The following is a 144041-nucleotide window of genomic DNA, read 5'->3' as shown; positions in this document are numbered from 1 at the left end:
TTGTTTTTAATGAACATATTTTAATAAACTATAGCTGGTCGGTTCCACTGTTTAAATGGGTGAATATGAATAAAATTTGGAGGTACTTGGAGTTATCAGTTGACAAAACAGGGGCAAAAAAAATCTAATTTTCAAATATTGAAAGATGCAAAATGCATTTACCTTTGAGTAAAGAAAGTATCAGGGCAACTGTATAAACAGGGCATCTTTGTGGAGAAACTGTGTTGAAATTTCTTTGCTTCCCACTCCTCTCTTTAGGGAGGTGATTTGACATGAAAACATTGCAGATTATCTGCACTGTTTGACCATGCCACAGATCACCAGTCTAGGAGAACCGGACACAGCCAGACTGGCTCATTGCAGCTGTCTCTAGCATGGACAGTGGTAACTAAGGTTGGCTGTGTCACACAGTGCTCTGCCACAAGGAATAGGAAGGGTAAAGCTGCTAAGTCTGCTCTAATAGAAACATTGCTTTCCTATGCTCACAGATGCTACATATTTAATTGATCAAACTACCTTCATTTTTCCCATTCTAACTTCTGACTAAAACATTTGCTTATTCAATCACAGTGATCATTGCCCCATTTAAACAAAACTAAACAAAAATACTCCATCTTTGTGTTTCACGTACAAAGGCTGTAAGGATGTTAGTCTAGAATAGATGTGATTTTGAAATCTTACAAAATAGTCTCCTATATTACATTTAGTGGAATTCTAATTTTATTAAAGGTAAATTTAATAAAAATTTTTGCTATTGCCACTATAGTACTAATACAGTATTGTAAAAATACTTTGCCAAAATATAAACTATAGAAGCCAAGTGGAAGTGAAACTCACAGTAATACTAAGACATGCCAGTTGTGATAGGCAGGATCCTAAAATGGCCCCCAAGGTTCCTGCCTGCTGGTATACTTGCCTTGAATAATCCCTTCCCCTTGAGAGTAGGGGAGACCAGTGAATATGATGAGCTATCACTCCATTGCTTATGTTATATTATGTGGAAAAGACGAAATATTTTGCAGATATAATTAAGATTCCTAATGAGTTAACTTTAAGCAAAAGAGATAATCCTAGGTGGGCCTGACCTAATCAGGCGAGCCCTTTCAAAAAAGATCTAGATGTCAGAGTTGGAAGAATTCAGAGCAATTCAAAGCAGTAGAGATGCTCTCCTGTTGGCCTTGAAGAAGCAAACTGCCATATTATGGAGAGGGCCATGTGCCAGGGTGAGAAGCCTCTAGGGTCTGAAGGCTTCTACTCTACAACTGCAAGGCACTGAATTCTGCCAACAACCAGTGAGCTTGGAAGAGGAGCCCAATCCTCAGATTAGACCATAGCCCTGGCTGACACCCTGATTGCAGCTTTGTGAGGCCCTGAGCAAAGGACCTAGCTAAGTAGTACCCAGGCTCCTGACCTATGAAAACTATGAGATAATAACTATATGTTGTTCTAATCCACGAACTTTGTGGTAATTTGTTATGCAGCAGTAGAAACTAACAGCAGTTTTATTCTGGGAAAGGGCCTCTCTCAAATCAGAAAGTTGGAAAGTCTTCATCTCAGGAATGAGGGGATATTTTATTAAATTTAACAAAAAATACATTTAAACCAGGGATCGCATAACTGAAGTATTTTCAGAGACTAAACAGATAAGCGTAATGGAGCTGCTGCCAATCTGTTCTACCTGGTAATTGCTGTTTCTCAATACTGGGCCCAGTGTTGCCAGACCCTCAGCCATTTTAAGAGTCTCATGCTCTGCCGACTGAGCTAGCCGGGCAGCTTCCCCTCAGCCATTTTAAAAAGAAGGTGGAAATGCGGGTTTTTATATAGACAACTCATTCGTGTACATGTCCATGTGTGCATGCATGTACATACACAGGGAGAGCCAAACCATAGCTGCAGGCCCAATTTTGCCCACAAAGGGCAAATTGTGACCTCTGTTTTAAACAAAATACATTATTTTGGCAAGATAAATTTGTTTACAAGGAAAACATGTTGAAATAATTAATTAGGCCCTGGATTTATCTCAGTTGTAATCTTCCGTAGTTTGGCCTCAGATTATAAGCAGGAAATGAGAGTTAAAGAATTAATTAGAAAAGTGATGATTCTACTAAGAAGGTAATTTTTTTGTTGCATACAAATGCATACTAAGCCTTCTTGGGAGTGTGGAGAGTTGGGGGAGGATGATGGAGTGTAACTATATTGAATACAATAAAGTAAGATGTTTCTGCTGGAAGAAGCTATATTGAAGTTAAGAGACAACAGACAAACAGGCTTAATAGCAGTCCCTCCAACAGTTGTGACGGATGACTACTTTGGCATAATGTTAATACACAGTCCTAATCACTGAAACGTCAGGAAATGTTATCCTAACCCTAAAATTCTTTACGAAAACTACAGCAGGAAATTTTATCTGACCAGACCAAGCTGCATTCCCAAATAGTTCCATTTGCTTTCATTTTCATCTGGTATGTATAAAATGTGTATTATGATAAATGAGGTATCTTAAAGGTAAGGTTAGCAGTGGACTAGAGAGCTATATCTAACTTTAAATGACATTAATATGTTTTTATTTTAAGAAAAATCTTATCTGATTCATGGTTAACATCTATCCCAAGATGAAAAAAAAATTTTTTTTATTCTAGAAAAGCTTTTGAACTTTCTCAGAAGTAATCTTTACAAGTACTTTGTTTAGAAATTGTCTAAATAGTAGCACAGTACTTCTAAAAGTTACAGAATTTTCCCTATGAGTGTGTTTATTACAACAGAAGTTTTCTATTATAATGTCTCAGTCTATCAATTGCTTAAAATCATTAAAGTTCTGTATATAGGAATATTTAATTTTATATTTTTAGGTAACTTATAATTTCCAACTTAGCATCAGATTTATATTAACTCCTTAATTGGTATAATTATGTAATTTACTGCATATAGTAATTAAGAATTATAAAAATTATATAAAAGCGTAAACTAATTTGGGAAAACTTTTTAATTAAATTGAAACTTTCATTTTTGAATTGAATACTGATTTATAATAGTGTGTTAGTTTCAGGTTTACAGCAAACTGATTCAGATGTGTGTGTGTGTGTGTGTGTGTGGTGTGTGTGTGTGTGTGTATTTTAGATTATTTTCCATTATAGGTTATTACAAGATATTGAATATAGTTCTCTATGCTTATAGTAAATCCTTGTCGCTTATCTATTTTATGTATAGTAGTTTGTATCTCTTAATCCCATACTCCTAACTTATCCCTCCCCTTCTCCCTTTCCCCTTAGGTAACCATAAGTTTGTTTTCTAGGTCTTTGAGTCTGTTTCTCTTTTGTATATAGGTTCATTTGTATTATTTTTTAGATTCCACATATAAGTAATATCATATAGTATTTGTCTTTCTCTGTCTGACTTACTTCACTTAGTATGATATTCTTTAGGTTACTCCATGTTGCTGCAATGCCATTTTTTCATTCTTTTTTATGGCTGAGTAATATTTCGTGTGTGTGTGTGTGTGTATAAGAAGATATATATATATATCTTCTTTTTTTTAAAATTAGTTTCTGCTTTATAACAAAGTGAATCAGTTATACATATACATCTGTTCCCATATCCCTTCCCTCTTGCGTCTCCCTCCTATATATCTTCTTAAACCAGTCATCTGTTCATGGACACTTGGCTTGTTTCCATGTCTTGGCTATTGTAAATAGTGGTGCTATGAACATTGGGATGCATGTATCTTTTCAAATTAGAGTTTTCATCTTTTCTGGATATGTGTCCAGGAATGGGATTGCTGGATCATATGGTAGTTCTATTTTAACTTTTTAAGGAACCTCCATACTGTTCTCCATAGTGGCTGCACCAATTTATATTCCCACCAACAGTGCAAGAGGGTTCCCTTTTCTCCACATCCTCTCAGCATTTATTATTTGTAGACTTTTTGTGTCTGTGATATACTTTTTTTTAATTGAAGTATAGTTGATTTACAATATTGTGTTAATTTCTTCTGTACAGCAGAATGATTCAGTTATATATATGTTCTTTTTATGTTCTTTTTTATGTTCTTTTCCATTATGGTTTATCTCAGGATATTGAATATAATTCCCTGTGCTATACAGTAGGACCTTGTTGTTATTTGTAGACTTTCTGATGATAGCCACTCTGACTGGTGTAAGCTGATACCTCATTGTGGTTTTGATTTGCATTTCTCTAATAATTAGTGATGTTGAGCAGCTTTTCATATGCCTGTTGGCCATATGTACGTCTTCTTTGGAGAAATGTCTATTTAGGTCTCCTGCCCATTTCTTTATTGGGTTTGGGTTTTTTTGATACTGAATTGTATGAGCTGTTTGTATATTTTGGATATTAACCTCTTGTCGGTTGCATCGTTTGCAAATATTTTCTTCCATTCCATAGGTTGTCTTTTCGTTTTGTTGATGGTTTCCTTTGCTGTGCAAAAGCTTTTAAGTTTTATTAGGTCCCATTTGCTTATTTTTGCTTTTATTTCTTTTGCCTTGGGAGACTGATCTAAGAAAATATTGCTATGATTTATGTCCTAGAATGTTTTGCCTATGTTGTCTTCTAGGAGTTTTATGGTGTCATGTCTTATATTTAGGTCTTTAAACCATTTTGAGTTAATGTTTTAATATGGTGTGATGGAGTGTTCTAGTTTCATTGATTTACATGTAGCTGTCCAGCTTTCCTAATACCACTTGTTGAAGGGACTGTCTTTTCTCCATTCTTTATTCTTGCCTCCTTTGTCATACATTAATTGGCCATAGGTGTGTGGGTTTATTTCTGGGCTATCTGTTCTGTTCCATTGATCTCTGTCTGTTTTTGTGCCAATACCACGTTGTTTTGATTGCTGTAGCTTTATAGTATTGTCTGAAGTTTGGAAGGGTTATGCCTCCAGTTTTGTTCTTTTTCCTCAGGATTGCTTTGGCAATTCTGGGTCTTTTGTGGTTCCATATAAATTTTAGGATTATTTGTTCTAGTTCTGTCAAAAATGTCATGGGTATTTTGATAGAGATTGCATTAAATCTGTAGACTGCTTTGGGTAGTATGGCCATTTTAACAATATTAATTATTCCAGTCCAAGAGCATGGAATATTTTTCCATTTCTCTGAATCATCTTCAATTTCCTTTATCAGAGTTTTGTAGCTTTCAGCATATAGGTCTTTTACCTCCTTGATTAAGTTTATTTCTAGGTATTTTTTTAAGCAGTTTTAAAGAGGATTGTTTTTTTTTAACTTTCTTTTTCTGGTATTTAATTGTTAGTGTAAAGAAATGCAACAGATTTTTGTATATTAATCTTAGATTCTGCTACCTTGCTGAATTCATTTATTAGTTCTGATAGTTTTTGTTTGTTTGTTTTGGCCATGCCACACGGCTTGCAGGATCTTAGTTCCCCAACCAGGGATTGAACCTGGGCCACTGCAGTGAAAGCACCAAGTCCTAACCACTTGACCACCAGGGAATTCCCTAGTTCTAATAATTTTTTTGTGGAGTCTTTATGGTTCTCTATATAGAGTATCATGTCATCTGCAAATAGTGATAGTTTTACTTTTCCCTTCCAACTTGGATACCTCTTATTTCTTTTTCTTGTCTGATATCTATGGCTAGAACTTCCAATACTATGTTGAATAGAAGTAGTGAGAGTGGGCATCCTTGTCTTGTTCCTGAATTTAGTAGGAAGGCTTTCAGCTTTTCACTGTTGAGTATTATGTTGGCTGTGGGTTTGCTGTAAATGCCTTTTATTATACTGAGATATGTTCCTTCTACCACTTGGTGAGAGTTTTTATCATGAATGGACGTTGAATTTTATCAAATGCTTTTTCTGTGTCTATTGAGATGATGATGTGGTTCTTTTCTTTTGTTAATGTAGTGTATCACATTGATTGATTGGCATATGTTGAACCATCCTTGCAACCTTGAAATGAATCCAACTTGGTCTTGGTGTATGATCCTTTTTTTGTATTGTTGGATTTGGTTTGCTAATATTTTGTTTAGTATTTTTGCATCTGTATTCATCAAAGGAATTGGCCTGTAATTTTCTTTTTTTGTAGTATCTTTGTCTGGTTTTGGTATCAAGGTGATGGTGGCTTCATAGAATGAATTTGGGAGTGTTCCTTCCTCTTCGATCTTTTGGAATAGTTTGAGAAGCATAGGTATAAGTTCTTCTCTGTATGTTTGGTGGAATTCCCCAGTGTAGCCATCTGGTCTTGGACTTTTGTTTGCAGAAAGTTTTTTTATTACAAATTCTATTTCACTTCTAGTGATCAGTCTGTTCAAATCATCTATTTCTTCTTGACTCAAGTTTTGGCAGAAACTTGTTCATTTCTTCTAGATTGTTCAATTTGTTGGCATATAACTGTTCATAGTATTCTCTATGATTCTTTTTATTTCTGCTGTATTGGTTGTTATTTCTCCTCTTTTTCATTTTTTTACTTTATTTGGGTCCTCTCTCTTTTCTTCTTGGTGAGCCTGGCTAGAAGTTTGTCGGTTTTGTTTATCTTTTCAAAGAAAAAAATAGCTCTCAGTTTTATTGATATTTTCTATTGTTTCTATATCTCTCTATTTTATTTATTTCCTCTGATCTGTATTATTTCCTTCCTTCTGCTGACCTTGGGTGATTGCAGTGGGTTGGGGTAGGAGGAGAGTGTGACTCTGAAGTGATAGTTGGAGGCAGTGTTTTTGGAGTGATGGAACTGTTCTGTATCTTGATTTTGGTGGTATTGCCTAAAACTATACATTGTAAAAACTGTACACCCAATAAAGGTCAGTTTTATTACATTAATTTTTACAATACCATTGAATATACTTTTTAAAAACCCAATTCAGTCAAATAAATTATATGGACCTAAGACAATGAGACTTGAAAATCTAACTTCTGATCTAAAGGTAAACTTTGGGTTATCTTAGAGTAGTAGTTCTTATCCAACGGTATATGTAAAACACAGGGAAATTTTTCAAACGTAACTGCCTATGACCTACCTGGTTCTGATTCACTAGGTCAAGGCTAGGGCTGGTCATATCTTTTAAAATAGCTTCCAAGGTAATTGTGATATAACATCAAGTGGAGAATAATTTATTTGAACTGACAAATTACTACAAAACTTCAGAATGTTGTCTCTCAAAAGCAAACTACTATAATAATTAGAAGAAATTTCCACATTGTTTTCTCTGAAAGATACTAGTTGTATTAGTCTAGGTAGTTTAACTTCTGTAACAAAGACTTTCCAAATCTGAGTTAACTGAGCATTTATTTCTTAGACATGTCAAAATATACCAGTGGTATCTACGTACCACTTGTGTGACCTTCCTCCACACAGTAATTCAGGAATCTTGTCTCTTATCATTTGGTGGCTTTAGTATTCCCTTGGAGTCTTGCCATCCTCCAGGCCTGGAAGTTGTATATATCACTTATGCCCACATTCCACTGGCATTCAATGGCATGGGCCCAACTTACTGTAAGGAAAATTGAAAAATGTAGGCTAATTATAAGCCTAGGAAAACAAGGGCTCAACACAATTGAATATACTTCCTCTGTGTGCCAATGGAGGGCATATCCATGTACTTTCACAATTAAGAGTGAAGTAGTATGGAATACTTTATACTTTTTATAATTTAAAACTCATTTTAAGACATTGCTAACAGCACAAAAAGCCAAGTTTCCAAAGCATATTTGTGCATTACTAAGAATACTGGAAAATACATAAAAGTTTAATTTGGGCTTTGGAGGCCTCCCACCCTATTCTTGCTTTTGATAACAAGGACCTGCTGACATCACCCCTGATTGTTTCCCTTGTACCCTAGTGAATGGTCTTGTCCTCTGGGTTTTGTTTATCACCTCTGTTCTTCTCCAGAGTATTCAGTGAAGATCCACACAGGTGTGTTTCCTCCCTTCCTACTTCCCATGCAGATAGTCATATAGACTTGAGAAAAATTCACTCATTACACATTCATTATTACAGTATATAAAAATATTATCCATAGCCACAACATGTGTACCATATGTCTTAGCACATATTATAAATTGGATGTGGTCAGTGGGATGAACATCACAGAGGTACTCCAAGAAGAATGCACATATGGAATATAACCTTATCCTATTCTTCATTCTCCACTTAAGTGCTAGAAAAGTGATTCTTTGGCTTGTGTGGTAGTGATGGCAGCAGCACTTGTACATGTGGGAAGAGGTAGAAAGAGGAGAAACAAAAATAGAAAGTGTCAGTGATCTACTGATACAGGAATTTATCCCCTATTTTCGTAGAAGGGCCTAAACATCAAACAAATGAAATAATCAATACATTTTGTCTGTTGCCTATGTTTGTAACAGACTGCATTTGCATTGATTTGAAAGCAAGTTTTGTTTCCAAGAAGAGATGGCTTACAAGGGATTTTATGCCTCCTCTTTCCTGAAAATAGAGTAACATATTGGATAGTATTTTGGCTATCTTTCACAATCATTAATAAAGGGATTACTCCAGCCACAAAGGCATCAAAGTAAGTACTTTCAGGGGTCAGAAGAGAAGGTACTTCAAAAGACCACACCTCAGTCTTCAGCATGAGGTCAGTGTCAGAACTCCATTGTAGGGTTATGACTTCTTAGTAGCAGGATTGTTTTATTTAGAAAACCAGCAAATTCTTTACTTCCACCAAGAATTGAAATATAAGACACAGGGCTCAGACAGTGTGTGGGTGAAGCAGTAAGAAAAGGAGTAAGAAGTATGTGTAAACTGATAAAATCAATGTCAATTAGGCAATGGGTGTTTAGTTTCCAAGCCTATATGTCACTTGTTCCCTAAAATTCCCAATCCTGTAGATTCTGAATCCTCAAAAGGAGGCCTAGCAGCATACTTTCCTCAGGATTGGTGTCTAATACTAAGGGGGATGATCATAAAAGAGAAAATTGAGAAGTTGGAAGAAATGTGACATTTCATAAGCCATAAGAGACAGTAAAAAGAGGCCTTGAAGGGATTGAAGAAGCCAAGGTTGAAAGAGAAATGGAAACCCAGATAACACAGAGAAACATGGATCCTCCCTCTGAACTATTTGGATTTAAGCATAGCTGAAGAAGCTGAAGGAATTTGGTTTTGTAATACAAGCACAGTACATTTTCCTTTGAGCAACTACCTGCCATGTTCAAGTTTCTGAAAATAATGTAAATGATTTTGTCAATGATAAAATAGCCTACCAAACCCTCTAAATCTTGGGGCAAAAATCTGACCTCCCAAAAACCACTGCCAGAAAATTTCTTCATATATTTGTGTAAGGATCATTGGAAGTTGGCAAATTGTTTTAATATTTCAACAATTTGTTACTAACCACCTCAAAAGTTTCCAGAGAAAAAAGGAAGTAGAAACATAAGCACCATTGGAAAATAATTTTCTCTGCCTTTTAGAAATTGTCTATGTTTTAGTAGGAAAAGACTAATAATTTATCCTCTCTAACTACCAAAAAATAGAACTTAAAGAAATTGACTAAACTGATATTTTAAACAGCTTTGTTAAATTTTTCATTTCAGTTATTGTACTTTTCAACTCTAGAATTTTTATTTGGTCCTTTTTTATGATTTTTATTTCTCTATTGAGTTTCTCTATTGAATCATTATTAACATATTTTCTTTTAATTCATTAAACATAGTTTCCTTTAATTACTTGAACAGATTTATAACACCTACCTTTAAGACATTCTCGGCTAAATGCAATATCTGGGTCCACTCAGAGTCAGTTTCTATTGACCACATTTTTCCTGAGTCTGGGGTACACTTTTCAGTTTCTTTGTATGTCTAGTACTTTTTGGTTTAAAAGTGGACATTTTAGATAATATTTTATATGATATATTCTAATAACTCAAGATGGTTTTATTTTTCTGGAAGTTTTTTTTTAGAATTTTATTTATTTTTTTATACAGCAGGTTCTTACTAGTTATCCATTTTATACATATTAGTATATGTGTGTCAATCCCAATCTTCCAATTCTGGAAGTTTTTTGTATAGTTGTTTTACTTGTTTGATGTTTAGTTACTTGTCTGAACTTAAACTGCAGAATCTGTCTTCACCCACCTCCAACCCCCATCATCCCACCTCATTCCCAGTATCCAGCTGCTGATGTCTCTGTTCAGATTTTTAATTAGTTTTGCATTTTAGCCCAGCTTCCTAAAGGTTGCCTCTGTGTCTGAATAGCTCAGTTGGTTAGCCAGTTAATTTGGCTGAAGTTGTGTTCAAACAGTTGTGCTCATAAGGCTTCCACCCTCTGCTGATTGAACTGTACATAGTTAAGGAATGCATTCAAACTTGCAGCCAGTTCTTACGTTTCCCTTGGCTTTCACTTTTCCCCAGGATCTTTTGGGTCTCCCTCATGTTTTTAGTTCAGCAGTCCATGAGGTTGGTATGGACTTATCTCAACACTTCTCTGGTTCAGTGGTTTCAGGATCTCCCCATTAAATATCTGGCTATAATCAACCTCAACCTAGGACCTCAGCCTTGGACTAGCAAAGCTGGGAGGGTTTCCCCCTTCTGTTACAAACCAAATCCATCACTTCTGTCTGGCAAATCTGTGGGTTTTCATCCTCTCCCCTTTATTCCTCACAGGTGTTACCCCCCCCCCAAAATATCCTACACATCTAATTCACATTGGCACCTGCTTTCCAGAGGACCTAAACTGACACAATGGGTGGCATAGTTAAATGGGCCATCAACTTTGCAGTTTTCATTGAGGAGGTGTTTAAACTAGAATTGGATGATCCAGAACCATCCTCATTCATAAAACTGAGACTGCTCTGGAGCAAACAACTGGTCTCTCTCCAGGTCTGCTAGCTGAAATCAAAGATACCGCTCAATGCTTGAAGGAACCCAGGGGTTAAATTCCTCCTGTAGAAAGGAATGAGGCAATCATATAGGAGAGGATTCAATGGCCATTGGAATTTAGTCAGTTGTCACCAACCTGAGGTGAGAAAGGTAGATTAAGAGCTGAAGGAGGATCCACCGGGGGTACCATCCTGGCAAAGACCTGAGCCAGGAGGTAAATAACCTTCTAACGTTTCCTAACTGTATCAATATTTGCATTCAAGTACTAGTAATAGAGACCTGAATATAGTAGCTAAAAACACAACAGTTTATTCTCTTGCATAGAACAAGTTCACAGGTAGACAGTCTTCAATTGTTATGACAACTCCACAGAATCATCAGAGATCTAGAATTATCTTAACTTTTGCTCAGCCATTCTCACCGTGTGGCTTCTTCTGTCCTTAAGGTCACCGCATGTCCCAAGGTAGATGCTGGAATTCCAGCCATTACATAATGTAGTCTAGGATAGAGAATGGAAGAAAAGCAACCCCAACTGAGCTCCTTTAAACAACTTTTCCCAAAGTTGCTTACGCCACTTCCGCTAAATCCCATTGGCTAAAACTTGATCATATTTCCACAACAAGGGGTTCAGAGGCAGAACATGTAGTTCTTTATTCTGGGAAGCAATGTGCCTAGCTAAAAATCAGGCTTCTGTCACTAAACAAGTCTTTGCCACAGTGATCCCTGTTTAAAAGAATCCACAATTGATCTAGGTTAAGTTGAACAGTGTGGACAGAAAGAGACAGGAACTTGGGGAAATATTTTTCCTTACAGGCTCCACTAGAGACAAGAGGACAGAGTCAACCCCTTTTGTGAACCGTGGCATGGAATCATCCATAACCACCAGGTACTAGAGGAGAGCCCTGCTCACTACCCTGTAAAAACCCCAGACATGAGATTCATTAGGACGCAAGTCCATGATATTTTATATAGCATTAAAGACTTCTGTGGGCTAACAGAAATTGGAAAGGCTCAGCCATATCTAGGTTACAAAAAAGAGAAGGCTTTATATAAACTTTCTTAACCAGTTTGGTCTTGCATAATCATGGCTCCCCAGGCCTTCCTCCCAAAAGGTACTGACTGTTTTAAAATAGCAAAATAAAATCAACCAAATTGGCTGTGAAAATCTAAATATAAACTCTGATTTGGTAACAGCCTCACACACACATACACACACACACACAAGTACACACATTCTAGTGAAAATCATCCCAGGTCCAGAACTGAGTCTGGTAAACTGCAGTTGTACTTGTTACTTTGACTTTACCTGAGAAGTCTTCACTGAACACACAGGGAAGATTTTAGAAGAGTTTTTTTTTTTAAGTAGACAGTTTTTGCCTTCTCTCTGATTATTCATGGAATGAATATATCATTTTCCTATGTCAGAACTCCTCTGTTGATGAGATATATAAATATATAGAAGTGATAATAATTCATGTTAATGAGGTATATAATATAACAGACAGTTTCTTGAATGGGAAGCATTCAGCAAGAGAGGACTGCAGAGTTGATTTTCTCCATTCTGGACACCAGAACCTTGCCTACAGCTGTCAGGCAGAGACTCCCATTCCAAGTATCTACCTTCCATAACACATGGAGGAAGCATTTCATTGAGAACTTCATGAAGACAATGAGAATCATAAATGTATATATTCCATTACAAAGTTAAAGCATGATTATATACAATAATTATAACAATAACATTTAATAAGCATTGATACACCACACACTGTTCTAAGTGCTTTCTCTTTATTAAGTCATTTAATCTTCACAACAAGCCTATGAGAAGAGTTATTATCCCAATTTTCAAATGTAGAAGTGAGTCACAGAGAAGATAATGAACTTGCATCAGAACACACAGCTTGAGCTTCCCTAGCGGCGCAGTGGTTAAGAATCCGCCCACCAGTGCAGGGGACACGGGTTGGAGCCCTAGTCCGGGAAGATCCCACATGCCGTGGAGCAACTAAGCCTGTGCGCCACAACTACTGAGCCTGTGCTCTAGAGCCCGTGAGCCACAACTACTGAGCCCTTGTGCCACGCTACTGAAACCCATGTGCCTAGAGCCCGTGCTCCGCAACAAGAGAAGCCACCACAATGAGAAGCCCGTGCACCGCAACAAAGAGTAGCCCCCACTCGCCACAACTAGGGAAAGCCCGCGCACAGCAATGAAGACCCAATGCAGCCAAAAATAAATAAATAATAAAATAATAAAATTTTTTAAAAATAATAAAAATAAAAGATGATATTTAAGGAAAAAACACACAGCTTGTAAATGGATTTCTAACTTTACAAAACCTGTGTTCTTAATCACGACAGTTTAAATTGTGTATAGTAATTATTTCACTTCCACATTAATTTCCTTTTTTTCTCTCTGAAGAAATGATGACTATCCTTAGCCAGGTGTAGCTAATAAAATGCTCTTCTTTTTTTTTTTTTTTTTTTTTTTTTTTTTCAGTACGCGGGCCTCTCACTGTTGTGGCCTTTCCCGTTGCGGAGCACAGGCTCCGGACGCCCAGGCTCAGCAGCCATGGCTCACGGGCCCAGCCGCTCTGCAGCATGTGGGATTTTCCTGGACCGGGGCACGAACCCGCGTCCCCTGCATCGGCAGGCGGACTCTCAACCACTGCGCCACCAGAGAAGCCCCAATGCTCTTCATTTTGATCCTGTCTTGTTTTACTTTGTTGTGTTACTCAAGTTCTGTTGATAAGTCCTCTTCTCGGTGTCACGTTGCCATATCCGCTGGGGTCTGTGTTGAGTTAGGCTACGTTTATTGGCTTTGTACTGTGTCAGCTTAGCTAACCCCAGAACTGTGTTTCTCAGAATTGCCTTCCTTGTGTGGTTCTGATTTCTGGTTGGCCACAAGAGATTGTAGAAGGTAAAGATTCAGTAGTAATTATTCTCTGAAGGTCAGTGTAAGGTACCAGGCAATACTGCAGAGTGCACACTTGGCCACTGGTATGCTGGCTTACCTTGTTAGCACCGGATATCAGCTGGGCCCACAGGTTCTTCAGCTCCTGCCTGACCTTCAACTTCAAGTTCTGGGCCACTTGCATATGCAGCTGCATAACTAAAGATGCCAATTTCTGCAGGTCACCCACATCACTGAAGCTGGAGATGGTAATGACAGATGGTTTCCACTTTGTGAGTTCCAGTTTGTCCTTGCTCTCTCCCACTTCACATTCAGCTTTTCTTGCTGACAGCTAGCCCTGCTACCTACAGTGACTTCAGGCTCATCACCATAAGCAGAGACAAGTTTTTCATACAGTTCCTCACCAGTTCCCACAATTGCCTAAGGTCTAATCCTTATGATAAATTTCAAATTCCATGTGGCTTACAGTGGTTCTGCTTTCCTAATTGAACCCTGATGGACAAACCAGTTTATCCTATGATGATGAACTAACTTCAAAGCCAATGGCTTAACAAAGATTTATTCTGAGTTCAGGTTACAAATCCAGTGTGAATCAACAAAGTGGGTTAGCCAGCACTTGATACATACGGTAAGCTGTTTCAACTGTAGCCGTTCTAAAAGGTATATAGTGTTCTCATTATGGTTTTGAGTTTCCCTAATGATGTTGAGCATCTTTTCTGTGCTTATTTGCCATCCATATATCTACTTTGGATTATCTTTTCCAAATTTGTGAGGTTGTTTATTTTCTTATTATGGAGTTTTGAGAGTTCTTTATGGATATGTGATTTGCAAATATTTTCTCTCCATCTGTGGCTTGCCTTTTAATTTTCCTAACACTACCTTTTAAAGAGCAGATGTTTTTAATTTTGATGAAGTCCATTTAACATTTTTTTATGGATTATGCTTTTGATGTCATATCTAAGAAATCTTTGCCTACTCCAAGGTCACTAAGATTTTCTCCTATGTTTTCTTCTAGATGTTTTATAGTTTTGTTTTACATTCAGGACTGTTATCCTTTTTGAATTAATGTTTGTCTTTAGTGTGAGGTATGGATCAAAGTTATTTATTGAGATATGAATGTTTAATTGTTACAGCACTAAAGGAAAAGACTATCCTTTCTGTGCTGCATTGCTTTTGCACCTTTATCAGAAATCAATTGTCCTTATATGTGTGGACCTATTTCTGGACTTTCTATTCTGTTTCATTGATCTATTTGTCTACCTTTATGCCAACACCACTGTCTTCATTAATGTAGCTTTTTAATAAATCTTCAAGTCAAGGAGTGTTATTCCTCCAAATTTTTCTTTTCTTCTAGGCCCTTTCATTTTTATATTCATTTTAAAATCAGTCTGTTAATTTCTGTTTAAGAAGCCTACTGAGATTGTGATTTGAATTTTGAATTGAACTGAGTTTAATGTATAGTACAGTTTGGGGAGAATTGACGTTTTAACAATATTGAGTCTTCTGATCCATGAACTTTAATTTCACTTAACAATATTCTATTGTTTTGGGTATTCAGATCTTACAAACTTTTGTCAGATTTATACCTAAATATTTCATATTTTAATGCTATTACAAATGGTACTGTATTTAATTTCAACTTCCAATTGTTTATATAATTTACAGTATAGGGAACTCATCAGTTCTAATTGTTTTTTTTGAAGATTCCACTGGATTTTCTACATAGACTATCATTTCATCTTTGAATAGACTGTTTTACTTTTTCTTCCCAATTTGAATACCTTTGTTTTCTTTTTCTTGCCTCATTGCACTGGCTAGAACTTCCAGTACAATAATGAATAGGAGTGGCAAGAGTGGACGTCATGATCTTAAGGGAAAAACATTCAGTCATTCACCATAAAGTATGATATCAGCTGCAGTTCTTTTGTAAATAAATGCTCTTTATTGGGTTGAAGAAGTTTCCTTCTAGTTTCAGTTTGCTGAAAATTTTTACCAGGAATGGATGTTGAATTTTGTCAGATACTTTTTCTGCATGTATTGAGATTATCATCTAGTTTTTTTATGTTAATGTGGTGAAATATATTGATTGAATTTTGAATGTTAAAACATTTGTATTCCTATGCTAAACTCTTTTCATGATGCATTATACTTTTTATGTTATATATTGTTTGATTCAATTTGCTAAAGAATTTTTACGTCTATGTTCATGAGGGAAATTGATCTGTAGTTTTTTTGGTGTTTTTTGTTTTTTGGTAATATCTTTGGTTTTGCTATCGGTGTAATGTTGGCCTCATAGAATGAGTTGGGATGTATTCCTCCTCTTCAGTTTTCTCTAAGAGTTTATGAGAATTGGTATTATTTCTTCCTTAAATGTAGGTAGAGTTCACCAGTGAAGTCAACAGGGCCTGGAATTTTCTTTGTAGGGAGGTTTTTGACTACACATATTGACTCTTAAATGCTAAAACCTAGGAATGATGCATCACACTTATAGACAGAACCAGCGGCATAGTTCTGCCTAAGTGCAAGAAGGCTGGGAAATGTAGGGGAGCACATAAATATTTAGTGGTCAGTAAATGTGCCATAGGGTCTTTGGAAATTTTATAGAAAATTAAGTCTACTTTGAGTAATTGTTCAAAGTTTACTTTAAGGTTGTGAGATGTAGCAACTATATTACTAGGCAGGTTTGTCCCCTTCAACACTGCAAAAAACACATTGCTTTTATCGTACGACTCTGGAAATAAGATCACATTCTCTGTGCTGTGGCTCTTTTCTCTTCAGTGGAAACTCAGTTTTCTCCTCCTATGGCTTCTGGTCCACATTGGTGAGGAGAGGATTTTATCCAAGTTAGGCTTTGGCAGGAAAAATAATTTCTAGATTGGATCCAAGATGAAAATGGTTCCTTGGCCTTATGGAAACACAAATACCATGACTCGTCCTGTCTTACACTATAAATATTCCAGTGTCTGCAGAAGCTTCTCTTGGCTGCCAAACTGTTTAAATATTTCATGTGCACCAATATTTAGGATACAAAACCCCACAAAAGCTTGAATTTTATTAAAACTTTCATATTCTTAACACTAGTTTCTTTGGTGTGTTAAGTTTAAGTTTAAGTTAAATTAAGTTAACTTAAGTTTAACTTAAATTAAGTTTCTTAATTTGATGATAAATTAAGAACTTATTGGAAGTTATATCACGCAGGGCATATGTCAAGATGCTGCAACAGAACTACTATTCAGTGGTTTATTCAGGGTATACGTTTCTCTCTCAGATCACAGTCCAGAAATGTGCAGTCCAAGGCTAGTAAAGCTGCTCTGCCATCGTCAGTATAGGGCTTCCATTTATTTCATGGTACAAGATAGCTTGGGTCCAGTTCGCATCATCTCCCAGCCACGATTAAAGGGAAAGGCTCAGGAGAGCACGTGAACCTTCCATTGTAGGGGAACAAGTTGGAAATAGCATACATTACTTTTGCTTCGCTCCAATGACCAATACTTAGCCTCATGACCACACCAAATTGCAAACAAGGATGAAATGTCATCCTGAGCCTGGGAATCCAAGTTCCTAGGTAAAGCTTGGGAATTCTGGGGGGTTTTTTCAGCTTTTTTAAAAAATTGAAGTATAGTCAATTTACAGTATTTTATTAATTTCTGCTGTGTGTATATATATATATATATCTCCATTCTTTTTTTAAATATTCTTTTCCATTATGGTCGATCACAGGATATTGAATATAATTCCCTGTGCTATACAGTAGGACCTTGTTATGGGAGTTCTGTTGTTAAAGGGAGAGACTGGATACTGGTGGGAAGTGAGTAAGCTTTCAGGAGTGCACAATATGGGCCGGAAGGCAGAAGAAAACAATTTGGAAACAAGCAAAAGGAGGCCAGCTTTGAGTGGGGGCAGGGTGCACAGGAAACAGGCACTATAGGAACGGTCAGGGCCCTGCTATTGGGTTAAAGAAAAAAGAAAAAAAAGAAACTCCAGCCCTTTTGTCATTTTTCTGTCACTTGTTCTAGATTCAAGGTCCAAATGACCAAGAAAAGATACATACCTTACTCTGTATTGGGGAAATAAGGAAGAATCAGATGAACGTGACCTCCTGAAACTCCATGGGTGTCCACAATTGGAGGGGGAGCTATTTGGATTTCTCATAGTACCAAATTTTTTATAATAGGGAGTGGTAGGTCCCCAGAAAGAAATTGGGGTACCATTTGGGAAGGGTGTTGGGCTATCACAAAACACATATCTACCATACTAATCACTTTAAATATTTGCCAGAATATTGGTACCATCTAATTTATTTGACCATCCCAAAAACAAAGTTGTGACAACTATAAAAAAAGAAGTTACCATCATAACCCATATGCTGCCAGGACCTCGGTTTTACTGGTGCTTTCTTTGTCATGTTTCTTCTACCTATCCCTTCTTTCCCATTCTTTTTGTGTTTTTCCAAACCTTATTATCTGTTGCCTGAACTACCACTCCTTGGCTAGGCTGCTTGGGATGCAAGTAAGAGAAAACCCTAACTCAGCTGTTACAAACAGTAAGGACATGTCTTACCACTGATATCAAGCAGTCCAGAAATCCAGGTAGGCTACAGGTACCGGAGGTCTGGGCTCTGGTCCTGTTTCTCTTGTAGTTTTCTTCATTTCCCTCTTCTCCGTGTGTGTTTGCTCCAGTCTCAAGCTGGTTGTGAAATGGGTGATGCATTTGAGGCATCACATCCATACATAACAACATCAGTGGAAAAGAGGGACTTCTTTTGTCTGTATAATTGTTTTAGGAGTAGAGTGGATGCTGTGATGTACTGCCTATATCCCTCTTAAGGCTTTTTTTTTTTTTTTTTTTGGCTGCACCACGCTACCCGTGGGATCTTAGTTCCCCGAGCAGGGATCGAACCCATGCCCCCTGCAGTGGAAGCACAGAGTCTTAACCACTGGATCGCCAGGGAAGTCCCCCTCTTCAGGCTTAAAGGGACTTATTTTCCCAGCTGCTGAGGGTGTTTCCTTCAGAGAACCTGCAGCTGTCAGCCCATTTGGAAATGCTCTTTGCTGACTATAACTGTCTTCCCAAGTTCATGTTCCCTTCCTGGGAGCAGCCCATATCCAATGACTGTTTGTCACAAACATATAAGGGCCCAGCCTCCTCAATCCGACTCAGAACAACTCTGCAAGACCATCTTCAAAGTTCCTTGTTGGGTTGACTGAGACCTTCACTGCAGCTACATCATAGCCCAACTTCTCCCTCTGCCACATCTTGCTGCCTTCTCTTTCATCTCACAGGTGTTGATCCCAGGTATACTTCATGACCCTTCTGTATGTTCATTGCCATCTCAAAGTCTGCTTTTTAGGGATTTGATCTGCAACAAGAAGTGAATAAATCTTTCTCAGGTATCCCCTCAAATCTCAATGTGCTGCTGTGTCTTATGCACTCCCTTAAACAGATTTCTGGTAGGGAGAACAGGACTGTCATGATTGGCTTAAACCAAATAGGATTTGCCTCTCGAGCAGGGGAAGGGATCAAACTCCCCTAATTCTTGTGGAGCGTGAATGAGAAATGAACAAAGCTGGGGCTCTACCAGCAGTGAAGATGCAAAGGATGGATGTTGGGTTGGCATCCAACAGTGTCTGAGGCATCAACTTCTGCCTCTAGATTTTCCTTCTTACTCATGGTGCCCTCTGCCATAGTCCTCTTCCTCAGAGACTGCTTTATTTCTATCACTTTCATGGTTTTAAAAAGCCCTAAATGTGTATCTACAGATCATATTATAGATACTTTCCATCTTTTCATTTTATTTGTTCTTGCTTCAACCTACCCAGAGAAACAACACATGCCCATCAGCCACAGGGGCTTGTTACTTACTGTTTCACTACAGAAGGGATTCTGGAAAAGAAGGAAAGGAAAAGAAGGGCAACCCTGGCAGGGTGGTGCAAATCAGGCTCTCCAGAAGCAGGTGTTTTTGACAACCCTAAGAGGCCATATTGCATAGTCCTTGAGAATCACTCACCTGTAGGTTCTAGAATCAAGTGCGTAGCTTTTAGCTGCCCTTCAAGAACCTGCATAACTTGGCTTCAGTTTTCCTTTCCAGCTGCCTCTCCCACTGTCCCCCTACATCAGCCGTCCCCAACCTTTGTGGCACCAGAGACCAGTTTCGTGGAAGACAATTTTTCCACAGACCAGTGGTGGGGGGGATGGTTTGGGGATGATTCAGGTGCATTACACTCATTGTGCACTTTATTTCTATTATTATTACATTGTAATATATACTGAAATAATTATACAACTCACCATAATGCAGAATCAGTGGGAGCCCTGAGCTTGTTTTTACTTGCCACTCACTGATAGGGTTTTGATATGAGTCTGCAAGCAATTGATATATTATGATCTCTGTGCAGTCAAACCTCTCTGCTAATGATAATCTGTGTTTGCAGCTGCTCCCCAGCACTAGCATCACCACCTCAGCTCCACCTCAGATCATCAGGCATCAGATTCTCATAAGGAACATGCAACCTAGATCCCTTGCGTGCACAATTCCCAGTAGGGTTTGCGCTCCTATGAGAATCTAATGCCGCCACTGATCTGACAGGAGGCGGAGCTCAGGTGGTAATGCGAGCCATGGGGAGCGGCTGTAAATACAGATGAAGCTTCGCTCACTTGCCCGCTGCTCACCTCCTACTGTGCAGCCCAGTTCCTAACAGGCCATGGACCGCTACCAGTCCACGGCCTGGGGGTTGGGGACCCCTGTCCTAAATGACCATTCTGCTCCTGGCTTGTTGCAATGCACAGGCCCACTTCTGTGTGTCTGGTTACATTGATCTCTCTTCTTCAAAATCTACCTTAAGCCTCACCTCTATAATGGCTTTCCTGACCCCTCCAGTCTACTGTGACCTCTCATTGACCACACCACCCATAGGGTCACTCAGCAGACACTCAGAATTCACAAAGGCTTTCTAAACCACTAAAATGTCAAATACACATATTTCTATATGCATTCCTAGCTTTTTTTGTGATCACATTTCAGTAGAGTCGAGTGATTCCTAGATGTGACCACACACTAATTTACTGCCACAGAGACACAGAGGTTCAATCACTTCAAGAACATTACCAGATAGAAAACAAAATTCTATCAAGATCTTGATGCTGGAGAGTCAAGACCCATTACTTACCAGCAGAGCCTCAGAACTTTTGAGATTCAAATAAATGCCTCAGTAATTTCTCACAAAAATAAACACAAAGAATGTGGAATCCTTGAATGCCAATAGTCTCTGGTAAATTCTTGAAGCATTTCCTGTATGAGCAACTGCAGTGCAGAAACCCCGTGGTGTAACTCTTGGTATTTCTAAAGTGCCTTTGCACATAGTCAAATATTTGATGAATGGGTGTTGAATCGTCATTCATCATACTTTGAGCAATTAATTCTATAGTGAGAAATGTCACCTCAAATAAGCATTAAGAGATTACACAATTAGATGTATTGAATTGTTCATTTAAGCTCTCATGTGGGAAAGTTATTAAACCTTGTACAAACAATAGGAAGTCATTCATTTATTAATTTAAAAGTGTTTTTTAGTACCTACTATGTGCTATTTGTTAGTGCTACAAATACAACGATGAAATCAGACACTGTCCCAACTTGTGTTAAAGAAGTCATAGTCTGTCAGGGAATACAGATATTAGTTGAGTGATTTATACAAATAAATACTATGATGAATTCAAACAGTTGACACAAATAGGTACACAAATAGGTATATGCTATGAATCACGTCTTATTTTTTAATTTTTTAATTTTAAAAAATTTTATTGGGGTATATTTGATTTACAATGTGTTAGTTTCAGGTGTACAGCAAAGTGATTCAGTTATACATATATTCATTCTTTTTTCATATTCTCTCATATACTTTATCAGAATATTGAGTAGAGTTCTCTGTACTGTACAGTAGGTCCTTGTTGGTTATCTATCTTATATATAGTAGTGTGTATATGTTAATCCCAAGCTCCTGATTTATCACCTCCGACCCCCACCTTTCCCCTTTGGTAACCATAAGTTTGCTTTCTATATCTATAAGTCTGTTTCTGTTTTGTAAATAAGTTCATTTATATCATTTCATTTTTTTAAATTAAATTCCACATATGAGTGATATATGATATTGCTGACTTAACTTCACTTAGTATGATAAACTCTAGGTCCATCCATGTTTCTGCAGATGGCATTATTTCATTCTTTTTTATGGCTGAGTAATATTCCATTGTATATATGTACCACATCTTCTTTATCCATTCTTTAGTCGATGGACATTTAGGTTGCTTCCATGTCTTGGCTATTGTAAATAGTGCTGCAGTGAACATTGGGGTGCATGTATCTGTTCGAATTATAGTTTTCTCCAGATATTTGCCCAGGAGTAGGATTGCTGGGTCGTATGGTAGCTCTGTTTTTAGTTTTTTAAAGAACCTTCATACTGTTCTCCATAGTGGTTGTACCAATTTACGTTCCCACCAACAGTATAGGAGGGTTCCCTTTTCTCTGCACCCTCTCCAGCATTTATTGTTTGCAGACTTTTTGATGATGGCCATTCTGACTGGTGTGACATGATATCTCATTGTGATTTGCATTTCTCTGATAATTAGTGATGTTGAGCATCTTTTCATGTGCTTTTTGGCCATCTATATGTCTTTGGAGAAATGTCTATTTAGATCTTCTGCCCATTTTTTTTATGTTCCAATAAAACTTTATTTACAAAAACAGGGTGGATTTGGCTGGTGGGCTATAGTTTGCTGACCCCTGGTCTAGTCCAAAATGACCACTCCAGCTTCATCTCTCTCTACTCTCCCCTCTGCTCTCTGCACTGACTTGTTCTGCCCGTTTTTTGATTGGGTTGTTTGTTTTCTTGAAGAAGCACATGTTTTAGTTATCTATTGCTGTGTAATGAATCAGCTCAAAATTTAGTGGCTTAAAACAATGAGATATTATTTATCTCACAGTTCTAGGGGTTAACTGGGTTCAGTGGGCAGTTCTCAGCCAGGGTCTCTCATGCAATTGCAGTGGTACAGTGACTTGGGTTGGAGTCATCTTTAAGGCTTCCTCACTCCCATGTCTGACAGTTGATACTCGCTCTTGACTGGGATCTCAGCTGGGCTCTGAGGTGGTTCATGTACACAAGACCCCTCCATGTGGCTTTTGTACAGCATGGCTGCCGACTTCCAAGAGCAGCCATCTTGGAAAATACACAGCTCGTAAGACTTAAATTTATCTATTAGGGAGTCTGGGAAAGCTTCCCTGAAGTGTTGTTTAAGATAAGATCTGAAAATAAGGAGATGTTACCTAGAATAAGCAGTAGAAAAAGTAAGCAGAAGAAAGAGTATGTGCAAAGACCCTGAGACAGAAAGGAATAGAGCACAGACTGAAAGAAAATCAGGGTGACGGCAGTACTAAGAGTGAGGTAAGGGTCTTGAGAGTTGAGGCTGGATGAGCATAGACAGGGTCCAGATGAAACAGAGCTTTGTATGTTATGCTCAGAATCTTGCTCTCTCGTGTACATGTACTGGTGATCCAGCAAAGGGTTTTAAGCCTGTGAGTGATGGTTTGGTCTGACTGCAGCAAATGGAGAGGATATTGAGGTTGCAGGAGATACAGGAGTGGATGCAAGGGACCACTTAGGAAGTCATTGATAGGGGTCCAATTGAGAAGTGATGGGATGGAGCATGGGCCAAGTGGGTGGCAATGAAGACAGAGCAACATGGCTGGATTCAAGCACCATAAGGAAGAAAATACAGGACTTAGGGATGGGTTGGCTAGAGGGGAAGGAAGGAGTCAAGGATGAATAGTGGTGCCAGTCACGGACACAGAGAATGCTGGAGGACAAGGAGATTTGCAGGTTACAGGTTCTGAATCTATTCAGTATGTCTGGAGTTGGAGGTACATTTGAACAATCAAAAGACGTTATATAGTAAGGTCAGGCACCCATAGGAGAGTCTAAAGGTACATATTTGTGAGTTCTTAATATTTAGCTGGTAATTAAAGCTCTGAGTGTGGATGAGATCACCTAGGGATAGAGTATAGAGATTCCATGGAATTCAACATTTAATGGTTGCCCCGAGACTGGTGGGTGGCCAGAAACACTAAGAAGCATCCAGAGATGTTGGAGGTATGATAGCATGGTATCCTGGAAGCTAAAGATTGTTCAAGTTATTGAAGCGATAAGTGGCCATTAGTATTGAATGCTTCTGAGAAGTGTATAGAAATGAGGACTAAAACATGTCCATTGATGCAAACAACATGCAGGTCATGACAGCAAGAGTTATTTCAGAAGACCAATTGTGCAGACCCAGATTGGAGTAGGTTGATGGAAGCAGAGAGTTCAGGCAACTTTTTTGAATGGGGAAAGAAAGAGTTGGAGGAAACTATATAATATAGTTATATAATATAACCATCATGCAATAGCATCCCTTTGAGAATAAGATATACCAACATTGGGTTTCATTGTACCAGATTATACATCCTCCTTTTAAAAAGAACGGAGCATGAGGCAAGTGGGGAAAGTACCTATATCTTATATGTTCCAGACAAACAGAAATTGGATCCACTCTGGCAGAGGGAGAGAAGGACCAGAGCAATGCGGGAAAGCTTCAAGCAGCCACTTGAAAAATATTACTGTAGAATCCCAATGCTGATAGCTCAGAATCTTTATTTGGTTTGGGTGTGTTAAACTCTTGTGGACCTTTGTGCAAGTCTTGCAACTTTTCCTTGCGTCAACTTTTCTTTGGCTATTTACCAGGGTCAGAGAAAGGCTGATCCTTGAAAGGCAGATGGAACAAAAAAGTCCAGCAGGATTTGACTAAATGAAGCCTTTGATTAGTTATCACTAATAGCACGATGCAACCCACGAAGGACTATTAACTCATTGTTTCTAAACTTGACTTGTTTTTGTACTTGGCTGGAGCCCTCATACCTCTGGCCAACAGCAGGGATTCTGCATGTGCTCTAGCCTCCCTGAAGGCCTCACAATGAGCCAGAAACTCTCGAGATCCAAGAAAGGTCTTTAGGAACAGGAAAAAGGGCATGGGTACAGCCAAAGGGAGAGGCAGCCTACACTGTGCACACACATACAGGGGATGTATGTTAGCTGTTCCTCTTGCAGCTGGAAGCCCTTCTTTAGCCTCAGGGACTAATTTTCCAGCCCCAATCCTTGCTGTGATGCTGACGTCTGGGTTGATTACAAGAGAGTAAATGAAAGCTTTTCCTCCCCTCCAAGACATCCTTCCGTGACTTGAAACATGTGACAAGGCTGTTACCTCCAGCAGATGCTTTCTGGATGAATCAGCATTCTAAAAGGCAGAGGCCCCGGGGATGTGCCAACATCAACAGAATCAGCAAGGATTAAGGGGAGAGTGGGGAGACGGTTCGATGGATGCAACCTTCTGAAGGGGGTCAGTTGCACAATCTTCAAAGTTGGCAGCCCTAGAATCTTGTTCGGAATAAAGGGTGAAAGGGCCCGAACTATCTCCACAGGGCCTTGAGCAGACCCCACTGGGCCAAGGACTGGGGTCTTTTTTGGGCAATCAATATCATCACAGTTGGATGCAGGTACATATCTGAGGATACTCTTTTGGCAAAAACATCCCAGTCTCACACAAGTTACACTCCTTTTCAAATGCATAGTCTCTGGAATACCAATCAATTGTTTCCTGTTGCCACATTAAAGTATTCCTGCTTCAGAAGTGCTCTGGCCCCCTCCTCTCCCCCTCTCTTAGGCTGCCACAAACCGAGTTATGACCCAAGGTGAGGGCTTTGAAGTTATGAGACTCAGTCCTAACAGGATTGAGATTTAACTACAGGATCTAACTGACGTTTCCTCACTGGGTTCCATTTTCTGTCAGCCCCCAGAACTGGGTCATGTTCCCTTGTACATAATTTCTACAAGTTTTTTCTGGCAAAAAAAGGCCTTTCCCCCCTTGGGACTCAGATGTCCCTTGTCAAGATCTGGAAGCTGATGTTATGGCTTCCTTCACTCTTCCCTGTTTGACTTGTATTCTCCAAGCCTCTTTTTCCTTTTCTTCCTTTTTCTCCAGTGTCCTCAAGGATCTCATCCACAGCAGTGACTTCCGCTCTCACCTCCATGCAGGCATTTCAAATCTATACCCCTCTCCTCCTCTCTCCTACTGAATTTCAAATTATCTTAGCACTAGACAGTCCCCACATTGTTGGTTCGCCCCATGCTGCAATCTTCACATGTTCTAAATTAAACTTATTTTCACCCCGCACTCACTCCTCACCTGTATCAGCCTGAGTTCAACCAGAGAAGCAGATATAAATTGCGTAAGTCCAATATGAATTTGTTACAGGGAATCGCTCTTCTGCAGTTGTGGGCGCTTACTAAGCAGTCTCTCTATGGCTGTTGTCTCTGAGTCTAATGCTGGAGCTTGAAGTTCATGGAGCAGGCAGTAGGGAAGGAGGATGTAATGTGGAGGGGGGGAGAGCAAAGGTAGGTTAGAACCAACAAGCACAAGCTAGAGCCCCATGAGGAAGAACTGGAACTCATGTTCTTATTGCCTCTGACCTTGGCCGTGAGGATCTCCAGCGGGGGCTCTTCATCACACAGCAAAACGCATACACCTGGCCTCGGAGTTGAAGAAGCCGAAGGAGGATCAGGGGAGGGTAAAGCAGTTGCAAGCCCAGCTGCTGCTTCACACCAACGAGGTAAGTCAGCAAACTGGCAACATGTGTGAGCTACAAAATGGCCACTGCTTCTCTTCCAGCCTCCAAATCTCCCGAGAATCTCCCCTAACTGGAAACAAGAGAGTGAATTCTGGGAAATGTAGCTCAGCCTAGCCACGCTGACGTATCACAAAGCCATTAAAATCCACCCGTAGTCAACTTGGCGTCCATACACATCTCCTTAAAGTATACTTAATATCTGAATCAAGACAATGCCAAAGCCCTCCTTCTGCCTAGCATTATACAACTATTCCACATACAACCAAAAAATGCTAACCCTTTCCCCAGAAGAGAATACAAAGGTCCTTTTTTTGTCCTTGGGTGATGTTCATTCTTTTCCTTTGATATCTTTGAGATATAAAATATTATTAATATATTATTAATATGTCACATTAGATGATAAGGAGATGAGAAAAGAAAAAACAAAAATATCTAGTTAATATATATATATACAAACATATCTGTATTAAAATTAGGAAGAAATATAACTATTGCAGTCTGTCTCTGCGAGGGTCAAATGGTCACAGCTGATATTTATAACTATCCTTCCCATAGTCTCCCATTTTGTATTCGTTTTTGATGTCAACAAGCACCTCAGCTGCTGGTCGTGGTTCTTTGTTTGGTGAAGTGTTGCAAACTATCATTCTTGAGGGTTCTGTGATATTAGCAGCCCTGCCTGAATTGGGTTGTTGTAATTTTCTGTTGACGTTTATCATAGGACATGGGAGTATAAATAGGGACTCTTAAGGATTTCCTGCTTTCCAGAAAAGCAGGAAATGGGGGTACCCATTGTGTGGCAGTAGCAACACAATTTCTTCCTGATAATCACCTCTCAGGATTCATCACCCTAGTCAGACAGTAACCCCTTCTCTGCCTGTTCATTCAGTGGCACAAGGCACCCAGAGTGTCTGGGCAGCAATCCTAACTCCCATTTCAGTAGAATCATTGTTGGGTGCCTTGGTGGAAGCATTCCTCTCTTTGGAACTCAGACCTCTAGACCAGCAGAGCCTGGGAAATAACATTTTGCTAATAAATCACTAGAGTTAATAGCGAACGGTGCCGCTCCCATTTCCACGGCTGTGCTCAGGGATCAATGAATATTGGCTATGGGATCAACAGCATCATGTATTGGATGGCAACTCAAAGCACATACAGCATCCAGGACGACCTTGCCCAGCCCTGCAAGGTGTTGCCACTTAGCTGTGCGTTAACTCTGTCTTCAAAATGCCTCTCCACTTCAATCAAGCTGCTTCAGGATGATAGGGAACGTGGTAAGACCAGTGAATTCCATGAGTCTGGGCCCATTGCCTCACTTCATTTGCTGTGAAGTGAGTTCCTTGATTGGAAGCAGTGCTGTGTGAAATACCATGATGGTGAGTAAGGTATTCCATAAGACCACGGATGAGAATTTGGGCAGAAGCATGTGGACAGAGAAGGAAAATCCACATCCAATATGTCTGTTCAAGTAACCAGGTAGACTACTCACGATCCTGCCTACTGGGAGGATTGCCCCTCACTGCTGTTCTTCAGGGCTGTGAGAGAGTAGGGCGGTAGTGCTGCCACTCTCCACTTTAAGGCAGTACCTACATGCCAGGCAGAACTATCTGAGGTTTTTCTTCCTCGGTCAACTGGCCATTGGGAACGCTCCATCAGGCCAGAGATGGGGGCTGGAACACAGAAGGTAATGTAGCAGAAGTAGGGGCCATAAGTATATGGGCCACTTCCTAATGCAACTTATGCCTTCCAGGCCTGCACGAGCCTGATTACATATGTATCACTTCCATTTGATGGTGGAGTGCTGCTACGAATACCCAACTGTATGGCTTGGCTAGTTGGACAACACTAGTTCAAGGTGAGTGGCTCAGGCTACATGGTAACTTGGTCGTCCACGGTTAAGCATTTCATCTCTATGAAGGCCCAGTAACCAGAAGCCAAAAGTTGATTCTGAAAAGGGTCGTAGTTATCCACCAAGGGTGGCAGGGATTTGCTGCAAAGTTTTTTTTTTTTTTTTTTTTTTTTTTTTTTGCGGTACGCGGGCCTCTCACTGCTGTGGCCTCTCCCGTTGTGGAGCACAGGCTCCGGACGCGCAGGCTCAGCGGCCATGGCTCACGGGCCCAGCCGCTCCGCGGCATGTGGGATCTTCCCGGACCGGGGCACGAACCCGTGTCCCCTGCATCGGCAGGCGGACTCTCAACCACTGCGCCACCAGGGAAGCCCCTGCTGCAAAGTTTTAAGGGTCGGATCTTGCTTCACCTAGAGGGGCTTGCCAAAGACTTCAAACTGCATCTCTATTGGCCACTGACATATGGAACACCAGTAGATCTCCTGGGTCACATGGCCCAAGTGACAGGGCAGCTTACAAAGTGGCCCAGACGTATGACAGGGTCTTCTCTTGTTCTGAGCCCCACTCAAAACTAGCATTTCTTAGGTCACATTCATACAATGTCTAACCAAAGAGGAAAATAAGAGGAATTCTTTCAACCGGCCTTTGTTTTAAAAGTCTCTGAGCGAAACTGCTGTATTTAAAAAAAAAAAAAAAGTCTCTGAGCGAGCCTCTGATTGGCCAGCCTGAGACCTGTACTTACCTCTCTAATTACAGTGGCCTGGGGCTCAAGTTCTACTGACTCAGCCTGATTGATGGAACCACACCTATGACCGAGATTTGGAGTATCTGTGGTCGGCAGATCCTTCCAAAACCATATGAGCAGTTCTTCAAATGATGTTTTTCTGGAAATTCATCACCAAGCCCTTCTCAGAGGTGAGATAACGCTCTGGTAAAGTCGAGTAGCCCTTTTCTCTGGAGAAGTCTCCGAGCATATTTCAGGAGGATTACTCTTCCCCTCTCCCTGCCAGAGCAGGAGGGGGCTTTCTTGGACCTTCACCATGAAAACCTGGTAGGGTTCTTGGAGTTAAAGCCTACAGCAGCGTGGGAGTCTCTGCTACGACTGCAACCCCCAGGAGTTTCTCACTCTCCCTATTAGTCCGCACTCAGCCCTCAGCAATCTTTCTAAATTGCCATTTCAGTGTTCCTACCAGTGTATGGCTCCCGCACGTCTTCTGCTCCAGGTAAGCAGATCTCAGCTGTGACTGTCTGGATATGCCTGTCTTTCCAGATAGTGATGGGTGGTGATTTGCCCTGAAAACTCAGTTCTTTGTTGAGTCTGAGAAAAGTCATGGATTTTTCTGTTTGCCCAGCTTTATCTTGTTGTCAGGACAGGAATGATAACTTCCAAGCCTGGCCACTGAAACTCAAAGGCATTAATTTCATTTTTGAATCTCTGCATTCTTACATTTCTCAATTCTCTGTATGACCCCCTATTGCTACTTTATGAAAGCATTCTTCTTGAATCTTTTACTGAATACACCAAAGAGATATTTTCTAAAACTGCTTTCCCTTTTCTGTAGCTGATTATTTTCACAAACAAGGTGTTTTTCCTTTGAATCTTTAGAGTCAAAGCATTCCCTTTCCCTTAATGCTGCAGAATTTTTTTTTTACATCTTTATTGGAGTATAATTGCTTAACAATGGTGTGTTAGTTTCTGCTTTATAACAAAATGAATCAGTTATACATATACATATGTTTCCATATCTCCTCCCTCTTGCGTCTCCCTCCCACCCTCCCTATCCCACCCCTCCAGGCGGTCACAAAGCACCGAGCTGATCTCCCTGTGCTATGCGGCTGCTTCCCACTAATTGCTGCAGAATTTTTTCATCCCTTAGAGCTTGTGTTGTTTCATTCTGAATATTTATTCTAGAAAGGGAAGAAATCTCTTTAAGCCAGGGGATTGTAAACAGATACTATTCTTGGACTGCCATTAGCTTTTTTTTATCTTGACATTGAGCACTCTTACCTTAACCCTCTCGGATCTAGATTTTTAACAGATTCCAGAGCAAAAGTACCAGCCCAATTCACCCTACCCTTCTGGCATTCATTTAGCATGATTCCAATAGACTGAGGTCAGATCTCCTTGTCCTTTGAGTCTTGAGTTCTCGGAAACCTGGAGAGTTTAGTGTGGCCTGTAGTTTGTATAAGTACAGGATGAAAAAGACTAAATCCACTATAACTGTGCTACTCAAAGTGTAGTCCCTAGACCTGTGCTCCTCTCTGACTTGTTCCCATTTTATTTTTCTAGTGAGTCAAGTTTATTGATTTTAGAAAAGCCTTGATCAAAAATGGATTGGGAATTTAAAAAATATTTTTATTTTATTGAAGTATAGCTGATTTACAACGTTGTGTTAATTTCAGCTGTACAGCAGTGATTCAGTTATACATATATATATACATTCTTTTTCATATTCTTTTCCATTATGGTTTATCACAGGGTATTGAATATACTTCCCTGTGCTATACAGTAGGACCTTGTTGTTTATCCATCCTATATATAGTAGTTTGCATCTGCTAATCCCAGGCTCGGACTGGGAAATTTTGAAAAACAGTCCTTCGTCACAGATAGTTTGAGAAGCACTGTCTTAGGTCACATCACTCCTGAGTGTCTCCTCAACTTTTATTCTACTGCCAACCATTTCCCAAGGTACAGTGAGCCACCAATGTTCCCCTTAAACTTCAGGTCCTTAACTCTGGAAGGATGTGGGAAGAGAAGAACTGGTTTGCGAGGGTGGGGGGATGAAGAAGTGTGGGAAGATGGTAGAGGCACATGGAGGGAAGGGCCTTGACTGACGTGCTCAGGAAATCTCTCGCCTGCAGTAGGTAGGGGGCTGCCAGGTTCTCCTTCAATGGCATCTCGGAGTCTACAAGTTCAAGGAAGAAAGTGGAGGGGCGGGGAATCCTGGGACTCCTTTTCCTTCCTTCTCCACTGTGGGTCATTCTGCTCTGAGTCAGGGGCAAAGGCTGTGCTGTTTAATCCAGCCTCCTCCACACTGTACACGGTGGAAAGACACATGCCCCCACACCCCTCCGCCAGACCTTGAGGGCTGTGTTCTCTTCTCCTCACCTTCGGCGCTTTGCCCAGCGCTTGGAATGCTTCAGAGGACAAAACAGGCACTGTCAGCAGCACCCTGAGGTGCCTGGGAAGTCTGTCGTAGCCTGTAGGCAACTAAGTATGGTAGGTACTACTGAGAAGCCACGTTTCCCGTACTCTGCATCTGTGTGGTCGGATTTTGAGATCTAATGTAGGGCATCATATTTATCCTTTTTACCTTTTAGTGTTCAGAGTCAATACAGCATTCCTGCCCATAGAGATGCTTGGAACGTATTTCTTGCCTATCTTTGTGTCTCATGCCAACAGCATCCTTTCCCAATTCATTAGTAGTTAGGACCAGCAGGACAGGAAGAGATCAGAGCTCTGTGGCCCTCCCTGAGTGGCTTCTCTTCGTGTTTCCATCCACTCATTACCCCATCTTCTGGGTTCAGTTGTTTGATAGATTACGAATCTACTTAACCATCCTATTGTCTACCAAGATATTGTGGGATGGATGGATAATCTCTTCTCCTAAGCTTCCCTCTGCCCTCATCCCTTCTACCAGAGAGGCCTGGTAATAATAATTATTATAATAAATAAAAATAATAGTTATTATAACTATTATTATAATTATTATTATAAACCTGATTGGAATTTGCTCTAAAGTAGCAAAGAAAGCAACTCCTAACATCGAATGTGGTGTTGCTTGTAATTCAGCCAGGTTCAGGGGATAGGAGAAAGCCAGGTGTTCCTTGTCAGCCCAATAATAGAATGTGTGCTGCGTTTTGTGAGCAAAGCTTGCTTCAGAGGTGATATAGGAAAGGAAGGCCACTGGACAGACTAACCTGGACCTAGAATTTGGGGTGCCCATTAACTTTTACTCATGGGCCTACAGCAGTGGTTCTCGACTGGGGCCAATTTTTCTGCCAGAGGACATTCTGGAGACATGTTTTGGTTGTTACAACTGAGAAAAACGAGGGCTTGCTACTTGCTCTCTGGGGCATAGAGGCCAGGAATGCAGCTAAACATCCTTCAGCGCACAGAGCAGCCACCCTCCCCAACCAAGAATCCAGCCCCAAATGTCAACAGTGCCTGGGTTGAGAAACACTGGCCTAGAATTTATCCCGTTTTAAAACCTGCACCACTGAGCATGGGGGCACAAAACTATCCATCTGTTCAAATGCCAGGCCACATCCCTAAAGATTCTGGTTTTATTGGTCTGGGGTCGAGTCCAGATAGGGTATTTCTCTAAGGCTCCCCCAGGTTACTCTTGTGTGTGCACAGGATTGAGAACCACTCCCTGGAGAGTCTGGTGTGATGGAGGCTACAGAAGAGCCTGACCTCCTTCATTGTCCTGTGATTAGAGGGTTATTGAGGGGTTGTTGGATCCTTGAAGAGGTAGCAGTAATCCGCAGGAGATGGAGAGAAGCTCCCCAAGCACTGGAGAGGATAAGATGGAAGCTCAAGGCAGAGGTTTTTGTGAGAATTGGGAAAAGAGCACACCATCTAGATTTTTTTTAAAAATCGAAAACCTGTGGTTGGATGTTCCCAGGGCCCTTAGCCTAGCTAACAGACCAGACTGCTGAGGCGAGGAGAAAGCTGCCCTTCCACAATGAACATGGCCTCTGCCAAGGCACAGGCTTCTTGTGACCCCAGAGGCAGCTGGATTTTGGCACCCACTTGCCCCTTCCTCCGGGGCCTTCGTGCAGTGCCCATACTACACGACCAAATGCAGCAGCCCTAGTTGGAATCTGCCTTAGCTAAGATCTCATTCGGTCAGGAAAGGGGCGAGGTCCTGCCTTAGGGGTTTACCAAAAAAGAAAAAAAATTGAGAAAGCCTCGAAGAAGAAACCTGATCCGTCCTGCAGGCACCTAGTAACCCTATCCTGACGCCAGGCCACAGGGTGGAGGCTCCAGGCTGATCGTGGTGTCCTAGGGGTGATTGCGAACAATCCAGGAAATGGGGAAATCTGGTTGCAGTAAACTACAACAGCTGGATTCCCGAGGCTGTGGGTGAGACGGGGAACTTTCTGGGCCTTGTGCTCGCCCATCAGCCGACCCTAGAAAGAGTACCTCAAGCCCCATCCCAAACTGCAGTGCAGCCGGCACGAACTCTTGATTCATTCCCTTGCAAAAGAGAAACCAAAAAGCCGTAGCAAGGACGTTGGCGCCGGCAGAACCACACACCTAAGTTCAAATCCCCGCTCTGCCCGTAACCATGAACCTGGGCAAGTTTCTAAGCGTCGTTCCTTCTTGGATAGGATGGGCATAATGACGCCGAACTTGGGGCGTGGTCCGAAGGGTCAAACCCGCGAACTTGGCGATAATAACCTGCCGCGGTGGGCCATTCTTGGACCCCCCTCGGTTATCCCTTCTCTTTCCGTGCGACTCACACAGCTTTCTGCACAGATGACATTGTGGTAGGGGCCCCGGATCTGGGAGGTGTTTGGGCCACCAGTGTGTGTATTCGTGGTGAAAGGGCGCGCAATTGGGGAACAAAAAGATATTTCAGGATAATCCGGTTTGCTAGGGCACGCCCCTGGCGCGCTCAGGCCCCCAGAGGGGGTGCGGCAGTGTCAGCCCCGCTTCCAGAAGAAGCGCTGGCACAAAAGGAGGGGGGTGGGTCGGAGCCCCAGCCGCGCCAGCGCTCCGGGGAGGCGGAGGAAGGAGGGCAGGCCCCGGGTGGGCGGGAGGGAGGGAGACAGGCGAGAGGAGGAGTTTTCCAGCTTGGCCTCCGCGAGCCGCGCGCAGCCCCTCGGTCGGGTTGGTCTCCTCCCGCCCCCGGGAAGCGCGCCGCGCAGCCGAGCCGAGCGCAGCGCCGGGCGCGCCATGGGGAGCCCCGCACTCCGGCCCGCGCTGCTTCCGCTGCTGCCGCTGCTGCTACTGCTACTGCTGCTACGAGTCCCGCCGAGCCGCGCCTTCCCAGGTAGGGTCGGCGGGCCAGCCTCCCCAGCTGGGCGCCGGGACCCTCGGCTCGGTCCGGAGGGTGGTGCGGGGGCGCCCTTTGTTTGCGCGGACTGTCTTTCGCCGCCCGGGGGAGCGGGGTACGCGGAGCGGGGCTCGCGTCCGGGCACCAGGAGGGGAGAGCCGACTGTCATCCCGTCGCCGGGCGCCGTGAGCCGTGAGCCGGAGGACCCTCTGCGCCTGGGGTTCCAGGGGGACCAATCAAACCCCCGTTGGCGCTGGAGGCAACCAGGAGAAGTTTGGCCGCGGGTTACTTTCTCACCGCGCCGGAGTTTTGCCTCTCACACAGTTGCCTGCGGCCAGGGACCAGGTGGCTGGCAGCTCGTCCTGGAAGGAGCCCCTACCCCCTCCCACTCGAGGCCCCAGGCCACCCCCTGGGGCCGCAGGGCACGAGCCACAGTAGAAAGACTCTCGTGGAAGGCCCGGGCGGAGCCTCTCCCGCATCCCCCAACCCCCCCCGCATCCCCCAACCCCCCCTGCCGGGGATTCCGAGAAAGTCTGCACCTCCGGGAAAGAGGTGCCAGCTGAGAGCGCTGACATGTGGCAGGCGCTTGGTTAGCCCCAGGGAAAGAGGACTACACACGCGGGCTCGGCTAGTCAGGGGGTGTGGCTTCTTGTTGCTGGGGGGCGTGGTCTGTAGCATCTAAGGGGACCCTGGTACTTATTAGGACTCTTCTGGTGTGGACAAAACCTTTGGAGATGCCCTTTAAAAAGCTCCAGCTGACTCCCTCATCCGAGAGTCTTAAGATAGCAAAGAGCTTCGGGGGAGCTGGGGAACATGGATGCACCCCTGTTGCCCCGGAAAGGAGAGGAAATCCATGGGCACATTTTAGTTTAGTGTTAATGGGAAAGTGGGTGACGTGGCGGACAAGTATCTGGCTTTACTTTCAACACTGTGGGCGGTTTAAGTCTGGGGTCTGAGAAACGAACCTACCGAGTTCTGGGTGAAGGATGGAGGGGGAGGGTTCCCAGATAGCATGCTTGGGAGATGTAGGGATGGCTGCTGGAAATTCCTTGCACATCCCCTTATGAATGAATGAATCAAACAAACGTGTAAAGTGATAAACAGGAACATTTGCGTTTTGAACTGTTGTAAGTGTTAAGCTTTTTGGTAGGAACTGACTCAGGGCAAAGTGGAAAGGAGACTTTTTCCTCTGTGCCAGGCAAGTGCCAGGCCCCTGTTCCCCGGGCAGGTTAGTGCCCCCACCCCCCAAGCAGGAGTCGGGTTAATATGAAGGTAGAGGGGAGGGGGAAGCCAGTACTGGACAGGGTGCAGGGGGAGAAGTTGAGAAGCTAGAAGCAGCCTTTCCTGCTGAACTGGGAGGCGTCTCTAAGCCGCCTGTACATCTATCTGGCAGAGCCTTTCTCAGTCAAGGGGCCTCTTCTCTTTTTCCATTTGACCTTCCTCCCCTCCCTCACCCTGCCTTCTGCTCTCCTTCCCTCAGCTTCTACCCTTATACAGCGTAGCTTGCTGCCAGGACCCAGCCACCCACAGAATCGTGGCTTTCCAGCTTGGGCGCTCACTACTTTTGGGAACTGGCCCTGGCTGGCCCAGGTCCCTCTGGCGCCAGCCTGCAGGCTGCCCCCAAGTTGGCACATCCCAATGGTGTCTTTCAGGAACTGTGCTCTGCTGCTGGGGCTGTTGATTCCAACGGAGAGTATTTCAGTCCAAGCCAGAGGTTTCGGAAGGCTGGGGAGGGGAGACTCTCTAGGCCTGTGGGTCCCGAGGCGAATCATGTCAGCTGAGTTCACCCTAAGTGCTGGGTGACAGAGAGATTTTGAAGATCATTTCAGAGGCAGTCTCTTAGCAAATGGACATTGTGTCTCTGCTAAGAGGCCTGGAATCAGGAATCTCTGAAAGAAGGAGATGGGGATGTAGGGCCCCATCGGCATCTCCCCTCCCCCACTTATATAAACATCTGAGATTTAATAGCAAATCTGTCAGAGAGAGAGAGTAAATCATTCCCATTCCCACTTCTAGAAGGTCTCTGGAGTTCTTCCATCTTTGAATCTGATGCAGCTTTTCTGGCTCTCCGATTTATTCTTTGCGGCCTAGCAAAGATGCAGTGTCTATAAAAACCCACATGAAATGTATGGAAAATTCATAGCAAAGTTGTCTGTGTTGGATTGCGTTTGTATGCCTGTAAGATAGTATTCGTACTCTTTTTGCTTTTATTGAGGTATAATTGACATATAACACATTAGTTTCCCGTGTACAACATAGTGATTTGATATTTGTACGCACTGCACAATGATGACCACAATAAGTCTAGTTACTATCGATCACTGTACATAGGTACAAAATTCTTTTTTCTTGTGATGACTTTTAAGATCTCTCAATACAGTATTATTAACGATAGTTACTATGCTGTACATTACATCCCATGACTTATTTATTTTAAAGCTGGAAGTTTGTACATTTTGATCTCCTTCACCCATTTCGCCCACTCCCCACTCCCCCTCCCCTCTGGCAACCACCAGTCTGTTCTCTGTATCTACGAGCTTAGGTTTTGCTTGTTTGTTTCATTTTTTAGATTCCACAATATATTAAGTGAGAGCATATGGTATTTGTCTTTCTCTGACTTATTTCACTTAGCATAATGCCCTCTAGGTCCATCCATGTTGTCACAAATGGCAACGTTCCATTCTTTTTTTTATGGCTGGATAATATTCCATTGTATGTGTATACCACATCTTCTTTATCCATTCTTCGGTTCATGGACACTTAGACTGTTTCCATAACTGGGCTCTTGTGAATAATGTTGCAATAAACGTGGGGATGCAGATACCTCTTTGAGATCCTGTTTTCATTTCTTTTGGATAAATACCTAGAGGACGGATTGCTGGATCATATGGTAGCTGTATTTTTAGTTTTTTGAGGAACCTCCATACTGTTTTCCATAGTGGCTGCACCAATTTACATTCCCACTGACAGTGCACAAGGGTTCCCTTTTCTCCACATTCTTGCCAACACTTGCTGTTTCTTGTCTTTCGGATAATAGCCATTCTGACAGGTGTGAGGCGCTGTCTCATTGTGGTTTTGCTTTGCGTTTCCGTTTTATTATGTTCTTAAATGAACTCTTTTTATTTATTTATTTATTTTTGGCTGCCTTGGGTCTTCGTTGCTGCGCGCGGACTTTCTCTAGCTGCGGCGAGCGGGGGCTACTCTTCGTTGCGGTGCGCGGACTTCTCATTGCACTGGCTTCTCTTGTTGTGGAGCGCGGGCTCTAGGTGTGCAGGCTTCAGTACTTGTGGCATGTGGGCTCACTAGTTGTGGCTCGCGGGCTGTGGAGTGCAGGCTCAGTAGTTGTGGCACACGGGCTTAGTTGCTCCGTGGCATGTGGGATCTTCCCGGACCAGGACTTGAACCTGTGTCCCCTGCATTGGCAGGCGGATTCTTAACCGCTGCACCACCAGGGAAGCCCTGAGCTCTTTTTTTTTTTTTTTTTTTTTTTTTTGCGGTACATGGGCCTCTCACTGTTGCGGCCTCCTGTTGCGGAGCACAGGCTCTGGACGCGCAGGCTCAGCGGCCATGGCTCATGGGCCCAGCCGCTTCGCAGCATGTGGGATCTTCCCAGACCGGGGCACGAACCCGTGTCCCCTGCATCGGCAGGTGGACTCTCAACCACTGCGCCACCAGGGAAGCCCAGCCCTAAATTCTTGAAGCCTCATTTACATCTGAGATTTTGGAGGTTCACTGCACCTCCTTCTGCAAGCAAGGCTGAAGATGGAGAATGAACGCCATGGCCACTAAGAAAGGCTCCATGAATCTGATGCCTGGAGAAAACTGGTAAAGTAGTGTGGTTTCACCAGCCAGGAAAACCGAGTGGGGTTGGCTAAAAGCCAAACCAGAGCACACCAGCCAAAGCAGTCTTTTAAAATGCCACATTTGGAGATAAGTATTAGGAACTGAACACCTGGCTCAGGATATACAGTTAAAGTCACATTAGGAGCAGGTTAGGCTAGAAATTTCTATTTGGGTTTAAAACATGTAATCAGCTGACAAAATTCCTCTGCATTAAAAAGGAGAGAATGCTGGGGAGAGTAGGGCATTTTCAACTGGCATTTTCTTAATGATAACACTTTCAGTACAGTATCCTGCTATTACTGTTTCTTATTTCCCAGATTTGTGAGCTGAAAGAGACACCAGAAACCATTGCTAAAGCACCATCTTCAAACCTTCCTCACACCATAATTGAAATATTGCCCTTTTCGGTGATTTCTATAACATTCTCACTTTTAGTCTCTCTTATAACAACTCATTCTACTTTTTCTGGCCAGATACTGCTCTTTTAATTACAGCTTTACTTCAGTACTGTTTTTTTTTTAACATTTTAATTTTATTTCTAATTTTTAAAATTGAGGTAACTTTAGTACTGTTTTGATCGCATTGCTCTCCTACTCAAAAACATAGAGCAGGACTTCCCTGGTGGTGCAGCGGTTAAGAATCCGCCTGCCAATGCAGGGGACACAGGTTTGAGCCCCGGTCCGGGAAGATCCCACATGCTGCGGAGCAACTAAGCCCGTGCACCACAACGACTGAACCTGCGCTCTAGAGCCCATGAGCCACAACTACTGAGCCTGCGTGCCACAACTACTGAAGCCCACGCGCCTAGAGCCCATGCTCCGCAACAAGAGAAGCCACTGCAGTGAGAAGCCCGCACACCACAACGAAGAGTAGCCCCCACTCGCCGCAACTAGAGAAAGCCCATGCGCAGCAACGAAGACCCAACACAGCCAAAAATAAATAAATAAATAAATAAATAAATAAATAAATTTATTTTAAAAAAAACAGGGCAGCTGCTCCCTGTCCTCAAGTTAACTAGGAAGTTCTCTGATGTTTTCAGGGGACTATACAATTTGCCCACAGCCTAATTTTCCAGTCGTTCTCTCCTGGCTTCCTAAAATCTGGCTAAAGTAGACTACCTGTTTTTATAGACCTGGAGTCCCATTTTCCCTCTTTTTGGTGATTACTGCTTTCTGCACCTGGAATGCTTCCCTGCAGCCACATTTCTGCCTAAATTCTGCCCATCGTCCAGCGACACCCCCCAGTTCGATGAAACTTTTACTTGATCCTTTGATTGGGAAGCTTCTGCCTTCCTTTAAACACCCACGGTGTTTCATATCTTTCATGATATTTATCATACATGCCATACAATGAGCTGTGCATTCCTTTACACTTGTAGATTCTTTTTTTTTTTTTTTTTTTTTTTGTGGTACGTGGGCCTCTCACTGCTGTGGCCTCTCCCGTTGCGGAGCACAGGCTCCGGACGCGCAGGCTCAGCGGCCATAGCTCATGGGCCCAGCTGCTCCACGGCATGTGGGATCTTCCCAGACCGGGGCACGAACCCGTGTCCTCTGCATCGGCAGGCGGACTCTCAACCACTGCGCCACCAGGGAAGCCCTACACTTGTAGATTCTGAGCTCATGAAGGAAGGGCACTGCTCTGTCTTACCCCTCTGTATTTCCCACGGTGCCTAGCCAAGACCCTGGAGCCAAGTGGATATTTGTACTTATCGAGTTAATAGTTCCCTGCAATTCGGGTGACAGACCATTGGCCAGAGGAGCTGAGAGAAACACGCGTGCAGGTAAACAGGGCTTGTGCCACCATGACCCTACATACACAGGGACGATGTCTTGCTGGCTGTAGAGGTTTGCTTTGAAATCTGTGAACACCCTCCCTTTGAGCAATAACCTTCTCCGCTGGGGGTTGTAAGACGAGAGACACTGCAGCCACAAGCCGGAGTTTGCATTTATTATTTTTGTTGGCCACTTTGCTAGAGCCCCTTCCAAAGGGGTTGAATGGTTTCCTTAGTCAACGCAAGTATGTGTGCTACATCAATTCCCCTTTCAGAGAATGCAGCTCAAATGGGTAATTGAAAGTGAAGATTGAGTTTCACGAGAAGAAGGTTGACTTTTGCCAGGTTGTAACATAGTCTGAAATTCTAGCAGCCAAATTATGATCAATACCCAGGTTAAGGATTCATTTCCAAATAGCAGTGTGAATAATTGCCTTGCCTGGGTTCCAGTTCATAGGGAATTTCTCAAGCCAGCCCTTCAGTTCTTTTTTTTAAAATTTTTATCTGAGTATGGTTGATTTACAATGTTGTATTAGTCCTCAGTTCTTGATTGTGTGATTTCTTGACTGCCGGCTTTTATTGGCCATTGTTTATGGGGTCTTTTAAGCCTGGATCTTTCTCTTGGGTATTTGAATTCTGCCTTCTCTCCTGGAACCTTGGCTCTATCCAGAGACTTTCTTTTTAAAGTGGACATGGAAGGATGGAGTGCACGGGATACTAGGATGAAAAAGGTAGGGAATTCCTTCTGTCAATAGCTTTCTGTCTTGTGGGGAAATAGACACCAGGTTATCCATGGGGGTAAATATTATAACACAGATGGGTCGACAAGCCCTGGGAAGCACAGAGAGGAGCCATGCAGGAACGCTGGGCCCGGAGATTGCAGAATGATGTTGAGTGACGCTGATGCCAGTGGTAGTAACAGCTACAGGCCCAAGGAAGGTTAATGCAGGGTGTCTCTGGGCTTCCTTCTCTAAGAACATTTTTAAAATTTATTTATTCATTTATTATTATTTTTGGCTGCGTTGGGTCTTCGTTGCTGCACGCAGGCTTTCTCTAGTTGCGGCGAGCGGGGGCTACTCTTCGTTGCGGTGCACGGGCTTCTCTTGTTTCGGAGCACGGGCTCTAGGCGCGTGGGCTTCAATAGTTGTGGCACACGTTCTCAGTAGTTGTGGCTTGCAGGCTCTAGAGCACAGCCTCAGTAGTTGTGGCACACAGGCTTAGTTGCTCTGCGGCATGTGGGATCTTCCTGGACCAGGGCTTGAACCCGTGTCCCCTGCATTGGCAGGCAGATTCTTAACCACTGTGCCACCAGGGAAGTCCCTCTAAGAACATTTTGAAATTGGAAACAAAAATCTGTGTGGGTGTTCTTTTTCTGGGGAGAAGGCCCTATCTCAATTCAAAATCACTACTCACCAGATACTTTAGTGAATTCTATGAGAGAATGTGCACTTAATGGGCACAAAAGTCAACATAGAAAGTACGATGAAGTTGCCAGAGTAGGGAAACTGAACCAATGATCAGGTGGGCCTCCTGAATTATGACCAGCGGTACAATTTCCCATTCTCCTCATTTAAAAATTGACACCAAACAAAACAGTCATAATCATAGGTGGTAATTACCTGCAGGCCTGGGCTGGCAACTTGTACCCCTCACTTAGCACAGTGTCTGGGACTTGGGGCAGGATCTTTAGTGGATATTTGTGGATTGATTGAATGATTGAGGTAATTGTGACAGGGAATCAACACATTCTATTTCAATATCCCTGCAGGATTTAACCAGAATTTCCAAGCTGCTAATCCCCAAACAGAAAGAAATGCGAGGTATCAGAGGCAATTTGCAGGACTCTGATCCATTTGGACAGGCAACAAGTTGGGGCATAGTTAATTGCTGAGGCTCTTGAATTTCAAATCACCCTAGGACAATATTCTAGGAGACTTAGAAACACCAGGGACTTTGGGGGGAGGGGGCAGGATTTTTCAGATCAAAGATTTAAGGATAAAGCTTGTTTGAGAGAAAAGTCCCTGGTAGCTTTGCTAAGCTCCCAAGTTGCCCAGATGATAATTGGTTGCACCTGGGTCTTACGGGCACACTCTAGCCTCAGAAACTTGTGGAGCCATCATTCCCGAGCTGAGTGATTCACTGCCCCGTAATCCTTAGCTCATACTGCATGCCTCTTTATACATTGTTCTCCAGGGAGAGGATAAATGGGTTTGGACATAGTGGCTTGGATTATCCCAGAGGTTTGGTGTTGTAAATTGAGTATATTGGTTTTAAAGCTTTTTTTTTTTATGAGTAATAGATCCAAATATAGAATTTGGGGGTGAACTTTCTGCCTTGGCCTTGAAAGATCGTTGCCCTGTTTCTTCTGCCCTGCTCTTACAGTGACCTGTTGTGTGATGGCTTCCATGCTCTTTGCCCTGTTGTCACTGGCTCTTTGCAGCGTCTGCCCAGTTATGGCTGATGAGCATCTATCTCTTCCATACCGAGCGCAGCCCAGGACCCTCTGCTGAATGCCTCTGGCCTGCCGCTAGCTGTGTGGTTGGCTGAGCTGATGACCCTACCAGTCCCAGGGATTCAAGAATGTTCCCAAACACTGGTTAAAGGAGGGCCACGGGGCAAGCGAGAATTGAGCCGAGCTTTGGCAGGCCCCTGGTGGAGTGGTGAGGAAGCGGTGGCCTGGCCACGTCCCCCGCCTTCTGAGACTCTGCCCCCAGTGTGGCCGTTCCCTATAGGAACTCTGACAGACTTGTTGCCACTGACTCAGCATTTGTCACACAAAGGCTCCGGTTCCTTTAAATATCTGAGGTTGAAATCCTGTTTCCACTTCGATTCGAAGTCCTCTTTTCAAAGAGGAGGATCATACTGTTTCACCAGGAGCTACTCACGGACCCGACGGCCTCAGCCACGTGGGCAGGCACTGGGGTCTTGTTCATTCTGTGTCCTTGTGGCCGAGCAGGGAGCCTGGCCCCCGGGGGACTCTCGGTGTGTCTTGGTGAAATCTGCAAGGGGGCACACCTCTGGCCGGGACTGACCTGCTGATTGGGTGTCTCGGGCTCTATCTAGATGCCCACAGGAGTTTCTCATCCACATGCAGGCTCCCCTGCACGGGCCACCTAATTCATGTGGCATCTCAGCCTGGGAGGGCGCCCGAGACGGAACTCCCCACGTCTCAGTGGTGAGTCTCTGAGGTTCAGCGAGCGGAAGGGATTTGTCTGGGGTCACGCCGGGAGTTAGAAGCAGAGCTGGCCTTAGAACTCAGTCCGCCGACTCCACGATTCCCTTTCCTCCACAGGCAGGGACAGAGTTCAGTTTTTGAGCGGCCCCTACACATCAGGCACCGGGCTGGGCACTAGGGATAGGCAGGCAAGGATCAGTGGCACCTCGGGCACTCACGGAGCCGTGCCCTGGTGTATTTCCGCGTGGTTGTTCATACCGACACTTGGCTGCAATCTCAGAGTCTCACACCCGGCGCTGCTTGGGTGTTCCTCAGGGTTCTGAGAAGTTGCTGCCCCAGAACTACCCCTTGCCCCCTCCTGTCGAGGTCCCAAAGGATCCCTCTCTAGGCCACTTGCTTTGAGCACCCCAGCTGATGTGTCATGCTGTTTTTAACAGCATTATTGTGATATTATTCACATGCCATACCATTTCCCCTTTTAAACCACTTCAGTGACTTGTAGTATATTCACAGAGTTGTGTATCCATCACAGTTTTAGAACGTTTTCATTACCCGCCAAAGAAACTCCACACCCGTTAGCCATCGCTCCCCACCCCCTCTCCGTAGCCCTAGGCAACTGCTGAAGTACTTTCTGTCTCTATAGATTTTCCTATTTTTAACGTTCCATATAAATGGAATCACACGGTATCCTTTCGTGTCTGGCTTCTTTTGCTTAGCATAATGTTTTTAAGATTGATCCATATTGTAGCAGGTATCAGTACTTGACTCCTTTTTTATGGCTGAATTATATTCCATTGTATGGACAGACCACATTTTATCTGTTCATCAGTTGATGGACGTTTGAGTTGTTTCCACTTTTGGGTTATTTCGAGTAACGCTGCAGTGAATATTCATATACAAGTTTCTGTGTGGACATATGTTTTCATTCCTCTTGGGTAGATCCTTAGGAGTGGAATGGCTGGGTCATATGGTAACTCTATGTTTAGCCATTTGAGGACCGGCCAGTCTGTTTTCCAAAGTGACTGTACCCTTTTACATTCCCACCAGCAGTGTGTGATGGTTTTGATTTCTCTACATTTTTATCAGCTCTTGAGATTATCTGTCTTTTTGGTTAAGTGATGTCATGAAAGCTCAGTTCATTAACAGCATCCACTCAAGGGTTGAGTGACAAAGCAGTGTCTGTGCTGCCAGCTGTGGCAGAATATTGGCGAGAGTCATCTAAGGATGCCTGCCACCCTCTCACTGCTGGCTGCAGGGCACGGCTAGTCCATAAGTTGCCTTTGGGTGGATTAGAAAAAGACACCTTGTCTAGGCACGTGTAATGCGTGGGCACAGGGCTTGGTCAGGGGACAGACTTTGTGCTGAGTGGGAAAAGGATAGAGAGGCAGGCCCAGAACTCAAGACTTAAAGAGTGGAGGGCAGCACGGTGTGAGACCCCGCCTGCTCTTTGGATGGGTGTGGTGGTGGGTGCTGTGGTGTAGACAACTCCCTGGACACCCATCTATGCTGCAGTCCTGGGTTTCAGTAGCTCAGCCCCGGGTGGGAAAGAGCTATGGGCGCCGTGTGCTTTGACAGCTTGCTTCTATTAAAAAGAAAAACAAAACAAAAAGCTGTGCTTGTGTGTCAGCGGCATCCTCGTGAGCTTGAATCCTTGGGTCACCTGGGAGCCAAGCAAGCAAGTCAGAAGCTCAGGCCCCACCCAAGACCTAGTGAATCAGCATATGCATTTCAACAGGGTCCCGCAGATGATTCTTATACACAGTGAAATTTGAGGAGGACTGGTCCGCTGGGTGAGTTCAGCCCTTTACCAAGACGGAGTGGCTGGCCTGTTTATAAGGGCCGCCCAATAGCTTCCTCCCCTCCTCTCTCCCTTCTTCCCTTGGCTTTGCCGTCATCATGGCATCTTCTAGACTTCCTTTCCTAAGTCCCCGACATTCCTGAGATAAGCGTGTACAGACTTTCGTTTTCTGCTCCCTCTTCTAACTCAAAAACAAACCCAACTCTTCGGGGGGCCCTCGACTTCATCTCCTTTGAAGTCCTCCTGCCTGGAGTGCGGCCAGCAGTAGCAAAGCACATCTTCGGTGATGGGTAACAGGGTCCTCACATGCCTTTGCCCAGCAGCTCAGCTGCAGCTTAGAAATAACTGCAGCTCTTTAAGAAAGGCCACACGAGTGTGATTAGGGCGGTCCCTGCCTCTCTAGCAAAACCCTGTCCTGGGATTGAGAATTTCTGCAACTGACCAACCCTTAAAGACACAGGGGCTACACATCTTTGTGCTAGAGGCCAACGCCGCTGGGCTTAGGGAGGAGGCAGCCCCTTGGAGGATGGGTGAGATTGACACCAATGGGAAAGTCAGGACAGCACACCCCACCCCTCACGTGAAGCCCCCCAAACCCCCCCGAACTGGGCAAGTCAGGAAGACTGAACTGTTAGCACTAAAAGGGGGGCCCTCCCACCGTTTCAGGGCTTAGAGTGAATAAGTAGTTCCCAGCCCAGCAGTGGTATTGGCTTGGCCCAAAAGTTTGTTTGGGTTTTTCCATAAGATGGTATGGAATAACCCAAACGAACTTTTGAGCCAACCCAATATTTGGACAGGCTGCATCAGGATTACCCAGGGAGTCTGGTGAGATGAGGTTTCCCTGATCCCCCCTCCTCTGTGTGTTTTGCTTTGGCAGACCTGGGGTGGGGCGAGCAGCAATCTGTGGCAGGGGTCTGCAAACTAAGTCTTGCCAAGCCACATAGTACCCCAACTCCTGGTTTTGTATGACCAGTGAGCTAAGAATGGTGTTAAAATTTTCAAGTGGTTGAAAAAAATCTAAAGGAGAAGACTACTTCATGGCATGTGACAATTATCTGAAATTTAGATATCAGTGCCACTGGAACCCAGCCACACTCATTTGTTTGGGTGTTGTCTGTGGCTACTTGGTGATAAGTGGCTGAGTTGAGTAGTTGAGACAGAGAACATATGGTCTGCAAAGCTGAAAGTATTACTCTCTGGCTCTTGACAGAAAAAGTTTGCCAACCCCTTAATTAGGGCCTTGCTCCTTAGAGTATAGATGGAGACCTGCTTGGCCTGGGAGCTCTACAGACATGTAGAAATCAGACCTATGAAATCAGAGCCTCCCTTTAACAAGATCCCTAGGTGTTTGGGGCTCCTGCGCCTTCACCATGAGGCTCAGCTCAGGACTCATCTTGGCCTTAGTCAGGGGGTCTTTTAAGATGCCTAGGCCAGCATGCTATAACTAGCCCTGTACACATTTATCTGACAGATAACTGGGTGTTTCATTCTCTCTGTTTGAGGCTTGGTAACCTCCTGATAGCCTCTAGAAACTGGGACCCTGTTTATTCTCACCAATTCTTGGCCAAGGCCTAGGGTCCTGATCCAAAGCTGTAGGCAGACTGGCCTTGGCTACCTCCTGAGACTTCCTGGATGCTGCATGGGTTTCTGGACCGCAGGCTCGGGGCTCTCCAGACCTGCTGCCCTGCCACAGTCCTGCTCTATGGTGTGGCCTGAAGCCCTTCACTGCCCCTTACCCCGGTCGCTGCTGAGGCCTTGACTTGGCTATCTGTCTTTTGCCGGTGGCTGTTCCTTCAGGAGCCTGTGATCTTTCTGCTGGTCAGGACCATCCCTAGTAGAACATTTTCCCAAAGTGGCTTCCTTGAAGCGCTGCTTCCCAGAGAGATTCATAGATGTTCTATGGGCAGCAGAATGCATGGTAAATAAGTTCTGTAGGTTTCTTTACTGCAGGATGGCTCAGGGTCATCGATATGCTAACGTAATTGTTCCCCTCTGGGAGAGAATAACCAGGACCACAGAATCTGAAAGTGTGGTCCTCAGACCACCAGCAACAGCAGTACCTACAAACTTAATAGATGCCTAAATTCTCATGCCCCACCCCAGAGCTGTTGAATCAGAAGCTGGGCCTGGGGGAAGGTAGGCCAGCAACCGTGTTGTAACAAACTCTCTAGGTGCTTCTGATGCCCGCTCGAGTGTGAGAACCCCTGGTGTGGACATTTCCAAGTTATTTTCTCACAGCATCTTAATAGACTAGTGTTTCTTATTTGTTGTTTTTAAAGGGAACTGTGTTTTGGATTTCAGGACAGGACCTTTGGGAAGATGACTTTATCTTTGGGTAACACCATCTGTCCCACTTCTGGCCTGCTAGGCAGTTGTGTGCCTACTTGGTTAAAAGAAGTTTCCTCCAGTTGAAAGCTACCAACGTTTGGCTGTTGTAAACGTTGTGTTCTTTGCAATATTTTTGTGTATTAAAATGTGAAGAAAGCAGGGAACAGCCATTGGGATGTATTTCTCTCCTCCTCTAAACATTGTCTCCTTTCAGAATACTCTTCTCTCCTCTTCTGCAGAATTTCCTCGTGCAAATCCCAAACCCACCTTTCCAGGTCAGTCAGGTCCAAGAGCCTTTTGCTGGTGCCCTTGCCCACAGTGAGTGGCCCTCCTTCTGTCCATGGCAAGTCTCAGGAAGCTTTCAGATCTGAGGAGGTGGTTTATCCCCAGACAGAGCCTCTTAGCCCAGGGTAGCTGTGCGTTCCTTCTCAGAGCTCAGCTCCCTCCCTTTCATTCTAGAACTTTCTCCTTTGCTATCAGGGCCAGTGGTGTCGCAGCCTTGGACCTGCAGGTGAACGCTTTTCATTTCTTTGCCGTCAGAGAGTTTGTCAATGCTGTGCTGTCACTTAGTTTGAAAACCCCAGGGGCGGTGAGGCTCGAGCTTGAAGGTGAGAGGAATCCCCCGAGTTCTCTTGCCCAGATCTTTTCTGTGTCTTTGTTTAAATGGAGGTGAGGCAGCTTCTTGATGTGGTTTCGCCTTCTGAGCAGAATTGTAAAGAAGCAGAAGCACCACATTTGCCAGGAAACAGAGGTGATGTGATGGCCCCCCAGTGTGAATATGGAGCAAGAGAGAGCTCGAATCCAGCCTCAGAGTCACCCTCAGCCAGTGCCTCGATCAGGAACCTTCTGCTGAAGGCCTCGCTGCAGCCTCCCTGCCTTCTTGGATTTTGACTGTGTCTCAGTTGACCTCTGTGGAGGACAGTTGAGCCTTTGGAAGACCATATACGCTGTTGCTTTTGTTCCGCTGTCTGGTTTTACTTTAAGGGCTAGACCTTTTTTGGTTCTGGCTGTCTTGAAGGCCAACAGTCAGCCTCCAGGGCTTCGGGAATGCCCTTGGTGGGAACCGGAGTTGGCATTTTTTGAGGGCCTTTGCTTTGCGCTGATCTCCAGAGTTAGATGCCTGACTTTTTCCTGTTTTGCCTCTTTTCCAGCTTTAGACAATGAGCCGAAAATTAAATAATAGAAGGAGACTAAACTGGGAAAAAAAAATTTCCCTTGGACAAGGGTAATGCCTTCATTTATAAAAGTTATCCTTTTAACTTTCTTTTTGTTAGCTGTGTAAAATATGACCAAAATTAAAATGGCACAAGCCACATGCTGTCTTAATTGTCTCTGCTAATTCAAGGCGGAGGGCCTGGGGACGGTGGGTACCATCAACTCTGCCTAAAGTTGTCCCTATGGGGTCTTGTGCAAAAGAGCTTGAATGGAGGATGGAGCATTCTCTCAGGTGAAGCAGCTGTAGAAGCAAGGACATCTCTGAGACCTCATTCCTGGCGGGGGTCACTCTCTTACCAGCCCCCGACCTTACCACTATTATTTTCTTTTCCTGGATGAAATAAAGTTAAAAGTGGAGGAGTAGCCTCAATGGGGAAAGAAATTACATAAAGCTGAGGTTTGGATGCAAAAGAGGGAGGAAGAGTGCCTAGTAGGATGGAGCCATGGTTGCCCAGCCCCCGGTACATTTATTGAGTTTCCTCCCTTCCCTGTGTCTCTTCCCCAGTCTGTCCTTGTGATTGTGCCTCCCGGGATGCCTCCCAAATGAACCACCTGCACCTTATCTTAGAGTCTTCTGGGGGCATTCACACAAATAATGGCTCAGCTGGAACTTAACCCAAGATTCAAAGTTCTTTCTACTGCTGAATTGATGCCTGCTGAATAGAGCGGTCTAGGTTAGGAAGCGAACTGTAAGGCAGACTTCTACGAGGAAGCTTGAGGAGTGTTTCAGTTAGCTATTGCTGTGTAAGAAACCATCCTAAAACTTAGTGGCTTAAAACAGCAACCACCATTTATTTGTTCATGGTTCTTCAGTTTGGGCAGGGCTCAGTGGGGATGGTTCATCTCTGCTTAATGTGATGTTGGCCGGGCCAGCTCATATGGGGCTGGCAAATCCGAGATGGCTCCCCTCCCATGTCTGGCACTTCATCTGGGATGACTGGAATGGCTGGGACGGCTGGGCCTCTCTCTCTACCTCTTTACAGTCTCCTATTCTCTATGTTCTCTATCTCTCTCTCTTCCCCCCCACAGTTGCCTTTCTCCCCAGCAGAGTAAGTGGACTTTTTAACATGCAGATGGCTTCCCAGGGGATGAAAGCCAAAGCTGCCAAGACACTTAAGGCCTAGGCACATCACTCCTGTCACATTGTATTCATCAAAGCAAATTGCAAAGGACACCTTCTTTCAGGGTGGTGGTGGTAGTGGATAAATTCCACCTCTTAAGATGGGAAGAGTGGTATACATGTGCAGGATGGGAGGAATTGTTGGTGGCCAACTTTGCAAGCAATCCACTACAGAGCTGGTTTGGAAGAGTGTATTGGAAATGTGAGCTTAATTTCCCAGGATGTTTCCTGGGAGCATTCTGATTAATTGCTGGACCCCAGGTTAGCTATCCAAATGTATTAGGCTGTTTAGTTACAGCATGTGGCATGCCCAGATTCATTACAAGTCCATAGAATGGAATAAATGCATAGTCCTGGGAATATCCAAGGTTCATTTCCCAATGCTGACTAGTACTGGCATCACCTTTGTTCTTTACTCCCTAGTACTTCTTTCTCTTATTTTCATCAAAGGCACACTTTATTAAAGAAGAGGTAACTCAAAATAGATCATAGATTTAAATATAACACTACAGCTATAAAACTTCTTGATGATAATATGGGAGAAAATCTTTACAAACTTGAGTTAGACAAGGCTTTCTTAGTTATGACACCAAAAGCATGATCTATAAAAAGTAAAAAAAAAATGTACTTCATCCAAATTTAAAACTTCTGTTCTTTGATAGACAAAGTTAAGAGAATGAAAAGACAAGCCACAGACTGGAGAAAATATTTGCAAAGACATATCTGATAAAGAATTTTTATCCAGAATATATAAAGAGCTCTCTAAACTCAATAAGAAAACAGGTAACCCAGTTTAAAGAGTGGGGGAAATATTTTAACAGATACTTCACCAAAGAAGATATATGAAAAGATGCTCAACATCATTATTCACCTACTGGCTGGATAAACTTGACCAACCTGGTTCCCGCTTTTATCTGCCAAATGTGAACAATGCCACCTGCTCTCCTAGGGGAGTGATCTGTAATGCACTGTGCAAATATAAGTTATGGTTAGAACTCCCAAAAAACAACTTGCACACATTTCTGTTCCTTGTAGAGGGCTGACTAGCCATTTTCTCTCTCTCCCTCACTGGACTTTATGTGACAGACACCCACAGATTGCTGACCATGACTGTTAGGTAACCACTGGCCACTAGCAATTTGAGGCAGGTCATTTACTGTAAGCTCAAGTGGACGTGGGTGTCTCCCACCAAGCTTTTCCAAGCCAGCCTGGTTTTTAGGTTTCCCTAAAAAAATCTCCCACTACCTACTTTTTTCTGCCCTCAAGTGTCCTTATGTCCTTTCATTTCAAGGAACTTGCATCATTTGTGCCCCTTAACAAAGGGCTTTAGTTGTTCCTTGGCACTATCAATACCTAAGGGATTTACTTTGACCTTAATTTTTTCTTTGAATTCATTCGTAATCTGAAATGGATTATTTTATATTTTCATATATTATTTTTTCTCCAGGACCTAATGTTAAATTCAATGCTGAATGCTTAATAAGGACACTGATTACCTAAGGAGTAAATAACAGAATATTTTTCATCTAGTTTCTAAATTTGGATAAAGATGCTTGGATGAACAGCTGCAGTATCAAAAATAATTCTGCATTTCTATGAATCCCAAAGGCCCCCTCCATGCATTTAACATTCCTGAAATTCCTAAAGTGAAAAAAAAAAGCAGTGAGAGGAATACACAGGTTTTGTTTTGTGTTGTTTAAATTTATTTATTTATTTATTTGGCTGCGCCAGTCTCAGTTGCGGCATGCGGGATCTTCGTTGCCGTGTACAGGATCTTTGTGGCGTGCGGGATCTTTAGTTGCAGCATGAAGGGTCTTTAGTTGCGTCGTGCAGGACTGGATCTAGTTCCGAGACCAGGGATCAAACCCGGGGTCCCTGTACTGGGAGCGCGGAGTCTTAGCCACTGAACCACCAAGGAAGTCCCTACACAGGTTTTTTTTTAAAAAAAAAAAAAAACAAAAAGCAGCTTTATTGAGGTATACTTGACATATAATAAACTCCATTGAATTCACTTTGCACATTTTTCAAAAATTAATTGGCAGTTTTTTTGCTGATTGTTTATTCTTTATTCTGGTCCATTGATCTGTGTGCCTATTCCTTCAGCAATACCACGTTATTTTGATTACTGTAGCTTCATAAATAGTCTTAAAATTGGGTAGTGTGCTTCTTCCAGCTTTATTCTTCGTTTTCAAAATTGTTTTGGTTAAAAATTCCTTATAAACTTTAGAATAAGCTTGTCTACATCTACCCAAAAAGCCCACTGGGATTCTGATTGGAATTATGTTAAGTCTATTAATCAGTTTGGGGAGATATAACATCCTTATTATTTTGAATCTTCTAATCCACCAACACGGTTATCTCTCCATTTATATAGATCATTTTTTATTTCTTTCATCAGCATTTGAGGTTTTTTTGTATACAGGTCTGGTATATGCTTTTTTAGATTTATACAGTCATCCTTTGGTATCTGTGAGGGATTAGTTTCCAGGACCTGCCGCTGATACCAAAATCTGTGGACGCTCAGGTCCCATAGTAGGCCCTCCATATCTGCAGAATCCGTATCCATGGATTCAACCAACCACAGTTCAGAAACATAGTACATGATACAGAGTTGGTTGAATCAGACAATGCGGAACCTACAGATATGGAGGGCCGACCATATATTTATTGAAAACAATCTGCATAAATGGACCCACACAGTTCAAACCCATGTTGTTTAAGAGTCAACTATACTTAAGTATTTTGTTTTCTGGAGCCATTGGAAATGATATTTTTAAAAAATTCATTTTCTAACTATTCTTTGTTAGTATATAGAAATACAAGTGATTTTTGTGTTTTGACTTTGTATACGGCAACCTTGCTAACCTCAGGAGTTATTTCATAGATTCTTTAGGATTTTCTATATAAATAATCATGCCACCTGTGAATAGGGACAAGTTTACTTCTTCCTTTCCAATCTATGTGACTTTCTTCCTTCCTTCCTTCCCCCCTTCCTTCCTTCCTCCCTCCCTGCCTCCCTTCCTTCCTTCCTTTCTTCCTTCCTTCCTTCCTTCCCTCCTTCCCTCCCTTCCTCTTGTTGCACTGGCTAGGACAACCAATATAATGTTAAATAAGAGTGGTGAGAGTGGATTATTATTTGCATTTATTTTTGCATTATTCCCAATCACAGGGGGAAAGCACTCAATCTTTCACCATGAAGTATAATGTTAATTGTAGGCTTTTTGTAGATTTTCTTCATCAGGTTGAGGAAGTTCTCATCTCTTCCTGGTTTGCTGGGAGTTTTTGTCACGATGTTAAAATTTGACAAATGTTTCTTCTGTGTCAATTATATGATCATGTGAATTTTCTTCTTTAGTCTGTTAATGTGGTAGATTACATTGATTGATTTCTTTTATTGATTGATTTTTTTAAACTATTAAGCCAGCCTTACGTTCACAGTGTATATGACACTTGATGTTGGTATATTATTCTTTTTATGTACTGCTGAGTTTTATCTGGTAATATTACATTGGGGACTTTTGTATCTATGTCGATGACAGATATTGTCCTGTAGTTTTATTTTCTTGTAATTTCTTTATCTGGTTTTGGCATCAGAGTAATGCTGGCCTTGTAAAATGATTTGGGACATGTTTTCTCCTCTTCTACTTTCTGGAAGAGATTCTGCAGAATTGGTGTTATTTCTTCTATACATGTTTGGTAGAATTCACCAGTGAAATCATCTGGACCTGGAGATTTTAACTACAAATTTAATTTCTTTAATATTTGGAGACTATTCAGGTTATTGATTTCATCCTGGGTGATTCTTGGTAGTTGGTGATTTCCGAGGAATTGGTCCACTTCATCTAAGTTGTCAAAGTTATGTGTAGAGTTGTACATAGTATCTGAAGTGATATCCCCTGCTTTATTCCTGATATTGGTAATTTCTTTCTTTCTTTTTCTTTGTCAGTCTTGCCAGAGTTGTATCAATTATATGAATATTTTCAAAGGACCGACTTTTGGTTTGATTGATTTTTCTCTATTGTGTTCATTGATTTCTGCTTTTACCTTTATTATTTCCTTCTTCCTTTGTCTTTATTTTGTTCTTCTTTATCTAATTTGTTAAGGTGGAAGCTGCGATTATTGTTTTGAGACCTTTCCTTTTTTCTAATATGAGTGTCTAATGCTATAAATTTCCTTCTAAGTACCGCTTTAGCTGCATCCTGCTGCACTCTTTCTTCTCTCCTTCTTGAACTCTGATGCCTTGAATGTTAGACCTTTTGATCTTGTCCTACAGTCCCCTGAACAATAGAGAAAAAAGCTTGAGAAAAATAAACCAAGCAAGGGGAAGACAGAGAAGGGCAAAAAGCCATGGGTAATCTCCCCACCCTCTTGAGACCACAGCTTCTCTAATAAGAAAAGTTCCCCTTACCCAGAGTCTTAGGTGCCTGCAGGCCCATGTTGCTACTGCTATAGCTGCCCATTGCCACCATAAGATTACCTGGGAACTGGGACACAAGAAAACAAAGACAGCAAACAAGCAAACAAGCAAAAACTGGAGAATTTTCCCCACTTTCTCTGAGCATTAGGAATCCTCTTTCCCACTCTTTGAACCAGAGCTAGAGAGATTCTTCTGGAACTCTCTCAGCATCCAGTGTACACTTTTGTATTTGGGCTGACTTGAGTTCTTCCCAGGGGAACGTCACCACCAATTCAGTGGTACTTCAAATTCTGCCTTCTTCTCCAGTCTGCCTGCTAATGTTTACTCTTTAGAGTCCTCAGATAGCTGTTCAATGCACTTTGTTCAGGTTTTTTAGTTGCATTTGGTAGGAAGGATGAGGTGGAGTGTGATTACTCCATCTTACCCAGAATTGGAATCTTGTGACCTGTTTTTCTAAAATTACATGATCATTTTCATGGTGGTCAAATAGATGATTTCCTTCCTTCTTCCTCTCTCTCTTTTGTTTCTTCTTTTCTTTCTTTCATACATTTTCTTGACTGTGGTACCAAGTAGATTATTAGACCGTGATAAATAACTTTTGACTTGACTTTGTTGCAGATGGTGAAAATTCTTTTGCATGAGGTTTTATAAATATTACGATTTAGGGAAATGATTGGAATGCTTATCACTGGAAGACACTTTCTGCTTTCCAAAGATATATCTACCAGGATGAGAGAAGAAAAGAATCATAATTTAAAAAGTGGAGAATACTGATCTTATGGAGTCACACTGAAAGTGCAAAAGGATCATGTATCTGTATCTGACACAGGTATAAGTTACTTTTGCTCCTTTAAGCAAACCCAGTTCCATCCAAAGCCTTTTTCTCATGAGGTAATGCCAACAAATAAATGTTAATAATTAAAGGAACTTAACCATGCAGAATGATTATGCATCAAATGCTATGTGTCCTATAGTAGTGATTGAACAGTCCTGCCTTCAGTCTGAGAAATGGAAATTGTGGAATTGGGACAGAGTCAGTAAAACATAATCTTTCATGCAGATGAGGCTTTTGGTAAACTTTTCAATTAATTGCTTTTCTTTGGGCACTAGTATTGGTAAGCAGCTTTAAAACACAACTGAAAGTATAGACACTTATCTATAAGAGTGAAGTATGAGGAAGTGTGTGGCTTCTCTGTGCAGGTCATGTACGAGGTGGCCCTTAGCACAGTAATTAGCTCAGCTTCCTACACCACCTAAGCTATTTCTAATCACAGATGAACCAGTTACACGTCCTGTCCTTATTTTGAACAGACGTCTGAAAATGACTGCAGCATAATTCCTCAGTGATAGCTGAGGTTCAGAAAACAACATTAGTGTTAACATCCAAGTTCTGTTGAAAACATCCACAAAGCCAAATCCCCCAATTTAATAGGCTCTTTTGAAGTCTTGTCTTGTGAACCAACAATGTTGACATGTAATTCATCATTAGCTTAGAAAAACACTTATGGAATATAAATCAGGCTTGAAGTCTAAGATGGAATGATGCTCCTTTCAACTAGAGCATCCAGCTCTGGTATCTGAGACCCTCTCTCCTTTTCTCCAGCAACTGTCATTTATCAGCCCCATCTCCCTCCTCATCTGTACCCTTTTGCCCACACTCTTTTTTTTTGTTTTCTTTTTTAAAATTTATTTATTTTTGGGCTTCCCTGGTGGCGCAGTGGTTGAGAGTCCGCCTGCCGATGCAGGGGACATGGGTTTGTGCCCCAGTCCGGGAGGATCCCACATGCCGCGGAGCGGCTGGGCCCGTGAGCCATGGCCGCTGAGCCTGCGCATCCGGAGCCTGTGCTCCGCAACGGGAGAGGCCACAACAGTGAAAGGCCCGCGTACCGCAAAAAAAAAAAAAAAAATTATTTATTTTTGACTGGATTGGGTCTTCGTTGCTGCGCGCGGGCTTTCTTTAGTTGGCGGCGAGCGGGGGCTCCTCTTCGTTGCGGTGCTCGGGCTTCTCACTGTGGTGGCTTCTCTTGTTGCAGAGCACGGGCTCTAGGTATGCTGGCTTCAGTAGTTGTGGCACACAGGCTCCGTAGTTGTGGCTCGTGGGCTCTAGAGCGCAGGCTCAGTAGTTGTGGTGCACGGGCTTAGTGGCTCCGTGGCATGTGGGATCTTCCCGGACCAGGGCTCAAACCCATGTCCCCTGCATTAGCAGGTGGATTCTTAACCACTGTGCCACCAGGGAAGTCCTGCCCACACTCTTGAAATCAAGTCTTTCCCTCTGATACAATGCCTGTGTCTTACTTTGAAAATCTTCAATAGAACACACCGACCCCACGTTTAAACAGGAATAACCCAAAGCTCTGAGAGGTGGTGGGGCTGGCCACAGGCACACAGCTGGGTAGTCACAGAGGTGGATGAGGCTTCCTAGCATCCCACTCCATTGTTTTACTCCAAGTCTTCTAGAAAGACACTGTGCTGTTCGCAGAACCTCACCTCTCAAGACACCACATTGGATTTTTAATCCACTCACAACCAAAGATACCACACTGAGTTTTTCATCTGCTCTCAACTTTCTTTCCACACTTTTCTTTTTTTTTTTCTTTTTTCTTTGTTGGCCACGCCACATGGCTTGCAGCATCTTTTTTTTTAAATTTTATTTATTTATTTATTTTTGGCTGCGTTGTATCTTCGTTGCTGCGCGCAGGCTTTCTCTAGTTGTGGTGAGCGGGGGCTACTCTTCGTTGTGGTGCGTGGGCTTCTCATTGCGGTGGCTTCTCTTGTTGCGGAGCACGGGCTCTAGGGGTGCGGGCTTCATTAGTTGTGGCTCATGGGCTCTAGAGCTCAGGCTCAGTAGTTGTGGCGCACGGGCTTAGTTGCTCTGCGACCTGTGGGATCTTCCCGGACCAGGGCTCGAACCTGTGTCCCCTGCACTGGTGGGCGGATTCTTAACCACTGCGCCGCCAGGGAAGTCAGGCTCGCAGAATCTTAGTTCCCCAACCAGGGATTGAACCCATGCCCTCTGCAGTGGAAGTGCGGAGTCCTAACCACTGGACCACCAAGGAAGTCCCTCTTTTCCGCACTGTTTAAGTATATGAAAGGAAGTCACCTTGTGATGGTGTCAGAAGTTAGGACAGTGGCGTGATCCTGGTCGTGATCCATTCCTTGATCTGAGCGCTTTGACCTGGGTGTGTTCAGTTTGGGACAAGTCATTGAACTATGCACTTTTCTTTAAATAAAACATTTATTAAAAGTCTACAGAATAGGGCCTCCCTGGTGGCGCAGTGGTTGAGAGTCCGCCTGCCGATGCAGGGGATACGGGTTCGTGCCCCGGTCCGGGAGGATCCCATATGCCGCGGAGCGGCTGGGCCCGTGAGCCATGGCCGCTGGGCCTGCGCGTCCGGAGCCTGTGCTCCGCAAAGGGAGAGGCCGCAGCAGCGAGAGGCCCGCGTACCGCAAAAAAAAAAAAATAAAGTCTACAGAATAGGGATGACTGGTGGTGGACAGGTTGGGAAAAGCATAAAAGGAGACCAATAGCATAGGGCATGAGCCCTGATTTTGTGCCTGGTCTTCCAAACGTAGTATTCTACTAATACCCTTTATTGTGCAACAAGTCACCTCTCTCATGCATCTTAAAAATTCATTTTCCTCTTAAAGCCCTTTCTCCTGTTCTCCAGGGTACTTTTGCTTCCTGGCGCCTGCATAATCTTTGTACCATCAGCGCTGCTGAATCCAACTTAAAAAGAGGCATTTGCTGTAGCCAAAAATCAGACTGATAATCATGCAGGGATCTTAGCCCCACCCTGGGGTTCTTGCTTGTTTAATATTTGCTGTGCATGCTTCTAACAAGCCAGGGCATATCTGGATTTATAGTTTTCCTGCACATCCGTGCTCTGAGGCTCCAACAATATAATATGTGTGAGAGGCTGTAGCTTATTTTTTAAATGGCAGTGCTGAGACCTCTTGTTTCTCTGCTTTTACTTTGAATCTGAGATATAGGAAATGCTTACTTGTTGAGGCTTCTGTCTGTCCCCCTTCCCCACCTTTCTTTTACAGCAGCAGAAGGGGCAGGAACCCAAGTGTGTAACCAACGGTGGATTGAAAGCCATAGATCCATCCCTTCTCCCCAGAGCTGATGGAGTGATGTTTTGTAGGTGTTCAGCACTCTGCCTTTTAGTATTCCTCTCTCTTATGTTTAGAGTCTTTTTTTTGTCCCTTCCTCCATCTTTCTGCCCATCCCTCCCTCCCCCCCTCCCTCCCTCCCTCCCTCCCCCCCTCCCTCCCTCCCTCCCTCCCTCCCTCCCTCCCTCCCCCCCTCCCTCCCTCCCTCCCTCCCCAAAGGTTGTTCTTCAATGACATAGGTTGATCCGGGGATCTGTGTGGGAGACATCATTGCTGCACGCGGGCATTCTCTAGTTGCAGTGAGCGGGGGCTACTCTTCGTTGCGGTGCTCGGGCTTCTCAGTGCGGTGGCTTCCCTTGTTGCAGAGCACAGGCTCTAGGTGCGCGGGTTTCATTAGTTGTGGCACGTGGGCTCAGTAGTTGTGGCTCACAGGCTCAGTAGTTGTGGCTCGTGGGCTCTAGAGCGCAGACTCAGTAGTTGTGGCGCACGGGCTTAGTTGCTCCGTGGCATGTGCAATCCTCCCGGACCGGGGCTCGAACCCGTGTCCCCTGCATTGGCAGGCAGATTCTTAACCACTGCGCCACCAGGGAAGCCCACAGAACCATAGACTTTAACCTTGGAAAAGGGCCTTAGACCTCCAGCCTAATCCCCAGAGTAGGAACCCCCATGTCACTTGCCCCGCCAGCATCCTCCAGCCTTGTGGGATCATGTCCAGGCTCAGTGAGCTTTGACGGTGTCCCAAGATGGTCTCGAAGCCTTAGAAAGTCCTGCCTCAAATGGAGCTGAAACCAGCCTCTGGATAACTTCCAGACACTGTCCTTGGTTTTCACTTTTGGAATTATACAGAGTGAGTCTCCTTGTCTCCATCTTTTTCCAGGAGAAATCAAATCAAAACACAAGGATTCTATTTCCCTTAAGTCTAATTTTCTTCAGGCTATAAATCTAAAGTTTCCTCACCATTCAACAAACTTTATTCCTTTTTTTACTTCTTTACTTGCTATGAAAGGTAGCCCACCTTGGTCATTTTTTCGGTTCCTCTTTCTAGCATCTTCCAGCACATCTGTGTCATTCTCAAGTGGCCCCAAGAGTGAACCTAATTGGTATTCCCAGTGCAGTTGGTTCAGTGTAGGATAAACTAGTCTTCTGTGGTTTAGTGTCTGTCTTCTTCCTGGTCACTGTTGCTTCCTCTTATGTTTTAGAAGTGGCTTCACCTGCTAGCTCACAATCTGGGCAACTAGCTGACCATCCTCTCCCAAGTCTGCCAGTTCCCCCCATACTGGGTATGTAGAGCTTAAAGTGGGAAGAGGAATACAAGACTTCATGTTTATAATCTCCTTGTAGGTGTCCAACCGGCTACTGCCTCTGATGATGTCTTCATCTGTCCTTTTTGCCCACCCGTATCCAATGCCCCCCCGCCCCCGCTCAGCCCACCTGTCCGTCTTCCTGCAGCCCAGGTGGACGGTTCCCACTCCTGGGGATGGCTCTTCGCCTCAGATGTCCTTGTGTCTCAGAGGCTCTGCCTGCAGGCTTTCTCCAGTGTTGTGGGAACTGGCTCAGCAGGAGGTTCTGGAAGAGTAGGAGATTTAACAACCCTGGGGCCAGCGCTCAGTCAAGGCAGGGCAGGAGTCAGTGGATAAGTGCCCGAGCTGCCAAGTCCCATTGGTTGCAGTTCCCCAGAGGGTCCCCCATGGGAGTGCATCCCGGTTGCCCCCGGAAACAGCCTGCTCTGTAACTTGCGTCATCATGGACTTTTCTCTTTTTTCTCCTTTGTCACACTTTCCCTGCTTCCGCATTGGGCTTCCTGGGATCACCTCCCCAGTGACCTACCCACGTCCTTGCCTCGGCCTGTTTTGGGGGGAACACAACTAAGATCCTGTCCTCTGCAGCTTTGTATCTTCTCCAAACTGTTGACTGAAAAAAAATGCACAACCTAAAAGTTGAGAATTATGTTTTATTTGGCCGATTTTTTTGAGGAGTTAAGCCCCGAAGACAGCCTATTAGATCGCTCTGAGGGACTGTTCCCGAGAGGTAAGGGAGCAACAAGGATATATAGGAGTTTTTGCAACAAAAACCAGGTAGTTTGAACATCAAAAGATTACTGTTAATGAAGGGAAACGAGACATCTCAAGTTAGTGAATTTAGCACTTTTCTATGTATGGGAAGATGCAAGGGTCTGGGCTCGTGGAAATCATTCCTTAGATATGCACCTTAGCTATCTAGGGCCAGTATCCTGCTTTTCTCCATCCAGAGTCCCCTCAGGGTGCACCACTGGGGGCGGCTGCAGTGGCTGAGGGCTTGGTGGCTGCACCATCCTTTGTTTACTGATATGGCAGGTGACATTTTTCATCCACAAAATCTATCCTTCTTAATTCTTCTTTCCCTCGTAGTCTACACAGAGCCCTACAGCACATCTCCTGAGTGTTACGCATTTGTGGCTTATGAAGTCCATTTAATGGGTCATGCCAGCACTTTTGCAAAACTTAAATGGAATAGAGTAGAAAATACAAGAGGGCATCACACCTTAAGCATTGCTCTGCAGAACTTATTTTTCAGTCATATGAATGTATGTGTGTACTGACTTATAACATTCATTTCTTACCGTGGGTTGTGGTGAAAAAAGCTGAAAAGTCCCTGCTTTTACAAACACAGTTTATAAATCGATATTTCTTTAGGGTATTTACAACCACTGAACATATTACCATCCAGTCACAGGGATGTCAAATGAGGGTGTATGTGTCTTGATGCAAATGAGATGCCTTGTATCAGAGGAGACATTCTCTTGAGTAAACGAAGGAAATGAGGCTAACCAAACCTGATTCCAAAGTATCACCACTTAAAAGAATTTAAGAAGATACATGCACCCCAGTGTTCATAGCAGCACTGTTTACAGTAGCCAAGACATGGAAGCTACCTAAGTGTCCATCAACAGAGGAGTGGTTAAAGAAGATGTGGTACGTATATACAGTGGAATATTACTCAGCCATAAAAAAGAAGGAAATAATACCATTTGCAGCAACATGGATGGACCTAGAGATTATCATACTAAGTGAAGTAAGACAGACAGAGGAAGACAAATATCATATGATATCACTTATATGTGGAATCTAAAAAAAAGATACAAATGTACTTACTTACAAAACAAGAATAGACCCACAGGCATAGAAAACAAGCATATGGTTACCAAAGAGGAAAGGGGAGGGGAGGGATGAATTAGGAGTTTGGGATTAGCAGATACAAACTATTATATATAAAATAGATCAACAACAAGGACCTACTGTATAGCAGTCAATCTTTTGTAATAACCTATAAGGGAAAAGAATCTGAAAAAGAAAATATGTATGTGTGTGTGTATATATATACACACACACACATATATATATATTATATAACTGAACCACTGTGCTGTAGATATGAAACTAACACAACGCTGTAAATCAACTATACTTCAATAAAAAAACAAAAACAAAAACTCCAAAAAATTCTTCCTATTTTTCTGTTTAGTAATATGTTCTAAAATAAAGCCTAGGGTGGAAGTGAAATTTTTCATGCCTATAGTTTCCACACTCCATATTTTTACCTGTTTGAAAATTGCCCATCCTTAGTCTTTGATACTTCTTTGGTTTTCTTTAATATTTCCGTGATTGTGAGGGATAATTCCAGTCTGTCCCACTACATTCTTTCAGGCCCTGAGATGTAGTTTCCCTGGATCGGGACATTTGAGCTCAGGTAAAGCACCAGTTGGGGTCTCACTGCTCTTGTTTCAAGGCCCTCGTCCTAATGTGTGGCTTTTCCTAGTCTGGTGATGGTTCATCTGCATAGAGGTGACATGCGCAGCAGGAGTTGAGAATATCTGATTTTAGTCTGCTAATCAGTTCATGTTTCCACCGCTTCTCAAGTAGTGTCAAATTCATCTTGATATTCTCATCACTTTAAAACTCTTCATTTGCACGAAAATATATGGAATCTGGGCAGTTTGTGTCCTAACAGGATGAACAATATGTTGCCCTGGTCTCGTGACTCATTCAGCAATTCTGTCACATGACTGTGGGAGTCGCAGGAGAGGTGGGAAGCTGCCAGATTCCTTGGAGGCATGACTGCGTTTAGGACCGGGGTCCTGAGAGCGCCTCAGCATCAGCAGAGAGTCCGGACCACCCACCTGGGCTCTGGGCTAGCTTGCTCTCTGCCTCACTCCCAAACTAATCCCCTTCCTGCCTTCCATTCTTGATACTCTCTAGTTCTTTTCTCTATTGTTTTTTTGTAAATAACTTTATGAAATAATTGTAAAAGTAACACTGGGCCATAGAAAAACATCTGAAAAGACTGAAAAGCATAAAATACAAAAAGAAAAGCTGATCGCCTTTAATCTACCACCTGAAGATAACCACTTTTGTTTGTTTGTTTTGTTTTTGTTTGTTTTTTTGGCCACCTGGCCTGTGGGATCTTAGCTCCCTGACCAGGGATTGAACCCACGCCCCCTGCAGTGGAAGTGGGGAGTCTTAACCACTGGAGCACCAGGGAAGTCCCAGAAGATAACCACTTTGAATATAGTTGTTTATGGGCTCTTCTACCTACACATTCACACAATTAAAATGATGTTATTTATCCATCTATTTTGGAGTCTTTTTATAAACTTAAAATTCATGGTGGACATCTTTTCATTCCAATTAATAGTGTCAACAAAATTTATTGACAGAAATTTCAAACACACTGAGAAGTTGAAAGCATTTTTATGGTGAACCATCATATGGTACCAATTAGATTCTACAAAGAACATTTTACTGTACATGCTGCATTGCATATGTATCTATCCCTCCACCCATCTAGTCTTTTTTTTTTTTTTTGCTTTTCTTTTCTTTTTTTGGCCACACCGCATGGCTTGCAGGATCTTAGTTCCCTGACCAGGGATTGAACCTGCACCCCCGGCAGTGAAAGCACCAAGTCCTAACCACTGGACCGCCAGGGAATTCCCTCAATACATCTACTTTTTAAATACACTTCAAACTTATAGACATTAGTACCCCCATGCTTTAGTCTGCATACCAGTATCATCTCAATTACTATTTGTGTCGTTGCTTTTAATAGCTATATCAATTTATTTACCTAGTCCCCTTTTAATGGACTAGTACAGTACTTTCAACTTTTTGTTAGTATAAACACCATCACAACAAGCATCCTTGTTTAAGCACACTCACCTGATTGTTTCCTTAGGATGAATTCTGGAAGTGGCTGCCTTAAGGTACATGTGTATTTTTAAGGATTTTCACGTGTATTGTCAGTTTGCTTTCCAGAAAGAGTGTTCCCAATTGTCCATCTGTAAGCAATATATAAGACTATTTTCCCATACTCTAACTGACACTAGATATTACCAATCTTTTAAAGTTTTCCTAATCTGTTTGGGAAAATATAGTTTCTGGATTTAATTTGTTCTTTCCCAGACTTCAAATCCTTTCTCATCTTGCTGTGGTGGTCATTGCTTCCTGCTCCTCCTCCCCTGGTCAGTCTAGATTCAGAGGCCCGTCTTCCCATTGCAGAGATGGGAAGTTCCATTGTCTGCTTGGGTGACTTTATGGATTAGGCCCTGCCTCCATCTGACCCAGTTTTGTTGCCTGAGCCCCAAGAGGGCCATTCTTTCCACTCTGATATAGTGTCATCCCCCCTTTCCCAGGTTTATCTGACCCACACAGAAAGCTTCTCCTGAGCACTGATCGTGGCAATGGTAGGATATTGGCATACATAGCAAAGCAAGAAAAATTTTAAGTGGACTTGAAGGAAGGACTTTAGACCATCATAGAGATAAAAGTTGAGAGCTTCTTGATACTAGGCTGGGATGTCTACGTCTCCGAACTCTGAGTTTTCATTGGGACGCTATCAGTCCTTTAGGCTGCTGTCTGCATCAGATTGTCTTCCGAGAGCATTTCCAGATCTAAGGTTCTCTAATTTTATTGGCAAAGCATGCCTTTTAGTTGAGGTCAAAACAGTCATTCTTAAGAACTTCAAGGACAAACAAGTTCTTATAATTGCAAACAAATGAGAAGCCAATGTAATAGAACAAACTTCTTACATCATAGACATTATAATTGCTCTGGTTTAAAAAATGTTTTAAAAATTGAGTAGAACAAAAGAATATTTATATAATACGGATAAAGTAATAAAAAACCAAATACGTCTGTGCTTACCAGCCAGTTAAATAAGAAGAACATTACCAAAAAAGAATATAAGGGGACTTCCCTGGTGGCCCAGTGGTTAAGACTCTAGGCTCCCAATGTGGGGGGCCCGGGTTCCATCCCTGGTCAGGGAACTAGATCCTGTATGCCGCAACTAAAAGATCCCATACGCGGCAACGAAGATCCCATGTGTTGCAACTAAGACCTGGCACAGCCAAACAAACAAACAAACTAATTAATTAATTAATTTTAAAAAACCAAAAAACATAAGTGTTACCTTGAAGTCCTTGTTATGCTCCTGCTGGATTCTAACCCTCCTATCTCTTCAAAGTAACCAATATCCTAACTTTGGGTTTATCATTCCTCTGGTGTTCTTTATAGTATTACTGGAATATGTTTATATCTATAAAATATATTATTTACATTTGCACGGTTTTGACCTTTGTACAAATGGACTCATACTGAATATATTCTTCTGTAACTTGCTTTTTTCACTCAATATTAGGTTCTTGAGATTTGTTCATATTGTTGCATGTAGTTATAGTTTGTTTAGTCGCATTACTATATGAAATCCCATTATATAAATATGCCATAGTTTATTCATGCTACTCTTGATGTGCATTTGGGTTATTGCTAGTTTTATGTTATAAGAAACAGTGCTGTTGGGATGATCCTTGTTCATTTCTCTGGAACGATGTGCAGGAATTTCTCTAGGATAAATACTTAGGAGTGGAATTGCTGGATCATAGTACATATATAACTTTGACTTTCTTCAGTAACACCAAATGACTTACTAAAGAGATTGTACCCATTTAAAGCACCAATGTGTGTTTCTACTGCTCAACATCCTTATTAGCACTTGATCTTGTCAGATTTTCAAATGTTTGCCAACTTGGTTTGGTGTGAAATGGTTATCACTGTGGTTTTCATCATTATTATTGAGATTTTAGTGATAATATAATAGTCATAATAATGTGGCTATGAATTCTCATGGGGAAGTTTTTTCATCCTCCACTCAGTGCCCATGTACAAGACAAGAACTTATCTTTGTAGCCCTAGTACATGGGATGGATTTATTTCTAGTTCATTCTTTACAATGAGTGTGTAGACATTTGGAATATCAGCTTTGTGTAGGGAGATGGTGAGGGGAGGTGGGACATCTCCTTTTTTTTTTTTTTTTTTTTTTTAAGAAGACAATCAAAGCCACCATTTATTGAGAACTCTTTAAGAGGAGCTCTCGGCAGTTTCTCTATATAAGTAAGTTTAGTTTTCATAGTTTTATTTTTTTAATTTTTTTTCTTTTATTTATTTCTTTTATACAGCAGGTTCTTATTAGTTATCTATTTTATACATATTAGTGTATACATGTCAATCCCAATATCCCAATTCATCACACCACCACCACCCCCTGACCCCTGCTTTCCCTCCTTGGTGTCCATACGTTTGTTCTCTACATCTGTGTTTCTACTTCTGCCCTGCAAACTGGTTCATCTGTACCATTTGTCTAGGTTCCACATATGTGCATTAATATATGATATTTGTTTGTCTCTTTCTGACTTACTTTACTCTGTTTGACAGTCTCTAGGTCTATCCATGTCTCTACAAATGACCCAATTTCGTTCCTTTTTATGGCTGAGTAATATTCTATTGTATACATGTACCACATCTTCTTTATCCATTCATCTGTCGAGGGGCATTTAGGTTGCTTCCATGACCTGGCTATTGTAAATAGTGCTGCAGTGAACATTGGGGTGCATGTGTCTTTTTGAATTATGGTTTTCTCTGGGTATATGCCCAGTAGTGGGATTGCTGGGTCATAAGGTAATTCTATTTTTAGTTTTTTAAGGATAAAATGAACTTATTTACAAAAGAGAAATGAGAGTTACAGATGTAGAAAACAAACTTATGGTTACCAGGGGGTAAGGGGGGAGGGACAAATTGGGAGATTGGGATTGACATGTACACACTACTATATATAAAATAGGTAATTAGTAAGGACCTACTGTATAGCACAGGGAATAGCACAGGGAACTTTACTCAATACTCTGTAATGGCCTATGTGGGAAAAGAACCTAAAAAAGAGTGGATATATGTATATGTGTAACTGATTCACTTTGCTGTACACTTGAAACTAACACAACATTGTAAATCAACTATACTCCAATAAAAATTAAAAAAAAAAGCTGACCCCACTAAATTTTTTGAACAGCACACTAAGCTGTTTTAAATCAGAGCTACACTATTGTTTTGAAATAAGGAATTGGAGGTTATGCTCTGAAACTGATTTCTTTTTTTTTTTTTGAATGTATTTTTTTTTTATTAGTTTCTGCTTTATAACAAAGTGAATCAGTCATACATATACATCTGTTCCCACATCCCCTCCCTCATGCATCTCCCTCCCTCCCACCCTCCCCATCCCACCCCTCCAGGCGGTCACAAAGCACCGAGCTGATCTCCCTGTGCTCTGCGGCTGCTTCCCACTATCTATCTACCTTACGTTTGGTAGTGTATATATGTCCATGCCTCTCTTTCCCTTTGTCACAGCTTACCCTTCCCCTTCCCCATATCCTCAAGTCCATTCTCAAGTAGGTCTGTGTCTTTATTCCCGTTTTACCCCTAGGTTCTTCATGACATTTTTTTTTTTTTAATTCCATATATATGTGTTAGCATACGGTATTTGTCTTTCTCTTTCTGACTTACTTCACTCTGTATGACAGACTCTAGGTCTATCCACCTCATTACAAATAGCTCAGTTTCGTTTCTTTTTATGGCTGAGTCATATTCCATTGTATATATGTGCCACATCTTCTTTATCCATTCATCCGATGATGGACACTTAGGTTGTTTCCAGCTCCGGGCTATTGTGAATAGAGCTGCAATGAACATTTTGGTACATGTCTCTTTTTGAATTATGGTTTTCTCAGGGTATATGCCTAGTAGTGGGATTGCTGGGTCATATGGTAGTTCTATTTTTAGTTTTTTAAGGAACCTCCATACTGTTCTCCATAGTGGCTGTACCAATTCACATTCCCACCAGCAGTGCAAGAGTGTTCCCTTTTCTCCACACCCTCTCCAGCATTTATTGTTTCTAGATTTCTTGATGATGGCCATTCTGACTGGTGTGAGATGATATCTCATTGTAGTTTGGATTTGCATTTCTCTAATGATTAATGATGTTGAGCATTCTTTCATGTGTTTGTTGGCAGTCTGTATATCTTCTTTGGAGAAATGCCTATTTAAGTCTTCTGCCCATTTTTGGATTGGGTTGTTTGTTTTTTTGCTATTGAGCTGCATGAGCTGTTTATAAATTTTGGAGATGAATCCTTTGTCAGTTGCTTCATTTGCAAATATTTTCTCCCATTCTGAGGGTTGTCTTTTGGTCTTGTTTATGGTTTCCTTTGCTGTGCAAAAGCTTTGAAGTTTCATTAGGTCCCATTTGTTTATCTTTGTTTTTATTTCCATTTCTCTAGGAGGTGGGTCCAAAAGGATCTTGCTGTGATTTATGTCATAGAGTGTTCTACCTATGTTTTCCTCTAAGAGTTTGATAGTTTCTGGCCTTACATTTAGGTCTTTAATCCATTTTGAGCTTATTTTTGTGTATGGTGTTAGGGAATGATCTAATCTCATACTTTTACATGTCCCTGTCCAGTTTTCCCAGCACCACTTATTGAAGAGGCTGTCCTTTCTCCACTGTACATTCCTGCCTCCTTTATCAAAGATAAGTTGGCCATATGTGCGTGGGTTTATCTCTGGGCTTTCTATCCTGATCCACTGATCTATCTTTCTGTTTTTATGCCAGTACCACACTGTCTTAATTACTGTAGCTTTGTAGTATAGTCTGAAGTCAGGCAGCCTGATTCCTCCAGCTCCGTTTTTCGTTCTCAAGATTGCTTTGGCTATTCGGGGTCTTTTGTTTTTCCAAACAAATTTTGAAATTTTTTGTTCTAGTTCTGTGAAAAATGCCAGTGGTAGTTTGATAGGGATTGCATTGAATCTGTAGATTGCTTTGGGTAGTAGAGTCATTTTCACAATATTGATTCTTCCAATCCAGGAGCATGGTATATCTCTCCATCTATTTATATCATCTTTAATTTCTTTCATCAGTGTCTTATAATTTTCTGCATACAGGTCTTTTGTCTCCTTAGGTAGGTTTATTCCTAGATATTTTATTCTTTTTGTTGCAATGGTAAATGGGAGTGTTTTCTTGATTTCATTTTCAGATTTTTCATCATTAGTGTACAGGAATGCCAGAGATTTCTGTGCATTAATTTTGTATCCTGCTACTTTACCAAATTCATTGATTAGCTCTAGTAGTTTTTCGGTAGCATCTTTAGGATTCTCTATGTATAGTATCATGTCATCTGCAAACAGTGACAGCTTTACTTCTTCTTTTCCAATTTGGATTCCTTTTATTTCCTTTTCTTCTCTGATTGCTGTGGCTAAAACTTCCAAAACTAAGTTGAATAAGAGTGGTGAGAGTGGGCAGCCTTGTCTTGTTCCTGATCTTAGTGGAAATGGTTTCAGTTTTTCACCATTGAGGACAATGTTGGCTGTGGGTTTGTCATATATGGCCTTTATTATGTTGAGGAAAGTTCCCTCTATGCCTACTTTCTGCAGGGTTTTTATCATAAATGGGTGTTGAATTTTGTCGAAAGCTTTCTCTGCATCTATTGAGATGATCATATGGTTTTTCTCCTTCAACTTGTTAATATGGTGTATCACATTGATTGATTTGCGTATATTGAAGAATCCTTGCATTCCTGGAATAAACCCCACTTGATCATGGTGTATGATCCTTTTAATGTGCTGTTGGATTCTGTTTGCTAGTATTTTGTTGAGGATTTTTGCATCTATGTTCATCAGTGATATTGGCCTGTAGTTTTCTTTCTTTGTGACATCCTTGCCTGGTTTTGGTATCAAGGTGATGGTGGCCTCGTAGAATGAGTTTGGGAGTGTTCCTTCCTCTGATATTGTTTGGAAGAGTTTGAGAAGGACGGGTGTTAGCTCTTCTCTAAATGTTTGATAGAATTCGCCTGTGAAGCCATCTGGTCCTGGGCTTTTGTTTGATGGAAGATTTTTAATCACAGTTTCAATTTCAGTGCTTGTGATTGGTCTATTCATATTTTCTATTTCTTCCTGAGTCAGTCTTGGTAGGTTGTGCATTTCTAAGAATTTGTCCATTTCTTCCAGGTTGTCCATTTTATTGGCATAGAGTTGCTTATAGTAATCTCTCATGATCTTTTGTATTTCTGCAGTGTCAGTTGTTACTTCTCCTTTTTCATTTCTAATTCTACTGATTTGAGTCTTCTCCCTTCTTTTCTTGATGAGTCTGGCTAATGGTTTATCAATTTTGTTTATCTTCTCAAAGAACCAGCTTTTAGTTTGGTTGATCTTTGCTATCGTTTCCTTCATTTCTTTTTCATTTATTTCTGATCTGATCTTTATGATTTATTTCCTTCTGCTAACTTTGGGGGTTTTTTGTTCTTCTTTCTCTAATTGCTTTAGGTGCAGGGTCAGGTTGTTTACTCGAAATGTTTCCTGTTTCTTAAGGTGGGATTGTATTGCTATAAACTTCCCCCTTAGAACTGCTTTTGCTGCGTCCCATAGGTTTTGGGTCGTCGTGTCTCCATTGTCATTTGTTTCTAAGTATTTCTTAATTTCCTCTTTGATTTCTTCAGTGATCACTTCATTATTGAGTAGTGTATTGTTTAGCCTCCATGTGTTTGTATTTTTTACAGATCTTTTCCTGTAATTGATGTCTAGTCTCATAGCATTGTGGTCGGAAAAGATACTTGATACAATTTCAATTTTCTTAAATTTACCAAGGCTTGATTTGTGACCCAAGATATGATCTATCCTGGAGAATGTTCCATGAGCACTTGAGAAAAATGTGTATTCTGTTGTTTTTGGGTGGAATGTCCTATAAATATCAATTAAGTCCATCTTGTTTAATGTATCATTTAAAGCTTGTGTTTCCTTATTTATTTTCATTTTGGATGATCTGTCCATTGGTGAAAGTGGGGTGTTAAAGTCCCCTACTATGATTGTGTTACTGTCGATTTCCCCTTTTATGGCTGTTAGTATTTGCCTTATGTATTGAGGTGCTCCTATGTTGGGTGCATAAATATTTACAATTGTTATATCTTCTTCTTGGATCGATCCCTTTATCGTTATGTAGTGTCCTTCTTTGTCTCTTCTAATAGTCTTTATTTTAAAGTCTATTTTGTCTGATATAAGAATTGCTACTCCAGCTTTCTTTTGATTTCCATTTGCATGGAATATCTTTTTCCATCCCCTTACTTTCAATCTGTATGTGTCTCTAGGTCTGAAGTGGGTCTCTTGTAGACAGCATATATATGGGTCTTGTTTTTGTATCCATTCAGCCACTCTGTGTCTTTTGGTTGGAGCATTTAGTCCATTTACATTTAAGGTAATTATTGATATGTATGTTCCTATTCCCATTTCCTTAATGGCTTTGGGTTCGTTATTGTAGGTATAGTCCTTCTGTTGTGTTTCTTGCCTAGAGAAGTTCCTTTAGCATTTGTTGTAAAGCTGGTTTGGTGGTGCTGAACTCTCTCAGCTTTTGCTTGTCTGTAAACGTTTTAATTTCTCCATCAAATCTGAATGAGATCCTTGCTGGGTAGAGTAATCTTGGTTGCAGGTTTCTCTCCTTCATCACTTTAATTATGTCCTGCCACTCCCTTCTGGCTTGTAGAGTTTCTGCTGAGAGATCAGCTGTTAACCTGATGGGGATTCCCTTGTGTGTTATTTGTTGTTTTTCCCTTGCTGCTTTTAATATGATTTCTTTGTGTTTAATTTTTGACAGTTTGATTAATATGTGTCTTGGCGTATTTCTTCTTGGATTTATTCTGTATGGGACTCTCTGTGCCTCCTGGACTTGATTAACTATTTCCTTTCCCATATTAGGGAAGTTTTCAACTATAATCTCTTCAAATATTTTCTCAGTCCCTTTCTTTTTCTCTTCTTCTTCTGGAACCCCTATAATTCGAATGTTGGTGCGTTTAATGTTGTCCCAGAGGTCTCTGAGACTGTCCTCTGTTCTTTTCATTCTTTTTTCTTTATTTTTCTCTGCATCAGTTATTTCCACTATTTTATCTTCCACCTCACTTATCCGTTCTTCTGCCTCAGTTATTCTGCTATTGATCCCATCTAGAGTATTTTTCATTTCATTTATTGTGTTTTTAATCGATGCTTGATTCATCTTTAGTTCTTCTAGGTCCTTGTTAACTGTTTCTTGCATATTGTCTATTCTATTTCCAAGATTTTGGATCTGGGAAATAGAATCTTGGATCAGCTTTACTATCATTATTCTGAATTCTTTTTCAGGTAGACTGCCTATTACCTCTTCATTTATTAGGTCTGGTACGTTTTTATCTTGCTCCTTCACCTGCTGTGTGTTTTTCTGCTTTCTCATTTTGCTTATGTTACTGTGTTTGGGGTCTCCTTTTTGCAGGCTGCAGATTCGTAGTTCCCGTTGTTTTTGGTGTCTGTCCCCCGTGGCTAAGGTTGTTTCAGTAGGTTGTGTAGGCTTCCTGGTGGGGGGGACTAATGCCTGTGTTCTGGTGGTTGAAGCTCGATCTTGTCTTTCTGGTGGACAGGTCCACGTCTGGTGGTGTGTTTTGGGGTGCCTGTGGCCTTATTATGTTTTTAGGTATCCTCTCTGTTAATGGGTGGGGTTGTGTTCCTGCCTTGCTAGTTGCTTGGCATAGGGTGACCAGCACTGTAGCTTGCTGGTCGTTGACTGAAGCTGGGTGCTGGTGTTGAGATGGAGATCCCTGGGAGATTTTCGCTGCTTGATATTATGTGGAGCTGGGAGGTCTCTTGTGGACCCGTGTCCTGAAGTTGGCTCTCCCACTTCAGAGGCACAGCACTAACTCCTGGCTGCAGCACCAAGAGCCTTTCATCCACCCGGCTCAGAATAACAGTGAGAAAAAGTAGAAAGAAATAATTAGTAGAAGAAAGAAAGAGAGATTGAAAGAAAGGAAGAAGGGAAGTAAGGAAGGAAGGAAGGAAGAAAGAAAGAAAGGAGGGAGGGAGGAAGGATGGAAAGAAAGGAAAGAAAGGAGGGAGGGAGGGAGGAATGAAAGCAAAAGGAAGAGTGAATGGAAGAAGAGAGGGAGGGAGGGAGGAAGGAAAGAAAGAAAGAAAGACAGGAGGGAGGGAGGGAGGGAGGAAGGAAAGAAAAAGAAAGTGGAAAGAAGAAGGGTGGGAGGGAGGGAGGGAGGGAGGAAAGAAAAAGAAAGAAGGAAAGGAGGAGCGGAGGGAGGGAGGGAGGAAGGGAAGGGAGGAAAAAAAGAAAGAGCAGGTAAAGTAAAATAGAATAAAGTATGAAATATAGTAGCGTTATTAAAATTAAAAAGTAATTATTGAAAAAAAACACGGACCGAAAGAACCCTGGGACATATGGTGGAAGCAAAGCTATACAGAGAGAATCTTACACAGAAGATTACACATACACATTCACAAAAAGAGAGCAGGGGGAAAAATCAAAAATCTTGCTCTCCAAGTCCACCTCCTCGATTTGGGATAATTCGTTGTAAAAAGAGGAAAAGGGCGAGAAGTCTGAAATCTTGCTAAGTCCACCTCCTTAATTTGGGATAATTCGTTGTAAAAAGAGGAAAAGTCTTAAATCTTGTCCTCAAAGTCCACTTCCTCAATTTGGGATGATTCGCTGTCCATTCATGCACTCCACAGACGCAGGGCACATCAAATGGACCGTGGAGCTTTAATCCGCTGCCTCGGAGGCTGCACAGAGAGATTTCCCTGTCTCTGCTCTCACAGCTCCCGGGTCTCAGCCTTGGACCTGGCCCCGCCTCTGCGCGTAGGTCGCCGGAGGGCGTCCGTTCTTCGCTCAGACAGGACGGGTTTAAAGGAGCCGCTGATTCGGGGGCTCTGGCTCACTCAGGCAGAGGGGAGGGAGGGGAATGCCCTCTCCTCGCGCACCAGGCAACAAAAGGGAAAAAAGTCTCTGGCCTCTCCGGTAGCTCCAGACCCTTTCCCCGGACTCCCTCCGGGCTAGCACTAACCCCTTCAGGGTCTCTTCCTGCCGCCAGCCCCAGACCTCTCCCTGCGCTCCGACTGAAAGCCGATACCCGAGCCTCAGCTCCCAGCCCCGCCCGCCCTGGCGGCCGAGCAGACAAGTCTCTCGGGCTGGTGTGTGCCTGAGGGCACCGATCCTCTGTGCCAAAATCTCTCTGCTTTGCCCTCCACACCCCTGTTGCTGTGCTCTCCTCCGCTACTCGGAAGCTTTCCCCCTCCGCCACCTGCAGTCTCCGCCCTCGAAGGGGCTTGTAGTGTGTAGAAACCTTCCCTCCTTCACGGCTCCCTCCCACTGGTGCAGGTCCCGTCCATATCCTGTTGTCTCTGTTTATTCTTTTTTTCTTTTGACCTACCCAGGTATGTGGGGAGTTTCTTGCCTTTTGGGGGGTCTGAGGTCTTCTGTCAGCGTTCAGTAGGTGTTCTGTTGGAGTTGTTCCACGTGTAGATGAATTTCTGATGTATCTGTGGGGAGGAAGGTGATCTCCGCGTCTTACTCTTCCGCCATCTTCCTCCGGCTCCTGAAACTGATTTCTTATCCCAAATCAGAGGTCGTACCATATCCTTTGGTCATTCATTTCATTCAAATGTGAATTGATGGCCTGCTATTTAAGTCAGACCTCTTGATGGTAAGTGACAGAAACCCATCTTGAACCAGCTTTGGCCAAAGGGAGATTTTGTTTTCTGTAAGAGCAGGGGTATGCTGGTGGGCCCAAGGCATAATGGAACCAAGGGCTCAAATACTGTGAGATCACTCTTTCTCTCCCTCTATCTCTGTTTTGTCCCTGCTTTTCTGTGATGATTTCATTCTCTCGCATTAGCATTCTCTACGAGACTTAACCTTTGTCATTGGCATATACAGGGATCATAGCTTCCTTTTACCATTGTATTTTCCTTTTACCATATTTTACGACCAGAGAAAAATCCTCTGAAGGATCTGATTGTTCCAGCTTGATTCCCGTGATTGTCCCTGTGGTCAGGGGTTAGGAAAAAGCCATCTCCACTAGAAGCATGTGGATAGCATGGGGGAATGGTACAGTTCTCGAAAAGGAGGGGTCCTGTTTCCCTCAGAAGAACACAGTGGATGTCCATCACACCTAGAAAGGGGTAGCACCAGGCATTGTGTATTGGAGTTTAGCCACTCCCAAGAGGTAGTACACAAGGCCTGCTGATTATCATTTTGAAACCCAGAATTGCCATCAGTTCAGTTCCACGTTCTTTTTTCCCCAGAGCTTGAGCCTCTCAGTGAAGATAATAATAACTGACAGCAGCCAGTGTGTGACTGTCAGTTCAAGGACACTGGGTGGAAAATCATGCTTTCAAAATCCAAGAGAGAAACTACCCGGAAAAGAAACCATTCTACTTCTCATCACAGCAAAGCATGAAAGGCTTCAAGTGAAGTCCAGGTTTTCATCCTTGGGTGCTGGTGTTCCATCTTCTGTCAGGGAACCAGAGAATGTTCCAGAAGGATGAAGCCTCAGGTTTCAGCTGCACAGGCTGCAGCCTGTCACAGACAATCCTATGATGTTTGTTTAAGGGATGTTTTCTGGCAGTGTCTTTCCTCACTTCTCTCTTTCTTTCTCTCTCTCTCCCTACCCCCATCCAGTCTGTCTGTCTGTCTGTCTGTCTCTCTCCCTTTAATCTACATTTTATCATTCTACAGCTATGCAATTAGATGCTTGCCCTACTATCCTCAGTACACACTGCTGCAATTTTATTTTATTTTATTAGTATCTCTCGTTCCTGAATCCTGTTCTTCTCAGTTTTGCTACAATGTGCCGGAATTTTGTAAATTATACCACTGGTTTACTGCCAAGAACGATGTGCCAATTGCAGCTTATTTGGGCAGCTTTTTTGAATCTTAAATACAGTATCTGTTTCTGTAAGTATAGCCTTCACTCAGGGAGATGGTGTCTCACTTTGATGCTGGTGGAACAGCTCCAGCAGATCAGGGGTATGTAGACGAAAGTCTCGAGGGGAAGAAGCCTTTTGAGGAACTCTGGGTGGAGCGGTGCTTTGTTCACTGAAGCTCTAAGAGAGCAAGGATGTGTCTCCCAGATCCTCTCAATCAAACAACAGACAAGAGTTTATGAGATTTGTGGATGTGGCTTTTGTCTAATGGAGTGAACTCCAAGAGATTCACAGGAGACCCACAAAGTTCTTAATGAGTTATATATTCAGAAATATTATCAACATAACCTCCCTGAGAAGTTTTCTGTCTACCTGGGAAGACAGAACCTACACACATCTGAAACAACTTCTGAAAAATCCAAACCCATATAAGATCAGTGCTAATTCAAAAATGGGATAGAGCATGTGAATGTGAATAGACTTTAAAGTGAAGATTAGAAAAGACCAACTAGAGGAGGTAGGCTTTGAAATAGCTTTTAAATCAGGAAAGGGGCTGAGAGGAGGGGAAGGGCTTTTCAGGTGGGTTGTGTAAAGACAGGAAGACAGAAACAAGAAGTTGTGAAATGGCACAGGATTTATGATCAGAAGAGTTCAATCCTTGTTTGCCTTGTACTTGATATTCACTTCATTCTCTGAGCTGAGATCAGAGCATGAACAAGGTTGCAAAGGGTTGCTGCCCTCCCCGCCTATACATGCTAGTCCCTGAATGATACCTCCCTCATGGGATTGCCCTAGGACTTACTTAAAGAGGCAGTGAAAACGAAGGAATCTGGTGAAGTTGTCAGGCACCGTGCTCATGGTTTATTACCAGTTGGAGGAGAAAGAGGAGGGTATATCAATTTGCTTGATTACCATGATCCCAACTAGAGGTTGACTATAGGAATGTTCAGAGGGGACATAATTTGAAAACATGTACTGCACTCTTCTCCCCATTACTGTCATTCCCTTTTACAGATGAGCAAACTGAGGCTCAGGAAAGGACAGTGGCTTCCTCAGTCAATACCATAGAATTAGTGGAGGAGCTGGAACTTAAATTAATCCCAGGGCTCTTTCAATTGCATCCTACCAGAGAGGATGGCTATGCGCGATTGAGGAAGCTCAGTCCCTGCTTGGCGTTTCATGGGCTAGAACATCCAGGTCCTGAACAAATCAGGGCAAAGCAAAGGCTTCCCTTACTGCCCCCAGAAGCCTTTCTCAGATAGTCAGGTATCTTCCTTTGGAGGGAAGAAACAAAGAATTAACTAGACAAGGCTCTTATTACCTATGGGTGTTTCAAAGTATTCTAAATCACTATTTTTCCAATTATTTTGGCTAATATTTCTTCTAGGAAGAAATATATACTGTGACCTATTATTTGGGTTAATATGGTATTTATTGTCCAATCAGAACACTTTTGAGTGTGAGGGAATGCTAGTGATAATAATGCTGGGACAACAGACACGAAATCAGACTGTCTCATGCAAACTGGGGACGCCCTACTGCACGTACACCTATATAATTAAAACATAAGTTGCACAAAGTAGTATTTATATTTAATATGTGCAATGAACCCTGACATTTTCAATTTCTGTTCTATTTCACTATGAAAATACTAGTTATGACATTAAATTGGGTCAAAAGTTTGTAACACTACTCTAGTTGATTGTTGGTACACGTGAGGGCTTTGGGATGGTGATGGGGAGGGGAAAAGAGGAGGGTATAGTGAAGTGAATGTCTGAGATGTACTGTAAACTTGTCCCATCTGAATATTTTTGGGGATGTTCTCCTCCAAGAAAAATACTGGTAATAAACATTGCCTTCAGTCTACTCCCCATGATTAGCAAAAGGTTTATTTAGATCCATCTTTCTGGATCCCCTTGTTCCACTTGGGACGGGCATCGTCTCTGTGTACTTCCACCACCCCCTTTTCTTACCCTTGGGCTTTTATCTGTTAGTCTGCCCCTGATTTAGAGGTGTAACGCTTCCAAGGAAGAGTGTCTCATTTACAGTGTCTGGCCCTCTGTGTACTTGCTCCTATATCTTGGAGTTGAAGCTGATGCTCTTGAAAAGCTAAATTGTCTTCTTTGCTCCACTCCTTCAAACACACACATTTCTACACAACTCCTGGACATCTCTCCTCTGTCTCAAAACTTTGCCAAGACATAACAGAGCAAGTCTTGCCTGCCAGTCGGGCATGTGAGACTCACACCTGGGCTTCTTCAATCAGTGGTCCCCCGTATATTAGGACTAGCTAAGAAGCCCTTGCAAATTTACTCACGGAGGAGAGAAGGGTTACCACTGTACCTTCTGTCCACCCTTCCTCAGGCTCTCCCAAAATGTTGGAACAGGGCCTCCCTGGTGGCGCAGTGGTTGAGAGTCCGCCTGCCGATGCCAGGGGATACGGGTTCGTGCCCCGGTCCGGGAGGGTCCCATATGCCGCGGAGCGGCTGGGCCCGTGAGCCATGGCCGCTGAGCCTGCGCGTCCGGAGCCTGTGCTCCGCAACGGGAGAGGCCACAACAGTGAGAGGCCCGCGTACCGCAAAAAAAAAAAAAAAAAAAAAAAAAAATGTTGGAACACTTGTAAGTGTTAGCAAAAGCCACAGAATGCGAGAGACTCAGGAGTCATGCTTCACAGCAGTAAAATAACTTTCTGTAGGCTCCCATTTTGTAAAGATCTTTAGGACATGAAGACATAGAGAAACACAGGGGTTTTCTTGCCTCAAAGGATAAAGTATGTAATATCTTGAGACTGAAAGTCACTTATTCCTAAAGCAGATTTTATCACCCAGTGATACGCATTCACGGACTAAACTTGACAACAGTTTATTTTACTAGAGAAGATTGAGTATGTGGCTTTTCCTGGTGGTTATTAAATTGAATGTATATATATATATATATTTTTCCTAAATCATAACTCATACAAGATGGTTTAGACAGAGGAATTTAAAAACACACAGAGAAAAATTTGGTGGCACTAAGATTCCTGACTATGCTTAATGGTTTAAAAGATTCTTGAAAAACATATTAGCCCAGATATAAGTTTGTCTTATTTTAATATTTTTACCAGAAGCTCATTTACATGCATAGCAGGTCAAGGTAGTAGAAGCCTAAAATATATACATACTAAATTAAATAGAAAATGTGATTAGGAACTATCAAATTAGAAGTTTGTAAAACAAACCAAGAATAATAGTAATTATTTTAATATAGTATTTTAGAAACATATACCTATGCCATTTAACCTTTATTTTAATCTAGTATTTTAGAAACATATACCTATGCCATTTAACCTGTGAGGCATGGCCAATTGGGGTATTTGAGTTTTAGGGAGAGTCAGTTGCTGTCTTACCTTGGTTCCCTAGAAGCAGAGTCTGTGACTTGCAGGGGGACTGCTCTCAGGGAAAAGGTGTAAGTGAAGAGGGGAAGGGAAAAAGACCCAAGCAAGGATACAGTCTCAGGTAAAATCTAGCACCGTAAGGTCCTGCAGGGTTGTACTTCCACCCACACCCCCTTTTTTGTTTTTAAAACAAATACTGCTTCTTTTTTTTTATTATTTTTATTTTTTATTTATTTATTTTTTTTTTTGCAGTACGCGGGCCTCTCACTGTTGTGGCCTCTCCCATTGCGGAGCACAAGCTCCGGACATGCAGGCCCAGCGGCCATGGCTCACGGGCCCAGCTGCTCCGCGGCATGTGGGATCTTCCCGGACCGGGGCACGAACCCATGTCCCCTGCATCGGCAGGTGGACTCTCAGCCACTGCGCCACCAGGGAAGCCCCAAATACTGCTTCTTATATCAGAATTTGTGTACATTACAATCTGGTCATGGCTTAGCTGGCTCAGGGTTTCTCATGAGGTTGCAATCAAGTTGTTGCCTTGGCCTGAGGTTTAATCTGAAGGCTCAATGTGTGTGTATGTGTGTGTGTGTGTAGATCTTCTTCCAACCTTATTCACATGATTATTGGCAGGCTTTGGTTCCTCACCACGTGGGCTTCTCCATATAGGACTCCATCAAGACTTGGCAGCTGGCATGCCCCAGGATGAGTGATCCAAGAAAGACAGTGAGAGAATGTCCAAGATGGAAACCACAGTCCTTTTATATCTCAGAAGAGATATAACATCCCTTCTGCTATATTCTTTTCATTAGAAGCAAAGTCAATAAGTCCATTCCGATAAGGGAGAGTTATACAAAGGTATGAATTCCAGGAGAAAGGGATCACTGGGGGCTGCATATCACAGTCTACCCTCTGGCACCCAGTGATCCATGTCCTTCCCACATGCAAAATACACTCACGCCCTCCCAAGGTCCCTAAAAGTCTTATCCCATTGTAGCATCAGCTCAAAGTCCAGAATCTCATCATCTAAATCAGGTCCAGGTGGAGATGAGGCTCCTGCTATGTACTTCCTTAACTGTAACTGCTTGAATACAGTTCTTCTCTATCTGTAGACCTGTAAAACCAGAGGTATCTTCTCCCCACATACCCAACCTATAGTGGTTGAATAGCCATAATATAACTGCTATAGAGATTCCTGTTAAAAATGGGGTTAAATAGGAGGCATAAAGGAGTCACTGTTCCATAGAAATCCTGAAATCTAGCTGGCCAAGTTTTGGTAGTTCTTTCTTCAGGCCTCACAGTCTGGAAAGAATTCTTTATGGTTCTCTGCTCTATTCTCTAGGCTCTTGATTCCAGCCTCTAAGCAATCTTTCCTTTTCCAGGAAGGGTAACACCTATTTACAGCTAAGCAGCCCTGTGAGCCTGTTTCCTGACAGTAGAATTCTGGGAGTTCAAAGGGCTCTCCTCACTCTATAATGTCTCTGTCCCCCTCAGTCATGTTGGTAATATGTCTGAATATATACCTCATTAAGAACTTTGTGGGTCTCCTGTCCATTAGACATTCTGTCCATTAGACAGAAGCCACATCCACAAATCTCATAGACATAAACTCTTCTCTGTTGTTTCTTTGAGAGGATCTGGGAGACACACCTTTACTCTCTAAAGGGACTCTTGAATGACTGAAAGTACTCTGAAGCACCACCTTGACTTAACAAAGGATTTGAAGGTCATATCCTTGGCTTTATCTGTAGGCTGTGTTTTCCTGGCAGTGCCCTGGATTTGATCTTTGTTCAGAAGCCATTCAAATGTCCTTTTGACTTTACTACAGCTGCAGTGTAGCCCCTTTGACAAATCATTTGCTAGCACTAAATCATCTGGTTCCCGTAAATGAATACCCTGTGACCTCCAACAGTGAAAAATACCTTTTCCTTTTTCTTAAAGTTTATTTATTTATTTTAATTTATTTATTTTTGGCTGTGTTGGGTCTTCATTGCTGCGTGCAGGCTTTCTCTAGTTGCGGCCAGCTGAGCTGGGGCTACTCTTCATTGCAGTGCGTGGCCTTCTCATTGCCGTGGCTTCTCTTGTTGCGGAGCACAGGTTCTAGGCACGTGGGCTTCAGTAGTTGTGGTGCACAGGCTCAGTAGTTGTGGCTCGCAGGCTTAGTTGCTCTGCAGCATGTGGGATCTTCCTGGACCAGGGATCGAACCCGTGTCCCCTGCATTGGCAGGTGGATTCTTAACCACTGTGCTGCCAGGGAAGTCCCCAAAATACCTTTTTCTAAACATCCAAATCTCCAGTATTGTCACCATTCAAATTTATATCCTGAAGCTGTACTGAGTGGGATAAAACCATTCCAGACAGGGCTTCCCTGGTGGCACAGTGGTTGAGAGTCCGCCTGCTGATGCAGGGGACACGGGTTCGTGCCCCGGTCTGGGAGGATCCCACATGCCACGGAGCGGCTGGGCCCATGAGCCATGGCCGCTGGGCCTGTGCATCCGGAGCCTGTGCTCTGCAAAGGGAGAGGCCACAGCAATGAGAGGCCCGCGTACCGCCAAAAAAAACCAAAAAAAAATTCCAGACATATGAGCATAATGACACATGACTTATGTGTCATAAGAAACATGAGGCAGATTTTTCTCTTTTCTTCCAACATTTGTCAGCTACCAATTCTAAATCATATGCTAGGTATACAAGGCAAATTAGACGTGGTTCTCACCATTGAGCAATTTAGAGACATGATTTATCTCCACAAAATATATATTTTAAAATTAAGTCTAGACCTATGCTGTCTAGTATGGTAACCACTAGCCACATGGCTGTAAAAATTTAAATTAATTAAAGTTCAATGAAATAAAAAATGTATCCCCCCAGTTGTACTAGCCATATTTCAAATGCTTAATGATCACACGTGGCTAGTGGCTATCCTGTTGTACAGCATAGATATAGAGCATGTCCATCATTGCAGAAAGTTCCATTGGATAACAATAATCTAGAGAAGAAAGCAGTAAGATCTAATAAAGATAAGCACTTATCCTTGTTTTAAATATATTTGTCTCTCCTCTCCCATACTAAAAAGTTTCAAATATCAAGGATATACTGCATACTTCTTCAGTAAATACTCTAACATGCTTCATAATAAAGAATGCTGTAAAACCATGATTCTTAATAATTTTTTGGATCACAGACCCTTATTAAAATCTACTAAAAGTTAGCAAGTTTTTCCCCAGGAAAGTATATTCATGTACCAAAAGGCATGTCCAATTACAAGGGGTTCATGGACTCTCCCAAAGCGCTTCCATTGTTCCTCTAGGAGGCCAGGGACCCAGGTTAAGAATCTTTACTATGAAGTGAGTTTGATTTTCCCATGGACTTTCAGTATAAAATTGATGATGCAGCTTACTATTAAATGACTCCTGATAGTAATAAAATTAGAATAAGGATGATGAGGGGGGAAAACAAAAATTTCTGACAAAAGTTTAGAATGTATAGCTATCTTCAAAATAATTAAAAAATAAACCCAACCCTTTGAGCTAAAACTTTAACACAGAACCAGCAAATCTGCCAACTTGCATCATGTATCACAGTCAATACAGGAATGTAGTTTAGCAAATTGGCTACATCTTCCATTAGTTTCAAATGCTCCCTCTACCCACCACCGTCACAGTGAAAAAACTTTTAGGGTGATGAAAGGAGCAATCTAGCCTTCTAAATCTAAATTCCTGGTGTAATTCTAATACATTTAATAGATATTTCTTAAGAGTGTGTTGGTTGCCTCAATGGTGTTAACTACCTGGACATACTGGATGAAAGGGTGGGATTCAATGGGCCAGGAAGACCCGTCTTTGAACTTTGGAAAAAAGGAGTGACTATTTCTTTGCAAATCTGTTGATTTAGATGAAGTTTCTGCAAGGAGAGCAGAATTATAAATGGAATTGGCTCCAGGTATGGCTGAGGGACAGAATCCTACATGGCACTGAGTTTCTGATTTCTGAGCCAATGTAGAATTTGTATTTGTGTAGAAGAAGCACTGAAGCATTCTTTCCAAAGAGTGGTAATCTGAACCACATGAGGACTGATTAATGGTTTTCACGATAAAACCTCAATTAACCAGAATTCTAAAGGGATGGCCTTTTGTAAATAAGGAAGAGTTTGTTAGGAAACCTCCCTCTCTCCTTCCCTGCCAACTTCTCTCTCTCTTTTTATTCCTTTCTTTCTATTTTAACCCTGTGGAAAATCTTTCTCTAATATGTGTGAATTTCCTTTGCTGCTTTAGTAAGCTTTAATAAGTACAGTCTGCTGAACATAAGTTTGTCAGTGGTCTTTGATCTTATTGTATCCTTCATGATGTCCATTTTGTAGACTAGTCATCATTTTTTATAGAAGTTGATATATGAGTTTAGGCTGAATATAAACTGGGATTCTGGGGGAAGGGATAGCTAATATCCGTTTATTTTGTATTCTCTTATCTCCTATCAATGATAGGCAGTAAATTTCCTGTTCATTTGTGAATCAGTTAGGATGCATTAAGCTGCAAGTGACAATGCTATTCACAATGGCTTAAATTGAAAGCACATTTATTATTGACCTAGCAAGGAGTATGGAGGTAAGATGTCTAGGGTTGATTTAGTAGCCCAATAAAGTCATCACAAACCCCAGGCTCTTTTAATAGTTTCACTCTACCATCCTCAGCCAAAAACCTTTTGTCCTGAGACATCTTACCTCATGGTTGTAAAATGGCTGCTGTAGCTTTAGGCATTTATCCTTACACCATAGCTTCCAAAGCAGGAAGGGAGAAAAGAGGACAAAAGAGTTTTCTTGTGCACTTTTCTCTTTTATCAGGGGGAAAGTCTTTTCCATAAGCCCTGTTCCCCCAAAGCAGACATATTTTTCCTTGTCATTGGCCAATACTGGGTTTCATGCCTACCCCTGGAACAATCATTGGCAAAGGGGAATTTCTGATTTAGAGTCATCACAGTTCAAGATAGGCAGAGAGAGATAATGAGTGGTTGTGATCTAAGTGGAGGTGGATGGACCAATATAAGTGAGCTACTAATCAAGTTGCTAATCAAGGTAACCTCTTGAAATCATCTGAACTGTCTGCCTTGCAGGCTCTAATTTAAGTAAAGGCAGTAGTGAGAATGCCTGGTTTTGGGTTTCAGTGAGCTTTCCAAAGAAACAACTGAGGGCTTCTCTGGTGGCACAGTGGTTGAGAATCCGCCTGCCAATGCAGGGGACACGGGTTCGAGCCCTGGTCCGGGAAGGTCCCACCTGCCGCGGAGCAACTAAGCCTGTGCACCACAACTACTGAGCCTGTGCTCTAGAGCCCGTGAGCCACAACTACTGAGCCCATGTGCCACAACTACTGAAGCCCGCACGCCTAGAGCCCATGCTCTGCAACAAGAGAAGCCACTGCATGAGAAGCCCGCGCACCACAACAAAGAGTAGCTCCCACTCGTCTCAACTAGAGAAACCCACGTGCAGCAACAAAGACCCAACACAGCCAAAAATTAAAAAAACAAAGAACTGAGCAAGCCAAAACAAGATGGAGCAATAGTTTAAAAAAAAAAGAAAGAAACAAATGAACAGAAGAGCTGCTTTACTCTGCCAGGGACGCTGCTACCTTGGGGGTGGTGATGCAAACCATCTTTATATCTCCTTTTGACTCATTATAAAGACTTGTCTCATGGTGTAACCAGGAGGGTTCCTCTCTTTAGGCAAACATTTACCACTCTTCAAATGACACCAGAGTTGAGCTTGTGGTCTTAAGTTTGTGGTTTAACAATGCATGTAGTTTATTCCTGACGTGCCTGGTGGCAACGAGCAAGATCAAGGCTCACTGTAGGAGTTATGTGTACAGGTGAAGGCAAATGGAGAAAACTCAGAACCCAGAGTATAGAAATCCAGTTTCTGACAGTCGGCCCTGAACTCGTTTGTGTAGCAATCCTCTTAGATGTGTAACAAGGCTTTGGCATGTGAGGACTTGCAATAACCTCATAAAAGAGAATGTTCTTATCTGTGATGGTTGCAGTCCCTGCTGGTAAATGTGTGATCAAGATGGTGTTAACTCAACAGTCAGTGATCAGACTAGGAAGGCTAGGAGGAAAGATCTCTAAATTTAAGATTATCGCTTTGAAGTTTGGGGCCTGGTACTGCTTTAAAGATTAAGCATCTACCATTTACTGGAATTCAATATTTAACATGTTAAAAATGATTCAGTTCCAACTTCCAAATGAGTTTAAATTTTAAAATTAAGCACAGACTTTCTCTATGAGGCTGTTGTTTTCAAGGGTAGCAAGACTCATCACGAAATTTGACTTTAGCCGTGCCTCGGTGAGAGGTTTTGAATAAACATCCAGATCATCAATTTCAACACTCATTTCCTACAGATATACCAAGACAGCTTTATATTTCTTTGTCATTAAGATAAGACATTTGGGCTTCCCTGGTGGCACGGTGGTTGAGCGTCCGTCTGCCGATGCAGGGGACACGGGTTCGTGCCCCGGTCCGGGAAGATCCCACATGCCGCGAAGCGGCTGGGCCCGTGAGCCATGGCCGAAGAGCCTGTGCTCCGCAACGGGAGAGGCCACAGCAGTGAGAGGCCCGCGTACTGCAAAAAAAAAAAAAAAAAAAAGATAAGACATTTGATTTTCCTCCATCCTCCAAGTTCATTTCATAAAATGGACTGATTCTCAGGTAACATAAACACCCACTTCTGCTAGGTTTTCTTTGATTGCTGGAGAAAGTCTAGGCTGTATCTGAGTTATACACATTTTACTGCGTCTCCTCTGGCATGAGATTCATATCCATTGGCCTCTTCTCAGAGTGAAGTTGACTTTCTTTCAATCCCGAGTCCAGAATTTCAGTTGGCATGTGGTAATTCCAAAACCATTTGAGGCTCATCTTGATTGGATCTGGCAGTCTCAGCCCAGCCAGGTTCACTCTGAGAGGTCCCCTGTCCCTTCATGAATGGCCACAAAAGCTTTTACTCTTGGCTCTGCGTTCTAATAGCCCCTCTTGCATGGACTGTGCCAAAGCAGTGCTTCAAAAATATTCGTCCATATCACGTGGCTTTTCTTGCTGCAGTTTCTGTTCTTTTTTATTGTAGGATCTGGAGACTCACCACTAGAAGACGATGAAGTCGCGTATTCACACGCTAGATATAAAGGTGAATGCTTTGCTTATGTGCTAATGAAGACCTGCTGATGCCAGGAGGACTTTCCTTTTTGCCCTGCAGAGCAGACTATAATAAAGTGACCAGACAACACATTTTAAGTTCTAATTACCTGTCGAGAAAACAACATGTTTTAAAATTAATATGCATATGCTCCCATTTGAAAGAAAATACAGAAAAACAAATGAAAGAAAACAAAAAGCATTTGGAAATCTCTGAAGTGCTGTCCTTCAGCAGCCCAGTGGTCATTTTATTCTCATCAGTTTCTTTACTGTCCTTACTTCTGCAAAGCCAAGCTCTAGCTGATGCAAGTGAAAATCAAGCCATGAGTTCTACCTAATTCATACATTACAGCCAGAATCGTCCAGAGTAAAACATCCAAGGTCAAATCTGGACCCAGTGCTGCTAATGTACTGAGATGAATGAGGAATGAGAAAACTTGATTTTCATAAGCTCATTTCATTGTGCTCTTTCTGAGTCTGGCTTGGCTCCTGAAATGATGAGTAAAGTGTGTTGCCCAATGAAACTTTAATGATAAAGAACTCCATCTCTACACATTTCCAGCAATCCACCCCCTCCAGCAGGTATAAAAAGCCTAACCAAGAACTTTCTATGCAGGCTCGGGTAAGTATGTCCATAAATATTTTCTAATGGTGAGTCGTTTCTCTGAAGCTTTGGGAGCCCTGAGAAAAGTGAGGGTAAATTTAGATTATTTCTCTCTGAATCCAGTTCCTTTTACAGTTGAGAAATAAGTTGAAGAAAATTGATTAATAAAGTTCTATTGTGGCATTTTGCCCAGGAAATTTGTCTGCATTCTGGCAGGAGGACACTCCCCTGCTCTGTCGTGATATGTCTAAGTTATAAGAGAATCACAGTAGTACTGGTCAGCCTTTGGTTGGAGAGAGTCCTTCAATTGTTTTCCACACAAGTGAACAACCTTTCTAATATAATGACTGGTGTCTATGTCCAGGTGTTTCCCACCATGTTCCACATTTGCTTATGACCTGTGAATACAAATACTCATTTGTATCCACAGCTCCTATATTACTGCCTCAGGAATTAACAAATCCAGCAAAGCACAAACTTGTTAATTAGATGTTTGGGGTAAGGTGGTATTCTGATTCCTAACACTTTTTTTTTTTTTAACATCTTTATTGGAGTATAATTGCTTTACGGTGGTGTGTCAGTTTCTGCTTTATAACAAAGTGAATCAGCTATACGTATACATACTTAACACTTCTTTTTTTTTTTTTTTTTTTGCGGTACGCGGGCCTCTCACTGTTGTGGCCTCTCCCATTGCGGAGCACAGGCTCCGGACGTACAGGCTCAGCGGCCATGGCCCACGGGCCTAGCCGCTCCGCAGCATGTGGGATCTTCCCGGACCAGGGCACGAACCCATGTCCCCTACATCGGCAGGCGGACTCTCAACCACTGCACCACCAGGGAAGCCCCCTAACACTTCTTAATTGAGAGTTTTGAAAAATCTTTTTTTTTCTTCGAGTCCCTTATTGAAAAATCTTCCTAAAACACATGCGTACACATGTGACCCTTCACATGTCCAAGAGGGGCTATATAGTGCCCTCAGATTATTGTTCCCAGTGTTCATCCTCACTTTGCAGCACTGCAAGTGTGGAAGGTAAACCAGATGCAGGAAAATACGTGCCTGGCCTAGAGCTTACCCGGAATGTTTAAGAATAAATACTTCTTAGGAAATTGTTTTCATTGTCATTTTTTTTTAGTTTTAAAACTTAGAGGCAAACCATTGTTCACTGGGAGATTAGTTCTAGATCCTTAGGCCCCTACACAGTGTCTGGCACAAGTGCATATACTCAGTCAATTTTTTTTTAATTAAATTGATAATTTATAAAATTTATAAAAGAAAAATGAAAGTGAAGTGTAACCAACATTTAATGTGGCAAGCATTGCTTTTGATTCTTTTACTTGGAATGCCATCCTGTCTTCACAGTAATTGAGGAAAGGAGGAAGGCGTGTAGAGATATGTTGTTATTATTTACAAATGAAGGAACCTCAGATTAGAGAGGGGAGGTGACTTGCGCAGACTCACACAGCTAGCAAACATTATGTTTGAGTCTGAAATCCAGATGTTTTAGCTCAACATCCAGAGTTTGAAATCCAGATGTTTTGGCTCAACATCCAGAGTTCACTAGGAGCTCATTAGTCTGCTACATGACACTGCTTACCCCAGGAGCTCCACAATGGCCCAGGGAGATGAAAAAGTTTTCCTGAATAATCGATTTAGATTTCTCCCTAAATAAACCCTGTCTTAATTGAAGCAGCATAAGAGCTTCCTTTCTCTAAACCTCTATGTTAAATGTTTCGCTAATTCACTTTTAACTCATGCTATTTGCATGCACTTCAAATTCAAGTCACTCACTGAATTTTTAATTATTATCACTGCAGGGCTGTTAAAATGTCAAAATATCTTCCAAAGGTTTGTCTTGGAAAGTAATCCAAAAGAAATTCCTTTTGCGAATAAATAAAAACAAGATTTTTTTCCCCCCACATGTTGACAACAGCACAGCTCTTGGATGTGTAGGCAACTCTGCTGGAAGGGTTTGAAGACTCAAAATAGCTGAGTAAAAAAAATCTGCTAATTGCATGGTTGTACTGAAATATGCGAATTTGTAATAAATGTATATGCAGGTCATTCTCTAATGGACCTGCTGCCTTAACTATTTGTCCTGGGCACATTTGTGGAAAAGACAACTATAATGTGTGTATGCTAAGAATTGCGGGTCTGCTGCCTCATATTAGTTTACTCTAAAATCGTGCCCCTCGGGCTTCCCTGGTGGCGCAGTGGTTAAGAATCCGCCTGCCAATGCAGGGAACACAGGTTCGAGCCCTGGTCCAGGAAGATCCCACATGCCGCAGAGCAACTAAGCCCATGCACCACAACTACTGAGCCTGCGCTCTAGAGCCCACAAGCCACAACTGCTGAGCCCGTGTGCCACAACTACTGAAGCCCGCGCACCTAGAGCCCATGCTCCGCAACAAGAGAAGCCACCGCACTGAGAAGCCCACGCACCCCAACAAAGACCCAATGCAGGCAAAAATAAATAAATAAATTTAAAAATAAAAAAAAATAAAATCGTGCCCCTCCTAAACTCACGCCAAAGTCCAGAAGCTGGAGGATGTGAGTGTTTTCAACATTTGAGCGAAAAACAAGTAGAGAATTGGACGCTCTTCCAGTTTGTACATCTGTGGAACTGTGATCAGGACGTAGAATGTAAAGAGGATTTGCCTTTAGGTGGAAGGGTTACAAGAGACTACCCAAAGTTATCAGTCAGAAGAAGGATTAAGGAAGTAGGCATGGGTGTGAGAGGGGTAGGAGATCAGAGAGGAATAAGAACTTGAATCATACAACTTCAAAGCTAGATGGGACTTTTTTTTGACATTTTAGCACCGATATAAATATAAAATTTAATCAGAATAAAAATAACCATTGTAGATGGGACTTTGAAAATAATCTCATCCATTCCTCTCTCGTATAGACTATGAATGTGGGTCCCTGAAAATTTTCTTGAATTGTCCAGGTTACTAGGAGATGATAGAGTTAGATAATATCTGCCCAGGCCTCTTGACTGCCCAGTAGCCACCATACTCCGGTAGCTCACTGCTTTCATTGTCTCCCTCTGGGTCTCCCATATTCATTCTACCCTCATCACCCTCTGCCCTCTCCAATGGGGATTTCATTTTCTCTCTCTGGAGCCCAGTTCTCAATCAAGGATTTCACAGTTTGGCCTGTGAGATGGTGACAAAAGGGTAGTGAAGGGGACCAGTTGGCAAGAGAAGAGGCTAGAGCTGGGGAAGCACAGAAGCCTTGCAGTCCAGCAGGGGAATAGGGCAGGCAGGGAAACTAAGAGGAAGTGAGGCAGTGGGGAAGTTAGGAGGAAGGGGTGGGGGAGAGGACAAAGACAAAGAGGTCAGGCGACAGATGACTTTTAAGATTTAACATCGTGAAAGTCCTCTGATGGGCTATCAAAAGTGCTTCTTTGAGCTTGAAAACACCAAGTGCATTTTGGAGTTTCCTTGTGGGTGGTCTTTCCTATTACAGTTGGAAAAGACAGGCAGAAAGAGAGGGGGAGAGAAATATACCTCACTTCTAGTAGTCATAGAAGCCAGTAGGTTCCAAATGTTAGTTTAATTTGAGTGGTAGGCATCTATGGATTTTTCCAGAATTTATCTTACGGACTTTTGATTATAGAAGAAATATCCACAACTTGGCAGTGCTAAGCAAACATACCCCAAAGGCTTCTCATTTACCTGTGATCTTGAAATCTCTTAGCTTCATGGCTTACCTGGAGCCATCACCAAAGAAAGAACTGAGACATTTTAAATTAGTTCAAGAATTCTTTTATAGGACTTCCCTGGTGGCGCAGTGGTTATGAATCCACATGCCAATGCAGGGGACACAAGTTCGAGCCCTGGTCCAGGAAGATCCCACATGCCCGGAGCAACTAAGCCCGTGCGCCACAACTACTGAGCCTGTGCTCTAGAGCCCGCGAGCCACAACTACTGAAGCCCGTGCGCCTAGAGCCCATGCTCCGCAACAAGAGAAACCACCACAATGAGGAGCCCGCGCACCTCAACGAAGAGTAGCCCCTGCTTGCCGCAACTAGAGGAAGCCCTTGCACAGCAACGAAGACCCAACGCAGCCAAAAATAAATAAATAAATAAATTTATTTTTAAAAAAATTCTTTTACTTAGAGGAAAATAATGGAGATATGTATGCTGTTTTGTACTTCAGGGTCCAGATTTTTCTCATTTAAAAACGTTAGCATATACAGAGTAGATGTATAAACCCAAGAGGAAGGAAACTTTGTTCAAGGAAGGCCTGGGGGCCTAGCGTAAGCTCTTGCAAGACTTCATCCAAGAGATCAAACTTAATCAGCTGTAGGCTAAGCGTGGGGCATCACTTCTCCCCAGAAAGTCCAGGAAATACTGCTTGAGTCCCGACGGTAGCACCCATTTGCAGCTGTCTGCAAAACATTATATGATGAAAATATTAGGCAAAGGAGATGTCAAAGCACATAAGTAAAAAAAAACCAGTCCATGCACGAGACCTGGACAGAACTGTTGGTTTTCATGGCTGAGAAGCAGCCAGAAACACATCATCAGAAGAGAATTCCTGGCAAAGTGAAACGGGATTTCCTCCTTCTTGGCCACATGATGGCGCACGAACTTCACTCACTGTCAGCTCAGGTGCTGGGGTGGAGGGAGAAGCTGGCAGCCCTACCTAGGGAGGGGGCTCCTGTTCAAGGCATGGAGAGCCTGACAGGCTTGAGGGAGCTAGTCTCTGGTCCCCATTGACTGTGCGGTGGCCACTGTGGGAGCTTTCGAGGAGCTAGTCTTGCCCTACTAATTTTATGGCCCTCAGAGACACCTTCCAAAGGCCCAGGGGAGAGGTTCTGATTTAATAGTGTCATCCTAAGCTGTGCTCTGCACAACTACGAGACCAAATCAAAACACCCTGGAACTTTGCCATTGGAGAAGGGTGTCATCTCTTACCTAAATGGGGCTTAACTGGGGACATCTGAAAAAGGAGGTAGCTTCCCAATGGGGAGAAATTGTTCTGTGACGTTAAACCCAAATTATATCCTGTGGCAAAACCCTGGAAACTGTTGCTTCATTCACATTCATTAAGATTGTATTAAATGCTTTTACAGTGAATATGATACAGACTTGGAAAAAAATCTAAATTAACCAATTATTGACTCCCCCGCCACTCTGTATGGATGGCTGGGGTTAAGGTTCACAATGGTAACAGTTGCTCTAAGGGAATTATGTATCTAGTTAAGGGAAATACTCAAAAGAACAAGCATTCATTGAACGTTTACTATGTGCTAGGCACTGTGCTAGACGCTTGATATGCATTTTTTTTCAGTCCTTGTAAGAAGACTTGTAAGAGTCCTATGACATAGGTAGAGGTATTGACTCAGAGAGGTTAAGTAACTTGTCCAAGATCACACAGCTACTAATGGAGGAACCTGGACCCATATTCGTATATGTCTGACACCTAGTCCCATGATCATAACCTCCCCATCCAGAGACAACTTAAAAGACATGGGGCACTATTTGGAGGTCCAAAATCTGGAATGCAGCCAGCCAGGGACTTCGAGAGTGAAGAGACATTTTCTGAAGATGTCACTTGCTATTTCTCCTCTCTTTTATTTCTGCTACCTGTAGACACCCCGTGGTGCTCCCCCATCAAGGTGAAGTACGGGGATGTGTACTGCAGGGCCCCTCAGGGAGGATACTACAAAACAGCCCTGGGAACCAGGTGTGACATTCGCTGCCAGAAGGGCTATGAGCTGCATGGCTCTTCCCAGCTGATCTGCCAGTCAAACAAGCGGTGGTCGGACAAGGTCATCTGCAAGCGTGAGTAGCCCGGCCCCATGTTGGGGTCTCGGGGCCATTCGGGGCCAAAGTTCTTTTGCTCTGAGATCATGGATTTTTACTGAATGCTTTGTGGTCTTTGATGAGAAAAACTCCCCTTGTGAGCAGAAGCCATGCGTTAGTTCCTAAGGTATGGCGGAAGTAAGATGACACATTTCAGACAGAGGGGTGCGATCAGCTCTTTGGAAAGGGGGAGAGAACAGAGGTCTGTTTAGCAAAGTGCTGGCCCCAGGGCCAGCTGCCATCAAGGGTCATCTGCCATCAGGGGTCCCACAGAATAGCATTAGAGACAGACATGTAAAACCGACAGAAGTATAAGAATGGTGCTGTGCCATGGACTCCTGGCAGTAGACACAAGCGTCCCCCCAGGAGTAGAACTTAGGGAGGCAGGGAGAGAATTACCGCGGAAGGATGCTGATTCCATGAAAGGCGCTGTGCCTCAGGGGAGAAGGTTGGAAGCACATTTCAGGGGCTGACTTTTAGCTTCCTGGAAAGTCATCTCATTTGGGAAACTGCAAGGGACACAGCATCGTTGAAATGCATTTTAGATGCCATTGCTGTTCAAAAGCGCTATCATGATGGAGCGCCTGTTGTGTGCCAAGCATTTCACGTATATGCAATTTTTGCAACAATGCTATTGATATGGGTGCCATTACTTTATTGTTGGGAAACTGAGGTTGGGGTCTGCAGCCTTGTGATCCAGTCTAGGCAGACTACGCCTCTGGGGGACTATAGTGAACACTTTCAGTGCTTCCCCCATATGTCCCTGGATGCCCTGCTACCAGTTCTGTGTGTCCATCCCCCAGCTTCTGGGCGCTTTGCTCTTAATGAATTGTACCTTCGGTTGATCTTCTACCAAGGAAGAAGAGGCTCTGCGCTTTCAGAGGGCTGCTTTCTTCGTCCTGACAGGGAGAGCATTCCCCATGGGCAGCCTGTAGCTGCCCAGTACTGACTGGTAAAGGATTAGGAAAGCCCAGCTGCCCTGCCTGGAGGCAGGGCAGACTCAGGCATCACTCACACTCCAGAGCTCCCCTGCGGAATCAGGCTGAGGCTGACCTTGCCCGGCTTCCTCCCCTCCCGCGTCCCGCTTCCCCCACCCTTCACTGGTCTCCCCTGGGAGCACTTTCTTAATCACTTGCACACAAATCCTGGTCTCAGCGTCTGTTTCTGAGGAGCCCAGCATAAGACCGTGGTTTAGCTGGGATGCCAACCCAAGCCAGTCCGGTGTAAAACTTCGTGTCCCTTCTGTGTGACGTGCAACCATTGTTACCAAATGCAAGTTCATGTGCCCGATGCACAGTGAGGCCAAACAAATCGAAGCATCGGAGTTTGGAGCAGAGAAAGGTTATGGCAGGACCAAGCAAGGAGAACGAGCGGCTCGAGCCCAAACCCACCGCCCCACCAACTCCTTGAAAGGGTTCAGCACAGCATTTTTCAAGGCCAGGTGAGGGAGGGGTGTTGCAGGGTACACAATTCAGCTTGTACACAATTCTCTGATTGGCTGATGGTGAGGAAACGGAGGTTAACATTCTAGGCGCCAGAAGGTCTGGGGGCTAGCGCTCACGATCATCAAGTTAATTTCTTCCATTTGGTGGTGGTTTTAGCATCTGAAAAACTCAGGGAATTTGCATCAGATGCTATTATCTGGGTACTTCAGAGAGGAGCTACAGCAGAGGGTATGGGGGAGGGGTCTGCCCCGGGAAGGGCCCCGTAGGGTCCTGCTCGGTTACACTATCTATCATTTCTCTACTATCAGTTACATTTCAATTTTCTTCACCCTATGCTTTCAGAGTTTCTGGACTCTGAAACTCCATGAACAAAATCTAAGTAATACTGAATCTCTGGTTTTCTCTTTCTCAGAAAAGCGATGTCCTACCCTTGCCATGCCGGCAAATGGAGGGTTTAAGTGCGTCGACGGTGCCTACTTTAACTCCCGGTGTGAGTACTATTGCTCTCCAGGATACACACTGAAAGGGGAGCAGACAGTCACGTGTATGGACAACAAGGCGTGGAGTGGCCGACCAGCCTCCTGTGTCGGTAAGAGAATATCACCAGCCCTCAGGAGGCGCCTGCTTTGGGAGGAGCAGGGGGTGTCCGTACAGTGGATTTTTAAGGAAGCATCCATGTCCCGGATGTAAAGCATAAGCACCCGGTTTTGCTTTCAGTGGTTCTCTTCATCCCTATTTCTCTGGCTCAGCGCAGACCTAGCCTCAGTCTCTACGCTAGAGTTGACTTCACAGCTCATGGCTTTCCTCTGACTTTTGTCTCTCTCTTGAATTGCGATTGAGGCAGCTGGAGGCTGGCAGAGGTACGGGGTAATCCCGCTGCATTAGTTCAGGGAGCTGCCCTGTAGCACTGAGCAGAGTTTTTGACATTGGCCGGACATTCCTGCAGAGAGCATCTCTGTGTCTTTCAGCCGGCAGACGTAGTTCCATTGTCATCGACTCTGGTAGTCAGCAAACACTCAGTTTGTAAACTGGAAGGGACTTGGCTATTTTACCTTAGTCTGGATTTGTTGGGCAAATAGTAGTTCTGAGTTCTTAGTTGTGGTTCGGGGAGCTGGAAATCTTTACAAATGCAAATTCGGGGCTCCACCCCAGACCTGCTGAATCGGAAACTCTGGGGATGGGGCCCAGCACTTGGTGCTTTAATGAGCCTTGCAGGGCATTTCGAAGTGCTTAAAGAGAGAGCCGCTGATCTAAGGGCAGTGCTTCTCCAACTTGGGAATCACCTGGGAAACTTGGTAAAAATGCAGCTTCTGGGCTTCCCTGGTGGCGCAGTGGTTGAGAGTCCGCCTGCCAATGCAGGGGACACGGGTTCGTGCCCCGGTCTGGGAGGATCCCACATGCCGCGGAGCGGCTGGGCCCGTGAGCCATGGCCGCTGAGCCTGCGCGTCCGGAGCCTGTGCTCCGCAATGGGAGAGGCCACAACAGTGAGAGGCCCGCGTACCGCAAAAAAAAAAAAAAAAAATGCAGCTTCTGATTCAGTAGATCTGGGGTGTAGCCTGGAATTCTCTAGGGCAAGGTTTCTGAATCTTGGAACAATGGACATTTGGGGTCAGATAATTATTCGTCCTGGGGTCCTGTCTTTTGCACTCTAGGATGCTTAGCAGAGCCTTGGCTTTTACCCACTAGATGCCAGTAACATCTCCCCCCAACTCCCACTTGTGACAACCAAAAATGTCTTCAGACGTTGTCAAATGTCCCCTGGAGAGAGGAGAGGAAGGAGAAAAATCACTCCCCCCCACTCCTTGACAATCACCCATCTAGGGGCAGTGGGTCCCTTCTCCCCGCCCCCCGCCCCTGCTACTTATTAGAATCACCTGAGTATCTTTGCGAACCTAGCCATGCCTTGGTCCAACCCTAGAGATTCTGATTCAATTAGCCTGATGTGGGACAGCTGGAGGAGGCGAGTGGCATTATAAAAGCTTCCCAGGTGGTTTTCATGTGCAGCCAGGATCCAGGACCATTGTCTGAGAGCAGTGGATCTCAGACTATGGTCCCCTGATCAGAAACAGCAACATCAGAAATGCAGATTTCCGGACCTGCAGGATTGCTGGATTCTGATGCTCTAAAGGTGGAGAACCTGCCTTAGAAAATCAAATTTGGGAAGAACTTTAGTACCTTTTTACTCAAAATAGTGCCCAGCAGTTTCAGCACCAGCAGGAAGCCTGTTGGAAATGGAGAATCTTGGGACCCATCCGAAGCTGGCAGATCAAAATCCACATTTTAAGAAGATCCCCAGGGGATTCCTATGTCCTTTAAACATTGAGGCAGACTGCTCTGGGACAGTGGTTTTCAACTCTGGCTGCCATTTAAATCTGAATATCTGGGGCCCTGGTATTTTTCCAAAACTCCCCCAAGTAGTTGAAAACCACTGTCCCAGGAGACTGTTTACTCATAAAGTGTTAGAGCTGCCAGGACCCACCCCAGCAGAACATTCTAGTCCAATCCCCCATCTATGGATGAGGCCTGAGAGGTCACCTGACTTGCTTGATGTTGTGTAGAGACAAGCCTATGTCTCCAGGCTTTCAGGCTCAAAGTCCCTGAATCCAGAGACAGCTCTGGCACTGAGGTGCCAAGGCAGTTGGCCACAGGAGCCTGGCTCCTACCCTGCTTGGGTCTGCCCATCCTCCAGAGAGTGCTTTACCCATGTGCTGCCCAAGGACTCCTTCCTGACTGCTCAGAGTCTGGAGCAGATACTTCAGGAATGAGACTGAAACTGGATGCTACCCTCTGGGGGCAGTTGTACAACAACTCCTCTGGCCTTGGTCCCCAGGGTGTGTTCATGATGGTACCACTGTCCACTGTATCCCTTGGCAGCATCAGCCATTCTTACTCTGCAGTTATGTGGTTAATGAGCTATAGCCGGGGGACCTGGCCAAGATATTGTTGCAGGAAGGGGGACCCCTTCCAGGGCCCGAGCGTGAGCTCTTGTCTAACACCCGGAAATGAGTTGTCCGAGGAGACACATGTGCTGACAAAGCAAGAGACTTTATTGGGAAGGGGCGCCTGGGAGGCGAGCAGGAGGGTAAAGGAACCCAGGAGAACGGCTCTGCCACGTGGCTCACAGCCTCATATGGTGGTGATGTTAGCTTTCCGGGTTGTCTCTGGCCAATCATCTTGCTCGTGCCCATATTTAGTCTGACTCAGGGTCCTGCCTGGTGGCGCGCGCATCTCTCAGCCAAGATGGATTCCAGCGTGAGGGTTTCTGGGAGGTTAGGGCAGGACATATCGTCTCCTCCCTCCTCCTTTCGGCCCCTCCCGAATTCTTCCAGGTTAGTTTTTTTTTTTTTAATTTTTATTTTTGGCTGCGTTTGGGTCTTCGTTGCTGTGCGTGGGCTTTCTCTAGTTGTGGCGAGCGGGGCTACTCTTCATTGTGGTGTGCAGGCTTCTCATTGTGGTGGCTTCTCTTGTTGTGGAGAACGGGCTCTAGGCTCGAGGGCTTCAGTAGTTGTGGCATGTGGGCTCAGTAGTTGTGGCTCCTGAGCTCTAGAGCACAGGCTCAGTAGCTGTGGCCCACGGGCTTCATTGCTCTGCGGCATGTGGGATCTTCCCGGACCAGGGCTCGAACCCACGTCCCCTACATTGGCAGATGGATTCCTAACCACTGCGCCACCAGGGAAGTCCCCAGTTTAGTTTTACAAACATACTATGGGCTGGCATGTCTTGTCCTCCCTCCTTTTGGCCCCTCCCGAATTCTCCCGGTTAGTTTTCAGCAGCAGCGCGCTGCGTTCTTTGTCGGGACCTCCTGCTGTGAGACAACTCAGGCAAGCGGTTGTCATCGTGCCTGGCCAAGGCAGGCAGGTTTGGTCAATGGTTCCCTACCAATGCGAACAAAAACCTTCTACATCAGAGTCACAGCCTGGACCTTACCTTGTATCCATCTGACAAGAGCACCAGGTCCAGATAATTACTCAGATAACCGACTCAGATTTATTCCGAGCTTTTCTTTTTCTAGGATTTAGGTAGGAGTTTGAATTGATCAGTAACTGGGAAGACAGAAAGCATTCTAGGTATTTCCAGCAGAGGAGAAGTTAATAAGGGGCATGGGTTACAAAAACATAGGAAGAGCTGGAGGAGCAAAAGAGGAAAAACATTGTTACAAGGGATTAGTTGCAGCAGAAATCCATAGCAACCAAGGGCTAGGGGAGCAAAAGTGGCCTGGTAGTGTTACCCCAGATCCAGAAGCTCACGCTGATGTTGACATGTCTGTACCTGACACCATCATGGATGAGAATGAAGTCAGGAGCCCAGGAAACCCTCACTGAAGCCCCTACCAGAAGCATAATGGCTTCCATCTTCTTCCTGCCTTCTATTCTCGTGAGAGTGCCTCCCATTGGCAAACCTAGCTGGTACCCAGCTGGCAGAAGGAGTCCAAGGAATGTCATTTCGTGACTTCTAGTGCAGGCAGTAAAAGGGAGATGACAGAAAAACTGAGCACCAACAGAACCTTTGGCACAGCAACCATTTTCTGAGGTCTTAGACATCTCCCCGTGAATCACTGTAGTTCTCAGCAAGGAGAAGAACGCAGAGCAGTCCTGCTCAGCCAGTGCACGTAGGATAGCGCTCAGGCTGTGAGCTCTGGACACGCTCCTTTGGAAGGACATGACCTGAGGCCAGATGTTCAGGTCAGAAGAGCCCCTCACAGATGTTGCTTTCACTCTCTCCCCATGACTTGGTATGTGCAAGCTAGCTCTTCAAAGCAACCCCTCCCCCCCATTTTGGACTCTCTCTTTCCTCACATTGGAAGGGCCAGAGGTGATGGGATGGGAGGAGATACAAATCTTCATGCTGAGCAAGCTTTGGCAGAATCTTCCAGGGGTCACACTGTTCAGATGTCCAGATTGTGTGCAACAGTGGAAAGAAAATGCTGATTATTCTCAAAAAGCAACAAGCATGTCTTAAGCCAGACCAGATGGGCCTGGAACCTTCCCAGAGGGAGGAAGAAAGAACTAAGAAATGAACCCCAGTTTCAGGGCATTTATCTTAGAGCGGGCCAGGGCAAGGTTCAGGCATCTTTGGGGGAAGGGGAATTTGTGCACGCAGTGAGGGGGGTGGGTAATGGTGAAAAGGGTACCCGTGAGCCACAAGAGAACAATGAGCTCCCAGGAAAAGGAGAGAAATGGACAAAGCAAGCAGGCAATTCTTTCTTAGATTTTGTGACAGATAAGCTGGAGCTTGTCCCCGGTGAATTTTACTGCAGGGATATCATGGACACTTTTGGCTTTAAATGTATTATTAAATTCGTTTAATGACTTTGTTTGTGTGTTGGCAAGGCTCAGGGGTCCTTGAGCACAACTCAGAGCCTCAGCCTAGTTTAGGAGCTGACATATGGTGGCCGAGCATTTCCCAGATTTCCACACAGCCTTGAACAGTGCCTCTGGGCCAGAGCTGTACTGAGTGCTGAGGAAATCATCTTAGTTCTCCTCCAGATCTGGAGGGAAGAGAGAACACTGGGCTTACTTTTCACTCTGAGGTGGTGGTCTTTTCACTTTTCACTCTGTGGTCTGGCTAATTTGAAAGGACCGCAAGTTAAAATTCATTCTCTTATGCAGCCCACGCTCTGGCAGTGGGCTCAAATCCATGGTTATTTCAGAAACAGATATAGATAAAAATCAGTCAGTGTGCGAGAAACAACATACTGCAAATTGCAGGAGGGTAAAATATTTAGAGAGCCGCAACTTCCATTGATATAAGAAAAGAAAACATAGACTGTAGTAACTATTGTTTGGGGAGATTTTTTTTTTTCTTTTTTTCCATTTTTAGTTCATTTAGGTTACATTGGCATTTAGTTAGAATAATGGACAGTTAGAATTACAAGGCCTCGTCTAGAGACCAGATTTTGAGTAGACACACGATCTCTCCTTTAGACCAACAGTTTTTCCTAGGCCAAAAGAGAAAGAGACCAAAATTCAAGTAAGTTTAAAATCCATGGGCAATGAAAACCGAGCAGGTATCTTTGGACATGCACGGAGCCCCATTTCGTTTTTTTAACAAAGGTCCACATACAAACCAACTTGGTTTTTGGAATTACTCTTTGCTTGTTTTATATTTCCTACAGAATAGAATAGTTGGAGAGTTAACACAAATGGAGGGCTGGAATAAAAAAAAAAATCTCTGATTTTAGATATGCAAATTGATGGAATACGTTTCTGGCTTCCCAATCATCTGACAGCTGGGTTGACCCAATGACCCACAAGGAAGTTTGCTGGGCTGAATGGTATTATTTCCAGAGATTCAGTTGAGGATACAGATATCATAGGGCTAAGAATAAATGTGTCAATGCATTGGGTTTTTTTGTTTGTTTTTTCTTTCTTTTTCTTTTCTTTTCTTTTAGTTTTTTACATCTTTATTGGAGTATAATTGCTTTACAATGGTGTATTAGTTTCTGCTTTATAACGAAGTGAATCAGTTATACATATACATATGTTCCCATATTTTGTAGATGCTCTTAAATCATATTGAATTTTTCCTGGGTTGACAAATACACATTTTCTTGCAAACTTTCAGGAAGCTAGTTTCAGCTTTGCAACAAGTTGCAATTTTTAGTTTGGTATCTTGCTTCTGATGATAGTGACTTCTAATTGTGGAGTTCTTTGGTTCTCTTCTTGACTCTTCTGTCCATTGGGGAAAGTTTTCTAATATCTCATGGTGCCAAAGAAATGGAACCACATTCCAGAGACATCCGCAAGGATTACACTCTAGCTGGGTGAAGCAAGCAATGGGGCAAGTTTTCCGTGTCCAGGTTTGTTCTGCCTCTGTCAGTCCCTTTCTTCCTGTGCCCTAGGAAATAACCGCCTCCTTCCTCCATCACCAACCTGCCGAAATTCCCCATCCAAACAACTGTGAAGAATAACATGGTTCTTTGAAACCACTAAGCTTTGTGTGGTCAGTTGTTTGGATGGGGAATTTCGGCAGGGCTTGGTGGCTCACATAGTAATGGCTGAAGTGCCTGATTGGGGCTGGAGGATCCAAGATGGCTTCACTCCCATGCCTGGCATCTCACTCAGAGGCAACTGTACTGGCTGGCATTTGACTGAGTCTCTTTCTCTCTCCCTTCATAATTTCTCAGTTTCTCCACATGGCCTCTCCAGTCAGATAATTGGACTTCCTTAGACAGCAGCTGGCTTCTGAGATAGTGAACAGCAGAAGGTGCCAGAGTCTTTAAGGGCCTACACCTGGGACTGGCGTAGGGTCACTTTCCCTGTATTCTATTAGTCAAAGCAAGTCACAAGCCTGGCACAGATTCAGAGGGAGGGGAAACAGATTCCACCTCTTGCTAGGAGGAGCTGCATGTATATAAGGGGATTACCGGTGGCCATCTTTGCAGGAAATTCACCAGAGTATCCTTTGTTAGAAATCAGAGCTTAGAAATCATTAGTGAAATACATCTTGGAAGATGCCATACCAAATTTGAGAAAAAAAAAAAAAAAGGTGTGATTGCTTATATCCCAGTTCAGGTACTGTTAACAAGGCCAAAGTCATAATGCGTTAAACAAGATAGAAGTTCTGTTCTCGTATAAATGTTTGTCCGGGGCAGTGTCCTAGACCCAAACTCCTTCTCATTTGTCCTTCCATCCTCAACTTGCAGCTTTCATCCCACAGTCGAAGATGCTGTTCTGGCTCCCCACCTCATGGACATTCAAACCAGGGTGGAAGGGGGGGTAGTGGCCACACATACTTTCTGAAAAGCACATCACTTCTTCTGACAACCCACTGGTGGAAGCCATCCCATGGCCACACCTAACTTCAGACAAGCCTGGGAAATATAGTCTTTATTCTGGAGGGCCACAGGCCCAGGGAAACGTCTTTTGTGCTAAAAAAAAGAAGGGGGATGGGAGAGCAGGTGAACAACCACTAGTCTCTGCCACGTCGACTGTACAGATTGAGAGGAAGTTGGTGTAAAAGATCGAGGGAGAAAAGAAGGGAGAAAAAGATTAGTTAAAAAGCCAGTTGGTGTAAATCAACTATACTTCAATAAAATAAAATTTAAAATTCAACAAAAAATCGTATTATATACCATATATGTAAAAGAATTTATAGAAACAATTTGCATAAAAATTGCGGTTCTCATTGCAATAATCAGTTGTATTTAATAAAGAAAATGTATAAGATAGTTCCCAAACGTAAATCCAGTTGGAATGAGTTATGGAGGACATCAGAGAGGAAAGGAGCATTAAATGGAGTCTGCTTGCTGTGAGCAGCTGTGATGATCCTTTACATTCTTGAGATAAGAATATCACCTTGGGCTTCCCTGGTGGCGCAGTGGTTGAGAGTCCGCCTGCCGATGCAGGGGACGCAGGTTCGTGCCCCGGTCTGGGAGGATCCCACATGCCGCGGAGCGGCTGGACCCTTGAGCCACGGCCGCTGAGCCTGCGCGTCCAGAGCCTGTGCTCCGCAGCGGGAGAGGCCACAACAGTGAGAGGCCCCCATACCACAAAAAAAAAAAAAAAAAAAAAATCACCTTGCCTTAGAATGAGGTGGAGGGAGTGAAGAACGCGCATCCCCACCCCAGGTCAGGCAGTCCCAGACACAAGTTCCTGTTATATTCTGAAGCACCTATTCTTCATACCTCTAATAGTCGTGTTCAAACACAGGTCTCCACTGGAAAACATTATTTAAGCAAACATTTTAGGATGCAGTTAATTTATAACCTTAGTTTAAAGGGTTTTTTCCCCTTGTTATCTGTTGGCCAGAACATTGCCCTTTTCACCCTCTTTCTTATTTTCACTACCTACCACCTACCACCTACCTGGTTAGACGTGTTCAATATTCCCAGGTATATAGTTTAGCTTCTCAGATAAACAGTAGTTGATACAGTGCAATATATTTGTTTCTGATATTTTTCTATGCAGAGAAGAAACTGGAGCACAGAGGAGGGAGACAGTTTGTCAGATGTCTCCAGTGAGTGGGGCAGAGGCCAGGCTTTTCACGAGAGTTGCACAGTTGCCACACAATAACTGGCTCTGTGGGCATCCTGACTCAACAGGGAATCATGATTATGTTTCTATAGTAACTTCGTTTATTTCATTCATGGAAATTTATAATAACTTAGAAAAAGCAATGATGGCCATGGCTGTATAATAATAGGCTTCAGTTCTGGAGCATCTGCGGAAGGGCAGGCCAGCTGGTCTCTTGAGCTGAAAGAGAGGCCATGACGCTGGAGGATGCAACAGAATTCAGTCCTGCTGCCGCTCTTAAAGGATGTAAGGGGAAGCTGGAGCCGGCGACCATGAAAAAATGTGCAGAGGATGGAGGAAAACACTAGGTCAGCAGCAGGCAGACATACAGAAGTGTTCGGCTGATTAAAATAATTGAAAAATATGCGATCATGTCTTAGAATCTCAGACCACAAAGAAATTCCAAAAGAGAGGAGATGCTTTCCAGTCTATACATGGGGACGATAATAACAGTACTTAGTCTAGTAGGTGGTGGTGAGAATTCAATGAAATAACGCAGGGATAGTACTTCGCCTGGGGTGGACAGGTAGGAGGGTTCCGTAAATATTAGCTATTATTTTTAGTGCTTTATTTCTTCTTGTTTCTGGCTTGGAAGAGCACCACTTCTGAAAAATTAGGCCAGTTTCAACAGATCATTGTCAGCTGTCAGAAGCTGGCTTTCAGAAGCTCTGAGACTCTTCACCCAGGTAACCTAATTTGGAGTGGTGTTTGCTCAGTGTCAATATGTCAAGTTTATAGGGAAAACAACCCAGCCTATCATCCAGCTGTTTAGTTTACGTGACACAGAGGGTAAGAGTATCTCTTCACTCTGACAATGTCACTCCAAGAAAATCTGGTAACACTAAGTAATTTTACAGTGAAATCTATCTCCTCTCCTCAGCCCCTCCCTTTTGGCTTTAAATTTTTAAAAAATAAATATGCTTTCTATTATGAGGTTGCCAGCAGGGGGCAGGTATTGTATACTTGTCTTCCTGATTCACCCAAAGCTGTGAAATGTTCATCTGAATTGTAAAGTATGTCTTCTATTACCTATCATAGTAAAACCAGAAAAAGGGAGATTCTTTTTAAAAACGTATCAACTGGAAATAGACACCTCTAATGTATTTAAAGCAGCTTCCATTGCACCATCACATTTATAAATTTTATCAATTCTAAGAAGCATATTTTTTTTCACATTTTACTATCCCTGAAATTAAGATGCATCTCACAATTGATAGTGACTTAGATTCAATAAAATATGGTAGTTATTCAATTTAGGATTAGTGTATTAGGGCTGTAAATTCACACTCCATTGAAGCATGCCATAGAATGAAAATGAATTTGGATAGCTGAAGACAAAATTGTTTAACAAATTATTCATAATTTCTTACCCTAAATAAAATGAGAAGTTATTGGACAAGACGCAGGAGAAAGTATATGAAGACTTTACTTGGTGCATTTAGGCTCTCAAAGATGTTTGTAATTCAGAATTGAATGACATTTCATTTTCATTCAGGCTGTAGTAGCATGTAAATAATTACCAGCTGACATGTAAAGCAATGCAAATCTACATGTTGTTAATTTACTCTGCCCTCTTTAAATACATTCTCTACCTATTCAGAATCATCAAGTAGAATTTGCCAAAGTTTGAATTCCCCCTTCTTCTGATTTCACTTTAGCTATAATAAGATGAAATCTAACGGAGTAAGAAATTGACATCTCATTTATTTCTAGCCTTCATTATCAACCCATCCTTGGTAGTGAGGGGGCAGAAATTCTATTACCAGGTAGAGAAACTATTTGGGGAACTTTGGGAGGTCTTTGGAGGGTCAGAACCAAGGTAAAACTGCTGTCCCGAAATACAAAACCATAGGTGTGGCCCAGTGGCAGTTGGAGGGGAGAGTGGACCCAGACAGATCATTGTTTAAGATATTGAGGAGTATGTTGGGAATAGACACAGCCAGGAGAGAGAGAGCTGGTTCCAGGGGTAAGTGCTCTAATTTGGGTTATAATTCACATTATCATTATTTACATGCCTGGCCTTAAATAAATAACTCTCTGAGCCTCAGTTTCCAGATCTGTAAAATGAGAGCATTGGGTAATTCTTTTAAGCCTCCATAGCATTTACTTTTCTTTTAATAAGGAAATAAATAAATTTATTTATTTATTTTTGGCTGCGTTGGGTCTTCGTTGCTGCGCACAGGCTTTCTCTATTTGCAGTGAGCAGGGGCTACTTTTCATTGCAGTGTGTGGGCTTCTCATTGCGGTGGCTTCTCTTGTTGTGGAGCACGGGCTCTAGGCGCGTGGGCTTCAGTGATTGTGGCACGCGGCCTCAGTAGTTGTGGCTCGCGGGCTCTAGGCGCGCGGGCTTCAGTAGTTGTAGCACATGGGCTTAGTGGCTCTGCGGCCTGTGGGATCTTCCCCGACCAGGGCTGGAACCCGTGTCCCCTGCATTAGCAGGCGGATTCTTAACCACTGTGCCACCAGGGAAGTCCCTATAGCATTTACTTTTATGTAGCCTGGGGCAGTGCCATTTTATACCTCGTGTCATATTTCACATATGGTAACATAATCCCCCAACAGACTGTAGACTCTCTGAGAAGTACATGGTTCTCTTGCCTTTGTGCCCACCCAAACCCAGCAGTTGGAATGATGCCTTGGGGAAGGCAGGTACTCACTAAAGATTTGTTGCCTTGAATTGAATGGAACTAGATGATACCTAAGGCACCTTCCTCTAGTCTCCTATGACCCTGTCTTTAAAGCAGGAGGGACTCACAGTGGCTGAATGACTTCTAGTTGAGTAACTGCCATATTGCCAAGTCAGCAGGCAGAGTTTGGAAGCCTGGGGAAGAAGTTGCTGTAGCTAATAAATTACCCCACGAGACACCTAGCAAGGCCAGCTGATTGCAGGTTTAGCCATGCACAGGTGAGTGAGTACTCAATCTTTAAAACTAGCAGGCAAGAAGGGGCAAGATGAAGGGAGGGAAGAGAAATACAGAGGGGTGAAGAAACCCTTCAAAAGTGGGGAGCACCTAGACCTTTGGGCATGTCAAATGCTGAGTGTTGAACCCCAGGTTGATGAGATATTTCCTGCTGATGGCGAGAATATCCTGGTTCTGTTTGCAGATATAGAACCTCCTAGAATCAAGTGCCCAAGTGTGAAGGAACGCATTGCGGAACCCAATAAATTGACAGTCCGGGTGTCCTGGGAGACCCCTGAGGGAAGAGACACAGCAGATGGCATTCTCACTGAGTAAGTGCAACTTGGCAGCTGGAATGATGCTGCCTCTTTTATGTGAGACATTCACTACCCAGAGTGAGGAAGTGTATCTATGCTGGTCAATTTATGCTTTCAGACTCAGTACAGCACTCTTTCAGCCATTCCTCATTCATTTCTTTATTTTTCTTCACCGTCCAACATACTATATTTTTCACTTTCTTATTTGTTTATTGCCTGTTTATTGCCACTACAGTATGTTCGCTGCCATATCCCTAATGCCCAGAACCATGCCTAGCACATAGTTGGTACTCAGTAAATATCTGTTGAAGGAAAGAAAGGAAGTAAGACGACGGGGTGGTGGGAAGAAGGGAGGAGAAGAGACGGAAGGAGGAAGAGGAAGCCAACTGGTAAATTCAGGGATAGACTCACCCCCATTGCCTGCCAGGGGGCCCCCCCAGACCTTTCTAAGCCACCGCCTCCCTGGGAACCTCTGTATCTCCCAGGTGGAGCCCGATGTTGCCCCCCTTGTGCTCTGTGAGTGTGGTTTAGTGCAAAACTTTTCTATCCCTTGTGTTTTGGCACCTGCTTCTTTCAAAACATTTGATTTTTATTTTTTAAAACTTGCAACCACATTAAACACTTAAAGAAGCAGCTTATAAAAAAAAAAGAGATGGGGGCTTCCCTGGTGGCGCAGTGGTTGAGAGTCCGCCTGCCGATGCAGGGGACACGGGTTCGTGTCCCGGTCCGGGAAGATCCCACATGCCGCGGAGCGGCTGGGCCCGTGAGCCATGGCCGCTGGGCCTGCGCGTCCGGAGCCTGTGCTCCACAACGGGAGAGGCCACAACAGCGAGAGGCCCGCGTACCGCAAAAAAAAAAAAAAAGAGACGGCGTCTTCTGCCTTCTTCCCTACCCCCATTCTCCAGGACCCACTGCATGAGCGGTTTGAAATACATCCCAAATGTTTTTAAAAATGGGTGGCTCCCTTCGGGGAAGTTCAGCCACATGTTGTTCTAATCTAGCATATGGGCCTGTGCCCCTGCGGCTATTTGCTGGGCCCCCACCTTCCCTGAAGGCCACTACTTCATGTCAGCATGTTTACATCCATGCCTTAAAGTTCAAGGTCCTGCTAGACCTCCTTACCGAGTTTCCATCTGTGGGCAAAGAATACCTCTGACTTACCCCCTGGTGAGCCATACAGCAGGGAAAGACTTTCTAGAATCCTATCAACCCAGGCTGGGCAAGAGGAAATGTTTTTAAGCAATTATTGGCCATAATAGAACATCTTCTACTAGGAAGAGCCCGAGTCTCTCACCCGTAGCAGGACATTTTGTTCCTACAGCCTGATAATTATCTCCCTGTGCACCATCTAGCTTAGATCATATTTGTTATGTTTCCCCTTGTAACTCCTCAAAGATAAACTTTGAGTATTAAGAAAAGTATTTATTTGCTGTTGTATACATGTCACAAACCCCTAAGGAGAGACTTTAGGCAATTGGGATGAAAAAATAAATCACAGTTGATAGAATCAGGGATTGGGTTTTAACTATCGTTGAATCTTTCGGAACCCAGCACAATGCCTGGCTAACCCCTAGCCCATAATAGGTTCTTAGATTTTTTTTCACAACTGTGATTGCTATTGAAATCTGGTATAATAAACACACAATATCAGGTCATCAGGCGACTCTTATCAAGCAAGGCTATTCACCTTGGCATGTCTGTGGGTAACCTGTGTGTTATGGTTAGAAATGTGACTTTTTTTTTTTTTTTTTTTTTTGCGGTACACGGGCCTCTCACTGTTGTGGCCTCTCCCGTTGTGGAGCACAGGCTCCGGACGTGCAGGCTCAGCGGCCATGGCTCGCGGGCCCAGCCGATCCGCGGCACGTGGGATCTTCCCGGACCGGGGCACGAACCCGCGTCCCCTGCATTGGCAGGCTGACTCTCAACCACTGCGCCACCAGGGAAGCCCAGAAATGTGATATTTTGAAGGCGAGTCTTAGTAGCCCCGACGCCTCTGTTCAGGGCAGCTGTCGGCTTCCTGAGCTCTACAGCTCAGAGCCGGCGGAGGCGTGGAGCAGGACGCTTCCTTGGGCAGAACGAGGGGTTCAGAGAAGGCCGTCTTGTCCCCTTTTCAGCTCTTGCTTGGCCTCCTTGCTTCTCTTGACATTTCTCTTCCCCATGTGTTTTGGAAGCTCCTGTTATATCGTCCCCTTCTAGGAGGGAAGGTTCTAGTGTCAGGCGCTGAGACAAGTGCTTGCTGTGAGCTCCCTTAAGTTACTCCTTATGACTGTTATTTGCATGTCACAGATGAAAGAGTGTCTCCAAGAGGTGAGCAGCCACTCACATTGGACGTCTGATTCCTTTCAGGTTTATCTGCTTTTAAATTGTGCTTCTTGAGGACCTTAAAGCATCTAAGGTTCAAAGTGACACGTCTCTAATGGTGGGATTTCTGGCAGTTTCCTAACACCCCTCACTTCACCCTTTTACAAGTAAACAGCTACCTTGTCCACCTATGTGGAAGGTTCTCCTTAATGGTGACAGTGATAATTTCACATGCCTGTTATTAGCCAATATTCTCATTATTTCTAAGAAGTATAGAGAGAAGGGAAATTATCTATTGAAAAACAAACAAAACCTGGCATTTGATCATATTGTACCTACTGATGTTCTTATCAGACAACCAAGAAGAAAGATGCAGGAGTCACCCATGCTGTGTGACCTTGGGCAAGTTCCTTGATCTTTTGGTGCCTCAATTTCCTCATCTGTGAAATGGGGATAATAATGCCTACCTCATGGGGTTGTTGTGAGGATTAAATAAACTAATATATGTAAAATGCCTAGAACCATACCTGACATGTGTAAGGTTTATGTACATGCAAAGAACAATAATAATAATAATAATAACTTATTATTAATAATAATAACTTAAGTTATTATTATTATTAGGATCACCAAGGAATCACAGTGAACTTGCCTTTTGCTCAGGAAAGGTCTCCACCCAGATAGAAAAAGCAGAGAAGGTTCTTGCGCCCCCTGCAGGCCCAAATTGCCAATGAGTGCTTGGACTACCCTCTCAAATGATTTTCCTCACAGAAAATTCCCTCATTCTCCCAACAGGGAGGCAATGCAGGTCCCCCTTGGAACAAAGGAAGGAAGAGTTAGGCCCCGGGTTCTGAGCATCCCCCGTCCTCTGTTCTACATTCCAGCGAGAAAAATAAATCTGAACTTCCCAGGAATTGGGGACTTCCATTTTTCTGGTCTCAAACCCCTCTTCCAAAACAGAGTAAAGCTCAGGAAATTCTATTCTTCGAGAATTAAAGTAGTAAAACTGGTCTAATGGCTGTCCCTTGGACTCTCTGTATCTTGGGCAGAATGGGTACTCAACAAATGCCCACTATGGTCCTCTTTGATCATTACGCCCATCATGGCCCAGTTGTTGTTAGGCCTACAATGATCATCTTTGGTGTTTCTGATTTTTTTTCCCCCTTTAAGTGTTATTCTAAAAGGCCTACCCCCAGGCTCACATTTTCCAGAAGGAGACCACAAGATCCAATACACAGTGTATGACAGAGCTGAGAACAAGGGCATTTGCAAATTTCGAGTTAAAGTAAGAGGTAAGATGACTGGTTCTTGGCTTTCTTCTCTCTTTATAAGAACAAAGGGAAACAGAGCCTTAAGCAAGAACCCTCTGCCAGAGGGAGACTTGCCAGCTCTGGATTAGCCTCTGATCATGAGGCTAGGGGAAGGGTGCCATCTTAATGCCTGAATTTCACAATTCCAATCCGGATGAGGTCCAGGGCTGGCAGATTATTGAAGGAGTCCGAGAGAGCAGTAAGTTTGTCTCACGTGAGCCCACAGCTGGCTGTCCTAGAAGAGTATTATTCAATAACTTTTCCACCCCTGGGCTTCGGTGACCAGCTGAAGCCTGTAAGTCCTTCTATTGATATGAAGGAGGTTAGGAGAACCCCCCGCCCTAGCTGGGGTCACCAGGAGACCATGTTCTTGGTGTTCTAGAACTCTTGGTCTACCTGAAAAAAAGGTTTATCTTATGCCTCAGTGGGCAGTTACTTAACTAACCATCCTTCCTCCTTATTCTTCTGAGTTCAACCTCCTCATCTAGAACACAGGGGGCTAAATCAGTTCATCTCAGTGGTCTTGTTAGTATGAACAGTGACCATCCCAAGGCCCACCCACTGGCCAGAGAGCTATGCCTGCCCCCTCTCTCGTTTTCTGGTGCTTCTGAACCCTCCCCTTCCCTGGTTACTTTGTGGAAGGGAGCTCAGCACTGAGCCCCCTTTGGGCTTGTGTCCCACACAGTCAGACGCTGCGGCAAACTCAACGCCCCGGAGAACGGCTACATGAAGTGCTCTAGCGACGGCGATAATTACGGGGCCACCTGTGAATTCTCCTGCATCGGAGGCTACGAGCTCCAGGGGAGCCCTGCCCGAGTGTGTCAGTCCAACCTGGCCTGGTCTGGCACAGAGCCCACCTGTGCAGGTACGAGGGCAGCCCTTTCTCCAGCCAGCAGCAGACCCTGAAGACCCTTGGGCCCAGATTTCCAGTACAGGGAGGAGGGAGGGCTTCGTTCTGTATATCGTGAAAGGTTCGGTGCCAGCCGTCTTCATAGGATGGGTGAAAACAGTCCTCGAATCCCTGGGCAGCCCACCTCACCTGCCCTCCTCCTGTGCCTCTGCCTGTCTTCTGATTTCTCTCTCACGTCCTGTAAGGAGGAAGCTGGAGGTGGGAGCCCAGAGCCCATTATGAATCAGCACAGTCTGTACCCTTGTTCCTCCCTTCTACAAATGTAAGGATCTTTTTTACAAAGCCGGTACACTACTGCACACAGATGATAGAAAGCCTGCTTTGCAGCACTGGCTGGAAAGTCCCGCAGACCTTGGGCGTTTGGAATCTTTCCTCCTAATGTCAAATGAGGAGTATAATACTTTGCCCACTCCTGGAGTGGTTTTAAGTATTAAATGAGGTCGTCTATTCAACAGTGGAATTGAGCGGGGCCTGGCACAGGGTAAACTCTCAATACCTGTCAGCTGTTATTACTGAGGAACAAAACTTGGGCTGGGTAGTGATCCTAGTGTGAAATTTGGACTAGCCAGAAAATTCCAGACATGTCTTTTATTTCTATACTTCACTGTTTTCTCGTTTCCTGGTACTTTCTCATCTTTAGGCTTTCCCTTTAATCCCAGCCATTCAGAGTTAGCTGAGAGACAGAGACACACAGACACATACATCATCAGCTAAATGCCTGAGGCTCTTCAATTTCATACATCAAAGTACAAAGAACATCCCTCTTTCCTTCCCTGTCTCATTTCCTGAGGCAGGAGAGGAATGCCCATCCCCCAGGCCTAGCAAAAATACCCACATCCTCATCCCCAGAACCTGTGAATATATTACCTTACGTAGCAGAAGGGACTTTGAAGATGTAATTAAGTTAAGGATTTTGAGATGGGGAGAAGGGCGTGGATTATCCAGGTGGGCTCAATGGAATCACAAGCGTCCTTATAAGAGGGAGGCAGACGTGCTCTCAGAGTCAGAGAAGAAGATGAGGGAAGCGGAGGTTAGAGAGGAGAGAGGCTGGAAGATGCGATGCTGCTGGCTTTGAAGGTAGGGGAAAGGCTACGAGCCAACAACCTTGACTTTACTCCCAGTGAAACCCGTCCCAAACTTCGGACCGCCAGGATTGTAAGAGAATGTGTGTTTGTTAAGCCACGGGGATTGTGGTGACGAGTGATAGTAGCAAGAGGAAACTGACACACTTCCCCGCTCCCCAGCCCAGGGCTCCTTGGGACCACCTCCCGAATAAACTAATATTTCTAGTTGAATCTTTATCTCAGGGGTTACTTCTTCTTTTTTTTTTTTTTTTTTTTTGTGGTATGTGGGCCTCTCACTGTTGTGGCCTCTCCCGTTGCGGAGCACAGGCTCGGGACGCGCAGGCTCAGCGGCCATGGCTCACGGGCCCAGCCGCTCCGCGGCATGTGGGATCTTTCCGGACCGGGGCACGAACCTGCGTTCTCTGCATCGGCAGGCGGACTCTCAACCACTGCGCCACCAGGGAAGCCCCAGGGGTTACTTCTTACACATGTGGTTCTGTGTCTCATCACAGGCTGTGTTGAGACACAGAACCAGTAGAGAGTTTCTGACCTGTCTGGCCATTTCTGATTACAGCCATGAATGTCAATGTCGGCGTCCGAACAGCAGCTGCGCTTCTGGATCAGTTTTATGAGAAAAGAAGACTGCTCATCGTGTCCACGCCCACAGCCCGAAACCTCCTCTACCGGCTGCAGCTGGGGATGCTGCAGGTGAGTCCTTGCGGCAGGGCTTAGGCGGGAGGGAGACCTCTGAACAGGAAGGGCCCAGTCATTTTATTAAAAGCAAAGGCCAGATTCAGTGCCTAATCCATTTCCCGTGGGCTTCAGGAACCAGCACTTCAGAACTCCCACCCTTCATTTCTGGCTCTGGGGCATAACCTAATTAACACTGACTCCCCAGAGCTAACCCAGTCGTTTTCCAACTAATGAGGTTTGGTTGTCTTCACTAATAAGCCTAATTGACATGCTGTCCAGGTTCAGCCAAAGAACTAATTGTCTTTGCTGAACCCGTCCAGGATATGCCTGCGAAGGAGGCGATCAAGCAGTTGTTGGCCCTAAAGGCTGGCTCAAGGGGTGAGAGGGGTCTAGGAGCCCTCAGGCCCCACATCCTGCTGCAGGGAGCTTCCCCAGCTCTCACAGAGCTCCTCAGAGAGGGATAACCATCCTTTAGAGAAGCGGTTCTCCAGGTGTGCTCTGTGGACCAGCAGCATCAGCATGACCTGGGAGCTTGTTAAAAATGCAAATTCTCAATCCCCATCCCAGATCTGCTGGATCAGAAACTACATTTTAACAAGACCTTCAGGTGATTCAAACTACATTTTAACAAGGCCTTCAGGTGATTCCTAAGAACTTCAAAGTTTGATGGGGGGAGCTTTTCTAGGGAATGTGCCCTTTTTAGCTGTGTAAGTTTTGTAGCTACAGAATGAGGCAACCAGTGTCTTTTGGGGAAAAAACCAAACAAGCTAGAAACTGAAAGGATTGAATTAGAACTTGTTTGATTTCTGTCCTGAAGCGCGTTGTCAATAAGAGTGGCCAGTCTGATTTAATGCTAAAGAGGTAGGATGTTATACTGGGTCATGGACGTGGTGCTGCACATTTTTGGAGGAATGTTTCACTCAGGTATTACAGTGAATAGAACTAGGTTTTTAGAACAATCTTGGTTTAATCAAAGGCTACACTTTAACTTCTCATTTCAGCATTAAGACAATGAATAATGATAAATCTGTTTATTCTCCCCATGTACTTGGACTTCCCATGAACTCTGAAGAGCCATATAAAACATTTTGGGCTCCTTTGATAGGAACCCAATTCATCTCGTCTTTAACCCCAATCCCTGCCACCTGACCTCCACCTTGTGTCGCCTCATCCAGCTAGGGAGTTGCTCTTTGGTTAGCACAAGCCCGCACCACTCCATTGTGTGGGAAATTGGCCTTGCAGGCTCTATTTCACAACATACGTTTCCTGACCTCTTCTTTCCCTCTCTCTTTTTTTTTTCTTTTGGCTGCATTGGAAATTCGTTGCTGCATGCGGGCTTTTCTCTAGTTGTGGTGAACAGGGGCTACTCTTTGTTGCAGTGCGTGGGCTTCTCATTGTGGTAGCTTCTCTTCTTGCGGAGCACGGCCTTTAGGCACGCGGGCTTCAGTAGTTGCAGCATGCAGGCTCAGTAGTTGGGGCATGCAGGCCCTAGAGCATGTAGGCTTCAGTAGTTGTGTGTGGGCTCAGTAGTTGTGGTGTGTGGGCTCAGTAGTTGTGGTGCGTGGGCTCAGTAGTTAATGGTGCATGGGTTCTAGCAGTTGTGGCTCGAGGGCTCTAGAGCGCAGGCTCACTAGTTGTGGTGCATGGGCTTAGTTGCTCTGCGGCATGTGGGATCTTCCTGGCCCAGGGACCTAACCCGTGTCCCCTGCACTGGCAGGCGGATTCCCAACCACTGTGCCACCAGGGAAGTCCCCTGACCTCTTCTTAGTTCCATGGAAAAATGAAAAAGCCAGACAACTTGCTTTTCCTCTATTTGGCAAACTATGGCTTTTGTAAGTAAAATTTTATTGAAGCACAGCCAAGGCTCATTCATTTGTGCATTCTCTATGGCTGTTTTAGCACCACAAAGGCACCGTTGAGTGGCTAGGACAGAGACCATCCAGCCCCATGAAACCTAACATCTTTACTATCTGGCCCTTTACGGAAAATGTTGGCTGACCCCTGCCCTAGTCTATCCCATTCCTTCAGGTACTTGCTAAATTACTAATGAATTAGTTGGATAAGATATTTGCTATCAAGGTGTTTATATGTGACCCCACCCCCAACATATTTACATTGGCATTTTAAGCAGAGCCTTCAAGGAAAGGATTGGCTTATGTGATTCAGTTAGAATAATAAAAATGTATATTTCTACCTTTTCTAACTTGCCTACCAATTCTGTCACCCCAGAGATATTTCAGTGGAACTGTAATAAAAACTTGGTGTTCTAATAACTCAGCAGTTTAAAATTTCTTTTCCCATTTAGTCATATTCATCTTAAATTACTTTTTTGTTCCCTTACTGCCATTGGCATTCCTGATGAGACTTCCTGGCATATGGTTGAGTGGGTCACGTTCCCGAGGCTCTTGCCAAGGGCCAGCTCTGGGGGCTGGAACATTTTCTTTTTTAAAAAATTGAGGTAGGGCTTCCCTGGTGGCGCAGTGGTTGAGAGTCCGCCTGCCGATGCAGGGGACACGGGTTTGTGCCCTGGTTGGGGAGGATCCCACATGCCACGGATCGGCTGGGCCCGTGAGCCATGGCCACTGTGCCTGCGCGTCCGGAGCCTGTGCTCCGCAATGGGAGAGGCCACAACAGTGAGAGGCCTGCGTACCACACACAAAAAAATAATAAATAAAAAAAATAAAAATTGAGGTATGATTGACATAGCATTAGTTTCAGGTGTACAACATAACGATTCAATACTTGTATATATTGCAAAACGATCACCACAGTAGTCCATTTAACACCCATCACCATACCTAGTGGCGAAAATTTTTTTTCTCATGATGAGAACTTTCAGGATCCACTCCCCTAGCTACTTTCAAGTATACAGTACAGTAGTATTAACAAGAGTCACCAAGCTGTATATTGCGTCCCCATAATTTTTCCATTTTATCACTGGAAATTGTACCTTTTGACCCTCTTCACCCATTTTTGCCCAACCCCCAGCCCCCACCTCAGGAAAACACCAATCTGTTCTCTATATCCATGAGCTCAGTGTTTTTCTTTTTTTATTTTAAGATTCTACACATAAGAGAGATCATATGATATTTACCATTTCCTCTTACTTCACTTAACATAATGCCCTCAAGGTCCATCCATGTTTCAGATGGCATTTTTTCACTCTTTTTTGTGGCTAAATAATGTTCCATTCTACCTGTCACATGTTTCTCACCCATTCTTCCATCAGTGGACATTGAGGTTGTTTGCATAGCTTGGCTATTGTAAATAATGCTGCAGAGAACATGGGGGTGCTTATATCTTTTCAAGTTAGTGTTTTTCTTTGGATAAATACCCAGCAGTGGAATTGCTGGATCATATGGTAGTTGTATTTTTAATTTTCTGAGCACCCTCCATACTGTTCTCCATAGTGTCTGTACCAGTTTACACTCCCACCAACAGTACACAAGCTCCATCCATGTAGAGCAGCAGTGCTGACTGTTATGTGTCTTTTTGACGATGGCCATCCTAATAGGCATGAGGTGATACCTCATGATTTTGATTTGCATTTTTCTAATGACTAGTGATGTTGAGCATCTTTTCATGTATCTGTTGGCCTTTCATATATCTTCTTTGGAGAAATGTCTATTAAGGTCTTTTGCCCATTTTTAAATTAGAGTATGAATTTATTTGCTATTGAGTTGTATGAGTTCTTTAGATATTTTGGATATTAACCCCTTATCAGATAAATGGTTTGCAATTTTTCCCCCATTTTGTAGGTTGTCTTTTCAGGTGTTGATAGTTTCTTTTACTGTGCAGAAGCTTCTTAGTTTGATATAATCCCACTTGTTTGTTTTCTTCATTTTGTTGCTAGTGCTTAAGGTGTTATATCCAAAAATCATTGCCAAGACCTATATCAAGGAGCTTTTTTTCCTGTTTTTTCATCTAGGAATTTCATGGTTTCAGATCTTACATTTAAGTCTCTAATCCACTTCAAACTCCTTTTTATAAGTAGTATAAGATAGGGGCTTTCTTTCATTTTTTTACATGTGAATATCCAGTTTTTTCAGCACCAGTTATTAAAGAGACTGTCTTTTCTCCATTGAATATTCCTGGCTCTTTTGTCAAATGTTAGTTGACTGTATAAGCTTGGGTTTATTTCTTGGCTCTCAATTTTGTTCCATTTAATGTTTTGTTTGTTTTTAGGCCAGTACTATACTGTTTGAATTACCATAATATAGCTTGAAATCAGAAAGTGTGAGGCCTCCTGCTTTGTTCTATTCTCTAAGGATGGCTAGGTTATTTAGGGGTCTTTTGTGGTTCTCTACAAACTTTAGGATTGTTCTTTTTTTTCCCTACTTATGTAAAAATGCCATTAGAATCTTTTGGCTTTTCACCACCGAGTATGATGTAAGCTGTGGGAGGTACCTTCTTTCTCTACCAGAGTTTTTTTTAATCATGAACAGAAGTTGTATTTTGTCAAATGCTTTTCCTCCATATATTGAGATGGTTTTTTTCATTCTATTAATCTGATGTATCACATTGATTTGTGTATGTTGAGCCATCCTTGCATCCTAAGTATAATTCCACTTGGTCATGCTGAATTATTCTTTTAATATGCTGTTGAATTCAGTTTGCTAGTATTTTGAGAGTTTTTGCTTCTATATTAATCAGGGTTATGGATCTGTATTTTTCTGATAGTGTCCTTTTCTGGCACTGGTGTCAGGGTAATGCTGACCTCATAAAATGAGTTTGGAAGTGTTTCCTCCATTTCTATTTTTTTGGCAGAGTTTGAGGATTAGTGTTAATTCTTCTTTAAATGTTTGGCAAAATTCACTAGTGAAGCTATCCGGTCCTGGGCTTTTCTTCACTGGGAGACTTTTGATTACTGATTTAATCACCTTACTAGTAATTGGTCTATTTAGACTTTCTATTCCTTCATGATTCACTCTTGATAGTTTGTATGTTTCTAAGAATTTTTCCACTTCTTCTAGGTTGTCCAGTTTACTGGTGTAGAGCTGTTCATGATAGCTTCTTATGAACTTTGTATTTCTGTTGTATCAGCTGTAATGTCTTCTTTGTCATGTATAATTTTGTTGATTTGAATTCTTTTTTCCTTGGTTAGTCTAGCTAAAGGATTGTCAATTTTGTTTATCTTTTCAAAGAACCAACTCTTAGTTTGGTTAATGTTTTCTATTGTTTTTCTGTTCTCAATTTCATTTATTTCTTCTCTAATTATTATTTCCCTCCTCTTGCTAATAACTTTGGGCTCAGTTTCTTTTTCTAGCTCCTTAAGGCATAGTTAGGTTGTTTATTTGGGAAATTTCTTGCTTTTTAATGTTGGTTTTTATTGTTGTGCATTTCCCTCTTATAATTACTTTTGCTGTATCCCATAAGTTTTCATATGTTGTTTCTCCACTTTTTGTCTCAAGATACTTTATTGCCCCTTTAATTTCTTCTTTGATCCATATGTTATTCAGGAGAATGTTGTTTAATTTCCATGTATTCATGAATTTCCAGTTTCCTCTTGTTACTGATTTCTAGTTTCATACTGATGTGGTCAGAGAAAATACTTGGTATGATTTCAGTCTTCTTGAATTTTCTAAGACTTATTTTGTGACCTAACATATGGTCTGTCCTAGAAAATGTTTTGTGTGCACTTGAGAAGAATGTGTTTTCTGCTGATGTTGGTTAGGATATTCTGTGAATGTCTGTTAGTTATATTTGGTCTATAGTGTTGTTCAAATTTGCTCTTACCTTATTGATTTCTCTGTCTGGATGATCTATCCATTGTTGAAAGTGGGGTGTTAAAGTCCCCAACTATTACTGTATTGCTGTTTACTTCTTTTATTTAGCTCTATTAGTTTTTGCTTTATGTATTGATATTTCAGTTTTCCAATGTTGGGCACATCAATAATTATAATCTTTATAACTTCATGATATATTGATCCCTTTATCATTATAAAATCACCTTCTTTGTCTCCTTTTACCATTTTAAAAATTAAAGCCTATTTTGTCTGATTTAACTACCTCTGACTTTTTTTAGTTATTTGCTTAAAATATTTTTCCATCTATTTACTCTGCCTATGTGTGTCTTGAAGGCTAAAGTCATTCCTGTAGGCAGCATATCATTGAATCTTTTTTAAAAAAAATCCATTTAGCTATTCTGTTTCTCGTTTGGAGAACTGAATCTGTTTACATTTAAAGTAATTATTGATAAAGACTTATGCCATTTTGTTAATTATTTTCTGGTTGTTTTCTAGATCCATTTTTCCTTCTTATCCTGCTTTCTTTTATTGTGTTGTGATATTCTGAGGTATTAATATGCTTTGACTTTATCATATTCTTTGTAATTCAGGTTTATCACTTGTTACCATGAGGCTTACATTCTAAAAAATCTTAAAACACACTATTTTAAACTAATACCACCTTAACTTCAATAAAGTCTTAAGCTTTATACTTTAACTTCTCCTCCCTTCACATTTTAGGTTATTGATGTTACAATTTACATATTTTTAATATTGTGTACCTAATAAATTACTGTAGTTTTAGTTATTTTTACCATTTTTTTTTACTAAGTTACCTTATCTTTAAAAAAATTATTTTATATTGGAGTAAAGTTGATTTAAAATGTGCTAGTTTCAGGTGTACAGCAAAGTAATTTAGTTATACATGTATCTATTCATTTTCAAATTCTTTTCCCATTTAGGTTATTATAGAATATTGAGCAGAGTTTCCTGTGCTATACAGTAGGTCCTTGTTGGTTATCTACTTTAAATATATCAGTGTGTACCTGTCAATCCCAAACTTCTACTCTATCCCTCCCCCGCTACTGTTCCTCCCTGGTAACCATAAGTTCATTCTCTAAGTCTCTGAGTCTGTATCTATTTTGTAAATAAGTTCATTTGTATCATTTTTTTTAGATCGCGTATGTTAGCAATATCATATGATATTTGTCTTTCTCTGTCTGACTTACTTTACTAGGTATGATAATCTCCAGGTCCCTCCATGTTAGTGCAAATACCATTATTTCTTTCTTTTTAATGGCTGAATAATATTCCATTGCATATATGTACCTCATCTTCTTAATCCATTCATCTGTCGATGGACATTTAGGTTCCTTCCATGTCTTGGCTATTGTAAACAGAGCTGCAATGAACATTGGGGTGCATGTATTCTTTTGAACCATGTTTTTCTCCAGTTATATGCCCAGGAGTGGGATTTCAGGATCATATGGTAGCTCTATTTTTAGTTTTTTCCCCCCTTATTTATTTATTTGTTTATTTATTTATTTGTTTATTTATTTATTTATTTATGGCTGTGTTGGGTCTTCGTTGCTGTGTGTGGGCTTTCTCTAGTTGCAGTGAGCGGGGGCTATTCTTTGTTGCAGTGTGTAGGCTTCTCATTGTTGTGGCTTCTCTTGTTGCAGAGCACAGGCTCTGGGCACGAGGGCTTCAGTAGTTGTGGCATGTGGGCTCAGTATTTGTGGCTCACGGGCTCTAGAGTGCAGGCTCAGTAGTTGTGCACGTGCTTAGTTGCTCTGCAGCATGTGGGATCTTCCTGGGCCAGGGCTCGAACCCGTGTCCCCTGCATTGACAGGTGGATTCTTAACCACTGTGCCACCAGGGAAGGGAAGCCCCTACTTTTCGTTTTCTAAGGAACTCCATACTTGAAGTTCTCCATAGTGGCTGTACCAATTTTACATTCCCACCAACAGTGTAAGAGGGTTCCCTTTTCTCCACACCCTCTCCAGCATTTATTGTTTGTACACTTTTTGATAATGGCTATTCTGACTGGTGTGAGGTGATATCTCATTGTAGTTTTGATTTGCATTTCTCTAATAGTTAGTGATGTTGAGCATCTTTTCATATGCTTCTTGGCCATCTGTATGTCTTCTTTGGGGAAATGTCTATTTAGGTCTTCTGCCCATTTTTGATTGGGTTGTTTGTTTGATATTGAGCTGCATGAACTGTTCATAAATTTTGGAGATTAATCCCTTGCAGATTGCATTGCTTGCAAATGTTTTCTCCAATTCTGTGGGTTCTTTTTGTTTGTTTCCTTTGCTGCGCAAAAGCTTTTGAATTTAATTAGGTTCCATTTGTTTATTTTTATTTTTATTTCTATCACTGTGGGAGACAGATAGAAAAAAATATTGCTGCAATTTATGTCAAAGAGTGTTCTTCCTGTTTTCCTCTAAGAGTTTTATGGTATCTGGTCTTACATTTAGGTCTTTAGTCCTTTTTAATTTTATTTTTGTGTATGGTATTAAATAATGTTCTAATTTCATTTTTTTTTTTTACATGTAGCTGTCCAGTTTTCCCAGCACCATTTATTGAACAGACTGTCTTCTCCATTGTATAGTCTTGCCTCCTTTGTCGTAGATTAATTGACCGTAGGTGCATGGGTTTATTTCTGGGCTTTCTATACTGTTCAATGTATCTATATGTCTGTTTTTGTGCCAGTACCATACTATTTTGATGACTGTAGCCTTGTAGTATATAGTCTGAAATTAGGGAACCTGATTCCTCCAGCTCCATTTTTCTTTCTCAAGATTGCTTTGCCTATTCAGGGTCTTTTGTGTCTTCACACAAATTTTGAGATTTTTTTTGGTTCTAATTCTGTGAAAAATCCCATTGGTAATTTGATAGGGATTGCACTGAATCTGTAGATTGCTTTGGTTAGTATAGTAAATTTTTAAAAATTATATAGTTATTTATTTATTTTTGGCTGCATTGGGCCTTCATTGCTGCCTGCGGGCTTTCTCTAGTTGCGGTGAGCGGGGGCTACTCTTCATTGCGGTGCATGGGCTTCTCATTGCGGTGGCTTCTCTTGTTGCGGAGCACAGGCTCTAGGCACACGGGCTTCAGTAGTTGTGGCACACAACTCGAACCTGTTGTGGTTAGTTGCTCCCCGGCATGTGGGATCTTCCTGGACCAGGGCTCGAACCCGTGTCCCCTGCACTGGCAGGTGGATTCTTAACCAGTGTGCCACCAGGGAAGCCCTAGTATAGTAATTTTGACAATATTATTTCTTCTAATCCAAGAACATGGTACATCTTTCCAACTGTTTGTGTCATCTTTTTTTTTTTTTTTTTTTTGCGGTACGCGGGCCTCTCACTGTTGTGGCCTCTCCCGTTGTGGAGCACAGGCTCCAGATGCGCAGGCTCAGCAGCCATGGCTCACGGGCCTAGCCGCTCGCAGCATGTGGGATCTTCCCGGACCGGGGCATGAACCCGTGTCCCCTGCATCGGCAGGCGGACTCTCAACCACTGCACCAGCAGGGAAGCCCTGTTTGTGTCATATTTAATTTCTTTCATCAGCATCTTATAGTTTCCAGAGTACAGGTCTTCTGCCTCCTTAGGTAGGTTTATTCCTAGGTATTTTATTTTTCTTGATGTGATAAGTGGGATTGTTGCTTTAATTTCTCTTTCTGATATTTCATTGTTAGTGTATAGAAATGCAACAGACTTCTGTGTATTAATTTTGTACCCTGCAACTTTACTGAATTCATTGATGAGCTCTAGTAGTTTTCTGGTAGTGTCTTTAGGATTTTCTATGTATAGTATCATGTCATCTGCAAACAGTGACAGTCTTCTTTTCCAGTTTGGATTGTTTTTATTTTTCTTCTCTGATTGCTGTGACTAGGACTTCCAAGTCTATGTTGAATAAAAGTGGCAAGAGTGGGCATCCTTGTCTTGTTCCTGATCTTAGAGGAAATGCTTTCAGCTTTTCATCATTGAGTATGATGTTAGCTACAGGTTTGTCATATATGGCCTTTATTATGTTGAGGTAGGTTCCCTCTATGCCTACTTTCTGGAGAGTTTTTTTTTTTTATCATAAATGGTGTTGAATTTTGTCAAAAGCTTTTCCTGCATCTATTGAGATGATCTTATGATTTTTAATTCTTCAAATTGTTGATGTGGTGTATCACACTGATTGATTTGAGGATGTTGAAAAATCCTTGCATACCTGGGATAAATCCCCCTTGATCATTGTGCACAATCCTTGTAATGTATTATTAGATTTGGTTTCCTAGTATTTTATTGAGGATTTTTGTGTCTATGTTCATCAGTGATATTGGCCTGTTATTTTGTGTGTATGTGTGTTATCTTTGTCTATTTTTGTCTAGTTTTGGTATCAGTGTGATGGTGGCCTCATAGAATGAGTTTGGGAGTGTTCCTACTTCTGCAGTTTTTTTGGGAATAGTTGCAGAAGGATAGGTGTTAAGTCTTCTCTAAATGTTTGATAAAATTCATCTGTGAAGCCAGCTGGTCCTGCACTTTGGTTGTTGGGAGTTTTTAAATCACAGTTTCAATTTCATTACTTGTGGTTGGTCTCTTCGTATTTTCTATTCCTGGTTCAGTCTTGGGAGGTTGTACCTTTCTAAGAATTTGTCCATTTCTTCCAGGTTGTCCATTTTATTGGCATAGAGTTGCTCATAGTAGTCTCTTAGGATGCTTTGTATGTCTGTGGGGTCCATTGTAACTTTTTCATTTCTGATTGTATTGATTTGGGCCCTCTCCCTTTTTTTACTTGATGAATCTGGCTAAAGTCTTATCAATTTTGTTTGTCTTTTCAAAGAACCAGCTTTTAGTTTCATTGAACTTTTCTATTGTTTTCTTCATCTCTGTTTCATTTATTTCTGCTCTGATTTTTGATTTCTTTCCTTCTGCTAACTTTGGGTTTTTATGTTCTTCTTTCTCTGTAGTGGCTTTAGGTGTAAGGTTAGGTTGTTTATTTGAGATGTTTCTTCTTTCCTGAGGTAAGATTGTATTGCTGTAAACTTCCCGCTTAGAACTGCTTTTGCTGAGTCCTGTAGGTTTTGGATCATTGTGCTTTCATGTGTCTCCAGGTGTTTTTTAATTTCCTCTTTGATTTCTTCAGTGATCCATTGGTTGTTTAATAGCATATTGTTTAGCCTCCATATGTTTGTGTTTTTTATAGTTTTTCCTCACATTGTGGTTGGAAAATACGCTTGATATGTTGTCAATTTTCTTTGAATTTACCGAGGCTTAGTTTGTGGCCCAGCATGTGATCAGTCCTGGAGATTGTTCCATGTGCACTTGAGAAGAACATGTATTCTGCTGCTTTTGTATGGAATGCTCTATAAATATTAATAAAGTCCATCTGGTCTAATATGTCATTTAAGGCCTGTGTACCTTATTGATTTTCTGTCTGGATGATCAGTCCATTGGTGAAAATGGTATGTTGAAGTCCCCCATGATTATTGTTACTGTCAATTTCTCCTTTTATGACTGTTAGTATTTGCCTTATATATGAGGTGCTCCTATGTTGGGTGCATATATATTTATAATTCTTATATCTTTTTCTTGGATTGATCCCTTGATCATTATGTAGTGTCCTTCTTTGTCTCTTGTAACAGTCTTTATTTTAAAGTGTATTTTGTCTGATATGAGTATTGCTACTCCAGCTTTCTTTTGATTTGCATTTGCATGGAATACCTTTTTACATCCTCTCACTTTCAGTCTGTATGTGTCCCTAGATCTGAAGGGGGTCTCTTGCAGACAGCATATATGCGGGTCTTGGTTTTGGATCCATTCAACTAGTCTGTCTTTTGGTTGGAGCATTTAATCTGTTTATGTTTAAGGTAATTATTGATATGTATGTTCCTTATTGCCATTTTCTTAATTGTTTTGGATTTTTTTTTTGTAGGTATTTTTTCTTCTCTTCTTTTGTTCTATGATCTTGTGATCTGTATATTTTCAGTTTGTGGTTCCCATGAAGTTTTGATACAGCAGTCTATATATAAACAAGATTGTTTTAAGTTGCTCCTCTTTTAATTTCAAATGCATTTCCAGTATCCTGCATTTGTGCTCTCCTCTTCTCACAATTGCTGGTTTTGATATATTTGTGTGTATGATTTCCTACCTTTACTGTATGCTTGCCTTTACCAGTGAGCTTTTCCATTCGTAGTTTTCTTGTTTCTAATTGTGGCCTTTTCTTTTCTGCCTAGAGAAGTTCCTTTGGCATTTGTTGCAAACCTGGTCTGGTGGTGCTGAATTCTCGTAGCTTTTGCTTGTTTGTAAAGCTTTTGATTTCTCCAAATCTGAATGAGATCCATGCTGGGTAGAGTAATCTTGGTTGTAGGTTCTTCCCTTTCAGCACTTTAAATATATCATGCCACTCACTTCTGGCCTGCAGAGTTTCTGCTGAAAAATTAGCTGATAACCTTATGGGGATTCCCTTGTATGTTATTTGTTGCTTTTCCCTTGTTGCTTTTAATGTTCTTTCTTTGTCTTTACTTTTTGTCCATTTGATTACTATGTGTCTTGGCGTGTTCCTCCTTGGGTTTATCCTGCCTGGGACTCTCTTCACTTCCTGGACTTGGGTGACTGTTTCCTTTCCCATGTTAGGGAAGTTTTCAGCTATTATCTCTCTCTTTTTTTTTTTTTTTTTAGAAGATGTTGGGGGTAGGAGTTTATTAATTAATTTATTTATTTTTGCTTGTTGGGTCTTTGTTTCTTTGCGAGGGCTTTCTCTAGTTGTGGCAAGCGGGGGCCACTCTTCATCACGGTGCACGGGCCTCTCACTATCGCGGCCTCTCTTGTTGCGGAGCACAGGCTCCAGACACGCAGGCTCAGTAGTTGTGGCCTAGTTGCTCTGCGGCATGTGGGATCCTCCCAGACCAGGGCTCGAACCCGTGTCCCCTGCATTAGCAGGCAGATTCTCAACCACTGCACCACCAGGGAAGCCCCAGCTATTATCTCTTTAAATATTTTTCTCAGGTCCTTTCTCTCTCTCTTCTCCTTCTGGGACTTCAATAATGCGAATGTTGGAGCGTTTAATGTTGTTTGGCCTGAGGTGTCCCAGCACTGGAGCCTACAGGCTGTTGTGTGGGGCCAGGTCTTGATGAGAAAATGGCGTCCTCCATGAGGGCTCATGCCAATGAGTACATCCCAGAACTACTGCTACCAGTGTCTTTGTCCTCGCAGTGAGCCGCAGCTGCCCCCTCCCACCCCCACCTCTACAGGAGACCCTGCAGTACTAGCAGGTACATCTGGCCCAGTCTCTTATGAGATCACTGCTTTTTCACCTGTGTCCTGGTGAGCATGAGACCTCGTGTGTGCCCTCCAAGAGTAGAGTTTCTGTTTCCCGCCAGTCCTGTGGAATTCCTGTGATCAAACATCACTGGCCTTCAAATCTAGATTCTCTGGGGGCTCCTCCTCCCATTGTCAGACCCCCTGGCTGGGGAGCCTGATGTGGGACTCAGAACTTTCACTCCTGTGGGAGAACTTCTGTTGTATAATTATTTTCCAGTTTGTGGTTCACCCATCCAGTGGGTATGGGATTTGATTGTGCCCCTCCTACCATCTTGTTGGGGCTTTGTCTTTGGATGTAGGGTATCTTTTTGGGTAGGTTCCAGTGTTTTGTTTTCGTTTTTAATTTATTTTTGCTACATTTGGTCTTTGTTGCTGTGTGTGGGCTTTCTCTAGTTGCAGGCGGGGGTTACTCTTCGTTGCGGTGTGCAGGCTTCTCATTGCGGTGGCTTCTCGTTGCCGAGCACAGGCTTTAGTAGTTGCGGCATGTGGGCTCAGTAGTTGTGGCTTGTGGGTTCTAGAGCACAGGCTCAGTAGTTGTGGCATACGGGCTCAGTTGCTCTGTGGCATGTGGGATCTTCCTGGACCAGGGCTCGAACCCCTGTCCCCTGCATTGGCAGGTGGATTCTTAACCACTGCGCCACCAGGGAAGTCCCTTCAGCATATTTTTTGTTGATGGTTGTTCAGCAGTTAGTTGAGATTTTGGTGTTTTTGTAAGAAGGGGTGAGCTCATGTTCCCCTACTCTGCCATCTTGTCTCCATTGACCATGTTTGTTTTGTAACTTTTAAACTAGAGCTGTAAGTGAATTACATACCACTATTACCATATTACAGAATCCAAGTTTGACTATATTTTCCATAGCAGTGAGTTTTACACTGTCTTATGTTTTTATGATGTTAATTATCATCCTTTTATATTTATCTCAGTATCTGCAGGGAACTGGTTGCAAGACTTGCTGCGGACACCAAAATCTGTCCCATTGTCGGCCCTCTGTATCTGTGGGTTCCACATCCAAGGATCCTCCAGTTGTACACATAGTACGTGGTCCACGATTGGTTGAATTTGTGGATGCAGAACCCGTGGATATGGAGGGCTGACTGTACTTCCACTCAAAGAACTTCCTATAATGTTCCTCGTAAAGCATGTCTAGTGATGATGAATTTTCTCAGCTTTCGTTATTTAGGGAAAGTATTTATCCCTCTTTTATTTCTGAAGGGGAGCTTCACTGGATGTAGAATTTCTTGGTTGACAGTTTTCCCCCCAATATTTTTTTTTAAGATTTTTTTTTTCATGTGGACCATTTTTAAAGTCTTTATTGAATTTGTTACAATATTGCTTCTGTTTTATGTTTTGGTTTTACGGCTGTGAGGTATGCGGAATCTTAGCTCCCCAACCAGGGATTGAACCCACACCCCCTGCATTGGAAGGCAAAGTCTTAACCACTGGACTGCCAGGGAAGTCCCCCTCCCCCCCTAGTATTTTGAATATGTCCTACCATTCTCCTCTAGTCTGAAAAATTTCCATTACAAAATCCACTGATAGTCTTATGGAGGTTCCCTTGTATGTAACTTCTCTCTTTTCTCTTGCTGCTTTTAAAATTCTTTGACTTTGACTTTTGAAAATTTAATTATAATATGTCCTGGTATAGCCCTATTTGGGTTCAACCTATTTGGGATCCTTTGGGCCTTTTGGATCTGGATGTCTAGTTCTCTCCCCAGGTTTGGAAAGTTTTCAGCCATTATTGACTTAAATACACTTTTTGTCCCTTTTCTCCTTCTGGAATTCCAAAAATTCGAATATTTTTCTTTGTGTACCATAAGTCCCTTAGGCTCCCTTCAATCTTTTTTCATTATTTTTCCTTTTTGTTCCTCTGACTGGGTAATTTCAAATGTCCTGTTTTCCAGGATTCTGATTCTTCTGCGTGGTTGAGTCTGCTTTTGAAGCTCTTTCTTTTTTTTTTCCTTAATTTATTTTAGGCTGCATTGGGTCTTCATTGCTGTGCGCAGACTTTCTCTAGCTGTGGCAAGTAGGGGCTACTCTTCGATGTGGTGCGTGAGCTTCTCATCGCGGTGGCTTCTCTTTGTTGGGGAGCACGGGCTGTAGGTGCGTGGGCTTCAGTAGTTGTGGCACACGGGCTTCAGTAGTTGTGCCTCGCGGGCTCTAGAGCACAGGCTCAGTAGTTGTGGCTCACGGGCTTAGTTGCTCCACGGCATGTGGGATCTTCCCGGACCAGGGCTCGAACCCGTGTCCCCTGCATTGGCAGGCGGATTCTCAACCACTGCACCACCAGGGAAGTCCGAAGATCTCTATTGAATTATTTGGTTCAGTTATTCTATTCTTCAGCTCTATGATTTTTTTCATGGTTTATATTTCTTTGTTGAACTCATTTTGTTTACTTCTCTAATTTCATTTAGTTGTCTGTTCTTGTAGCTCACGAAACCTCTTTAAGATGATTATTCTGAATTCTTTGAAAGTTCATAGCTCTCCATTTCCTTAGGGTCAGTTATTGGCCCTTTATTACTTTGGTGGTATCATACATACTTGCTTTTTCATGATCCTTGTTTCTTTATACCAGTGTCTGTTCATTTGAATAAGTGATCTCTTTTTCCAGACTTTCAGGTTTACTTTGGCAGAGACAGTTCTTCACCAGTCAGCTCTGTTTAGGTTTCTGGACATGTCTGCTGGTAACATCCTTGGGAAGGTGGAGCCCGTTATTAGGGTCAGTTTGGGCAAGGCATCTGTTCGAGCTCTGAGGTTAGGGGTGGGGGCGTGCCACTGGCTGAGAGCAGCTGGATAAGACTGCTATCTTGGTTCCCTGTCCAAATGCAGCTGTAGGATGGGCTTCATGACTGTCTGGATTCTGGTCAGGCTTACTAAATGCTTTGTACTGGGTACTACTATACCCAGCTGTAGGTGGGGCTATGAATTAGCTTCCCTGACCTGACAAAGCAGCAGGATGGGACCCAGGGCCTGCATGGCTTATTGTCTGGGGACTCAAATCAGGCAAGAGTGTGCACTGAATATTTTGGTTAGGTGAGGCCACCAGTTTTCCTTTGCAGACAGAGAAAGCCATGGGCTGTACTTTACTCAAGCGCCACTGTAAGCATAGCTGTTAGATGGGCGATGCAGCTTCCTGTGTGTTAGGGTTAGGTTCCTTGGTCAGGTGGTCTGAAGGTAGTATTCAGTAATAAGTGAGGTTGTGAATCAGTTTCCCTTCCTGGGCACAGCAGGAAAAACACCTCAAATGCCACTAATGCTCTTTGTTGGTGGCCTGGTCAAGCCAACTCATGCCGCAAGTTCCCTGGCTGAACAGGGCCAGTTTGTTTGCCCTGGCAGCCATCAGCTCTGCCCACCCTCCTCTCAGCTTAAGAGTTGCTGGGTTACACACCTTCCAGGTGTTCTCACAGACCCTTCCTATCAGATGGGGGCCACACTCCACAGTGCCTAGGGCTTCAACTTGGGTTCCTGCCTGGGTGGCACTGGGAGGGCCCACTTCAGGCAGCTCTCAAATTTTCCCAAACAGGCTTTCTGGTCTGGAAGGGCCAGGAGCCTCAATCTGTAGTGGGTGGGACCATGTATCACCTCCCCTGCCTGGGTGTAGCAGGGGAAATCTCCCGAGGGAGAACACAAAGATGGCATCCCTGGCCTACGTTCCCCAAGGGCCTCTCTATAGGCCTCTAGATGTATGCCAAGCCTGAAGCCTGCCCTTAAGGTTGATGATCCAGGACAAAATATGAGGCCTCTTCCACAGAAACTGGGGGTGTGTTTCAGTCTGCTGTCTGTGCAATGCCCCAGGGGTGGTAGCCCACCAAGAACTGTTAGAGTCACATGGGACCCAGGAATTCCAGCCCCTCTGGTCACCAGAGCCAGGCCATCAAGGGCTCTCCCTGGGTGGCAACTGTCAAGGCCAGGTCACCAGATGTAAAAAACCAGGGCATCAGATGAGGGTTGGAATCGCTTATCCTTATTTCTTCACCATGCTCATGTTGGGGGCGCTTTGGGAAGGCGGGTGTGAGGGGTGAAAACAAGGGCAGATAGTGAGACACTGGAAATATTCTTTTGTCCTTGCAAAGACAAATTAGAATCCTCTGGGGGTGGTCTTGGATACTTTTTAGGAAACTTGGCTCATGCAAAGTCTCAGCCCATCTGGAAATACATACACTGCCATTTTGCTTATGTTTTCAAAATCTCATTGCCAAGCCATTTCTGAATGATTCCTCTAGGAAGGTTATTTAGGTTTTATAGCCACTAGTTGAACTCGAATTTCTCAGCTATCTTCAGGACAGTTTGGAGTGGGCAAATAAACTTCCCCAAACAGAACAGTGCTGCTCCTGTGGGTCTGTAGTTTGACATGGAATTTTCTTTAGCCATGCTCACACCTCCCTGCTTGGGGGGGCGGGGTTTGTTTTGTTTTGTTTTGTTTTTTTCCAGCAAGCACAATGTGGCCTGGATCTTCGACACATCACCGTAGTGGAGCTGGTAGGTGTGTTCCCGACCCTCATCGGCAGGATAGGAGCAAAGATTATGCCTCCAGCCCTAGCTCTGCAGCTCAGGTAGGGGCAAGTTTTGTTCTTAAGTGCTATTACCTATAAAAGTGCTTTTTTTTGATCAGGTTCCCTAATTTCTCTCTATTCATTCTTGATTCCAGGCAACCTTCAACCTTTAATTACTTTTATTCTGGGAGTATTATAACTATTAATTGGCATGTGGCTGCTTGTCCAAATACATGATGCAGTGGGTAATTACCAGGGTTCCTTCCCCCTCCAGGTGTTTTTGCTTTATCTTTGTTTTTTTTCCCTTGGTGGGAGTGGGACGGGAAGGGGACAGACTGCAAAAAGGATTTAAGCAATACTTGGTCTTCTTAAGAGGGCAGGCCTCCAATTTAGCCTTTCCAGGCTTGGCCTCTTTTATCTCCCATGCTTCCAGGGCACTTGTCCATAGTCCCATTTTAACAACTTTTGGTAACACTTAAAAAGCCAGAATCATGGTGTTCAGACTCAGTAATGGTTCATTAAAAAAGCAGAATTCAACAGCCAAAAGGTAATTTCAGAGCAACCCAAATTTTTTTTTTTTTTTTTTTTGTGGTACGCGGGCCTCTCATTGTTGTGGCCTCTCCCGTTGTGGATCACAGGCTCCGGATGCACAGGCTCAGCGGCCATGGCCCACGGGCCCAGCCGCTCTGCGGCATGTGGGATCTTCCCAGACCGGGGCACGAACCCGTGTCCCCTGCATCGGCAGGCAGACTCTCAACCACTGCGCCACCAGGGAAGCCCCCAAATTTTTACTTGTATCTTTTGACCACTGTGAAAAGGACAATTAGCGTAAAGCAGAGCTCCTCAAAATCTTCATTTCTCACCTTTTTCTCTCACGCTCTGCAAGGGAGGGGGCAGATCTCTGTTCTATATAATCTCATGGTCCCAAGCTCTTGGTGGCTCCACCATCCTGTAGCATCAATATCCCAGAATACATTACTTTCTGGTTTCTGCAAAGGGGGAAAAGAGTAAAAATAAACCATGCCACTTTTTTTTGGCTTCATAATGGAAGCATAAAATTGCTGTCTCTCCCTTGGCCAGAACTCATCACATGATTGCAATCAGCCTTCAAGGGAGACTGGGAATGTCCTATTGTTTTCAGTGTACACATCTTTCAACTCCTTGGCTAAGTTTATTCCTAGGTATTTATTCATTTTCATACAATTATAAAACTTATTTTTTATTTCTTTTTGTTACTGTCTTATTAGTGTATAGAAATGCACGAGATTTTTGTATATTTATTTTATATCCTGCAACTGTACTGAATTGGTTTATTAATCTAACAGCTTTTTGATGGATTCTTTAGGGTTTTCTATGTATAATATCATGACAGCTGCAAATAATGACAGTTTTACTTTATTTTCCAATTTGGATGCCTTTTTTCCCCATTTTTCTTGCCTACTGAGTCTGGCTAGGACTAACAATACCATATTGAATACAAGTGGCGAGAGTGGGCATCCTTGGCTTGTTCCTGATCCTAGAGGAAAAGCTTTCAGCTTTTCACCATTGAGTATGAAGTTAGCTGTGGGCGTGTTTATATATGGCCTTTATTATGTCGAGTTATGTTCCCTCTATACCCACTTTGTTGAGAGGTTTTTATCATAAATGGATGCTGAATTTTGTCAAATGCTTCTTCTGCAGCTATTAAGATTATGATTTTTATCATTCATTTTGTTGATATGGTATAACATGGTTATTTGTAGATGTTGAACCATCTTTGCATCTCTGGAGTAAATCTCACTTGTATGATCCTTTTAATGTATGTTGAATTCTGTTTACAAGTATTTTGTTGAAGATTTTTGCATCTGTGTTCACCAGGGATATTGGCATGTAATTTTCTTGTGTCCTTGTCTGGTTTTGGTTACCAGCTAATGGTGGCTTTGTAAAATGAGTTTTGAAATGTTACCTCCTCTTCTAGTTTTTGGAAGAGTTTGAGAAGGATTAGTATGAATTCTTTGAATGTTTGGTAGAAGTAATTCTTCTTTGAATGTTTGGTAGAATTCACCAGTGAAACCATCTGGTCCTGGACTTTTTGTTTTTGATTACTGATTCCATCTCCTTAATAGTAATTTGTTCAGATTTTCTATTTCTTCATGATTCAGTCTTGAAAGGTTGTATTTTTCTAGGAATTTATCTGCTTCTTCTAGGCTGTCAAATTTGTTGGCATATAATTGTTCGTAATAGTCTCTCATCCTTTGTATAGCTGTGGTATCAGTTGTAATGTCTCTTCTTTCATTTCTGATTTTTATTTGAGCCCCCTCTGTCTTGGTGAGTGTAGCCTAAAGGTTTATCAATTTCACCTTTTCAAAGAACCAGCTCTTGCTTCATTGGTCTTTTCTATTATCTTTTTAGTCTCTTCTTCGTTTATTTCTGCTCTGATCCTTATTATTTCCTAACTTCTACTAACTTTGGGCTTTGTTTTCTATTTCTTTCAGGTGTAAAGTTAGGTTGTTTTGAGATTTTTGTTTCTTGATAAGTATTTATTGCCCTGAACTTCTCTCTTAGAACTGCTTTTGCTGCATCTCATAAGTTTTGTTATGTTTTATTTCCATGTTCATTTGACTGAAGGTATTTTTTTGACTTCTCTTTGATCCAGTGATTGTCCAGTAACACACTGTTTAATCTCCACATTATTTATGAATGTTTCCAGTTTTCTTCCATATTTGATTTCTAGTTTCATACATTGTTATCTTAAAAGATGCTTGATATGATTTCAATCATTTTAAATTAAGACTTGTTTTATAGCCTAACGTGATCTATCCCAGAGAATGTTCCATGTGCACGTGAAGACTATATATTCTATTGCTTTGGATGGGATATTCTGTATGTATCTGTTTAAACCTATGTGGTATAACGTGTTAAAGGCTGTTTCGTTACTGATTTTCTGTTTGGATGATCTATCCAGTGTTGTAAGCTGGATATTAAAGTCCCCTACTATCATTGTCCTACTATCTCCCTTTTAGGTCTGTTAATATTTGCTTTATACATTTAAGTGCTCCTATGTTGGTTGCATATATATTTACAAATATTATACCCTTTTGTTTGATTGAACTCTTTATCATTATATATTACCCTTATTTATCTCATTATAGTCTTTGTTTTAAAGTCTATTTTGTCTGATATAAGAACAGTGATCCAGCTTACTTTTGGTTTCCATTTGCATAGAATATATTTTTCCATTCCTTCACTTTGTGTGTGTCTTTACATCTGAAGTGAGTCCCTTGTAGGCAGCATATAGATAGGTGTTTTTTTAATCCATTCAGCTACTCTTTCTTTTGATTAGAGGATTTAGTCCACTTAAATTATTGATAGGTAGATACTTACTGCCGTCTTGTTAATTGTTTTTTGGCTGTTTTATAGTTCCTCTGTTACATTCTTCTCTATTCTCTTCCTGTGTGATTTGATGAATTTAGTGGTATGCTTAGATTCCTTTCTCATTATCTTTTGTGTATCTATTATAGGTTTCTGGTTTGTGGTCACCATGAAGCTTACATTTAACTTATCAACTTAAAATGGACCATTATAAATATAACAACTTAAGTTTGAAGGCATTCTAAAGCTCCACACACGTTTTGTTTTTGATGTCACATTTTTATATCTTTTAATCCTGTGTATCCCTTAAGCAGTTATTGTAGTTATTTTACCACTTTTGTCTTTTAACCTTTATATTAGCTTTATAAATCCACTACTTTTACTAATATATCTACCTTTAAAATTAAAAATCTTTTTATTTTAACCATTTTTAAATTGAAGTAGTTAATTGACAATTTTGTTAGTTTGAGGTGTACAACAAAGTCATACAGTTATACATATATATATGTATTCTTTTTCAGATTCTTTTCCATTATAGGTTATTATAAGATATTGAATATGGTACCCTGTGCTGTAAAGTAGGTCCTTGTTTCTATCTGTTTTATATATAGTAGTGTGTATGTGTTGATCCAAAACTCCTAATTTCTCCCCCTCCTCCCCACCCCCTACTATCCCCTTTGGTAACTATAAGTTTGTTTTCTATGTCTGTGAGTCTATTTCTGTTTTGTAAAAATAAGTTCATTTATATCATTTTTTTAGATTCTACATATAAGTGATGTCATGATATTTGCCTACCTTTGTCTTTCTTCACTTAATATGATAATTTCTAAGTCCATCCATGTTGCTGCAAATGGCATTATTTCATTCTTTTTTATGGCTGAGTAATATTCCATTGTATACGTGTACCATATCTTCTTTATCCATTTATCTGTCAATGGACACTTAGGTTGCTTCCATGTCTTGGCTATTGTAAATAGTGCTGCTTTGAACGCTGGGGTGCATGCATGTTTTCTTTTTTTTGTTTTATTGCAATATAGTTGATTTACAATGTCATGTTAGTTTCAGGTGTAAACTGATTCACTTATACATATCCATATATTCATTCTTTTTAAGATTCTTTTCTCATAGAGGTTATCAGAGAATATTGAGTAGAGTTCCCTGTGTTATACAGTAGGTCCTTGTTGATTATATATCTTATATATAGGAGTGTGTATATATTGATCCCAAGCTCCTGATTTATCCCTCCCCCCCACACTTCACCTTTGGTAACAATAAGTTTGTTTTCAATATCTGGAAGTCTGTTTCACTTGTAAATAAGTTCATTTGTATCATTTTTAAAAAAATTAGATTCCACATATGAGTGATATCATATGATATTTGTCTTTCTCTGACTTACTTCACTTAGTATAATAATCTGTAGGTCCATCCATGTTGCTGCAAATGGCATTCTTTCATTCTTTTTTATGGCTGATTAATATTCCATTGTATATATGTACCACATCTTCTTTATCCATTCCTCTGTTCATGGACACTTAGGTTGCTTCCATGTCTTGGCTATTGTAAATAGTGCTGCAGTGAACATTGGGGTGCATGTATCTTTTTGAATTATGGTTTCTTCTGGGTGTATGCCCAGGAGTGGGATTGCTGGGTCATATGGTAGTTCTATTTGTAGTTTTTTAAGGAACTTCCATACTGTTCTCCATAGTGGCTGTACCAGTTTACATTCCCACCAACAGTGCAAGAGGGTTCCCTTTTCTCTACACCCTCTCCAGCATTTATTGTTCGTAGATTTTTGATGATGGTCTTTTTGACTGGTGTGAGGTGATATCTCATTGTAGTTTTGATTTACATTTCTCTAATGATTAATGATGTTGAGCATTCTCTCATGTGTTTGTTGGCAATCTGTATATCTTCTTTGGAGAAATGTCTACTTAGGTCTCCTGCCCATTTTTTGATTGAGCTGTTTGGGTTTTTTTGATATAGAGCTTCATGAGATATTTGTATATTTTGGAAGTTAAGGCCTTGTTGGTCACTTCTTTTGCAAATATTTTCTCCCATTCTGTGGGTTGTCTTTTCATTTTGTTTATGGTTTCCTTTGCTGTGCAGAAACTTAAGTTTAATTAGGTCCAATTTGTTTGTTTTTGTTTTTATTCTCATTACTCTAGGAGGTGGATCATAAAAGATGTTGCTGTGATTTATGTCAAAGAGTGAATGTTCTACCTATATGTTAGTCTAAGAGTTTTAAAGTATCTGGCCTTACATTTAGGTCTTTGATCCATTTTGAGTTTATTTCTGTGTATGGTGTTACAGAATGTTCTAATTTCATTCTCTTGCATGTGGCTGACCAGTTTTCCCAGCACCATTGTTGAAGAGACTGTCTTTTCTCTATTGTATATTCTTACCTCCTTTGTCATATATTAACTGACCATAGGTGCATGGGTTTATCTCTGGGCTCTGTATCCTGTTCCATTGATCTATATTTCTGTTTTTGCACCAGTACCATACTGTTTTGATGACCGTAGCTTTATATTGTAGTCTGAAGTCAGGGAGCCTGACTCCTCCAGCTCCGTTTTTCTTTCTCAAGATTGCTTTGGCTATTCGAGGTCTTTTATGTCTCCATACAAATTTTAAGATTTTTTTTGGTTCTAATTCTGTGAAAAACGCCACTGGTAATTTGATAGGGATTGCATTGAATCTGTAGATTGCCTTGGGTAGTATAGTCATTTTTACAATATCGATTCTTCTAATCCAAGAACATGGTATATATCCTTCCATCCGTTTGTGTCATCTTCGGTTTCTTTCATCAGCGTCTTAAGTTTTCGGAGAACACGTCTATTTATTCCTAGGTATTTTATTCTTCTTGATGTGATGGTAAATGGGATTGTATCCTTAATTTCTCTTTCTGATCTTTCGTTGTTAGTGTATAGGGATGTAAGAGATTTCTGTGTATTCAGTATCGTGCAACTTTACTGAATTCATTGATGAGCTCTAGTAGTTTTCTGGTAGAATCTTTAGGATTTTCTATGTATAGAATCATGTTATCTGCAAACAGTGACAGTTTTACTTCTTCTTTTCCAGTTTGGACTCCTTGTATTTCTTCTCTGATTGCTGTGGCTAGGACTTCCAAAACTGTTGAATAAAAGTGGCGACAGTGCACATCTTTGTCTTGTTCCTGATCTTACAGGAAATGTTTTCAGCTTTTCACTGTTGAGAATGATGTTAACTGTAGGTTTGTCATATATGGCCTTTTAAAATGTTGAAGTGTGTTTCCTCTGTGCCCCCTTTCTGGAGAGATTTTATCATAAATGGGTGTTGAATTTTGTCAAAAGCTTTTTCTGCATCTATTGAGACGGTCATATGGTTTTTATTTTTGAGTTTGTCAGTGTGGTGTATCACACTGATTTGCAGATGTGAAAGAATCCTTGCATCCCTGAGATAAACCCCACTTGATCATGGTAAATGATCATTTTAATATATTGTTGGATTCAGTTTGCTAGTATTTTGTTGATGATTTTTCCGTCCATGTTCATCAGTGATATTGGCTTGTAACTTTCTTTTTTTGTGGTATCTTTGTCTAGTTTTAGTATCAGGGTGATGGTGGCCTCATAGAATGGACTTGGGAGTGTTCCTTCCTCTGCAATTTTTGGAATAGTTTCAGAAGAATAGGTGACAGAATTTGCTTGTGAAGCCATCTGGTCCTGGACTTTTGTTTGGAAGTTCTTAAATCACTGTTTCGATTTCAGTACTTGTGATTGCTCTATTCATATTTTCTATTTCTTCTTGGTTCAGTCTTGGAAGGTTGTACCTTTCTAAGAAATTGTCCATTTCATTGGCATATAGTTGCTTGTAGTAGTCTCTTATCCTTTGTATTTCTGTGGTGTCCATTGTAACTTCTCCATTTTCATTTCTAATTTTATTGATTCCAGTCCTCTCACTTTTGTCCTTCATGAATTTTGCTAAAGGTTTTTCAATTTTGTTTATGTTTTCAAAGAGTCAGCTTTTTAGTTTTCTCTTTTCTATTGTTTTCTTCATCTCTATTTCATTGATTTCTGCTCTGATCTTTATGATTTCTTTCCTTCTACTAATTTTGGGTTTTGTTTGCTCTTCTTCTTCGAGTTGCTTTAGTCTCTTAGACTGTCCTCATTTCTTTTCATGTTTTATTCTGTTCCATGATAGTGATTTCCACCATTCTGTCTTCCAGCTCACTTATTCGTTCTTCTGCCTCAATTTTTCTATTGATTTCTTCTAGTGTATTTTTCATTCCAGTTATTGTATTGTTCATCTGTTTGTTCTTTAAATCTTCTAGCTCTTTGTTAAACATCTCTTGTATCTTCTTGATCTGTGCCTCCATTCTTTTTCCGAGATCTTGGATCATCTTTACTATCATTTTCTTTTTCAGGTAGGTTGCCAATCTACAGTTATTTACTTGTTCTTGTGGGTTTTTATCTTGTTCCTTCGTCTGGAACATTTCTCTGCCATCTCATTTTTTATAACTTTTTGTGTTTGTGGTCTCCTTTCCACTGGCTGCAGGATCATAGCTCCTTTTTGCTTCTTGTACCTGCTCCCTTTGCTTCTGGTGGGTGAGTTTGGTCCTGGGGCTTGTGCAGGCTTCCTGTTGTGAGGGACTGGTGACTGCACACTGTGGGGGGTGGGGGGGTGGAGCTGGGTCTTGTCCGTCTTGGGGGCAGAGCCATGTGAAGGGGTGTGTTTATTGGTAGCTGTTAGCTGAGGACGACTTTAGGCAGCCTCTCTGCTGATGGGTAGCACTGTATTCCCCCTCTGCTGGTTTGTTTGGCCTGAGGCGTCCCAGCACTGGAGCCTGAAGGCTGTTGAGAGGGGCCAGGTCCTGATGCCAAAATTGCGACCTCTACTAGAGCTCACGCTGACAGTATTCTCTGGAACCTCTGCCACCAGTATCCTTGGTTCCCCCCCACCCCCGCAGTGAGCCACAGCTGATCCCCACCTCCCCAGGAGACCCTCCAAGACTTGTAGGTAGGTACAGCCCAGTCTTACATGGAGTTCCTGCTCTCTGCTGGGTCACAGTGTACGTGAAATCTTGTGTGTGCCCTCCAAGGGTGGAGTCTCTGTTTTCCCCAGTCCTGTGGAGCTACTGCACTCAAGCCTCACTGGCCTTCAAAGCCAAACACGCTGGGGCTTCTTCCTCCTGATGTCAGACCCTCAAGCTGGGGAGCCTGATGTAGGACTCAGGACTCTCATGTTTTTGGGGAGAAACTCTGCAATATAATTATTTTCCAGTTTGTGGGTCACCCACTTGGCAGGTATGGGATTTGATTATGTTGCAAAACCACCCCTGTTACTGTTCAGTTGTCATTTCTTCATTGTCTTTGAATGTAAAATATCTTTTTTGGTAGGTTCCAGTGTTTTTTTGTTGATGGTTGTTCAGCAGTTGTGATTTGGTGTTTTCATGAGATGAGGTAAGCTTAAAGTTTCCTCTGGAGATATGCCTAGGAGTGGGATTGTAAGATCATATGGTAACTCTTTTAAGCTTTTTACGGAACCTCTGTACTGTTTTACATAGTGGCTGCACCAATTTACATTCCCACCAACAGTGTAGCAGGGTTCCCTTTTCTCCATACCCTCTCCAGCATTTATTATTTGTAGACATTTTTTTGAGAAAATAATATTCATATTTATTTTACTTAGTATAACTGGAGAATACTGGCAATTATCATTTGCGTTTCTTCATACTGTTCATCTTCAATACATTTGATATTTTAAGAACTTTGCTAAAATCATGGCCTAAGAGTTTTATAGATTATAAGGTACAACTGACATATTTCCATTACTCTAGGAGACAAATCCAAAAACGTATTGCTGTGATTTATGTCAGTGTTTTCCCTAGGAGTATTCTCCCTAGTGTTCTCATCTAGTTTTATAGGATTTGTTCTTACCTTTCAGTCTTTAATCCATTTTGAGTTTCTTTTTGTATATGGTGTTAGAAAATGTTCTAATTTTCCTGTCTTAAGTGTAGCAGTACAGTTTTCCCAGCACCATTTATTGAAGAGCCTGTCTTTGCTCCATTGTATATTCTTGCCTCCTTTATCATAGTATACCTACCTTTTAACAGTGAGATTTATACTGTGATATTTTTTCTTATTACTAATGAGTGCCCTTTTCAGCTTAAAGAAGTCCCTTTAACATTTCTTATAAGGCTGGTTTATTGGTGGCTTTCCCCTTAGCTTTTGCTTGTCTGGAAAACTCTTCATCTCTCCAATTCTGAATGATTTTATTGGGTAGTATAATATATTCTTGGTTATAAGCTTTTATCTTTCAGGAGAATAAACTGTTTCACTCCCTCTGGCCTGCTATGTTTCTGCTGAAAAAATCTGATATTTTTATGGGATTCTCTTGTATGTAACGTGCTGTTTTTTCTCATTAGATTCTCTCCATGACTTTAAGCTTTTTATATTTTAATTATAATGTGTCTTGATATGGGTTTGTTTGGGTTCCTCTTTTTTTGGAACTCTCTTGGCTTCTTGGATCTGGGTGTCTGTTTTTCTCCCCAGGTTAGGGAAGGTTTCAGCTGTTACTTATTAAAATAAGTTTTCTGCTTCTTTGTCTATTCTCCTGCTAGGATCCCTATACTGTGAATGTTAGTGTGCTTGATAGTGTCCCATAAATCTCTTATTTGTTTTTATTTTTTTGCGGTACACAGGCCTCTCACTGTTGTGGCCTCTCCCGTTGCAGAGCGCAGGCTCCGGATGCACAGGCTCAGTGGCCATGACTCACGGGCTCAGCCGCTCCGCGGCATGTGGGATCTTCCCAGACCGGGGCATGAACCCGTGTCCCCTGCATCGGCAGGTGGACTCTCAACCACTGCGCCAGCAGGGAAGCCCTTAAGTTATCTTAATAAAAAAAAAAATTCTTTTTTCTTTTAGTTCTCTGGGTGAGTTCCACTGCCTTGTCTTTGAGTTTGCCAGTACTTTCTACTGCTTCACCTGCCCTTGAACCCCTCTAGTGTATTTTTCACTTTACTGTATTCTTCAGCTCTGTGGCTTCTCTTTGGTACTTTTTGATATTTTCTATCTCTTTGAAGTTCACCATGTTCACCCATTCTTCTGAGTTTGGTGAGCATCTTTATAATCATTACTTTTAACTCTTTATCAGGTAAATTACCTATCTTTGTTTCATTAAGTTTTTTTCCTATTTCCTTTTCCATTATAGGTCACTACAAGATATTCAATATAGTTCCTTGTGCTATACAGTAGGTCCCTTTTTATCTATTTTACTTGATATGCATTTATTTTGCTGAGAGTGAATTGGTAATAGAAAGACATCTCATTGCATTAGGAATTGTAATTGGCTATTCCTTGACTGTCATATCCTGGAACTTGAGGTTGGCTCAGCATGGTTTCATTGTTTGGAAAGATTTGGTGGACTTGTAGACCCAGGGCCGGTTTCATGGGTGTGTGATCTGTGCAAGCACACAGGTCCCACACTGAAAAGGGTCTTGTGTTTGGTTTAGTGGTGTGCTGTCACCATCTTGACCTTAATTTTGCGGGTGGGGGGTGGGCTGAGTTTTTATTTAGCTTAAGGTTTTTTTGACAATTGCCTTATCTTTTTACATTTTAATTTTATTGTATAGTTGATTTACAATGTTATGTTAGTTTCAGGTGTACAGCAAAGTGATTCAGTTTTATATATATATATATATGTGTATGTGTGTGTATATATATATATATATATACATTCTTTTTTAGATTCTTCTCTCATGGAGGTTATCAGAGAATATTGAGTAGAGTTCCCTGTGCTATACAGTAGGTCCTTGTTGGTTATCTTACATGTTAATCTATTTTATATATAGAAGAACATATTCATCTGTTTCTTCATTTTACTTGGCTCTCTGTTGGTTTCTATGCATTAGAATATGCAACAGCTGCTTCTGGTCTTGAAGGAGTGGTCTCAGGTAGGAGATGAAACTTATTATTCAACCCTGCCCTAACTCTTGTCTCTCAGACCTTTGTGATTATCTGTGTAGTTTATTTTATTTTTAATAGCTCCCAGAGTTTCAGGGTGAGCCAAGACCTGTTAGTGCTCCAATGGAGAGGATCAGCCAGCATGTAGATTCAGGCTGATTGGAAGGGAGACCCTCACGCAGCAGCTTAGCAAGTAGATGCAGTCCTGAGGGTCTGCAAGCATAAGGCCTGTTGGCCACTGGAGCCAGGTGAGAGAGAGAGATATAAGGTGCTGCTGGATTTAGCAAGGCAGGAGGAATGCAAGAAGATGTCTCTGCTAGATGGAACGTAAAGATGGCAACCTGCTGGAAAAGAAGAGATAAGAGATGGTTTCTGCTGGCTTTAGCAAGGTGGAGGGAGAGTTTGAAAATTGCTTCCACTGGCACACCCCTCCCTCTGATGCTTTAAGGTTATTAAATGAGCCTATTCACATAAAGTGTGGGTACTTTTCAAACGGATGCTTCTGCACTGTGTCTTGGGCTGTTTCTTTGTTTGCGACAGCCCAGCAGATTTCGTGGAGGTGAGCCCCATTGGTTTTCAAGTGAGATATTTTGGGGTTTGTCTCTCAGGTGTGGGTCTTAAAAGCTGGAGTGCCTGATGTGGGATTGGAACCCTTTGCTCCTCAGGGAGAAACTCCAGGTTTCCAGTTCCCTCTACATGGGTGGGGGCAGTGACTGGGGCTGGATGTATTGCTAGGTTTTTGGACAAGATTGTTTCTCAGCCTCTTCTACCCACTTTGGTGTGATTTCCTTCTTACTTGCCTGATATACAAGAGTCACGATCCTAGTTTTTCACTTTCTGGCAGAGAATATTGTTCCATATGTAGTAGATTTGGTGTGTCCATGGGAGGAGGGGGGGTTGTATTTTTTTTGTCTAGTTCTCTAGAAGATTCTCCAGGAGTTCATTTCAGTCTGACATTTGTGTAACTCTGAACTGTTGCTGGTACTGCCTCTCAGCCTGTAGGGTGTCTATCCATCCCCCGAATTTCTGTGGTCTCTTAGCCATGGTGGATGCATTTCTGTACCTGTTGGTAGCCTGCTGCTCTGACCACTCATCTCCTCTCATGGCAGTTTTCCCTAATAATATTTTGTTAGGCACAAGGCTCACAGGAGGAATGCGTGTGGTAGATGGTGGCACCATGGCGGGGGGGGGGGTTCTATCCTGACTTAAGTACTGGACCACCCCACGCTCCAGGTCCTTTCCCACAGGTTCCAGCCACCATAATGTTGTGTAGCCTTTTTTTTCCTCCAGACTTCCCTATTTCTCTGTTTTCCTGGGTCACCCCTGCCCTAGGACTTCCCCCTCCTCCCCCTGCCTCCAAACTCTAAATATTCCTCTTCTTAAAGAGGCAGAGAAGATTAGTTCTCCATTCTCACCTCACTTTCATGCTTTACATTTACATGTTCAAAAACTCATTAATGCACTTCTTGAGGTTCCCCTCTTCTTACCACAAGAAACCAGTGCAGACACTGTAATGCTTTTGTCTCTACTCACTAGAAGTGGATTAGCAATTTAGTTTCCCACTGGGATAAGATAGAAAGTATTCCCATCTTCCTCGAAACTCCCTCATAAAAGGCAAAAGAAAGTGTCTTCTCCCAGATTTTGTTATTCAGTTTAGCTGAGTGTGCTCTTTTTTGGTTTTTCCCTTGGGCTCAGCTTATCTGTTTGCTTTCTCTGGCTTTTTTCATCTAAACATGGTACTGAAATACATTCTTTTTTACAGTTTAAATTCTAATGGGGTAGAATAGAAAAAAAAACAGGCCATTGAAACCCCTTCAAGTGCTTTTTGAAATTGAGGTATAAAAGAATTATAATTAACCAAGTCCTTAAACCCAGGGTGAAGACCCAGTTCGATTCCCTCGATGCAGTTGTGAGCTGGATGGGCCAGAACTACAATGTTTGGAACGTCATTTCAATCAGCTTCACCTAGGCCAGGGTTTCTTAACCTTGGCACTATTGACATTTGGGGCCTGATCATTCTTTGGTGGGGAGAGGGCTGGTCTGTGCATTGGAGGCCAGGGCTGCTGCCTAACATCCTACAACCACTAGAGGTCAGTAGCACACCCCCTGCCATTTTGAACACCAAAACTTGTGTCCAGACAGAGCCAAATGTTGATAACCAGTGACTCTGGTGGGTATGTGGTTGTGCAAACCTAGTCTGCAAATGGGGGTTGACTCCAGTTTAATACAAAAAAATTCTGTTAGCATTGTTGTACATGCCTTGGAGCACCTATTGGTACATAGCACCACTGCAAGTCTAAAGTGTTCCTGGCCACTAGAATCTAAACCATGCTACTCAACCTGTCACGTGCATACCAGCCTTCGGTGGATCTTACTCATCATATAGATTCTAATCCAGTAGGTTTGCAGGGGAGTGTGGGGTTCTCCACTGCTAACAAGTTCCCATGTGATGCTCCTGGTCCACGTACCACACTTTGAGTAGCAGGGGTCTAAAAGGTAATCAGTCCTTTGTGGTATTAAGCCTTTCTCTGCACACAGTGTCATTATAGGACTCTAGTTGGTCCACCAGAGCCCTCGGGGAGTCAATTTTGACCTAGTCTTTTCTTTGCCCTAGGCTGTTGCTGAGAATCCCACTCTATTCCTTCAGTATGGTGCTAGTGGACAAGCATGGCATGGACAAGGAGCGCTATGTCTCCCTGGTGACGCCTGTGGCCCTCTTCAACCTGATCGACACTTTCCCCTTGAGAAAAGAGGAGATGGTCCTGCAAGCTGAAATGGGCCAGACCTGTAACACCTGATGTGACGGGTCCTCTCTCGGCAGTTCCCCTTCTCTATGTCCGTGCTATGCGCACAGGAAGGCCTGAAAAATATCCTTGATGTACAGATTTTTATTTGTAATTTTTAAAGTCTATTTTATTATAAGCTTTCTTTGCACTTAAAATATTAACACTGCTTTTTGTACTTTGAAGTATTCCAAAAAAATATGACTGATACTGACTCTTAACTCCATCATGGCTGGTTAATTTGGTAGAGAAAATAGAACCTACCACCATACATATGCTTTCAATGCCTTTTATACAGTATGACACTATCTATCTTGTTTTTTATATAAAACTTATTAATAAAATATTTGGGAGCAAATTTACTAAAACTCATTTTCTTTTTCAAGCACTTGCTCACTGTGGTCACGGGT

The 144041-nt window shown here is 42.7% G+C and overlaps 1 protein-coding gene across 3 annotated transcripts; it reads left to right on the top strand.

Annotated features, from left to right (window-relative positions):
• Positions 1-34160: 34160 nt before the first annotated feature.
• On the top strand, positions 34161-143646 carry SRPX (sushi repeat containing protein X-linked; the record flags this gene model as incomplete). Of its 3 annotated transcripts, XM_079727439.1 has the most annotated exons (10): positions 34161-34257; positions 85591-85650; positions 91864-92055; positions 93934-94110; positions 105641-105767; positions 109224-109345; positions 110049-110228; positions 111912-112045; positions 129499-129620; positions 143463-143646. In XM_079727439.1, the coding sequence occupies 10 exons, from the start codon at positions 34161-34163 to the stop codon at positions 143644-143646; spliced, it is 1395 nt and encodes a 464-aa protein (XP_079583565.1). The 3 variants fall into 3 exon arrangements, with proteins under 3 accessions (XP_079583565.1, XP_079583566.1, XP_079583567.1); XM_079727440.1 differs by lacking the exon at positions 85591-85650; XM_079727441.1 differs by lacking the exon at positions 93934-94110.
• Positions 143647-144041: the final 395 nt, after the last annotated feature.

This window comes from Hyperoodon ampullatus (assembly GCF_949752795.1).
Source record: "Hyperoodon ampullatus genome assembly, chromosome: X".
In the NCBI taxonomy this organism is placed as follows: domain Eukaryota; kingdom Metazoa; phylum Chordata; class Mammalia; order Artiodactyla; family Ziphiidae; genus Hyperoodon; species Hyperoodon ampullatus.
Note: the sequence above shows the minus strand (reverse complement) of the source record. Positions and strands in the feature narration are given on the sequence as shown.